This window comes from Culex quinquefasciatus, chromosome 1 (genome assembly GCF_015732765.1).
Source record: "Culex quinquefasciatus strain JHB chromosome 1, VPISU_Cqui_1.0_pri_paternal, whole genome shotgun sequence".
In the NCBI taxonomy this organism is placed as follows: Eukaryota; Metazoa; Arthropoda; class Insecta; order Diptera; family Culicidae; genus Culex; species Culex quinquefasciatus.
The window spans coordinates 80,092,114-80,236,292 of record NC_051861.1 but is presented as its reverse complement, the minus strand read 5'-3'; the positions used below and the strand labels follow the sequence as shown (position 1 = coordinate 80,236,292).

Genomic DNA, 144,179 nt, shown 5'->3' with positions numbered 1-144,179 from the left:
GTCAAAGATTTATCAACACATTCAAAGTATGTTTACATGGTAGCTGCGGTTTTGTTCGCATTAGATTTGCCATCTCTTTCTAGTAAAAGTCAATTCGAATCGTATATAAATTCTGTTTCAACAACCGGTACGTACACGGTCCGACTGAATTTACCGATCGCATTCACGATCTTATTCCGTTAATGTATTTCAAGTGTCTAGCTAATTCATCAAAATTAAGAAATGGTTCACATATCAAAACTTTACGTAGTCTACGCCATTCCGGTTATGTTTGTGACATAACTACTTTGACTTTTTGATTCCCCTCCTCTGTCTCCTAGTAACAGTTCATCACAAAACATATCCATCTCCTTGTTACACTCTGATAAAATGCTCAGCACACCTGCCCGCTCTTTGAATCGCTTGGTACGGTATGTCCACGCAACCTTCCTCCCCTGTATATTATGTAAAATGTGATTCGTTCATAGAATCTTCTTTGCGGTAAACACAACGTAGTAGGGCTGGCCGTTTTAATTTTTGCAATACACTTTCGGGTGTTCTTGGTTGTACTGCAATTATTGATAATGAATATCCATGAAGCGTGCATAGAGTAGAAAAATGCAGTTGTTAACACATTTTGATCAAAAAAAGGTTGTCCGCAATTAGGGAAATTTCTGATATGCTTGGCAGATTAACCATTCAGCAGTCGCGTACGTGTACTGTCCAAAGCAACTTCGTGAGGATTATTTGTAAGGAACGTCAAAGAAACGCAACTGTTGAAGGATATTCTATCCAATTTGCTGTTTTTCACTATTTAAACAATTTTTTTGCAAAACTTTTATGAAAACATGCTTACTTCACCTTTGTGGTTGATGCCTTCTTCACTTTTTTCTAACAATGGATAATATTAGCGGTTTGGACACAAATTTCAGCTATTTTTTAAGATATAGAAAAAAAAACTAACTAAATTCACCGATGTGGTTGGAGCCTTCCTCACTTATTACCAACAATGGCTGATATGATAGAATTGTACAAAAAATTTATTTATTTTTTAGATCCGGAATAAAAAAGTACATAAACATCACTTAAGTGGTCATACCTCGAGACAGGGTTGCCAGATCATCAATGTTTTGGACGCGTTGGAAAGGTCTTCTGATAACCTAACCAACGATGGGCCGGATGGTGGATCCGGACATAGTTTACATCCATTTTAGTGTGATCCAGCTTCAAAAAAGTACATAAGTGTCACTTAAGTGACCATATCTCGAGACAGGGTTGCCAGATCTTCAATGTTTTGGACTCGTTGGAAAGGTCTTTTGATAACCTAACCAACGATGGGTCGGATGGTGGATCCGGACATAGTTAGCATACATTTAAGTGAGATCCGGCATCCAAAAAGTACATAAATATCACTTAAGTGTACATATCTCGAGACAGCGTTGCCAGATCTTCAATGTTTTGTACTCTTTAGAAAGGTCTTTTGATAACCTAACAAACGAAGGGTCGGATGGTGGATCCGGACATACTTTACATACATTTAAGTGAGATCCGGCATCCAAAAAGTACATAAATATCACTTAAGTGTACATATCTCGAGACAGGGTAGCCAGATCTTCAATATTTTCGACTCGTTGGAAAGGTCTTCTGATAACCTAACCAATGATGGGTCGGATGGTGGATCCGGACATAGTTCACATACATTTAAGTGAGATCCGGCTTCACAAAAGTACATAAATGTCACTTAAGTGGCCATATCTCGAGACAGGGTTGCCAAATCTTCAATGTTTTGAACTCGTTGGAAAGGTTTTTTGATAATCTTACCAACGATGAGTCGGATGGTGGATCCGGACATAGTTCACATACATTTAAGTGAGATCCGGCTTCCAAAAAGTACATCAATATCACTTAAGTGGGCATATTTCGAGACAGGGTAGCCAGATCTTCAATGTTTTGGACTCGTTGGAAAGGTCTTTTGATAACCTAACCAACGATGGGTCGGATGGTGGATCCGGACATAGTTAGCATACATTTAAGTGAGATCCGGCATCCAAAAAGTACATAAATATCACTTAAGTGTACATATCTCGAGACAACGTTGCCAGATCTTCAATGTTTTGTACTCTTTAGAAAGGTCTTTTGATAACCTAACTAACGAAGGGTCGGATGGTGGATCCGGACATACTTTACATACATTTAAGTGAGATCCAGCATCCAAAAAGTACATAAATATCACTTAAGTGTACATATCTCGAGACAGGGTAGCCAGATCTTCAATATTTTCGACTCGTTGGAAAGGTCTTCTGATAACCTAACCAATGATGGGTCGGATGGTGGATCCGGACATAGTTCACATACATTTAAGTGAGATCCGGCTTCACAAAAGTACATAAATGTCACTTAAGTGGCCATATCTCGAGACAGGGTTGCCAAATCTTCAATGTTTTGAACTCGTTGGAAAGGTGTTTTGATAATCTTACCAACGATGAGTCGGATGGTGGATCCGGACATAGTTTACATACATTTAAGTGAGATCCGGCTTCACAAAAGTACATAAATGTCACTTAAGTGGCCATATCTCGAGACAGGGTTGCCAGATCTTCAAATATTTTGAACTCGTTGGAAAGATTTTTTTGATAACCTAACCAACGACGGGTTTTAAGGTGGATCCGAACATAGTTTACATACATTGAAGTGAGATCCGGCATCCAAAAAGTACATACATATCACTTAAGTGTACATGTCTCAAGACAGGGTTGCCAGATCTTCAATGTTTTGTACTCGTTGGAAAGATCTTTTGATAGCCTAACTAACGATGGGTCGGATGGTGGATCCGGACATAGTTTACATACATTTAGGTAAGATCCGGATATATGTGAAAACACATTTTATACATATCTTTTGAATTACTTATCGAAACTTCAATCTGTATAAAACTCGATCTATGGGACCCTAAACCAAGTCAAATGCAACAGGTTCGAGTCAAATCGGTTCAGCCAGTGCCGAGAAACATGAGCTAGTTTGTTGGTCACATAAATACATACACACACACACACACATACACATTTTTTTTTGTCTGAGAGTTAACAACGCATTCAAGCACTCTTCTAGGAGGATTTCGTAAACAAAATTTGCGACTTTGTGAGAAATCATTACTGAAAGATGCTGACAAGACAGTTTGATTTGAGTTTGATCGTTTGTGCAAGGATCCACGGACGCTGGTTATAAGAAATCGAAATATCCTCGTCATCTTATAACATTGAAGGTCTAACGTTTTCAAAACAATACGCCGTGATTTCAAGATCGCTTTTGTTGTTATTATAATGGGGCTGTTTAAATTTATACCAACTGGGAATGATGAGCTTAGAGATAGTTTACATACATTTAAGTGAGATCCGGCTTCACAAAAGTACATAAATGTCACTTAAGTGGCCATATCTCGAGACAGGGTTGCCAAATCTTCAATGTTTTGAACTCGTTGGAAAGGTTTTTTGATAATCTTACCAACGATGAGTCGGATGGTGGATCCGGACATAGTTCACATACATTTAAGTGAGATCCGGCTTCCAAAAAGTACATCAATATCACTTAAGTGGGCATATCTCGAGACAGGGTAGCCAGATCTTCAATATTTTCGACTCGTTGGAAAGGTCTTTTGATAACCTAACCAACGATGGGTCGGATGGTGGATCCGGACATAGTTCACATACATTTAAGTGAGATCCGGCATCCAAAAAGTACATAAATATCACTTAAGTGTACATATCTCGAGACAGCGTTGCCAGATCTTCAATGTTTTGTACTCTTTAGAAAGGTCTTTTGATAACCTAACTAACGAAGGGTCGGATGGTGGATCCGGACATACTTTACATACATTTAAGTGAGATCCAGCATCCAAAAAGTACATAAATATCACTTAAGTGTACATATCTCGAGACAGGGTAGCCAGATCTTCAATATTTTCGACTCGTTGGAAAGGTCTTCTGATAACCTAACCAATGATGGGTCGGATGGTGGATCCGGACATAGTTCACATACATTTAAGTGAGATCCGGCTTCACAAAAGTACATAAATGTCACTTAAGTGGCCATATCTCGAGACAGGGTTGCCAAATCTTCAATGTTTTGAACTCGTTGGAAAGGTGTTTTGATAATCTTACCAACGATGAGTCGGATGGTGGATCCGGACATAGTTTACATACATTTAAGTGAGATCCGGCTTCACAAAAGTACATAAATGTCACTTAAGTGGCCATATCTCGAGACAGGGTTGCCAGATCTTCAAATATTTTGAACTCGTTGGAAAGATTTTTTTGATAACCTAACCAACGACGGGTTTGAAGGTGGATCCGAACATAGTTTACATACATTGAAGTGAGATCCGGCATCCAAAAAGTACATAAATATCACTTAAGTGTACATGTCTCAAGACAGGGTTGCCAGATCTTCAATGTTTTGTACTCGTTGGAAAGATCTTTTGATAGCCTAACTAACGATGGGTCGGATGGTGGATCCGGACATAGTTTACATACATTTAGGTAAGATCCGGATATATGTGAAAACACATTTTATACATATCTTTTGAATTACTTATCGAAACTTCAATCTGTATAAAACTCGATCTATGGGACCCTAAACCAAGTCAAATGCAACAGGTTCGAGTCAAATCGGTTCAGCCAGTGCCGAGAAACATGAGCTAGTTTGTTGGTCACATAAATACATACACACACACACATACACACAGACTTTTGTTCAGTTTTCGATTATGAGTAAATATGTATGCATGAAAGTGGGTCTTCAAGCTTTTAATAAAAAGTTTATTTTTTAGAGCAGAATTATAGCCTTACCTCAGTAAGGAAGGCAAAACGCATTTTAGAAGCTGTATTTGCTGTAATGTCAAAGTGCTGATATGCCAATTTTAGATTAGCATTAGCATTAGCATTAGCAATATAGGTCGCACAATTCCGGATGGCTGCACAACGCTTATCTTGCTGTTTAACTGTAATTAAACGTATGATAGCACTAGACTCTCATCCGGTTACAATATTCCAACACGGGAAATACCATGTTTTCCTCTTTAGATGAGCGTGTAATACTATCCAGTAAGTTAAGGGGCTCCTGGCCGGTACCTTGCTAACCTCGGGGATTGGAAGGTATGTTAGTAAACATCTATCTAGAATGCGCAGAGATCTCTACGTCACCTAGTGGTATAGATGTTTGTAGGGAGGTTTGGGACTCAATGTTAGTAAATTGAACGCTTGTTTTTTTAACACCTTCACCACCACCACCACCAAAACAATACCATCACCACAAAAAGCCATGCTAGATTTTAATACAAATACATTACAAAACGAACACAACAATAAAATCATCTTCCTGGCCCTGCTGCCCACACGATACTCTGCTGATATACCAATTTTAGATATTTTTATAATCAATTCTTTCCATGTGATGTGCAAACATATTTTGTTATTGTTTTTTGTCTGAGAGTTAACAACGTATTCAAGCACCCTTCTAGGAGGATTTCTTAAACAAAATTTGCGACTTTGTGAGAAATCATTACTGAAAGATGCTGACAAGACAGTTTGATCGTTTGTCCAAGGATCCACGTACGCTGGTTCTAAGAAATCGAAATATCCTCATCATCTTATAACATTGAAGGTTTAACGTTTTCAAAACAATACGCCGTGATTTCAAGATCGCTTTTGTTGTTATTATAATGGGGCTGTTTAAATTTAAACCAACTGGGAATGATGAGCTTAGAGATAGTTTGTAATCGTATTGCAAAAAAAAAATCTAAGCATATTTTTTGTCGACCTCCTCGCTTTTTTGTTATATCTAAAACATGTAATCAACCATTTCCATCGATTCCAAACTGCATTAACTTGAAACCCCCTCATGAATCATCGTTTCCACAAATGCCACGGCCATATTGGGAAAATTGAAGCCGTCCTCTTCAAAACGCACCCCAATCGTCTAAACTTTTATGATAATGTCTCCACCTCTGCATCGAACAGAAAACTATGCGCAAAAAACCATCTTCTCCTCTCCGGCAAAACTAGTTTTGCATCCTCTAAAACACGCCTTCAGCAGACTGACTAACTCGCAAAATGCCATCCAAACCGCCTGAAACCCTCCACATTCTCGAACCCTCAGTACAGTCATACTATTTTTCTAGACAAAACGAACGACCTTTGCGTTAGCAGCAATAGAACCAGCTTCCTCCACGTTAGAAGACAAAAATTGCCCAACCATCTGCGCGTGCAAGTTTATCGAGAGACCTCAACGCGCCCCAACGGGCGCGCAAGTGACGAACCTCGCTCAATCCGTCAAAAAAGGGAAATTTCACTTAGCAGTCACATTGCGGAGTTGGTAATTCGAGTCACTTCGAGTGGCTCTCCAATGGTCAACGTTTGAAGTCTCTGTCAGTTTGAATGGGGCAGCCTAAGGAACCTCCACACAGCTCAAAGGTGTTGATGTTTCAGTTTCAGCCTTTTTTTGCACCGTTTGCGCTCGCTCTGTTTACAGATGGCGATTGTTTGTGTGGCAAAAAGGCCACATAAAAGTGGTTTCGTTTTCGAGTGTTTTATTGGGTCACTTCGGCCTGGGGTTTGTTTGTGTTTAAATTAAAACATAAGAGTGTTGGTGTTGGCTGCTGGCTAAGGGCTCTTCTACAGTCGACCAGAATTGCAACATGTGACGGTTGACGACTGACGCGGTGTCGATGTGGTGACGGTTGTCAGAGATGGAGTTTCGTGGGTTCAGGAGATTCGAGAAATGGAAAGCGGGAAGGAGTCACGGGCTGGGAAGAGGAAAAGCCGTTGAGGTTTTCCAGTAAACCTTAGCAACGGTGTCAATTAGCTGGGTGTAACTAACTACACAGAAAAAAATGTTGAATTTTGGAATGTTGAAAATTTGGTAGATTGAATATTACCTCTTTTTTGAGTAATATTACATAAAAATGTGTATAAATGTGAACCTGATTAATATCAATCAAAAAATTATGAAAATTCATCATTTTCTGGGGTAAAATTAATCATTTTTTTGACACAAAATCTGTCAACCATTACCATCTTTTTTTCTGTGTAGTGGATTTGATATTGATACACGTGTTTAGTTTATTTTTAGGTTTGAATGATTTTTAAGACAACACATAAGAATGATAATTATGTACAACTCACGCCAATATATTAGGTTACTCAGTCGAAAAATTTCTTAATTGTCACAATGCCAGATATGTTTTCAAAGAAAAAAATAAATGAAGTTTCAAATTTCTTAATTGTAAATAAAATAAAATAGAGAGTATCACAAACAGTTATGCATATGTAAAAAAAATAAAATATCGATAAATTCACTAAATATATTGTATAAATTCTTTTTTTGGTAAGTACACTGTTATCCAGATCGCAAAATGAAGTGGAAAATGGATTTTCCGAAAAATTGTGACGTTCTGGAGCTTTAATGTCTTGAAAAGAGTTGTTGCAAACGGCAAGGGGCATTTTTGATTAAGTTGAAGATAGGGTGGTCCACGATAAAGTTGTTTTTGAAAATCTTACTTTTCAGGAATATTTTTGGGACTTTTGTTGTCTTTTAGAAAGGTGCTGGGCAAGCAATTTTGTCGAAGACATTTTTTTCTCTCAATGTACCTTCTACCACTAAATTTAGAAGAAGCATCAGAGCAAACTTTTGAAAATCAGTTTTTTGAACGTGGCTGTTCAGGGTTAAATGTTAGAGAAAAAAAACAAAACTATTCACAAAAATATTCCAGAAAAGTAAGATTTTTAAAAACACCCTTATCGTGAACCACCCTATTTTCAACTAAATCAAAAGTTGCTTGTTCTCATTTGCAACAACTTTTCTCAAGACACCAAAAATCCAGAAAATCACATTTTTTTTTTGGAAAATGAATTTTCCACGTAATTTTACGTTCTGGACCACTGTGCAGTGGTTTCAAAAAAACAAAATTTGTAAAAATTAAAATAAAACGTTACACAATGTTTCCAACTAAAAATTAATGGTACAAGCTTTTCTTGATTTTTTTTATTTTCAGCATTTTTTATGTGACCAACAAACTAGCTCATGTTTCTCGGCACTGGCTGAACCAAATTTGACCGGAACTTGTTGCATTCGACTTGGTTTAGGGTCCCATAGATCGAGTTTTATACAGATTGAAGTTTCGATAAGTAGTTCAAAACTTATGTATAAAAATGTGTTTTCACATATATCCGGATCTCACTTACATGTATGTAAACTATGTCCGGATCCACCATCCGACCCATCGTTGGTTAGGTTATCAAAAGACCTTTCCAACGAGTCCAAAACATTGAAAATCTGGCAACCCTGTCTCGAGATATGGTCACTTAAGTGATATTTATGTACTTTTTTGAAGCCGGATCTCACTTAAATGTATGTAAACTATGTCCGGATCCACCATCCGACCCATCGTTGGTTAGATTATCAAAAGACCTTTCCAACGAGTCCAAAACATTGAAAATATGGCAACCCTGTCTCAAGATATGGTCACTTAAGTGATATTCTTGTACTTTTTTGTAGCCGGATCTCACTTAAATGTATGTAAACTATGTCCGGATCCACCATCCGACCCATCGTTGGTTAGGTTATCAAAAGACCTTTCCAACGAGTCCAAAACATTGAAGATCTGGCAACCCTGTCTCAAGATATGGCCACTTAAGTGACATTTATGTACTTTTTTGAAGCCGGATCTCACTTAAATGTATGTAAACTATGTCCGGATCCACCATCCGACCCATCGTTGGTTAGGTTATCAAAAGACCTTTCCAACGAGTCCAAAACATTGAAAATATGGCAACCCTGTCTCAAGATATGGTCACTTAAGTGATATTTACGTACCTTTTTATTCCGGATATAAAAAATAGATGAAATTTGTGTACAACCCCATCAAATCAGCCATTGTTGGTAATGAGTGAGGAAGGCTCCAACCACATAGGTGGATTAAGTTAGTTTTTTATTTCAGATTCACTGCAATCAATAAATTTGTCTGTTTAACCATTACAGAAAAGATTTAATGGCCTGAACTAGTTTTTTTAAAATAGTAAGAACAATTGATTTTGTCGCAAAAGTGTTCAGAGTTTGTGGGTGCTCTGAAAACTAGGGATTAGGGCGTCCAATTTTCCGGGGTTTTGAATTTCCCGGGAAACGGGAAAATATTTTTGAAATCCCGAGAATTCCCGGAATCCCGGGAAATTTTTCAATTAAAATCTACGTGTTAATAATATTTGTTATGTTTTTCAAGCTTAAAATCATAAAATTAGCTCAACAATATGGTAATCTAAACTTCAATCTAAACAAGGATGGCAGTTTTTAAATAGCTTAATAGAAATTGAAAATGGTTGTTTTTGTTCTTTGTTGTGCTTTGGATTTTTAATTCCAATGTGATTCAGATTAAAAAAGTTTTTCATAAATATATTTCATTTACAGTTCAGATTCGATTATGCGAAGCCCTTGACAAAATTTTACTTAGGATAATCGTTGTCATCGTTTTCGTTGTCATATTTTTTATTGTTGAGTTCAAGTATAACACCTAAATTGCTTTAAAGTGATTCAAATTTTTTGAATACAAGATGGCGATCAAAATGGCTGTGCTGAATTATTGAAAATATGCATTTTACAATTTAATAAACAATGAAATATTCAAATTTGACTTAAAGGAGATCGCAGAACATGAATTATATGTTAAAAGAAGAAAAATTTAAAACTAAGAAAAAACATTTTTTTTACAAATTACATGACTTGAAAAACTTGCAAAATTTCTTTGAAGCAGCAACAAACATAATGATACCAGTCTATGTAAAATTTTAGATAAGTTTTGAATTTCGTGTTTTATATAAAACATATTTTACAAATTATCTTAAAATTACTACCGCCAACTGGGAACTACAGTCTGATATAGGAGATTTTAAAGCAGTAAAAAATTGAAATCGATGTACTAATTGTTTAGTTATGTTCCTGTTTTAACCGAACAAATCCAAAACTTTATACAAAAAAATTACTAAATAGGTACACAGAAAAATTATGGTTATATATTCATCAGGGATTGGTGAAAGATTTTGTGTCAAAAAAATGGGTAATATTTGGTAAATTTTTATCAGTTTTTGGAAAAAAAATCAGGTTCACATTTTAAATCGTTACATTTGTCCTGATTTGCCATAGATGCCGGTGTTTGATGAACAATAATTTAATATGATATTTTTTTCAAATTTGAAATCAAAAATATTTGTAAATATAGTACCAAGTCTTTTAAAAATATTTTGCATTTTGCGGATCTGTAAACTCAAATTTTAACAATTTTCCCAAATAAGCCAAATTAATGCTGATATATGCCGAATACAAATTTCAATGCTTATAAATTCTTATCGGTGAATCGATTATAATTTCTGAGCAATTCTCTACGAAATCGGTCTTTTTTCTTAAATTTTAATTTTTGTATTTTTTAATCCGACTGAAACTTTTTTGGTGCCTTCGGTATGCCCAAAAAGCCATTTTGCATCATTGGTTTGTCCGTATAATTTTCCATACAAATTTGGCAGCTGTCCATAGAAAAACGATGTATGAAAATTCAAAAATCTGTATCTTTTGAAGGAATGTTTTGATCGATTTGGTGTCTTAAGCAAAGCTGTAGGTATAGATATGGACAACACCTAAAAAAATGATTCACGGTAAAAAAAATGTGTTTTTTTATTCACTTTTTGTCACTAAAACTCGATGGGCAAAAAAACACTATTTTTGATTTTTTTTATTTTTTGATATCTTTTAGAGGACATCAAATGCCAACTTTTCAGAAATGTCCAGGTTGTGCAAAAAATCTTTGAGCGAGTTATGAATTTTTGAATCAATACTGATTTTTTCAAAAAATCGAAAAATAGGTCGCAAAAATTTTTCAACTTCATTTTTCGATGTAAAATCAAATTTGCGATCAAAAAGTACTTTAGTGAAATTTTGATTTTTAGGTGACTTTTTTGAAAATAGTCGCAGTTTTTCATTTTTTTAAATTAGTGCACATGTTTGCATATTTTTGAAAAGTAGAGAAAATTCTCTATATTTTGCTTTCTTGAATTTTGTTGATACGACCCTTAGTTGCTGAGATATTGTCATGCAAAGGTTTAAAAACAGGAAAATTGATGTTTTCTAAGTCCCACCCAAACAACACACCATTTTCTAATGTCGATATCTCAGCAACTAATGGTTCGATTTTCAATGTTAAAATATGAAACAGTCGTGAAATTTTCCGATCTTTTCGGAAAAAATATTTTTAAACCAAGATTAACATTTCAAAAGGGCCAAACATTCAATATAACGTCCTTTTAAAATGTTAGTCTCGGTTTAGAAATTTTGAAAGCTTTTCAAAAATATTTTTTTCAAAAGTGGGCAAACATGTGCACTAATTTAAAAAAATGAAAAACTGCGACTATTTTCAAAAAAGTCACCTAAAAATGGATTTAACTTGAAAACGGTGCACTTTATCGAAATTTTACTTAAGTACTTTTTGATTGCAAATTTGATTTTACATCGAAAAATGAAGTTGAAAAATTTTTACGACCAAAATTTCGATTTTTTGAAAAAATCAGTATTGATTAAAAAATTCATAACTCGGTCAGTGATTTTTTGCACAACCTGGAAATTTCTGAAAAGTTGGCATTTTATGCCTTCTAAAACATATCAAAAAATAAAAAAAATTAAAAATAGTGTTTTTTTGTAAATCAAGTTTTAGTGATAAAAAGTTAAATAAAAAATCACCAAATTTTTTTTACCGTGTATTATTTTTTTCCAGTGTAGTCCGTATCCATACCTACAACTTTGCCGAAGACACCAAATCGATCAAAAAATTCCTTCAAAAGATACTGATTTTTGAATTTTCATACATCATTTTTGTATGGACAGCTGCCGAATTTGTATGGAAAATTATATGGACAAACTAATGATGCAAAATGGCTTCTTTGGGCATACCGAAGGCACCAAAAAAAGTTTCAGTCGGATTAAAAAATACAAAAAAAATCGAATGACCGAAATCCTAGAGAACTGCTCAATATCTACCGAAGTACTGGCAGTGTTGGCAAGAAATATAATTTTCAGCATTTAATTTGAAATGCCTCTTTTAAAAACTCGGTATCTTTTTTTAGAAGCAAGATAGGACCATACTTTCTTCGGCAAAGTTTTAGAGGACATTCAGGGCTATACTTCTACGGTGTTAGTTTTCAAATTGAGTGAAAAATGAAAATGATAAAAAATAAAATGTAAAAAAGAGGGTTTTCCCATACAAATTTCCATACAAATTTGAATCGCTTTGCGGAAAGCCGGGTCAAACCCAATCGCTCCCAAATTTTGGGGGGTTGTTTGGGGGCCCAAATAGGACCGGAAAATGCCTGTTCTGAAAAATCGATCATGTCGAGCCACCCTAATACACATGTTTTTCCGTTTAATGATCTCAAAAATCAAAATTCGTAAAAAAGCATTTTTTATTGTTGAAAATTTAAAGAGGTATGAGGAGCGAAAACATCAAATAAAAATTGCATTGGCCTAAGAGGCCATCTATAAATCACGTGAGCCCTTTTTTTGGAAATTCAGACTCTTACAGAAGGGATTAAATGGCCTAAACAAGTTTTTAAAAATAGTATGATCAAATAATTTTGCCGCAAAAGTGTGCGGGGTTTGTGGGTGCTCTAAATACGCGGGATGATTGTTGTTAAAAATGCGTTGAACTCGCTTATCTGAAAAGTCTCGTATGCATCAAACTATTACGTTCACTTTCAAGCAAAAGTGAAAAATTACTCAAAACTGCATCGTATGCCTCTGCAGATTTATGGCGGAGATGCATTTTGGCTGTTCCACAAGGCAATCTTTAACCACAATCATCATCAGTTTTTGGGGATTTTTGGCCCGTTGCAGAGTTTGGTGACCGCGTAGAGGGCGCCGCGCGAGCTCGAGGAGGCGGATACACGTGAAAACAAATTGACCAGCAAATTAATTTCCAACCCAAAAGCCTGCACACAACCGTCTCGACGTTAATTCGTTTTTACAACTTTCTTCCAACCGGCGCGTTTTGGGTGTTACACAGAAATGTATGGTGGAAATTAGCAACACTTTTTGCTACGTTAATTAGTTTTTGCTTAATTTTTCGGCTTAACACATTTGGGTGGGGAGGGCATTACCATCATCCAAGGGGGAGAGTAGGATTGAATTTATTTCACCGCATTTCGGCTGATGACCTTTTCAGTGGACCGCGGTCGATACAGAAAAAAAGATAATTTTTCCAAACTTGTTTTGGTTGTTGATATTAATTTGGACCAAAAAACAAAAACAGAGGAGGAAATTTGCTGAACCGCGAAGCTCGCGCGCAAATTACGTCAGACAATCGTGGGCAGAAATGGGTAAAAGGTAAGGAAAAGACTCGCGAGGAAAGGTGATTAAGGCTACGGGTTTACGCAATCGTACGATTTGTGGACGGATTTTCGATCGTTATCCGTTACGGATCTGTGACCAGACGAGGATGAGGTGACCAAGCGGCATATCATTGGACTGTTACTTATTGGTTGTGCATTAAATTGAACTTGGTGCCAGTTTCAGTCATCGATGGAATCTGATAAGCCGTTGAATTGTGCAACTGGGTTGATGTAATCATGTTTTGAACATTGCAGGTCTCTTTAACAGCATTCATTTAGTTCAACCTGTTATCATTATCATGGTCAGCGAAGTGAACAAAAAATTAATATTGATATGACACAAAAATTATCGAATAACAGGCTATCACCCACATGATTAAATTGACCAGTTGTATAACAAAACATTTAGTTTCAATTGAAATCTGGATTCGTCTTGATTTCCTTAAAATCAGTTAAACCAAGTCATGCTAATTTTTATTGGGTTTATAACCTATTTGTTACATTCTGTAAATGCTGGATAATAAGTAAAATGAACACTAGGGTGGTCCAAATCCAAGCTTTCTTGGGGCTACCAGCTGAAATTAAAGATTTGAGTTGAAAATTGTCGAAATGTAAGAGAAAATTTACTTTTTCAGTTTTTCTACCTGTGAATGGCGCAACAGCCGTCCAAACTTTATCAATCACAGCTTTTCATTTGCTTTAGAAATCCTTCGGATCTTTTATTGGATAAATGTTTTGTAAGAAATTTGAAAAGAACAATTATTGATAATCAACTTTGAACTGAGGAAAACCCTGTCCTGTTAGCAAAAGCTTTGGTCAAATCAAAAAAGCAATTCAATTTTAAACAAAGTGTTACAAATTCCGTACAAATCCATATTATGTGAATAATTCCGGTCTGTTAAAAATCCATTGTCCCGGGAATTCCCGGGATCCGGGAAAATTTTTAAACAGTCATAAAATCTATGTTTACATTATATTTGTTATGTTTTCAAGCTTAAAATCATAGAATTAGCTCAATCATATTGATTGGTGATAATCTAGACTACAATCTAAACAAGCACGTCAGCTTTTAAATAGCTTAAATTAAATCAAAATATATTTTTTAATGTTGTGATTTGGATTTCAAATAAACTACAATGTGATTCAAATTAAATAAGGCCTCTATAAATAAATATCTTTTTAATAATACATGCCAGAAAAGGTTGAAACATTTTTAGAAAATATCTTTAAAAAAAACAAGAGGCGACAACGTGGCGCATTGTTTGTTTTGAAAAAGTAATCGACAGTGCTGGAAAAAAATACGCTAGTGCTGAAAAAACAAGTTTTACAACAAGTTGCTTACTACATTTTTGCAATCCCGACTAAATGCCATTTGAATGTATTTTTGCAAAAATCCATGTATTAAAAAAATCACCGTTAAAATAAAAAAAAAATACTTATTGATACCAGATCTGAAAAATTCAACAATCAGAAAAAAAACTTTTGCTAAAAAACATATTTTACAAACAGGAAAAACAGGAAATACAGTCATAATAGGTAAGGAGATTTTAGAGCAATAAATTTGGAAATCGGTGTTCTGTGGAATTGTTTTATTCTGTTCCTGTTTTAATCAAAGTCATTCAAAACATTGTGCAAAAAAATGGCTTAATAGCTGATTAATGCTGATATTTGCCACTTTGTGCACCCCTGTATACACGCAGAAAAATAAGGCATATTTAAATCAACAAAACGTTTTGTTGATTTGAAAATCAAGATTTTTGTTGAATCAACGTTACCCAGTCACGACGTTCTAGCAGGATTGGGTAAACGTCAAAGCAACTTTTTCAAAACAACAAAAGATTTTTGTGGAATTGAGAAAATCAAGGTTTGTTTCATCGCAAAATCTGCGTTGATTAAATTCAACAAAAAAATTGTTGAATCAAACCTCGTACAGGCTGATTCTACAAAATATTTTTCTGCGTGTAGCCTTTTCTCAGTAAGATGAGGAAACAAAATTGATTGAAATTTTGAAACTGGGAAACAGAAGATTTTGAGAAATATTTTGACCATTAGTAGCAAGACAAAGTTTTCCGGGACAGTATCTTATAAATAATATAATATTAATAATAGTAATCATGAAAATTATACTGTAAGATTAGTTTAAGTGGAATTATTTTTGGTTTTTTTATGCGTTCTTAATTTATCTTAATTGGATCACCTTAAGAACTTAAAAAAAAACAGCATTATATGAATCATTTTACCTGATTGACTGAAATATCATCAAATCAACGCTAACAAAAACTTTTCATGCCCCAAATCAGCCAAATATAAATTCAGAACAAGCATCCTACATTTTTCGCACCAATTTGTGAAAAGTGCACAACTTTTTTGTTCACACAACCATGCTAAACAAGTTGTCACACACTCTCCCTCCTTTTTTTGGTCACTAGTGTAGAGTTCATTGCTGTCACCTTCTTTGCTTAACAACTTTCTGATCCACTTTCGTCATCATGCACACAGGAATCGAGTTGTGTCCCCCAGCAGAAAAGGTGCAACCGTCTTTTATTTTTTCCTTTCCTTTTCTTTTTATAACTTTTTCTTATCGCAACTCTCCCCAATTTTGCATTACGTACTTTTATTATTTGGTTTTTTCTTTTTTGTTGTCCTTTTCCCAACTCCAAAAAGACTCAAGTTCACTTCCCTTCTCTTTTTTTGAGGCCCTTGCTCAAGCTCGCACGTGACTTACCTTAAGCGTTTTGTTGCGGTCTAGTTGTTGAAGGTTCTCAAAGTTGGCCTTGCCTTTTTTACTTTTGCTTCCAACCGCCGACCAATCCCAGTTTTGCGCGCGCGCCTTCTTGATCGATCTCCTTGCGCCACACAAACGTCAAGAAATAGTTTTCCTTCTTGTCTAAAAGAGGGTTTGGTCACGCCCGGGTTAGCTCACGAAACCACACTGCTCCGTGGTGGTAATTAGACTTCAACCTGCTGGACGCACCTTAAAAACTTCTTTTTTATTTGAAAAATACTTTTTAAGATATTCCAAGTTTCAGTGCTGTTTCAAAATGTTTCACAACCGTTTTGAAAAAAAAAAACTTTTTAAATCACCGTCACAAAACTGCACAAATTTTCACCTTTTCTTCGAGAAATCACACTCGCAGTAAATAAAATAAATTCATAAACCTTTCTTTCGCACAAACTGACCGATTTCACTCGCCAGGTGCAGATCTTTCTTCCATCGATAACAGATCGCCGCGTGCACGTGAAGAAAAAACGAAGCAATAATAATCAAAACACGCAATCGCCAATCGAGTAAAACTGCGCGCAACGTCTTTTGAAGGAAAAACTCCGTTTCTCCGTTAGAGTTCTCCTGGCGCGCTTTCGAATCGAAATATCCGCAAAAGAAAGCGAAATACCGCACTGAAAAGAGAGTTACTTCCGAACCCGACGGCCAACTGCGATCAACTGACGTTTGACGGCGGAGGCGCCGATCGAAGGCGCGCGGAGTTTTGCGCAAAACACAGATGTGAGTTTTGCGCCGCGACGCGCGCCTTGGAGAGAAACGTGCAATACTCTCGCGTCGAGAGTGAGAGAATTACGCGAAAGCTCACTCTCGCGTGCGAGGGTTGAGCTTTTTGGGCAGTTTTGGGAGAGAGTGAGAAAAGTGAGAAGCTTTGGGTGAGTAATGGTCCTCATTAGGTCATTGCAGTGAGATCTTTTCGATCACAACACTGCACAAATGTGAGCACATTCAGTTGACAGTGTAACAAACAAAATCGAAGCAAAACAAAAACATCATCAGCAGTGTGTCACTTTTGTTAAATTTGGTAAGGTAATCATAACTTTCTCTGGCAAATAAAAATATTATAAATGTAAATCGCCGACTGCATTGAAATATTTGTGAAGAATAAGAGCTATTCAATTTATATTCAATCAAATGTTTATTTCGGGTGGAAAACCACTAAAGGTACGATCAAAGTAGAGCATAGCATAGCATAGGAAGCAACTTGTAGCGCCATAATCACGGCAAATAGTGTCTAGGGCATTTGTGGAAATACGTTGTCCTATCCAAGCGGATCCCGAAGCACCAAACCTTCATAGAATGGTGACTTCCAACGATTATGATTCAAGAAATGTGTCAACCTTTAATGTTGTGATGTTTCTATGCCAGGGGTGCTCAAAGTTTTGGAGACCGGGCCAAATTTGAGCTTGTGGGCCAAATTTACAAAATTAGATGTTTATAAAAATAAATTACGTTATTTTATTTTAAAAGACTAGAAAATACATCTATTAACTCAAGTTTTTTTGAAACTTTTATTATTTTTTCATTATCTTCGTTAATAAAAATTAATATAAAACACAAAATTGCAGTTTTCTTCACTGCCCCTGATCGCATAAATGTCCCATATGCATTTTCATCGATTTCGAATTATTGATGCAGTTTGGTTCAAAATCGTGTGCTCTTTCAAAAGAGCCTATAACTTTCAGTACTTTGTTCCAGAAATCAGGAGGAAATCCAGTTTTTTCGCGAAAACTTAACACGTAGCCTTATGTATGGGATAAACTTCAAATGCGTTTTTCTCAGCTTGCTGTTTTTGCATATGGGACATTTATGCGAACATAGGCAGTTCAGGTATTGTTGATTTTATTGTTTAAGGTCTTTGGAAAATGTTTTCAGCTAAATGTACTTTTATTTTACTTTTTTTGTTTTCAATAAAATTGTTTTTTTATATTTCAAAAAATGGCCGACATGTAACCTGCATAATTTATATAACGGCGTAATTTTATCAATAAATTAAGTGTGGCTAGTAAAAAATCGTTGAGAGTCAGAATTTCAACATTTCAACAAAAAAATGTTAAAAAATGTGTTGAACCCGTAAAGTTGGATTGCAATCGTTATTTTCAAAAAAAATGAAAGACTCGACTTTAAATTATTCATCGAAAATTCTCTAAAATTCAATTTATTTTTGAATAAACCAGAACATGCCCAAAATGATTGTAAACGCAAAGGAATTCATTTGTAAATAATTTAGCTGATTGCCCAAAAATTTCCATACATTTTTTAAAGTTTTTTTTGTTTGAAAAAAAACGATTTTTGCCCATGATTTTTTGAGATAATGGGGAGGGAGAGGGGAGGGTTGTCGAAAAAAGCTTTGTTAAAAACTTGCAACAGCTTTATTCGTCCGATTTCAACCTTTTTGCTGTCTAAGCTTGAATTTCCAAAAATGTTTGATGAAAGTTTTGACGATATTTACTAGTTTTACTCACATAATAAATAATTAGTTTTTAATCAACAAAAAATAAAAGAGAAAAGCATAAAAAACTTAAAAATAAAAATTAATTTAAAAAAAAGTATGAAATCACTTTACAAGTGAACAACGGGACATTTACATAATTACTCAAAATGGATCCGTGGATACTTTGGTCACCCCTGTTCTATGCATTGTAATGCTTTGGAGAACTGATGACAAGAAGAATGCTAAACGTAAACCAACCTAAGGCATTCTACAGGATACCCTAAAAAGGATGGCTGCACTAGCGTCACAGTCTCTGCTAAATATGTTGGCTTGACATCGTGCAGTCAGCATAAAAAACCCCAGCTATGAGAAAAGAAAGAAAAAGCAGAATTTAGATTCAAACAAACAAAATTCTCTTTTAACCTCGCGACCAGTTAGACCTGCCTGCACTGCTGAGTTCTTTAAAAAAAAGTGAAAATGGTCCACTACTCATGCATTGAATTATGCTGCCATAGCGGCAAAAAACTACCGCCGCACGATTGCCCGGGGTTGCGCTCACGGCAGTTTTACCTACGGCCATGCCGCTGCAGGCCGTTTCGGCGCCGAATCAGCAACCGGCCGCAGTAGCGCAGATTCCGCTCCCGGCCAGCTCGATGCCGATTCCGTCACCGCGTCAGGCCTCATCGACGCCGATTCAGCAGTCGGTTCCACCGCTTCCGGAATACTTGCGGCATCCCCCAACGCGGATCCAACCGAAGGTGCATTTGGAAGGTTCCCGACCAATCGGAAATAAAATAGAAACCGGAGGAGGCTCCCGGCCAACCGGAAACCGCCAAGAGAAAAAAGGAGGCCTTGGGTGGAACCGGTTCGGCAATGGCCCTTGGGAGAAAATCCGAAACGGCCGTTGGGAAAAATTCCGTAACGGTGGACGATCAACGGCGAACGGAGGAGGAGCTCGACAGGGTGGCCAATCCCAAGCTTTCGCCGCTTGAGACCGCTCGTGCGATCCAGGAGATCGATGACATCCGTCGCCAGTTGCGGGTGTTTCTCGAGCGTGGGTCCGCAACCAACGCTTCTGGCCGCGTACCTCGAGAAGCTGGGCAGTCCCTCACGGATTTGGACAAAATCCGTCAGCAGCTTCAGGCGCATCTTGATATGGGATCCGGTCCGTCCGGCATAACGCCAAAAGATTCCACCGTCGCCGAAAGTTTAATGAGAAGGTCGGATATGTCAGCCCGGCAAATGGTCCAGATGGAGACGAAAGCAAAGCTGGAGATGTAGTGGAGGAAAATACGCAAGTTTCGGAGGAGGACAAGGAGGCTTAAAACTAGTTAGATTTGTAGCTTGAAACATACGTAAATGTGACAGTTTCAAAGTTTCAACTCTATTTCATGTCCGTAAAATAAAAACCACCTGCAAAGCCATACGCCGCTTTTTTGCGACCGACACGCGGTCGTGGTGTTCGGATGATTTTCTCCTCAATATAGGTACTTGACATTCCCGTCCGTGTTTGGGAAGCGCTCATTTTGCTTGCAAAATCTCTGCATTTTGAAAACATTTCAAAACATTGAATTGTTTCTATAGTAAAACTATTTTGCCAATATTGAAAATTTAGTATCCAGATCCAGAATATCCATCCAGATATCAAGTCGATTCGACCTGCAGCTTGCAGGGGACATCCGGGACTACCATCTGAGACTGAGAACGCTTTGGGTAAAGCAGTTTAACATACTAAATAGACACTTTTTCTTTTAAAGGATTAAAGTGGATGAAAATAAACATTTTCATGCATGTTTCTATTGTGAAATTGTCTCAGAAAGACGTATATGATAAAATTATCACCAAAAATTTGATCTGAGGGGTCCCCCGAGCAAAAATTTACAACAAAAAAAATCACTTAAAGAAAAAGTGTCTATTCTATATGAATTTTTTTTTTTTTTTGAATTAAATATACTTTATTGAATCTTTCTTATAATAATTACATTTGGTTTACATAATAAGTGGTCAGCTGTGGCTCTTCAGCTTTAGTTTGCTTTTCGTGATTTAAACACTGTTCATTTTCTTAACTTTAAAAGTATATGATTTATCATTTTTGTAACACTAGGTACAATGAGGAAAAAAATGTTAAGAAAACATAACCTAACCTAAAACTAACTTAAACTTACCATAAACTAAACCAATCCTTGAATCAAGGGGTATTCAGATATAGCACATTTTTCCCTGAATTTCAAACATTTTTCTTGAATCTTCTGATCCAACATTTTTACTTCTGCTAATTCATGAACCTCACTTGATCTTGTCCAGCCAGGAACATTCAAAACCATTTTGAGTACCTTGTTTTGGACACGCTGGAGCTTCAATTTATGAGTTCTAGCGCAACACTCCCAAACAGGTACTGCATACTCAATAACGGGGTAAATTATTTGTTTGTAAACTGCTAACTTATTTTTCAAAGATAGCTTTGATTTTCTGTTAATTAAAGGATACAAACACCTGATGAGAATGCTGCACTTGTTCAATATTTTATCTACATGCTGCCGAAACAATAGTTTCGAGTCAAGTATGAGACCTAAATAGACAACTTCCTTTGACCAGGGTATCGAAACATCATTCATTTTAATCAAAACATCATCCTTTGGGACAAATCTGGCCGATTTGGAAAGTGGAAAAATGATGGTTTGAGTTTTGGCTGCATTTATGCGAATTTTCCAGTCGCCAAAGTATTCGGAAAGAACGTCAAGACCCTTCTGAAGACGGCCAACTAAATATCTGGTTATTTTACCCTTATAAATAACGGCAGTGTCATCAGCAAAAGTGACAACACACCATTACCAGGAAGAGTAGGCAAATCAGATGTAAAAATATTGTACAGAAGTGGGCCAAGAATACTTCCTTGGGGAACCCCAGCATCAATGTTGAATAATCCAGAAGCAATCCCATTCAGAAAAACCCTGAACGATCTCTCCGAAAGATAGTGCTGGATAATTTTGATAAGATACATTGGAAAACCGTATAAATACAGTTTATGTATCAAACCATCATGCCAAACATTGTCAAAAGCCTTCTCAACATCCAACAAAGCCATAGCAGTTGATTTAGACTCAAGCTTGTTCTGCTTGATGATTTTAGTTACTCTCGTAAGCTGATGAGCAGTATTATGTCCCTTTCGGAAGCCAAACTGCTCATTCAAAATTATATTATTATCGTTGGTAAAATCCAAAAGCCTTGAATAGATGACCTTCTCAAAGAGTTTGGACAGACTACTCAAAAGACTAATGGGACGATAACTTGTTGGCGATGTTGGATCTTTTGAGGCTTCAAAATTGGTATGACTTTGCCCAGTTTCCAATTGGTGGGGAAGTAACCAAGTTGCAAACATTTATTGAAAATATTGGCTAGATGTTGAAAGAACTGATCACTCTGTTTTTTCAACACTAGATTAAAATGTTATCAAAGCCTGGAGCTTTCATATTTTTCATTTGTTTAACTGCAACTTTGACTTCCTCACCAGAAACATGGGAATCTGCAGGAAATTCAAAGGTAGAGTCATTGATTGTTGAAATACTATTGGCAACTGATGTTTCTTTACGGCTGGTCATGGAAGCGCCAAGATTATGTGAACTAACAAAATGAAGCCCAAGTGCATTTGCCTTTTCCTCGGATGTAATCAAAGGAGAATCCTCAACAATAAGAGGAGGAATAGGCTTTGGTTTGTTTTTAAGAACTTTTGAAAGTTTCCAAAATGGTTTTGAATAATTCCCAAGCTGGCTTACATGTTTTGAAAATTCTTGATTTCTGATATTGTCAAGTCGGTCTTGTATGATTTTGTTCAAATTGTTCACTGAAATCTTTTGTCATAGTCCCCAGTCCGTTGATATTGTCTCCTATAAACATTCCTAAGTCTAATCAAGTGTTTAGTATCTACGTCAATATCAGTTACCTTAAAATTAACAGGAACCTCCCGAACGTTGGCAGCCTCTGCTTGGTTGATAGCCTGCTGGATCACCTCCAGCGAACGATCAATATCAGCAGAAGTTTCCGGGTGTTGATCATAGTCGATGTTGCTGTCGACCACTTGCTGAAACTGCTGCCAGTCAACGTTGTGGTAATCTTTCCGGGTTGGTTGCCGCTGCGGAGTAACGGAAGCTCCAACCTCCACAACCACCGGATAGTGATCAGAACTCAACTCTTCAAACACCTCAGGATGAGCCACGTTCTCAGCCATATTGGTAATGAAGAAGTCGATGATTGAGTGATTCCCAGACCGAGCCACCCTCGTTGGACGATCCGGACTCACAACGTTGTAGTATCCGTTTTGCAGATCGTTGTGCAGAATCACTCCGTTCCGATTCCTCCTGCTGTTGCCCCAAACTTCATGCTTCGCGTTGAGGTCACCAGCGATGATGTACTTTGCGCTCCGCCGTGTCAGCTTCTGGATATCGCTCTTCAGTTTTGCTGCTGAACCATCTCTGGCATTCACCTGACGTGGGCAGTATGCAGCAATGAAGAGTACTGGGCCAACCGAAGTGGGAATTTCCACCAACGGCCTCGATGATGTCCAGCTTAAAGTGTGGCAGCCGGCGTGGCTTGAGATCACGATGAACAGCGACAAGCACACCTCCTCCTCCAGAGGTGGTCCTATCGAGCTGCGTCGCGATCTTGTAGTTTTGCAGATAAACTTTTTCACCGGGCTTCAGATGAGTTTCCGTGATGGCAGCTACGTCGATCTCCTTCTCGCGAAGAAAATCCACCAGCTCTAAATTCTTCCTCCTAATGGAGCAAGCGTTCCAATTCAGCAGCTTGAGGGACCTACGATCCATACTGGATGACGAACGAGGTCAGCACTTCAATCTGCTGGGTCTTGGTTTTGCATCCACGCAGTGCAGCGGACATCTGTTTGAAAATATTGAGGAGTTCGGTTGAGGTGTAAAGATCATTACCATTTTCCTCAACTGCTGGTTCTTGGGTTGGTCTTGGCTCCTGGCTGAAGCCCGGTGGTGGCGGTCTCGGCTCCTGGCTGGAACCCGGCCGTGGATGATTCATCTCAGCTCTCTTCCTGGGATCCAACGGCAACGGTGCCAAGTTCGGGACCTGGCGTCGCGGTTGAAGAGGTGGAAAATTTTGCTCCACCAGGGCTGGAGGAGTTCTACGACGCTGAGGCTGATTCTTCGTCGATGCTTGCTGCCGAATTTTCACGAACTCAGCTCTCTTGGGGCACTTTCGGTCGGTTGACGAGTGCTCACCGTTGCAGTTGAGGCACTTCACCAGCGAATCTTGGATGCACTGGGATGTGATGTGCGCATCGGTACCACATTTGGCGCAACGACGCTTCAGGTGGCAGTTCTTACCTCCGTGCCCGAAGCCCAGGCAGTTGAAGCATTGTGTGACGTCACGATGCACTGGTCGGTATCGCTCCCACGACACGATAATGTTGAAAACCGCTCGAATTGCCTTCAGCTCAGGAAGCGTCGTCGATCCCTTAGCCAAATGCAGCAGGTAGAGCTGGTCACGGTACTTGATGTCTTTGTTGCGTCGGCTCATTTTGTGCACGGCCAACACATCCAGTTTCAAAACTTTTAGCTCGGCAGCTAATTCCTCCACTGGCATGTCGTACAGACCTCTGACGACGATTTTGTACGGCTTATCCATGACGACATCATGGGTAAAGTACTCCGCCTCGTTTTCGGTCAAGTAATCCTTGACCAGTTGATAGTGCTGCCTGGATTGCACCAGCACCTTAAATCCGTCCTGACACAGACGAATGTTGCCTAGGACTTTCCCAGACTTGATGAGTTCAACCAGCCCCGCTCGAAAGTCGATCGTTGCTGCTGATTGCCGCACATAAAAAGGAGGCAGTTTCTCCTTTCGCTGTTTCACTTCATTCTCCTTTGCTTCCGCTACCTGGTCCTCGTCAGGCAGTCCAGCAAACTTGTTGTTCTTCAATAGCTGCTCCTCGTGCGACGAAGAGTTCTCCTCCTCCTCATCCATCGGTACAGTACCGTCGCTCTTTTTCGTCTTTTGCTGTTCGATGTCACTTCCAAAAGCACCTTCCTTTTGAAATCCCCGGTTTTTGGCCATCAGTTGAGGCCTCAACCTTCCTTTTGGAAATTCCCACTTTTTTGCCTGCTTGAGCCGCAGGTAGGGCAATATTGCCGGCGTTTTGCGCCGGGACGCGACGAGTCATGTTGATTCAGACAACCTTCACCAACGAATGCTCGGATAACAATGAATATTCTATATGCTAAACTGCCTTACTCAAATCGTTCTCAGTCTCAGATGGTAGACCCAGATGTCCCCTACAAGCTGCAGGTCGAATTGAATTGATATCTGGATGGAACACTTTTTTATTTGAGTTTGAAAATTGTGCTATTTTTTCACTGAAATGCCCATAGCTCCACTTAAATTTAAACAATTGGGATGCTTCACCCTGCATTTGTTTCATTTTCACCCTGCATTTAGAATTTTAAATTAAATTGAATTTTGTCTAAGTTACAGCCTTTTATGATTTTTGACGTTTTGAACCTTCAAACATTGTGTCCCGATTTGCCCCTCTTCCGTTGACCTAAAGTGTTCATATTTTGGCCAGATGCTATTTTTTATATGTACAAACAACCCCTGGAAATTTCAGGCAGATTGGTGAAGTCAAACGACTTCCCATACAAAAGGATATGTCCTGTTCGTGGACTCGCTCTTAATCCATCATGCTACCCTACGTTACATAATTGGTCAGAAGACCTTTTCGATAAGCCTTTTATTTTAAAGATCTGACAACCTTATCAAAACTATCGATCATCATATTGCATCAAAAGTATTCTGAAAGAAATCAACATGGACTATAGGGAATTGAATAAACGTATATTATTTATCTCATTTCAGCCTTCTGTTAAATTAAGACCAGCACGATGCCCTGGAGCACACTTCCGCCGGAAGTGCTGGCGAAAATCTCCAACATTCGCTTCCGGGATCGCGTGGTTTTCGCTGGTGTGCCGCCAATGGAACGACGTGATCTTTGGATTGTGCCCATCAGCGGACTACCTGTTGCCTTTGAGAAGCTACAGCTACAGCGATCTTTGCATCGACCATGTGCCATCGTTACTTAGAAGCAGTGCCCGCCGTTATCGTAACCTGGAGGTGAACTGGGAGGAATCGGAACTACGTCCAGATAATCGTGAAGATACGTTTTTTACGCATTTAGATCAAGCTCTAGTGATTCTTGCTGAAAAGGGATCCATCAAATGCCTTTGGTTAACCGCGCCTCTTGATCAACGAATGGTTCGTTTTTTCGCCAAACACGAAGCCCTTATTGACTCGTTGGAAGAGCTCTGGGTAACAATAAGTACCAAATGCTTTACATACACAGTTAGCAACACCAAGTGGACACCAGTTCAGGGTAGGCTTAGCAATTTGCGCAGTCTAAAATGGGATGAATACGAAAACTATACTGGGGAAATTTTTAAAGATTTTATATTCGGCTTAAGCATGCCCAAAGTTACAAAAGTAAAGTTGCGCAGAGGTCACGACTTTGAAAGCAGAGATAGAAGCTTGATCGAGTTAAGGGATGCTGAAAATGTCTGCGAACTGACTGTTGCCAACCTTGAAGAGTACTGTTCAAGACAATATTTCAAAGTGGCTCGACCAAAGCTGTGTCGCCTACGGTTAAACAACACGTTGAATAAAATGGCAAATCAGGAGCTGCTGGAAATCGCAAGTAATCTTCCTAATGTGCAACATTTAAATATCAGCATGGTGTGGATAGATTTTGCAACGTCCTTATCGCTAGCATCGATGTTACAATCTTTAACAGAACTAACGATGGATTTGCACTTGGTAAACCTAACACATTTTTCTAAAAAGCTACAAGATATCCACGGTCTCACCATTCTTCATCTAAACTGTCATAGCAGGTGTACTGTTGAGGAGAGCATCCAAATCGAACTTCTTAAGTTGGTAGAATTTCGCTGCCGGTACGAAATAAACGAATCCGATAGCCGTGTATTTCTCTTCTGTCCGCGAATTGCCGTATTCGAGCAGACAAGCGATGTCAGTAACGGCGGCAATGCCATCTTCTTTCAGCTACAAAGCTTCTGATTTGGACGCATTTTCTACACAACTCTTTGAGGGACAAATCGAACGACGATTGTGTATCACCAAATAAGGAAAGGCAAATCCTCTGGTAAGATTACAGATAGGCTGAAGTCAAACTATTTACTATATATTTTATATTATTTTTCTAAAAGAAACTAACAGTGTTGACATCTTTATATAAAGAAATTTTAATTTAAACAATTGTTTTAAAGATTTTAATCACACTCCCAATAAACTTCAAATAAAGATATAAAATAACCAAAAAAAAGTGGAAAAGATGTAAAAGATCTTGCAACCATGCATGTCTAAAAAATGTAAAGCTTACTTGAAATATACAGAACTTGTCACTAGATTTAAAAATACAATTCAGATCAAAAAGAAAAAAAATCCGGATTACCTTTTTTTATTTATGGTTTTGAGATCAGCTCTATGGGAAATGTAAAAAAAGTTTATTCCTAAATTCAACCCATATTTCAAACAATAAAAATGTAATTTAAGTAATCACATATGGAATTTAAAAAAAGAATCTCGTTCGTGAATTTCTCTTACCTGACCTCTTACCTTGTCGGGGTCGAGGGAAGGGGACAGAAAAATATAAAAATTAAAAAAAAAACAAGCCACAGCCTAACATTTGAAAGACATAAGTGTTTTTAAATGCATTTTACACTAGTTCAGTTCCTTGCAATCATTAGTTTTCAAAAAAAGTAAGATTTGACGAAAATGAACATTTTAGCGAAAAAAACTGGTTGCGGTACTGTATTGGGGAAATTTTCGTACTTTTGGCAGGTTAAGCACTCACTCCTAACTCCATCCAATTGGATGATTTTCACTATTGAAACAATTTATTTTGCAAAACTATTAAGCTAATAATCACTCACTTTTGAAAACACTTTTTAAGCTATAATTATAATTGAACGTCAAAGTGCTGATATGGCAATATAAGAAGCACGATTGAATTAGATGATGTTCCAGTATCTAATTGTGTTTATACAAATTCAAGAGATTTTTAAATAAACCCAAATGATTCTGAATGCAGGAGAATGCATTTTAAATTGATTTCAGCTGAATGCACTTCAACTTTCTTGGAATTTTCGAGGTTTCCTGTAAAAAAAATGATTGCCCTGGATTTTTCGACCCGAATTCCAAAAATATTTGTACCAGCCTTAAGCCTCATATTAATCTTTGTGTACAACAGGAGGCCGTGATGTAGGGGTAAGCGTGGTTGCCTCTCCCCAGTCGGCTCGGGTTCGATCCCAGACAGTCCCGGTGGCATTTTTCGAGACGAGATTTGTCTGACCACGCCTTCCGTCGGACGGTGAAGTAAATGTTGGCCCTGGTCTAACCTAGAGGTTAGGTTGTTAGCTCAGTCCAGGTGCAGGAGTCGTCTCCCTGGGTCCTGCCTCGGTGGAGTCGCTGGTAGGCAGTTGGACTAACAATCCAAAGGTCGTCAATTCGAATCCCGGGGGGGATAGACGCTAAGGTGTAAAAAGAGGCTTGCAATTGCCTCAACAATCTCAAGCCTTCGGACACCTTGTTTCGAGTACGAATCTCGCAATCGAGAACGCCAAGGCAATGCTGTAGAGTGAATAATTTGATTTGATTTGATATGACAACAGTAAAAATAACAATCTTAAAAACCTTTCTGAGCACTTTTAATGCATAAAGCATTTTTATTTTTTCGTATTTCTTGCATACCTTTTCAAAAGGTTCTATGTACATAGGCAACCGATGGCCCATTGGTTGTTTTGAAAAAGTAACCTAGATTTTTTAATTTGGCCCAAACTCCCATGCATGTCTCCATAGAATTTTGACAGCTTTCATTACAAAAATGGTACGTAAATATTCGAAAATTTGTAGCTTATGAAGGATTTTTATCGCTTCGACAATATTGTAGGTATTTATAAGGACTATTTCGACTGATTTGGCCACTTAAAGTTTGATTTTGTACGGACAGCTGTCAAATTTCTGTCTGGAAATTTGTATGGTCGTCAATCCAACATTTAATCCAGAATCTTTGGGTTTACCCTGGACGCTTATTTAGGCTGCAAACACGTTTTGCCAAATATTATTCATGACAAATTCAAAAATCTATCTGATAGTTGCTCAGTTTTGATAGGATCTCCTTTGCGATAAGGGATACTTCTCAAGTTAAAAGTAAAAGTACACACCTTGGGGACCGTAAAAAGTTTATTTATTTGCTTTGTATTCGTATTTTTCTTGGATTTATTCGTTCGGATCAGCCCCCTGGCACCACTGTAAATGTCTAGAACGTTTGACAGTCACCAAAACCTCGAAGAGCCCACGCATTAGTATGTGTGAAGAGCCCACCATAAACAAAGCATCGGATAGAGAATGTGCATAAGTATGTGTGAAGAGCCCACCATCAACAAAGCTTTGGTTGAATTAGTATTGGTGTTTTCTGATTGTTTACATCAAAATAGGAAATGGCGAACGCGAAAGAGGTTAACCAAAAATAATATTTGGTGTAAATTTATTATAAAATTCACGCGAGTGGCCTTTTATCTTGGGCAAATTTCCGGGCATATAATGTGTGTGTATGAGGCCGGAGTCGAAGGAGCTCTTGAATCGGATGGCGGGATGAGCAACCGGAGAAGCAGGAGTAGTTTTAACCAATTTAGAGGAAAAATCCGAATCAACCGGGAAAATCTGGGACTTGGGATCGAAAATTTCTTGGAATCGACTCGGTTGGAACATTCTTTAAAGAGTCCTGGACATGCAGCAAGTGTTACATGAGAAAAAGTACATTTTTTAAGAAACGTCTGTGCACTTTGTTTATTTTTCAAAATCTGACAGTAGACACCTTCGTTTTCTTCTTTGTTTTCTTGATGTTCGTCATCGAATATTTTGGTTTCATAAACATGGCGGCAGTGACAGAGGGCTGGTTCGGATACTTTATTTATCGCGCTTTTTTTCATGTTATAAAAAGAATAGCACAAATTTACTCGTGTGTGTGTGAACTTTTTTTCTTGTAATTGTTGTAGGATTTCACGTTTTCACTAGCATGTGTGTGTGTAACTGTGTGTGGAAATGTTCGTCCGTTTCAGATAGGTTTCATCTAACGTTTAGCTTTTATTTATTTTTTTCTGTGTAAACTATTTTTTACGTTACTTTTGTCTTTTAAACATACGTTAAATCATATCCCAATCTCGCGCAACAGTACAGAGAGTGTGTTTAGAAGTAATTGTTTACCTTTTTGTTGTCTTTATTCTGTATAAAAAAATATCACAAGAAGTTATTTTTTTGTTGATTTTTTTCCGCAAATTTAAAACTAGACTCCGACGACGCGACTCCGTCGATTTGAATAGAAGTGACTTTTTTTTTCTTTTTGTTTTCCCTAGAGCCCAATTTTCAACAGTCGGCGATAGAGTGCGAGTTTGTTACCTTACTTGTTTCTGTTATTTACAAATTGTTTAAAATATATATATAACTATAGGTTTACAATATAATTACTGCTTAGTATGGCTTTTCTCCTCTTCTTTCGTTTCAATCTTTTCATTTCTCACTTCCAATTCCCAGTCTCTCAAATAATGGCGACTCTCCTCGGTAATTGTGCTTGGGTGCTTAATTTTGGGTTTTTCTTTATCTCAAAAAATGGTAAGAAAATTATTTGCAATCGAAATTCGTTGTTCGGTGCTCTTCTGGTGCGCTGCAAATTGGCTATTTTATTTGAATAATTTATTTTATTGTTTTTTTAATTGCGTGATGTTTTTTCAAAAATAGTACGGAAAACGTGCAACATTTAGCTAAACAGATTAAATCCAACAGCATAAATGATTTAGAGTGACGCTCGCGTGCATTTTTTGCTCACCTTTTCCCATCGTGCATTTAAGAACAGTAATTGACTAAAAACAGTGTTTTGTTTGTTTTTTTTTTCAGAATAGCGTTTAAAGTAGAGTATCTGGAAGAGCCTTCAGCGGAAACCGCCAAACGTGGGAGATGATGTGTTTTAGGGTTAGAAAAATATGACTGATTTTGATTCAATTTGGCGGTTTCGCGACTGTATTGTCAGAGTATTGGAGCAATTTTCTGAAAAATATGCGTTTTTAATTTTCTTTATGTTTTGTAGGCAAGTTGAGGAACATTCTCGAAAAAAAGCAAGTCCCGCGTTTTCCGCGTGCTGCTTGTTTAAGTTTTGACAGTTGCCCGTGCTGTCGCTTGGCAACCAATCAGAATAATCAAAAACGAACGGGAGAGCAAGCAAGCCGGACAGACCAGCTACGAGAAGACACCGAATTTGTGGCAAAATGTAGAATTGTGAACTATTAGTGTAATTAAATAGCAACAAAAATATACGAATTCGGACGTTTTCTGCTGGCTCGAGTTATGGACGAAGCTCGAGGAGTACCTGCAAGCGCTTGAAGTTTTCCAAGCGGCGAGTCTTTTGGGCAAACCATGAGCTGGTGCAACTCTACGACATGCCAAGGTAAGTCACGCCAGGGGAGGCTGATTAGGAATGTGTGGGATTCCGCAGTAGAGTCAATCAATCAAAGCTTCGACCAATTTTAAAACAAATGTTTTGCAAACTTTCCAGAAAACTGCTCAGTAGTATTTGTTGTTTAATGTGTGATTTTTAAATGTTATGATTTTGTATGAAAGATATCTATTAAATATTTGTTTGAACTCTCAACCTTGGTAACGTTACGTTTGCTGTGTGAAAGAACTGAACTACCTTTTTCCATGTGTGTTGATATGTATTAGGGTTATTTGTCGTATGTGTGTGTCCTTTGTGCTGTCCAACAGAAAACAATACTCGTGTTTTTGTAAAAGAGAAATTTTACTCATCTTGAATGAGTTTCTTTAAAAAAATATATTTATAAGAATAAGAAAACAAATAATTCAACAACACAGACCACTAGGAATGAACAACGATTATGTACAAGAAAAGAAAAAGAAACAGTCGTGCCACCGTTTTACCCGCCTCAAACATCGATCGAAACTACATCGCCGTTGATGGACGAACTTCCGGTGAGTTGATGGTGATGACGATGATTCCGCTGGCCTCCGAACCTATGTGGCGATGGTGGCGATTGCTGCTGCTCACGTTGCTGCTGCTGTTGCTGTTGGTGAACGGCGGCCGGCAGCAGCTTGTTGGCTTCGTCCAGAAACGATTCCGTCTCGTCGTACAGATAGTGCGGAACGAGGTTTTCCCGACGACGTCGACGCCAAATGACCACGTACGCGAGCATGCTGACCAGTCCAAAGGAGGCCAGAAGGCTACCGGCGAAGATGACTGAAAGCGGGTGGGGTGTTTGTAGGGACAGACAACCTGGGGTTAGTTTCACTGACGCGGTGCAAACGTATAATTATGCCTTAACATTACTATTACCCTTAAACTTAGGTAAATTTGATGATTTAGTAAATTCCTGCTTAGCCTTACCCATCAACGTCACCGTCCTCGCCGACGTCCCGCTCGGATCGTCATCGTCGTCGTCCCGCGAGTCATTCCTCAGCACGGCCACGATATGCTCCCGCTTTCCGTCCAGATAGTACGGAGCATCCAGCCCCAGTAGCTCGCAGAACAGATAGTACAAATCGACCGTGTCGAACGGCTCGACCGTGGTACGTTCGCGGATTCGTGGCCCGTACCCGAAGAAGATCGGATGCATGATGGGCAGCTCGTTGTCGTACCCGTGCACGCCGTACTTGGTCTCGGACGTTACTGCGAGGTTGAGTTTGAAGGTTAGAATCGGCATTCAAGAACTTTAAGGAGTAAGATCTCACCCGATACATTGAACGCCTTCCGGTAGTACTCGACCGTGTCCCACATGTCGTCGAAGCCGTAGCCCAGCTTGGCCACCGCCGTGATCGGTCCGGTTCGCTGCGAGTTGTTAAAGTGCCACCGCGTCGGAAGATTCTCCAGCGTGTACACGTCAAAGTTTCCGCTCTTCTCCGAGGCGTTCTTCAATGCCCGGTACAAATCCGCCGTCTGCTGCTTCACCTTTGGTACGACCTGCAAAACCGGCGTCGATCCGTACACGTCGAACTTCATGTCCGCGGGCACGAAGCTCGTCAGGTTGATAAAGTTCTTCGGCATAAGCGAATCCATGCCGTGGTCGCTCAGGTGCAGCACGTTGACCCGCTCGACCAGCCCAAACTCGCGAATCTTGTCGTGGATGTACCGCGTAAGATCGTTCAGCTTCACCACCAGCTGGGCCACCCGGTCGGACTCCGGGCTGTAAATGTGCCCGTAATAGTCCGGCTCTTCGATGTACAACATGACCAGGTTTGCCGGTCGGGTTGGGTCGCGGATCCACCGGAAGGCGGTGTCAACGCGATCGTTCCACGGCAACGTCAGGTTGAACGGTTGCAGGTGCGAACAGGTTATGTTCCCACGAGTGTACGGAAAGTCCGACCCGGGCCACATCATGCAACCCGAATGGCCGCCGTGCTGCTCGTTGAGGGTCTAAAACAGGAAGATTGTGATTTGAACTGTGTGACATGTAAATTTTCAAAAGCTTAAAACATCGTTCAGCAAATCCTAAACAGCATAATTTTCGATCCATTCGATTCGAATAAAATCAGCCAATTTTTATTCAACTTGTAATAGTTGTACTGTAGCCAAACTATATTATGCAATAATTTACTATATTATTTTAATGTCAGGCCAAACGAGCACTTCCCAAACACGGACGTAAACTTCAAGTACCTGAAATGCATAACATTCTAAAGAACAGGATTGCTCAAGCTTAAGCGCTCCTCGGTAGATTCTTGATCTACCACGGAAACGAGAAAGAACTATTGGACGATGGTAAGTTTTCCAGTACAATTGAAATAAACGATCATTCTTGTTCAGAATCCGAAGTTAGATGTTTTTATTTCAGGTGAAAGAAACTCATTTACCGCCTCAACAGTCGTTCTAACAACAAGTATAAACAGTATAAGTAGCTAAAAGACATGAAGAAAGCAGTCACATTCTGTAAACAAAAAAAAAAGAAAGAGTGATAGTAAAATTACCTAAGATTTTTTTTTCTTATGCCAGCTACATTGAACGATCTTCTGGTGTACGAAAATTTTCAAGATCTTAAGCTGCGCCAAGGATTAAGCACCCGAAGGCTAACAATGGCCTGAGATACGCTGACGCGGAGGATACGGTATCATGTAGATGGTCTGACCTGGAAGCTTAGACGGCGAACCTGAAGGGTAATACTAGATTAAAGATATCTTAGTTACGTATGTTTGAGTTATTTTCATGTTTCCAAATTTCCCATCGCATTAGGTACGTGAAATTTACGTCTGTGTTTGGGAAGCTGCATGCTGAAAAATTATATGTTTCCAATGATAGTTTCTGACGTGAAGCAGGAAAATTTCGACTAGATTAAGTAAAATGAAAATCGTTTTACCAAAGACACCAACCAGTACGCTAACTTAACATTGCCCAGACACAAACCAAACTTGATTTAGTTTTTTCTACAAGTTTACATGTTTTCCAAGAAATCATTTGAAAAACAGCTCTCGACAATAATTAGCTGTGAAAAACGGTCTTCTACGAACAATGATCACAAATCGTCATCTTCCGCGTGCATCTCAACAAAGTGTTCGACTCAGAAACATCCCACAGGAATAGAAAGACTAATGTGTCACGCGACTCAGCCGTTTCTCCCCCAAGGGATGCGCTTATCAGCTTCAACAAACTCAACAAACGCTGATAAGAAGCGGACACTCTGCCGCTTGCCCTTCCACCTACCCAAATCGGCACCAGCTCCTCGTTGAAGTGGAACAGATCGTACGAATAGTTGATCTTGCCGCGGCCATGGTCGTACAACCCGTTCGCCATGACGCCGTGCTGGTTCGGGAAGACCCCGGTCGCGATGCTGTGATGGTTGGGGAACGTCTTCGTGGGGAACACGTTCCGCAGGTACTCGGCCCAGGTCCCGTTGTGGCCCAGTTCCGCCATGTAGGACGCACTGCCGCGCCGCAGATACTCCGTCCGGAACGCGTCATACGAGACCACGATGAGCACGGTCTCATCCGCGGGGTCGTTCCCCCGAACCCGTTTGCACCAGGCTCCTCCGTCCAACAGGTGCAAAAGTGTCACTGCCGCCACCACCACCAGCCACCGTGACCTCGCCGTGGACCGTGGAATCATTCCGCTGGCTGATCTCCGCTCTCTTTCACTTTCGGAGGGGAAAACTAAATTTAACTCACGAAAAACGACCGTTCCGGGTTGTACGACGTTGTCCTCCGCGCTCAGTGACTGGACGACATTGTTAAAATCGGTTTTGCGACGGAATTTTGTAACCTTTTGACGCGTTTTGCTCTTTCTTCTCGAAATAAAATTTAGTTTTGTTTTGCACTGTGTGTTTTTGTCTGACTTTGCCTTTTTCCTCCTGTTGGAAATTCATGACTATGATTTCAAAGTGGCAAATAAGATTGTTGAAGAAAATATGCTTAGTTAAAATTTAGTAAAAAAAATTAAAATTATTTTTTTTGGGAAATTGCATAAAACAAATTTCTAATTCATTACCCACTTTTCAAAACATATGCCAGAAAAGCTCTACCATCAGCGATGATGACAAAATAAAAGTGACAGACGTCATAGTTCTAGAACCTGACACGGAGTGGCGCTACTAGTCTGCTAACTCGCTCGTTGGCTGGCTCTCTCTTTCGCTCCGAAAAGCTTCTGATGCTAACTTTGAGATTTTCAACCCTTACGTGAGCGAAGCTTTGTTTTTTGGGGTGAAAAAGCACGTGATAAGAATTTTTGAAAATTTCAACGGTTGTTTTTTCTGCTGTTTTTGTTGCGTGGCAAAGTGCTTTAGGATGGAGGAGGGATGAGTTTCGTACCGTAAACGGAACGCGAAAGCGGAAGAAGACCAGCGGCTCCGCCGTTGTCGGAAATGGCCAACAGGAGAATCTGCTCAGCAACAACAAGTTCAGCCCGCTGGGATGCCACTTGGTTTTTTAAAATGTCTGTAAAAAAGTCTGTATATGTCTGTGCATTTGTCTAAAATTCAAATATATCAATTCACAGTCATTGAAATACATCAGAAATCGCGTTTTTAAGCATTTGAAGCCTAACGAAATAAATTTCGACAAAAAAGATTACAAAATATTAATTTAATGAAGTTTTTTAAAAGTCTGTGCACCTCAAATGTCTGGCACTAGCTCAAAAGTCTGTGAAACACAGACAAATCTGTATATCTGGCATCCCTGGAACAACAATAACAACAATGGTCCGGGAAGGGAGGCGTCCCACCGGTTCCAGTGGTTCTAGCGGCCAAGAACGCAAAGCTTGAGAGTGTAATGTCGTCGAGCACAACCATGCCAACTTCAAGCTGACTCCGTTTGGGATCAAAATGCTGTGTGTCTCCGAGGACTGTTTTGATACCGTGCGGGCCCACTTTATTACGAACAAAGGGGAGTTCGACACCCACGAGAAACAAAGCGGTGTGCCAACTGCTCTGGAGCCCACGAAGTCACGAACCGCCTGCCCCAAGCGTGCGGATTTCATCCATCGGCGGCAGCAGGCGTCGAAAACAATACCGTCGGTACGGAAGGTGGAGAAGCAGAGTAAAGCAGTTCCGAAGTTCACGCCGACAAAGTTCCCTCCACTGCCGGGCGCAGTTCCGGATAGAAAATCGAAGGATCGCCCTCGGCCCGCAGGAAGCAGTGGCTCCCGAGACGGTGGAGTCACGGAGGAGGTGCTCTTCGGTTCGGTTGAGCTGTGGTGCATTTTCTTCGAGTACATCGCCAGGTTCAAGACCTGCAAGACCCGTTTGGAGCAAGTAATCTGCGTCAGTTACATGATCTCTAAGTATGGAGTGTAAGGAGTTGTTTTTGTTTTTCTATATATAAAATGTTTACCGATCCTCGGTCCTAACCTTAAAGGATATAATAAAAATAAGTTAAATAAAATAAAAAATCATGAATAACATTTCACGAGTTTGGGAATTGACCTTTTTTATGAACAATCGTTCGTGAAAAAATCATTATGAATGTAAGAAAAGAAGAGAATATTTTCACGAATGATAATTATTTATTTCAGTAAACGGTTGCACAATTTGATTATTCAAAATTAAAAGGCTACATTCTGAATCGATCAATTTCTAAAGAAAAGCAAAGAATACTTTTACAATATTGACTAGTTTAGTTTCTTTTCATTTGTTTATTGCTAAGATTAGAAGGCAATCTTCACTCATTTCCACTACACAGCTATGTACATGATTAGTACCAATAATTTACACCATGATTTCTTTTAAAAAATGTGTACTGTTGTTTGATATTCAGATTTTGTTAAAAAAAACTCAAACCATCACTCAAAGTAAAATTTAACCAAACACAAACGACTAGATTAGTGGCTTTTTTCGTCTGCCGCTGCCGCCGCCGCCTCCATGTAATCCGCCTCCAGGGCAATCACTTCCGGCAGTCCCTCTCCCAGCTGAATTTGCGGCAACTGTTGCTGCAGAAATGGCTGCTGCTGCTGCGGTGGCAAACCGTTGGCACTCGCTCCGGCAGCACGCCGTCAGGTCATAATGTTGTTGCCAAAGTAGTTGAGATTAAAGTCGTCCTCGAACAGGATCTGGTCCTCGTCCTGGCCGCCGGCACTCATGTTGATCCCCAGCTCGATGGGATCGATCGTGGTGATGTAGTAGTCTGCTGCGGGGGTCGTTTCGTTCCGGTGGACGGCCGCCGCCGACCGGAGGCCGCACTCTTGGACGATTTCCTCCTTGGAGACCGGGTTCAGGTAGTCCGCAAGGTAGTAGTCTGGAAATGGGAAGTAGGTGTTAGACCAATTCTGAATTCTGAAATATTTAGAGCAAGTACCAGAATCCAGCAGCGCATAAGCCTGGAAGTTGTTAGAACTGATGGGATGGACAATCTGGACTTCAACGTTCCGGCGAATACCGTTGAGGATCTCTCCGGCGGACCGCTTCAGGTCGTCACCCTGTGGCACCACCTCGAATTGATTGTTCTGGCCGTTGGCGTACATTTGCTGCTGCTGCTGCTGCTGGTGAAGATGTTGACTTGAAGAACCCGCTTGTGGATGTCGAAATTCCAGGGGCTGATGAGTAAAAACGAATAAAAAGGTTTATAATAGAGATTTTTGCCTAACTTTTTTAAACAGTTTATTCGAACAAACTACTGAAGCTTTTCTGGAAATGAAGTTCTGGCAGTTTAGTGAAATGCCAACACAAACCTCAATGAGCGACCCGTGGCCCGGCGAGTGCGGTTCGTACTGAGCTAAACTGGCCGTCGCCGCGGCCGTTTCGTCCTGACTTGGCGACCCAGGAGCTTGTTCCCGCAGGTTCTTGGCATTGGCGGCTTCCATCTTGAAGAACAACTCTAACCGTTGGCGTTTCTGGAAATAACCGATAATCAGCAAAAAGAAAGTCGCACTCAACCTTGAAACGCTTACATGTTCCCACGCCAAAAAGTTGGCCTCCGAGTCCCGGCTGGAGATGGTCCAGAGATGGCCCGCCCCCTGCGGTGCCTTGTTACCCTTGCGGAAGTGCGGGTTGATCGACAGATTGTGGCGGACCGAGTTCTTCCACCGGTCGTCGTTGGACTTGTAGAACGGAAAGTGGTCACTGGAAAAAGACAAGAGAGGTAGAAAGCTTTAAAATACCAGAGTTCAAACCAAAATCAATACATCAAGGAGAATTTGAACAGGGAGTATCTTGTCATGTAGCTTGTACATCGACATTCCTTCATCTTTTTTGACAAATGGCTTTCTTCCGTGTGATACGCGAAACGAATATTATTACGATTTTGTCCGCAACCATGATTGATTTCTCACCGGCTCCATTTTACCCCGCTGAATCTCCACCCCTTTCCTAAAAAAAAACCACACCACGGCAGTTGTGAGTGCGGTTGCAGATATTTCATATTTTATATGCCTACTTCTTGTAAGGCTCAAACCACACGACCCCACATTTCCCCTTGGCTGGCTGTCACTCTTCCGCGGTGACACGTGATTTATGGCAAAGGTGTGCGATTTTCGCTAAAGTGTTCGACCCTCGGGGCAAACTGCTTTGGACCGTTTAGGTAAATGAGGCAGCTTTACTAACGCATTTTCAAAGGCTACACTTTGTAAATCATGAAAATGCGAAACCTGATGAAATCCAATTTTGTTTGTTGCGTTTGAAAGGTCCGAGTCCAAAAGATTGAAATACTTGGTTTCTTAAAGCGATCATGTTTTCCTGTGACTTTTTTTGCCATGTTCGTCATGTAATCCGATTGTTATATTTACATTTTTTGACAATAAAAAATGGATCACTACACCAGCATACCTCCCAACAAAATGAAAAATATTATGATCCGATTACAAGACTCCAAAAATATTAAGAGATTCTCGTACAAAATTTTCTCAGCTGGTTAACAAAACTGGTTTCACCGAACAACCCACAAAGCTTCATTTTCTCCCGTTTTCTATATTTTCTTCTAAACGTTCATTTAATTTTGGGTAAACGACTTTTGCTGGTAGAACGAATGAGTGTAAGAAATTTCACCATGACCATTTTTGTCTAAGAGAAAATGCAATTTCGACACTTGAGAGCAAAGATATTTGAGTTTGATTTCTCTAAATTTAAACACATGGCCTAGGGATCGTGCATAAATCTCTTGTCCTTCAAATTTTGACCCCCTGCAGTGCTTTTTCTCCATAAAATATTTCGACTTTTTGTATGGAGCCCCTCTCCCAAAAAATACCACGTGGTTTATGTACGGGCCCATACTAATTACACGAGGTTCCAAGCACAAGTCTTAGCGGCCAGGATATCGAGATGTTTAGAGTGCAACATGGAGTTAAATTTTCTGTCAAGCTTTTGTGTAGTTTATGATGACAGCTGAGAAAGTTTCACCCCGTGTTACCGGCACACTTTACCCTAATTACAGTGAAGATATTGAGATTCGTCCGTTTGGAATGTTATTTGCTGGAATAAGTAAATTCTGTCATTTCTCGATTTCCATTTAATAAAAAATAATTACAAACGTAACTCTTTATGGAAACGTTGCCCAACCTACGGCCCACGGCGGCTCCTTAAAAATTCAAGGACTGGTCATTTAGACCCTCGAGACACATAATATTTTCATTTAATGCAATGAGAACGATAAACAATGGTTTTGGTTTTCTTTGGAGTAGAATTTTAAAGTCTTTTTTTAAATATTGTCTGAAAATTTCTAGGTTTGTTTTCCTTTTCCATGTCCTTGTAAAAAAACTGTTTTTTGAAAAGGACCTATAAACAGACGATTTATATTTATAGTTTGTTATACTTTAAAAAAATAAACGTAAAAACCCTAGAATTGAAGTTTGAAGTTCAAAATCATTAAAAATCTTCAAATTGCTCGCATACCAGTAAAATTTGACGAAATCCTATTCTTCTAGTTGTATTTGAAATATCTTTTGAAGCACTTCAAAATGTGCCATTATGATCCAGGTTGGATTTTTATTTTCTCATAGCTTTAGCAAATTAGGAAAAATATACCAAATTTTGTCACATTAGGCTTTTCAACCCATTGTCGCCACTTTTGCAGATTGTTGTAATTCAAACAACATTTTTAGATACACATGAACAACAGAGAGTTGCTTGCTTACTTTAGTTTGAGCTATTTATTACTTTGAAACAGTCAAAAACACTCTATGAAATCTGTAATTGTTCTGATAAGCGGATAATATGGACCGAAAAAAGGAGAATAGGATATGGGGTCATTCCACCTGAAGTGTGCAAGAAAAAATGCAAATTTTAAAATTACCATCTCCGATTCTGCTCAAATTTGGCAGAGCTGTTGAGACTATCAAAACATGCAAAAATCCCGAATTTCATCCAAATCGGACCACCCCCTCCATTTTTGTACCCTCCCAAAAAATCAACTTTTTGGCGATTTTTGAGCGAAACCCCTATCTTCAAACGACGATAACTCAGGAACCACAAATTTTAGAGGGATGGTCTTAGACTCAATTTTGAAGGAAATTGGACGTAGAATCCATTTCTGTGATCAAAATTTAAATTAAAATATGTTTTTTACTTGTATTGCGTAATTGAAAACTTTAAATGGTCGTATCTCAAAACAGCCTTATTTTTTTTAATTTGACCTCACCATCGTATTCCCCGTCCGATTTTACATAAGAATCACTTATCGACAGAAAGGAATATGTTTCGTTCCAGAGATATCGAATTTTAAACTTTTGAGTATTTGAGATTACCTAAATTAGCTACACAGAAAAAAATATTTCTGTAAATTTACATTATTTATCATGTACCAAAAGGTATCATGATAAATGATGTATATTTATATTAGGTTTATTGGAAATTTACATTAGATTCATTGGAAATTTACATTAGTTTTGAAAATTTACATTAGTTTTGGAATTTACATTAGTTTTGAATTTACATTAGTTCAAATCAACTAATTCTGATTGGCCAATGGGAATGAGAAGCTCGACTTGGATTGCAGTAGGAAAAGGGTGTGGCCTATGTTCTATTTTAAAATGATTGAAACGGGCAGCAAAAGGAAATTCGGATTTTAAAAAGTTGTTTCACAGGTAGGGGAGGCTTTCTCGTCGACGGCCATGTGGAATAACGCTGGACTGGAATCGAACGGACGACGGGTAGAATGTTCGGTGTTACTGCTGCTACCCGCTGCCGACTGAGCCATCTTCGCATTTTATAAACGAGCGGCTAAAGCATCAACTTGTTCAGGGCGAGGCTCAGGCAGTGGACCAGCGAAGTATGAGAGCGATAGAAAGAGAACCAAATATTACTATTTTTAGTTCGGGTAGTTTTGAAGTCAACGTTTGACAGAAATACATTGGATATATGATTTATATTAAATAGGAATTTACAGGAAGCCGAACACGGGTAGAAATTCATCAGATTTGAGTTTCCATGCTCAACGTTTCCATTAGATTCATGATTTACATTAGATTTAGATTTACATTGGAGCAATTTCCATGACTTTTTACTCTTTACATCATATTTCAACATTACATTGAGTGAGTTTACATAAGAAACAGTAATTACGTGCTGTGTAAATTTACATATTTTTTTCTGTGTACACTCGCCGCCTCTGCTAGAAGCACTAAGTCGTGCTGATCAATAACTGCTACCTGCTTTTATTGAAATAAGATTTCATCCCAAATAATCATTAGCAAAATAGGCAAATATTGAATGTACACCACTGTAGGAAACTGCTGTATAATCTTAAATTAAAAAATAGTATACAGTGAATTTGTATGCTTGCCCAATGGAGCCCAAGAATGGAATTCCCGCAGAGCTAGCAGGAAATTGCAATTGATCTTGTAAGTAACACTTAAGAAAAAGTGTACGATACTAGAGTGTAACAAAAATGACTCTTTGGCGGGCATTCAAGGGTTTGTTCCGGTGGGCATACTAAGCCCAAATCCAAAATATGAGCTTGATTTGACGTAACAGGAGCTGGCGCTCCGCCCTTCAATTTTAAATGGGATTTAACCCGTAAAAAATATTTTTTCAAAAATGTCACTTTTTGAGGCATTTTGGCCACTGAAGCGTTTATTTTCAACATCATTGGCGTGTAGGCCAGATCCTTGCGCATCTTTTGGTATATATGACATTGAAATTTGGAGCAATCTAGAGCTCAGTACAGGCCTTCAAACTTTAGCATTTTCGAAAAATCGGTCCCGCAAAAGATATGCGTCGCGCCTCGCGACGCCCTAGACGCATTTGATTTTGCCGGGGCCGATTTTTCGAAAAAATGAAGGCCTGCTCTGAAATATATCAGGAAGCAGAGCTTGGTCCGGGACTGCAGGCTTCAATTCAACCGTGAAAGGGGGATTAATTAGTGACTTCGAAGTGGTGCTGAAGAGGTTTTGATTAGGAAAAAATAGATAAAAAGAGTCTAAATATGAGAGGAAAATTCAAGCTTTGTGCAAGTAATGGGATTTTTTTTGCTGGAAGATATTCCAGAAACTTGGCAGTTGATAACATGTAAAAAATTAAAAACGATAAACGTATTTTCAGACATATTTAATGAGATATATCACCGCAGAAAGGAATTCTGTGAACGGATCACATTTCACAGAATCTACAGGGGAGGAAGGATGCGTGGACATACCGTACCGAACGCTCCGCAATCAGTTAGGTGTGGTGTGTTAGTGTAAATTTGGCAGATATTATATTTTTAGGGTGGAAGTGGAATTTGGCAACTTCAGATTGAAGAGCGGGAGAGTGGGGTAGAGGACACAAAAGGAATCGATACCCGGATATCTTTACCATGTCCACCTTTTTCATTAACACTCACAAATTCATTCAAAACTAGCCGATTATACTTTGACGGGAATTCTCAGAAAACGAAAAAAAACGTGGAGCGAAAAGTCAAACCAACCGGTCGCGATCATATCTTACTTCGATCTCTGGCAACAAATGTTGAGATCTTGAGATGTTTTTTTTTTTTTGAACGGACAGATGTTGTTGATGAATGGAACTCAGATTCGTGATTAGGGACCAAAATTACATTTCTGGAGTTTTTTTTTTTTTTTGAAAAGGTCCAATAAACCAAATTTCAAGTTTTTGCTTTTTGGGTGTTTTTGAAACCTCCTTGAGTCAGGGGTATTAAAAAACACCCAAAAAGCAAAAACTGAAAATTTGGTTTATTGGACCTTTTAAAAAAAACTCCAGATTTGTGCATTTATCAAATCAAATTTGCAATCAAAAAGTACTTTACTGAAATTTTGATAAAGTGCACCGTTTTCAAGTTATAGCCATATTTAAGTGACTTTTTTGAAAATAGTCGCAGTTTTTCATTTTTTCAAATTAGTGCACATGTTTGCCCAGTTTTGAATAAAAAATATTTTTGAGAAGCTGAGAAAATTCTCTATATTTTGCTTTTTCGGACTTTGTTGATACGACCCTTAGTTGCAGAGAAATTGCCAAGCAAAGGTTTAAAAACAGGAAAATTGATGTTTTCTAAGTCTCACCCAAACAACCCACCATTTTCTAATGTCGATATCTCAGCAACTAATGGTCCGATTTTCAATGTCAAAATATGAAACATTCGTGAAATTTTCCGATCTTTTCGAAAAAAATGTTTTCAAAAATTTTAAATCAAGACAAATATATCAAAAGGGCGTAATATTGAATGTTTGGTCTTTTTGAAATGTTAGTCTTGATTTGAAAATTTTGAAAATATTTTTTTCAAAAAGATCGGAAAATTTCACAAATGTTTCATTAATTAACATTGAAAATCGGACCATTAGTTGCTGAATAACGATAAAAATTGGGTTGTTTATTGAACAAAAATCAATTTTTAAACCTTTGCATTGCAATATCTCAGCAACTAAAGGGCGTATAAACAAAGTCCAAAGAATCAAATTATAGAGAAAAATTCAATTCAATTTTCAGTGTTATATATACCAAAAGATGCGTAAGGATCTGACCAACACGCCAATGATGTTGAAAATAAACGCATCAGTGGCCAAAATGCCTCAAAAGGTGACATTTTTGAAAAAATATTTTTTTACGGGTTAAATCCCATTTAAAATTGAAGGGCGGAGCGCCAGCTCCTGTTACGTCCAATCAAGCTCATATTTTGGATTTGGGCTTAGTATGCCCACCGGAACAAACCCTTGAATGCCCGCCAAAAAGTCATTTTTGTTACATCCTAGTACGATACATTATCGTGTTAAACATTATGAACTAACATGAATAAAACTCTCGTGAAGTATGATTAAGGAGGAGGATTTCTGGAAAGTATAAAACTGAAAAATGTAAGTAAATCACAAAGATTAATCTGATTTATTATCTGATTAAGATCAAATTCAGTTGTGTTGATTTCGACACCGTCCGAACAATAATCTTTTTTTTGTTTGTCAATCATTTAGAAAACTTGAAAGACGATAAAGCTGCTGTCCACATGTAACAGAAACGAAAAAATTCATCAATTATTCAGATGAAACTGGCTCACAATATAAAAATCGGTTTAATATGATCAACCTTTCAAACCGTAAGGCAGGTTTTGGGGTTTTTGCTGAATGGCACTATTTCGCTACCACACATGGCAATAGCTCTAGACCCCATGAGAGTTAGATCATCTATCACAGCCAGCTCTACATTTGTTCTCACTTCAAATAAAAGAAATAATTTGATAAAGTGGGAAGAAATGAGGAATTAGAAAAAATATAAAAATAATAGAAAATGATAATTTTTGAAAATTATAATGTAAAAACTCTGTAGCATTTGCAAATAAATATTCAAAGTTCAAATTTTACTTAATATGGTTTAATGACACTGAGATCATGAAGATCAGTGCATTGAAAATTACCCAATAAATATTCCTTAAACAAAAAAAAGATTGTTCAAGGTATTGATTATCTCAACACCAGGTAGTAATTATTCATCAAGCACGACTCAGTGCTTCTAGCAGAGGCGGCGAGTGTAGCTAATTTAGGTAATCTCAAATACTCAAAACTTTAAAATTCGATATCTCTGAAACAAAATATATTCCTTTCTGTCGATAAGTGATTCTTATGTAAAATCGGACGGGGAATACGATGGTGAGAATAAATAGGGCTGTTTTGAGATACGGCCATTTAATGTATTCAATTGCGCAATACAGGTAGAAAACCTATTTTAATCTAAATTTTTATCACAGATATGGATTCTACGTACAATTTCCTTCAAAATTGAGTCTAAGACCGACCCTCTAAGATTTGTGGTTCCTGAGTTATCGTCGTTTGGAGATAGGGGTTTCGCTCAAAAATCGCCAAAAAGTTGATTTTTTGGGAGGGTACAAAAATGGAGGGGGTGGTCCGATTTGGATGAAATTCGGGATTTTTGCATGTTTTGATAGTCTCAACAGCTCTGCCAAATTTGGGCAGATTCGGAGATGGTAATTGTTGAGATTAGGTAGAGTCGGCGGTACTGAATTTTCTTAAGCAAATCAGTTCAAGTGAGTTTTGTTGACGATTAGCTAAAACTGTTTATTCAATTTATGAGTTATGTATAAGTACAGGTTAATTAGATAATTTACTTACAACTTTTCAGTATTCTTGTTACTTTTATAACCAACTTCTACGCAAATCCTGGACTGGCATCGGCATGGCCGGATCTTTTCCTTACTTTTCGGTTTGTGATCTTTTTTACTTTCTTTCTAGGGTCTTTCATTCAACCTTTTACCTCTCCTTCTTACTTAACTTCCCAAAGTTGGTAGTATAAGCAAGATTTGTTCCCACTGGGCTAAGCCTACACTGGGGCATCATTCTCATCGCAACATTCTCCCCCGGGTAATACGACCTGTTCAAAGAAGTGTTACAAAGCAACCTAATTGCGGGAGAATATTCATTGAGCCAGTGTCTTATGACCATACACACACCACCCTAATGCACAGTTGAATGCTATTGGTTCACCTATTTTCCCCACATGTACTTCTGTTGGTGCTGTTAAGTGTGTGTTAGTCAGACCTATAAGTAGGCGCGGCCTAGCATGCTGATAGCTTTGAAAAGCTGTTCCTCTCAAATGAGGAAAATTTTGTTTTAATTTTTTTGCGCTTATGCTTTGCTTAGGAATGCTTAGTTTCGTTAACGTGTGTACGTTAAACAATGAATGTTTTTTGGTTTCATTGAAACCCGAGATTTGAAAACCTATGCACTGAGATTTTGTATTCAGAGCATTCGTTCCATCCACCCACTGCATGCTGAAGTCTTCAACTGGACCATCGAACTGCAACTCTTCCACCAGACTGCTCTCCATCATTGTCGCTGTTGATCCCTCGTCGATAAACGCAAACGTGTCCACTGTCTTGGATTTCCCATACAATCGTACCGGAACATATTTCAGACCAGCAGAAATCATTGTTATCCGAGCATTCGTTGGTGAAGGTTGTCTGAATCAACATGACTCGTCGCGTCCCGGCGCAAAACGCCGGCAATATTGCCCTACCTGCGGCTCAAGCAGGCAAAAAAGTGGGAATTTCCAAAAGGAAGGTTGAGGCCTCAACTGATGGCCAAAAACCGGAATTTCCAAAAGGAAGGTGCTTTTGGAAGTGACATCGAACAGCAAAAAGACGAAAAAGAGCGACGGTACTGTACCGATGGATGAGGAGGAGGAGAACTCTTCGTCGCACGAGGAGCAGCTATTGAAGAACAACAAGTTTGCTGGACTGCCTGACGAGGACCAGGTAGCGGAAGCAAAGGAGAATGAAGTGAAACAGCGAAAGGAGAAACTGCCTCCTTTTATGTGAGGCAATCAGCAGCAACGATCGACTTTCGAGCGGGGCTGGTTGAACTCATCAAGTCTGGGAAAGTCCAAGGCAACATTCGTCTGTGTCAGGACGGATTTAAGGTGCTGGTGCAATCCAGGCAGCACTATCAACTGGTCAAGGATTACTTGACCGAAAACGAGGCGGAGTACTTTACCCATGATGTCGTCATGGATAAGCCGTACAAAATCGTCGTCAGAGGTCTGTACGACATGCCAGTGGAGGAATTAGCTGCCGAGCTAAAAGTTTTGAAACTGGATGTGTTGGCCGTGCACAAAATGAGCCGACGCAACAAAGACATCAAGTACCGTGACCAGCTCTACCTGCTGCATTTGGCTAAGGGATCGACGACGCTTCCTGAGCTGAAGGCAATTCGAGCGGTTTTCAACATTATCGTGTCGTGGGAGCGATACCGACCAGTGCATCGTGACGTCACACAATGCTTCAACTGCCTGGGTTTCGGGCACGGAGGTAAGAACTGCCACCTGAAGCGTCGTTGCGCCAAATGTGGTACCGATGCGCACATCACATCCCAGTGCATCCAAGATTCGCTGGTGAAGTGCCTCAACTGCAACGGTGAGCACTCGTCAACCGACCGAAAGTGCCCCAAGAGAGCTGAGTTCGTGAAAATTCGGCAGCAAGCATCGACGAAGAATCAGCCTCAGCGTCGTAGAACTCCTCCAGCCCTGGTGGAGCAAAATTTTCCACCTCTTCAACCGCGACGCCAGGTCCCGAACTTGGCACCGTTGCCGTTGGATCCCAGGAAGAGAGCTGAGATGAATCATCCACGGCCGGGTTCCAGCCAGGAGCCGAGACCGCCACCACCGGGCTTCAGCCAGGAGCCAAGACCAACCCAAGAACCAGCAGTTGAGGAAAATGGTAATGATCTTTACACCTCAACCGAACTCCTCAATATTTTCAAACAGATGTCCGCTGCACTGCGTGGATGCAAAACCAAGACCCAGCAGATTGAAGTGCTGACCTCGTTCGTCATCCAGTATGGATCGTAGGTCCCTCAAGCTGCTGAATTGGAACGCTTGCTCCATTAGGAGGAAGAACTTAGAGCTGGTGGATTTTCTTCGCGAGAAGGAGATCGACGTAGCTGCCATCACGGAAACTCATCTGAAGCCCGGTGAAAAAGTTTATCTGCAAAACTACAAGATCGCGACGCAGCTCGATAGGACCACCTCTGGAGGAGGAGGTGTGCTTGTCGCTGTTCATCGTGATCTCAAGCCACGCCGGCTGCCACACTTCAAGCTGGACATCATCGAGGCCGTTGGGTGGAAATTCCCACTTCGGTTGGCCCAGTACTCTTCATTGCTGCATACTGCCCACGTCAGGTGAATGCCAGAGATGGTTCAGCAGCAAAACTGAAGAGCGATATCCAGAAGCTGACACGGCGGAGCGCAAAGTACATCATCGCTGGTGACCTCAACGCGAAGCATGAAGTTTGGGGCAACAGCAGGAGGAATCGGAACGGGTGATTCTGCACAACGATCTGCAAAACGGATACTACAACGTTGTGAGTCCGGATCGTCCAACGAGGGTGGCTCGGTCTGGGAATCACTCAATCATCGACTTCTTCATTACCAATATGGCTGAGAACGTGGCTCATCCTGAGGTGTTTGAAGAGTTGAGTTCTGATCACTATCCGGTGGTTGTGGAGGTTGGAGCTTCCGTTACTCCGCAGCGGCAACCAACCCGGAAAGATTACCACAACGTTGACTGGCAGCAGTTTCAGCAAGTGGTCGACAGCAACATCGACTATGATCAACACCCGGAAACTTCTGCTGATATTGATCGTTCGCTGGAGGTGATCCAGCAGGCTATCAACCAAGCAGAGGCTGCCAACGTTCGGGAGGTTCCTGTTAATTTTAAGGTAACTGATATTGACGTAGATACTAAACACTTGATTAGACTTAGGAATGTTTATAGGAGACAATATCAACGGACTGGGGACTATGACAAAAGATTTCAGTGAACAATTTGAACAAAATCATACAAGACCGACTTGACAATATCAGAAATCAAGAATTTTCAAAACATGTAAGCCAGCTTGGGAATTATTCAAAACCATTTTGGAAACTTTCAAAAGTTCTTAAAAACAAACCAAAGCCTATTCCTCCTCTTATTGTTGAGGATTCTCCTTTGATTACATCCGAGGAAAAGGCAAATGCACTTGGGCTTCATTTTGTTAGTTCACATAATCTTGGCGCTTCCATGACCAGCCGTAAAGAAACATCAGTTGCCAATAGTATTTCAACAATCAATGACTCTACCTTTGAATTTCCTGCAGATTCCCATGTTTCTGGTGAGGAAGTCAAAGTTGCAGTTAAACAAATGAAAAATATGAAAGCTCCAGGCTTTGATAACATTTTAATCTAGTGTTGAAAAAACAGAGTGATCAGTTCTTTCAACATCTAGCCAATATTTTCAATAAATGTTTGCAACTTGGTTACTTCCCCACCAATTGGAAACTGGGCAAAGTCATACCAATTTTGAAGCCTCAAAAGATCCAACATCGCCAACAAGTTATCGTCCCATTAGTCTTTTGAGTAGTCTGTCCAAACTCTTTGAGAAGGTCATCTATTCAAGGCTTTTGGATTTTACCAACGATAATAATATAATTTTGAATGAGCAGTTTGGCTTCCGAAGGGCATAATACTGCTCATCAGCTTACGAGTAACTAAAATCATCAAGCAGAACAAGCTTGAGTCTAAATCAACTGCTATGGCTTTGTTGGATGTTGAGAAGGCTTTTGACAATGTTTGGCATGATGGTTTGATACATAAACTGTATTTATACGGTTTTCCAATGTATCTTATCAAAATTATCCAGCACTATCTTTCGGAGAGATCGTTCAGGGTTTTTCTGAATGGGATTGCTTCTGGATTATTCAACATTGATGCTGGGGTTCCCCAAGGAAGTATTCTTGGCCCACTTCTGTACAATATTTTTACATCTGATTTGCCTACTCTTCCTGGTAATGGTGTGTTGTCACTTTTTGCTGATGACACTGCCGTTATTTATAAGGGTAAAATAACCAGATATTTAGTTGGCCGTCTTCAGAAGGGTCTTGACGTTCTTTCCGAATACTTTGGCGACTGGAAAATTCGCATAAATGCAGCCAAAACTCAAACCATCATTTTCCACTTTCCAAATCGGCCAGATTTGTCCCAAAGATGATGTTTTGATTAAAATGAATGATGTTTCGATACCCTGGTCAAAGGAAGTTGTCTATTTAGGTCTCATACTTGACTCGAAACTATTGTTTCGGCAGCATGTAGATAAAATATTGAACAAGTGCAGCATTCTCATCAGGTGTTTGTATCCTTTAATTAACAGAAAATCAAAGCTATCTTTGAAAAATAAGCTAGCAGTTTACAAACAAATAATTTACCCCGTTATTGAGTATGCAGTACCTGTTTGGGAGTGTTGCGCTAGAACTCATAAATTGAAGCTCCAGCGTGTCCAAAACAAGGTACTCAAAATGGTTTTGAATGTTCCTGGCTGGACAAGATCAAGTGAGGTTCATGAATTAGCAGAAGTAAAAATGTTGGATCAGAAGATTCAAGAAAAATGTTTGAAATTCAGGGAAAAATGTGCTATATCTGAATACCCCTTGATTCAAGGATTGGTTTAGTTTATGGTAAGATTAAGTTAGTTTTAGGTTAGGTTATGTTTTCTTAAATTTTTTTCCTCATTGTACCTAGTGTTACAAAAATGATAAATCATATACTTTTAAAGTTAAGAAAATGAACAGTGTTTAAATCACGAAAAGCAAACTAAAGCTGAAGAGCCACAGTTGACCACTTATTATGTAAACCAAATGTAATTATTATAAGAAAGATTCAATAAAGTATATTTAATTCAAAAAAAAAAAAAAAAAATACCAGCAGAAATCTTCGTTTTCGACGATATGAAGCATGCTCCAGATGTCGAAGGTGGATTCTGCAACTGTAACAAGTAGTCGATGTTGGTGCATCCATGATACCCACAAGCTGTAACTTGATCTTGCAAGGCCGCAGATGTCTATTTAGGCAGCTAGGACACAGCTGCGCTCGGTTTACGTTGTCCCAGCGTTCACTGACCGGCATTGTTTTGAACACTGCACAGTACTGTGAGCGATGTCCGTTTTCGCCACAGATGGAACATCGATTATTCTTTTCTCTGCGGCTCAATCGAGAATCCATCTCCAGATCTCGATCTCTTTCTCCGTCACATTGAGAACACTGAGCAATCTCGCGTTCTGGAGGTATCTCACGAGTTACAGTGTCTACTAGTGTGGAGGTTACTTGGCTGGCCGCAACTACGATCTCGTACATGAAGGCACTGAAGCTCGCGATGTTAACCACTCCAAGTAGTTGTTTGTGAGTAGCCCACCTTAGCTTCATGTGTGTTGGTAGTTTAGAGATCATTTCTTGTAACAAACATGGATTGTTAAGATGATCGTGCAAACCAGCAGCCACAATATGATCTGCCAAGTTCTGTACTGCCAGCCCAAAGTGTATTAGTGAGTTTAGGTCCTCACTGTCAGGGGCTTGTATGCGGCGAATTTGTAATAGTAACGTTGATATCAACAAATCTGGTCTGCCGTACAGTAACTTCAGAGTGGAGATCACTTGCGGAACACACTTCGGTAGTAGAAGCTTACTACTCACAGACTGCAGAGCTGGACCTTCGAGGCAACGCTGCAACCGGATCAAATTCTCGACGTTGCTGAAACCGCAGGCCTCCGTGGAGTTATTGTAGCTGCTAATAAATATCGGCCAGTCTTCGGGTCTACCGCTGATTTTAGGCAAGTCTGACGGGATGACCTGACGCGCGAACATTCGTTGAAGATGATCACCGTTTGGTTCAGTTGCTGTTGATTGCTGGATTGTGTGCAAACTGTTGAATTCATCTCTCAGCTCAGCACATAACTTCTGGACGTCACCTAATGTTGATGCCGGAGAACACAAATCCAACAAAGTTTTTGTTTTTCCTTGGATTGCGTCTAATTGAGTTTGTAGAATAGCGTACTTCTTCCGGAGGCTCCGTTTTTCCAAGACAATTTCTTCTTCCAGCTTCCGTAAATCCAAAATAGTGTGCACAAACGGTCCATTTTTGCACATTTCGGCCATACATTCCACGCAGATCCATTCCGGGTTAGGTATGGAATTGTTGCCCTCCAAACATCCTATGTGGTAATGGGTATCGCACTGCAAACATGTAAGATAATCGGCACTGCTTGTCAGCACTGGGTGTTCACACCTTTTGCAGTTAAATTCCATTTGTTGAAATTCCAAAATCCGTGGGAATTGAAAAGTTTTTTAGTGTTGAGATTAGGTAGAGTCGGCGGTACTGAATTTTCTTAAGCAAATCAGTTCAAGTGAGTTTTGTTGACGATTAGCTAAAACTGTTTATTCAATTTATGAGTTATGTATAAGTACAGGTTAATTAGATAATTTACTTACAACTTTTCAGTATTCTTGTTACTTTTATAACCAACTTCTACGCAAATCCTGGACTGGCATCATGGCGGATCTTTTCCTTACTTTTCGGTTTGTGATCTTTTTTACTTTCTATCTAGGGTCTTTCATTCGACCTTTTACCTCTCCTTCTTACTTAACTTCCCAAAGTTGGTAGTATAAGCAAGATTTGTTCCCACTGGGCTAAGCCTACACTGGGGCATCATTCTCATCGCAACAGTAATTTTCAAGTGCTGTTCCGCTTCAGATGGAATAACCCATATAGGAGAAATTCTCGTATGTTTGGCAGGTTAAGCGATCGCTCCTAATTCCATCCAATTTGCGGATTTTCACTATTCAAAAGACTTATTTGCAAAACTTTTGATAAAAACTTGCTTGCTTACTTGCTCTTGAAGTGATTATCACTTCAATACTACTTACTTCGTGGGCTCTGTGAGTGTAGCAGTATTGGTGTTGTCTGTTTGTTTATATCAAATCTTCAAAACATCACGCTTTTGTGTGTAAAAATGGTGCAAATCTGTTACGCAAAAAGGTGAGAGCTGTTGCTTCTGATTGACCGGGAAGATTTGCCGGGTAGTACTGGACCGGGGACTGGCCAAGTCCCGCTGTTGATCCTTCTTAACAACTCGCTGCAATCTCCGACCAAGTGCAGAAACATCCGTGATTCCAGTGATTGTGGCGGAGCTGGTCTTTCCGAGCATCCTTCGATAACGTTCTCCGAAGACTGGCCCACTCTCGCTGTCGACTCGCACAGGGAATTGAAGGAATCGCGTGCTTGTGTAGAATCCGACCTTTTGTGGACTCACAAGAAGTTCATCGCGAAGTGGTCCGAACAAATAATTTGATTAGATTAAATTTGTACTCAAAAAACTTCATCGCCACTTCGTTGGGGTATTTATCCATAGTCTCTGGCGGATAGTGTCCTTCGGGAACTTGTGTTTGGAAATCCGTCCTGTGTCGTTATTTTTCATGGAAATCATTTCAACATTATGAAATTATGCCTTTTTACCGCGCGTTGTTTATTTTCAAATTTTGACAGCAAATGCGTTCTTCATCTTCTTTGTTGTCTTCATGTTCGCGGCGAACATTTAGGTTTCATAAACATGGCCGTCGTGACAGAGACTGCTTTAAAAAATCAGATCGTGCCAAGCTTACTGTTTCACTTTTAAGTGAGATAGTACAAACACATAAACTAATAAATAATTATTATTTTAAAAGATATTTGCATTATTACACTCTTTACCTCTAGATGTGAAAATCTCGACCAAGCAAATACAAAATGGGTATTAACAAAACCAGCTCAATTTTCATTCTCCATTTGTCCAACGTTTAATCCCCAAAATAATGAAAAGAAACACCGCTGTGAAGGTCCCCCTTTACAACCCTGACTTTCCCTTTTTTGAGGCCAGAAGGTGGAAAGCAGTTGGGAAAATTTTGACGAACAAAAAAGAAACGGGCAAGAAAATTCTCTCTTTCTGTAAAAGGGGAATCCTCAATTCTCATTCTTGATTAGGTTGCGTTTTTCGAAGGGAGGACGATGTGGGGAGGGTTAGTTAAAAGGGGACAACCAGGAGGCAGGCAGGCCAAATAGCAATTGACTGCAGGCGTGATGGGAGTGTTGAAAAGAAGGGCACCAAAATTTGGCTCGTTCAGTTAGTAGGAGAGTGCATCGATCGATGTGACATAAGCGAAAATGTCACCCACAAGATTATAATTTCCGTCGTCACGAAATGTGTCTGTTGCATAATGTTCAACTTCATTTTGGCCGCTGGTGGTAATTGATCTTGGCACAGGATCCTTGTTCGAGAAGGGCGATTTATTTAGATTTCCTATTTTTACTGTGCTCAAGCATAAATTGGGCATCAGGTAAAGAAGAAAAAATCGTTGTTTTGAAAAAAATAGAAAAACGGTTCGACGTGTTTTCCGATCAATGTCACCAGCTGTCCGATTGAAAAAGTCGATTTTTTACCCCCTTTAGTCGTTTTCTTCGCATTATTCATTATGACTCGCTGCTTGTTATTCTGAAAAATATTTAAGTTATAATTTGATAAATACCGAAACATTATGCAAAAGTACAAATTCAAGTCAGTGCTTCAAGCATAGATTTTTAAACAGGAAGCGAAAAATAAAATAATAAAGAGAGAAAAATTGTTTCTTACGGTGTTTTGCAGATAGGCTAGCTAGTCAGGTTCAGGCTGGACGACTTTTTAGTCAGGAGCAACAAATGGCTCACCTTTTATATAGCCGTTTGCACTGGCGGACAAACAAGCAATAAAAAAAAAAATCAAAATGTAACCGTTAAAAGTAAATCGATCCGGAACAGAAGACGTCCACGATTGGGATCTTTTATTGCGTTCAAAGTGAAAAGGCGCGAAGATATGAAAGAATCTTATGAAATGTAATATAAGTTTCTTTAATCTTAACACGTCTTCTGGACTTCACCACTTCAGTATTTTTTGAGCATAACTTTTGAAGACTACTAATCTTCATAAGTTTAAGTATTGATCGGATCGAATGAAAATCGGTCGAAATCGGCTTCGATTGATACATACGTGAGATTGAGTCCGGAACTCAAATACAAGTTCATTTTTTCAGAGCGATTTTACAGCCTTTATAGTAATGGGAGGCAAAATCAAACAAAAAATAAATTGAACCACCCTAACACTTTTTGCAATTAGATTCGTTTTTTTAAATTGTAGAAGGATATTAAGGGGACAACGATTCAGACGGCCTGATAGACTTGCATGTCGCGAACACTGCGGACATCCAGTGAACCGTGAAAAAGGTGCACTTTACTGAGCACGACCGACCGACGGCCAACCGATATCCTGCCTGCCTTTAACACCTGCTTTGAACTTTTCTTTTCCCATATTTTGCCGTGCGCGTGCGCCACCGTGACGGAAAACCTCCAATAAAACCATTAATCAGCACCAAAAAGCGTTTTCCTCCCTCTTTCAGTGCGCGATACGCGGTCCCAATCGTACAGTGTTCAGGCAATTGCTCCACGCCACATGACACGATCCCCTGGGCAGGACACGACCCTACAGAACGGTCCACGAATAGGGGCCCAATATCCGCAGTCCATAAAAAAGTAAATGTTTATTCATACCCAGTTCCAGCATTTTGCGTTCTATAATTTTACGATACTACACTAGACAAGGCCAGCTCCGGGGTGTGAGGACTATGAGGACATTTAAATCGGTGGGAGTGTGGGCAGGTTTGTCGTAAATAAATCTAGTCCTCCTGCATGAACAACCAGCGATGGGCATAGTTTAGATTCCGATGTGAAAAAAGACTTGATGTCGTCCACCTGATCGTCGCTGTTTCAAGTTTCAATGATTACATTTTACTAACTAGGGAAATATACCCTTTCTAATCAAACACCTATCTTCGTGTATGGAGGTTTGATGCTCAATTAAAACTCAAAATACTATTTAGGCTATAAACTTACCAGCAACAGCACCGCCTCAGTAAGCACGCAAATTTATGCCATTAACTGGTCAAAGAATCAAATTTAATGCACTTTTAATCATAATTTCTATTTTGTGAGACCATTTCTCATCATTTTGGTGGCACACACATCCACATGCAGAATCAGAGGTTAACTGTAAGAGCGAGTTTTCACCAATGTGTAACAGGTCGTATCAGGGTGCTCCGATTTGGATCAAACTTTCAGCGTTTGTTTGTCTATACATGAGATGAACAATGAGCCTCTACAAAGGGAAATGGGGTAAAAAATGGGCATTGAAGTTTGAGTCAAAAACATAACAAATCTTAAAATTGCTCGCATTTCAGTAAAACTTCATCATTTTAACTCTCTTAGATGCATTTCGAAAGGTATTTTGTACTTCAAAACGAGTCATAGACATCCAGGATTGGTTTAACTTTTTCTCATAGCTTTTGCATATTACTGTTGAAAATGGATTTTTTTAAAACCTACATATCTTTTTGCAACAGCCTCCAACACCCATACTCTTATGGGTCAAAAGTTAGGGAATTGCATGGACTATAAGCCTAAGGTAATAACTTTTTGGCCAATCGCAGTTTTTCTCATAGTTTTTCGATTTTTCTATAACAAACTTTTAAAACGTTAGTCATCAGTGCATAATTGGCAAAGAGAGCGCGTGGTCGTAAAAAATATTCGGAGTGAAAAGTGATTTTTTGTGATTTTCAAAGCCCTTCCTATATCATCGTTGATCAGGCTGGCGTCAGGTGGGTGTTTAATTTTCGAATAAGGTTTTATTTTTTTGCGGTGAAAAAAGCCATTTCTATATAATGAACGAAAGACGCACTGACAATTTAGATCGTTGAGTTAATAGTGAGCAAAATAACTGTGTGAGTGATTTTGTGTGTTAACCAGAAAGACCTTCCCATAGCATCGTTGCTCGGAAGGCTCGCCGACGGGTCTGTTATGAAAGTACCCCTATAGCCCAAAAAAAATAATAATCACGTGATGCTTGAAGGAGATGCTGTGGATTCAACGGTCTCAAGCGGTATCAACAAATATGTAGCGAAAAACTATGTGCTTGATGAGTCTGCAACTTCAACTATCGGACTAACATTCCTCCCTTTCGTTGAACTGCAGGCTTCTTTGGAGGGCGCCGGTATTGACTAATAAAGTAGGGATCTAATCTAATCTAATCTAATCGAACACAAGCGCAGCCAGTCCGAAGAAAGCATCCGGGAAGAACTTATGGTTAGATTACGCCTCAAGTTCCTTCTTGTCATTATTAATGATTGTAGTACTTTCGAGAACCCCCGAAGTGTAATACACTCATTAAAGCGGCCCGGCCTACTGCGTTGCATTAACCGCATGAGACAGATCCTATGAACGGATCCCACATTTCACAGAACTATCAGGGGAAGGACCGTACCAACTGGTTCGAGTTATTTATAGATTATAATGGTGTGTGGTGTGTAGGGGAATCGTTGAGGAAGGGGATTGTTGTATTATATAGTAAATGACCTTGTGACATTATTTCCCCATTACGGATTAATTTACTCAAGGAGTATTAATCCCTTGGTGGCCGAATGCCTAGAGCATCCAACTTCCAATCCAAAGGTGTGAGTTCGAATCCCACCTGATTCTATACGTTTTTTGTTCAAATTCAAAGTTCAATTACTGTCGAAAAATTTCAAGGAGACTAGAAAGAGGATGCCAGTTTGTTAAGTATGTTAAGCTCAATTATTTGAGATAAAATTTATAGTTTTACACTGCCCCTGATCGCATAAATGTCCCATATGCATTTTCATCGATTTCGAGTTATTGATGCAGTTTGATTCAAAATTGTGTGCTCTTTCAAAAGAGCCTATAACACTCAGTACTTTGTTCTAGAAATCAGGAGGAAATCCAGTTTTTACGCGAAAACTTAAAACGTAGCCTTATGTATGGGACAAACTTCAAATGCGTTTTTCTCTGCTTGCTGTTTTTGCATATGGGACATTTAAGTGAACATGGGCAGTACATACATTTAAACTTATTACTGATTTTTACGCAATATTTATGTAATTACTAATAATTGCAAGTTCAACTCTGTAGTTTCACTACAAATAATGTAGCCCAAATGGATATAAAAATTAACAAAAGGCATAGGAATAGAAACCCTGTGATTGTATTCAAGCAGCAGATCTCAATTAGATAAAAAAAAATATCATGTGGCCCATGTACTCACAAAAATAGTGAAAATATAATGTAAACGGTACATTTTATAACCAAAACACACAAAAATATGTTGATTCGGTTGAAATCCAAAATTCATAAAAGTGACTCACAGTTGAGCAGAAACCCAACCAATTAGGGTATTTGTCCCTATTTTGCGCCTAGTACCTATTTTGGGTCTACCAGACTTAATTCAACGAAATTGAGCATTTCATCAAATCTGGCAGGAATCTGCCAGTTGATAATGATACGTGCAGTCATTATCTTTATTTTGGTGGGCAAGAATAATTCACTTTTTCCTCCTAAATTAGAAATAAAGCAATAATAATAGCACTCTTCATTTTTTTTCTTGACAAATCGCTAGTTGCCCATTAGGTCCAAAATTTTCACCACTTTTGCTTACCGCTTGTTGGCGCTCAGCGTCACGGCTTTCATCGCTCAGCACACGAATGAGAGCCATTCCCCGAATCTCCAACCACCGGCAATATGTTTTTTGGTGGGTTGTACAATCCCGTTGCAAAAACGATCGCTAAACTGCCACCAACTCAATAAAATAACTGATTAAAGTTACTTCGTCCATTTCGGCGAGAATGGCTTTATCAAAAATCAAAATCAAATTATTCGCTCTACAGCATTGCCTTGGCGTTCTCGATTGCGAGATTCCTACTCGAAACTAGGTGTTCGAAGGCTTGATTGTTGAGGCAATTGCAAACCTCTTTTTACACCTAGCCCATCCACCCAGGATTCGAACTGACGACCTTTGGATTGTTAGTCCAACTGCCTACCAGCGACTCCACCGAGGCAGGACCCAGGGAGACGACTCCTACACCTGGACTGAGCTAACGACCTAACCTTTTTTAGGTTAGTCCGGGACCAACATTTACTTCCCTTTATATTCAGTCCATTTCACACTTCTACAAATTGTGACAATGTGTGTGCGCTTTTCACAAGTTATAGTCTTTCTTGCATATTACGGGCTTGTTGTTTAACTACGCAACAAATCCAGAGTTTTTTTTAAAAGGTTCAATAATAGTAGTTTATGCAACAAGTTGCAAAAAGACGATTTTTTCAGAACGAGTCGTACATTTATCCAACGAGGTTCACCGAGTTGGATAAATACGAAGAGTGTTGAAAAAATCAAGTTTTGCTTTTTGGGTGTTTTTGGATACCCCTGACTCAAGGCGGTTCTAAAAACACTCAAAAAGTAATAATTCAAAATTTGGTTTATAGGACCTTTTCAAAAAAAACTCTAGAAATGTTTAATTATGTTTAAAACACGTAAAGAATGATTTAAATCATGTCCAAGCTAATTATGCACGTAATGCAAGTGAAATCAATCGATCTAATGTTGATTTGTGGCTTAAAACATCACAATGATTGAGCATGTTTGTCGACCGAATTTGTTCGGCTGTACTGTACGAGCTGGGGGCTGAACCGTACACCAAAAAAGTTCGCCACGTGCTTCGAGATTTCAACCACAAAAAAGGTCGTATGCTAGAAGCAACATCCCCAAAATAGGGACAAAAAATGTTTTAGTTTCTCGGGCTTATACAGAAATATGAAGTATTTTCGTCAAAAATGTGATTAAGTAAGAGCATTAGCATTAAAAAACCAACTTATTCATGTAATACAAGCAAGGCTGCCTATACCAGCCTTTGAGAATACATCAAATTAAAAGTGCACTCGGCTTAGTAGGCACAAAATAGGGACAAATACCCTACACTATTCTGTAGTGATTTATATACTCAATGGTCCCAGAAACATTTCTCAAAAAATAATTGATCAAAATAAAAATCTGTATATCAAAAACATTGCGGTTTTGGGAAAAGGGTGTGCAATTTTATCAGAAAATCTACCAAATTTCCAATAAATCCTTTATAACTTTATTCCCTTATTTTTAATCACTTTGCGTGCTTGAGGAAAAATGTTCCTTGCATAATTTCTCATAAGATATGATATGATTTGAACCATAAATCATGTCCATGTAGACTTATCACAATACTAAATCGAAATAGACGCAATTTCGCCCCATAGGAAAAAAAGTTCAAAAACTTCTAATGAAGATAACTTTGATTTTTCCCGACCAAAGATTTTCATTCGCCCCGCAAATGAACAATTATACCAACAAAGATAAACTAAGCAAGATAAATGCAAATTAAATAACTAAAAATAAAACAAGAAACCATAAAACAAGAGAATAACAAATTTCGAAAAAAATTTTGGGCAGTACAGGGTTAAACTCAACACACCCAAGCTGCTTTAAGAGCCAGTTTTTCACCAATGTGAAACAGGTCGTGTCGAGGTGCTCCGATTTAGATGAAACTTTCATCTTTTGTTCGAGATGAACTCATGCCGATTATGAGCCCTCTACGAGAAAGGGAAGTGGGGTAGAACGGGCATTGAAGTTTGAGGTCCAAAAAACATTAAAATAAATTGCTCGCATTTCCGTAAAACTTAAGAGGCAGTATTTGTAAATATTGCTCGGTTTGTTCAGGAGGTCGTATCGAGGTGCTCCGATTTGGATGAAACTTTCAGCGTTTGTTTGTCTATACATGAGATGAACTCATGCCAAATATGAGCCCTCTACGACAAAGGGAAGTGGGGTAAAACGAGTTTTGAAGTTTGAGGTCGAAAAAACAATAAAAATCTTAAAATTGCTCCCATTTGCGTAAAACTTGATCAATACTAATTCTCTTAGATGCATTCGAAAGGTCTTTTGAAGCACTTCAAAATGTGCCATAGACATCCAGGATTGGCTTGACTTTTTCTTATAGCTTTTGCAAATTACTGTTAAAAATGGATTTTTTCAAAACCTTAATATCTTTTTGCAACAGCCTCCAACACCCATACTCCCATAGGTCAAAAGTTAGGGAATTTCAATTTCAACTCCAATACTTCTAACTAACGTGAAATTTTCCGAGGATTCCGAAAACGTCAAAATTGAGACCAAAAAGTGCCGCTATGGAAGCCTACAGGGCAAAAACTAACGTTGTAAAAAGTTTGTTATAGAAAAATCGAAAAACTATGAGAAAAACTGCGATTGGCCAAAAAGTTATTACCGTAGGTTTATAGTCCATGAAATTCCCTAACTTTTGACCTATGGGAGTATGGGTGTTGGAGGCTGTTGCAAAAAGATATTAAGGTTTTGAAAAAATCCATTTTTAACAGTAATTTGCAAAAGCTATGAGAAAAAGTTAAACCAATCCTGAACGTCTATGGCTCATTTTGAAGTGCTTCAAAAGACCTTTCGAATGCATCTAAGATAGTTGGAAATGATCAGTGTCTTGCGAACCTTCGTGGTGAACGGACACTAGAGCTGCGGTATTTTTTACTACCTAAGCTCAGAGTTATTTCAAAACAAAATTCACAGTCTTTTTAAAGACTACCTGAGTTATTTTCCAAATTCTAAACAGTCTTTTCAAGACTAACCCCACCTGAAATTTTGTTGTATTTTACAAACGAAGCCATCTTTTAAGAGAACTTTGCTTGCAAAATGCGTCAAAACAAAGGTAAACGCAAATCTTCTGAAGATTTGGTCGTTACGTCGGTGAAGCGTTTGAACGCTAAACCGGCTAACGGAAACAGAAAAAGAAAACAGCCTCTTCTGAGGTCTGATTCTGATTCTGAATGTGAGGTCAATCCTCCAATTCCATTGACAAACAGTTTCGGTGTTTTATCCGAAACTGATGACAAGGAACCTTCTCCTCGTACTGAGCCTTCTGCCGTCGAGAAACGAGTAAAGGCTCCGCCAATTGTAGTGACTTCCGTCTCCGATTTGGCCAGCTTTCGAACGCAACTGAAGAATTGCAAGGAAACTTGCAATTTGAAGGTTTCGTTCCAGCTTGGTCGAAGAGGAGAATGTCGCTTGTTGACGGAATCTTTACAAGATCACCAAACTTTTGTTGGTTATTTGAAAAACCACAAACACAATTTCTACACGTATGAGACCAAGAATGCTCGGCCATTCAAGGCGGTCTTGAAAGGTCTCTCCAACGACTTGTCGGTGGATGAGATCAAAAACGAACTTAAGGTGTTGCTTGGCTTTGCCCCATCCCAAGTAATACCAATGAAGAAAAAATCAAACGGGAATATTTCTCGCTTTGGTTTGACTTCACAATTTTATCTGATTCATTTCAACAGAAATGAAATCAACAATTTGAAACTTTTGGACAAAGTTCAGTTTTTGTTCCATGTACGGGTAAAGTGGGAGCATTTTAAGAAACATGGCGGTAATGGCCAGAATCTGACCCAGTGCCGGCGTTGCCAGGCATTCGGTCACGGTACTGATCATTGCGCCATGGTTCCAAAATGCATGGTTTGCGGGGATTCTTCTCACGACAAGGACAATTGTCCCGTGAAAGAAGTCACCCAATTTAAATGTGCAAATTGTGGTGGAAATCACAAATCAAATTTCTGGGATTGCCCCATCAGAAAAAGGTTTTGGATTCTCGTGCTAAGCATCAGCCGAAATCCAAACCGAAATTTTCTCAAAGTCAGGTTGTACCTGCATCTTTAAATCAAACGTTCGTGCTGTCTCACTCGAACAATTCTAGAAATACCCCTACCGTGGAAAAGTTAGGTAACAACAATGGCATTTCTTATGCTAACGTCGTTTTTCGGGTTCATCCACGAATTTTAAATCCTCTACCAATCTTTCTGAAATTGGGCAGGTACCTCAAATCTCATTTGAAAATTTTTCTGCTGGCAACGCTTTGGGATCTTCTGATCTCGGCGATGTTACGTTTGAAAAATGACTTTTTGCAAAACTCACTGTTTGGTTTGATTCAAACAATGAGTAATGCTACATCCATGATGGAAGCAATCCAGATTGGATTAAAATTTGCGAATGATGTTGTTCTTACCCTGAAGTTTAATCATGGATCTAAGTAATTCCATCAATATTATGAATTTTAATGCTCGCTCTTTAAAAGCGAAAGAAAATGAATTTTTCAACTTTTACGAGTTCATAACGTGCATGTTGCTGTTATAACCGAAACATTTTTAAAAACTGGCACTTATTTGAAAAGTGATCCAGATTATAAAGTTATAACTAATAACCGAATGAATCGAAATGGCGGTGGAGTTGCAATAGTTATCCACCGTAGTATGACTTATAGCACGTTACGTGACTTTAAGTTAAAAGTTATTGAAAGTTTGGGCATTGAACTTGAAACTTCTTTTGGGAAAATTATGATTGCAGCTGCATATTTGCCATTCCAATGCACTGGGAAAATAAAAATTATTTCAAAGGGGATTTGAATAAACTTACTCGGCATAGATCTCGATTTTTGATCATCGGTGATTTTAATGCCAAACACCAATCTTGGAATAATTCAAAAGTAAATTCCAATGGTAAAATTCTGTTCAGAGATTGCACTTCTGGTCTTTATTCGGTTTTATACCCGAATGGGCCAACTTGCTTTTCTTCTGTTAGAAATCCATCAACAATTGATTTGGTTTTGACAAATCAAAGTCAGTATTGTGGTCCTTTAGTGACTCATGCTGATTTTGATTCTGATCATCTTCCAGTAACTTTTTCACTTTCTCATGAAGCAGTTACCAGACCCAATAGTTCTGTGTTTAATTACCACAAAGCTAATTGGGACAGGTATCAGCATCATATTGAGAATAATTTAAATCATGATTTTGTTTTAGAAACCAAAGCTGATATTGATTCAGCCTTGGAATCTTTAACTAATGCAATTTTGGATGCTAGGAATATTGCTATTCCTAAAGTCCAAGTCAAATTTGATTCTCCCATTATTGATGACGATCTTCAGCTTCTGATTCGTCTGAAAATGTTCGCCGAAGACAGTATCAACGTTCTCGTGATCCTGCACTGAAGCGAATTCAAAAGATTTGCAAAAGGTTATTGACCACAGATTCACTCTCCTGCGAAATGAAAAGTTCGCAAGAGATGTCGAACAAATTAAACCTTATTCCAAACCTTTTGGAAACTTTCAAAGGTTCTTAAGAAACCTCAAAACCCATCCCTTCTTTAAAAGATGGTGATAATATTCTATTAACTAATGGGGAAAAAGCTCAAAAACTTGCTCAGCAGTTTGAGAGTGCTCATAATTTCAACTTGAATGTTTTGAGTCCTATTGAAAATCAAATTTCAATAGAATTTCAGAATATTGTTGAACAAGAATTTTCATCAGATGAAGTTTTTAATACGGATCTGAATGAAATAAAATCTATTATCAAAAAATTTAAAAATATGAAAGCCCTGGTGAGGATGGCATTTTTACATTTTAATTAAAAAATACCAGAAGCAACTTTAAGTAGCTTGGTCAAAATTTTCAACAAATGTTTTGATTTGGCATATTTTCCCAGTAGTTGGAAAAATGCCAAAGTAATTCCGATTTTGAAACCGGATAAAAATCCTGCTGAAGCCTCAAGCTATCGGCCCATTAGTTTGCTTTCATCTATTAGTAAATTATTCGAAAGAATAATTCTTAATAGAATGATGACGCACATTAATGAAAATTCAATTTTCGCTGATGAGCAGTTTGGATTTCGCCTTGGGCATTCAACTACTCATCAGTTGTTGAGAGTTTCAAATTTAATTCGAAGCAACAAATCTGAGGGCTATTCTACTGGCGCTGCTCTTCTAGACATAGAAAAAGCATTTGACAGTGTTTGGCATAAAGGTTTGATTGCGAAATTGAAAAGGTTTAATTTTCCGATTTATATCGTGAAAATTATTCAAAATTATTTGACGGATCGTACTCTGCAGGTATGTTATCAGAATAGCAAATCTGATCAACTACCTGTACGTGCTGGCGTCCCTCAAGGAAGCATTTTGGGTCCAATTTTATACAATATTTTTACTTCTGACTTGCCTGATTTGCCCCCAGGATGTCAGAAATCACTTTTTGCTGATGACACAAGCATCTCCGCCAAAGGCAGAAGCCTTCGTGTCATCACAAGAAGATTACAAAAAGCTTGGATATTTTCAATTCTTATTTGAAAGAATGGAAAATTACTCCAAATGCTGCAAAACTCAACTTATTATTTTCCCTCACAAACCAAGGGCTGATTTTCTTAAACCAAAAGTCATCACATTATAAAGATGAATGAGGTAAATTTAAAGTGGGAGGATCAAGTGAAATATCTTGGACTTGGTTTTGACAAAAACCTTACTTACAAGGATCACATTGAAAGTATCCAGGTTAAATGTAACAAATATATTAAATGTTTGTATCCACTTATAAACAGGAATTCTAGACTTTGTCTCAAGAATAAACTGTTAATTTATAAACAAATTTTCAGACCTGCCATGCTTTATGCTGTGCCGATCTGGACAAGCTGTTGCTTAACCAGGAAGAAAAAACTTCAGAGGATTCAGAACAAAATTCTGAAAATGATTCTGAAACTTCCTCCCTGGTTCAGCACCAGTGAACTTCATCAATTAGCCGAAGTTGACACTTTGGATGTTATGTCCAATAAGATAATTGATGCATTTCGACAAAAATCATTGCAGTCTTCAGCTGCATTGATCCGCTCTTTATATAGTTTATAAGTTAGTTTTAAGGTATCCCTTTTCCCTTTTGTACATGTAGGACCTCCTACATTTGAAATCACTGAATAGCGAAAGCTACAATATTTCATGAATAAATGAAAGTTGCCAGTATTTAAAATTGAGGTGAAAAGTCATCGTTTGTGATTGGACACTCAATAATATTTTAACTGAATGAATGTACATGGAAAAGAAAATTGAATAAATATAAATTAAAAAAAAAAAAAAATAGTTGGAAATGATGAAGTTTTACTGAAACGCGAGCAATTTTAAGATTTTTTTTGTTTTTTGGACCTTAAACTTCAATGCCCGTTTTACCCCACTTCCCTTTGTCGTAGAGGGCTCATATTTGGCATGAGTTCATCTCATGTATAGACAAACAAACGCTTAAAGTTTCATACAAATCGGAGCACCTCGATACGACCTGTTACACATTGGTGAAAAACTCACTCTTAATCAATTCCAACTCTCTTGGATGCATTCGAAAGTTTTTTTTTCTAAATTTGCTATATACATCCAGGATTGGTTTAAATTTTTCTCATAGCTTTTGCAAATTACTGCTTTAAAATTGATTTTTTATTTAAAACCTTATTAACTTTTTGCAACAGCCACACTTGCGACATAAATATCTCATCATTTACATTGTGTTATCTTGTAGCCCTTTACACAAATGCTCGCTAGGATACGTCAAACATGGATACGTCAAATTCATTTCGACCATTCTCCATATTTTGGGTCCCTAATACAAACCGGTTTGTTCCCATTATTTGTAGTTTTGAAAATATTCACCAATAAAAATCCATTTTCTCGAAAAGTAAATGGGCGTTGATACAAGATAGCACACAAACGACGGAATAAGGAAAATCCAGAATTTCTTCCAGACAACAACATTTACACTGCTGGGTATTGGTATAACTATTTTAAAACTGTCCAGCTTCTACTATCCTCTCCCAAAATGGTTTAGAACGTTTCTCATTCCAACGACTCTCTTCGCTATCAAATTCAGTCCATAAATCACAAATTTTCATTCCAAAAGTCACCCTCAAAGTTGTTCTGTAGAAAACTTCTTCCACCATTAGGGCATAGCTCATAAAACGAAATTGCCTCTCCTCGTCCCCCCAAACTGCAAGATACATTTCCCATCCCAGAGTGTTCCCTTCCCTATGAAAATCCATCAACGACCAATGGTGACCGCAGCTACAAAGATGGCGAAGTTCTGCCACCCTTCTTTTTCTTCTAGGCGGTGGGGGCAATTTTCCGAATGGACATGCGCAGACGCAGATCGAGCGGTTCTAGCAGTGGACGACTAGCACCAGAATGTCGCGTGTCACCATTTTGAAAAGGCCACCGCGCCCCACGAGAAAAAAAACGTGAGCCAATTGCGGCAAGATATAAACTTATAGAGGAGGGAGGGCGTCATTTAGGGGTGACATATACATCGCGGGGTTCTTCGTTCGATGAGAAACGATTTGCTGATGGAAAGAAGCAAAATTTCAGTCTTGTGAATGCTAGGTAAATGGTACACAAAATATAGTCACGAATGCGTTGAGAAAATCAATTTCATGATGGAATTGATACATTGAAAGATATATTGAAAAATTTAAACACAATCCACCCGACGCCGTGCCTTCCGATCAGCTTTGAAAAACACAAAAAAAACACTTTTCACTCCGAATATTTTTTACGACCACGCGCTCCCTTTGCCAATTATGCACTCTGATTTTTCGAGAGGTCATTTTTGGCCAAAAACGTGCCTCAACTTTAGACAGCTGCCAAAATAACAGGATTTGTTCTAGGAACGAGATTTTTTCAGCGAAGTCATCTTAAGATGTCATCTACACCCTTTTAACAGAATTTAATTTCATTGAGAAGAACCTGAGAAATGGTAAAATCACTTTGACCCAATCTCACCCCCCAGACCCAATGTCACCTCCACTGACGGTTTATTATATTATATCTAGAGCTTTTTTCCAAAACAATCAATGAATTTCTGTTACGTCTTATCAATCCTAAGTGTTAATCACTTCGAGTATATTGCATACGGCGTTTCATACGCCAATGCATACCGTATTGACGATATAGACCCATATTCGTTGAATATGAGGTCATATCCACCCAAATATCAGCGTGAATACGATATTCACATAATATTCACGCAGTACACGGAAAAATATCAATTCAAGAAATCGTGAATTGTGTTCATGGATTTGAGAACAACGAAGGAAAAATTTCACGTTTATAGTGCAAATGCACCATACTCATTAATAAATTCCTTCGTGATTCTTAAATTCATGAACACAATCCACGATTTGGCCGTATTTTTTCAAAGTTTATGTCCCCCCCACCCCCCTTCAAAACTGGTCTGAAAAATCAGGGGGCAAAAACATATTTCTTGCAATTTCGTCCTGAAACTACTTACTTTTCCTGTCATTCTTGAACGACGAAACAGCCTACTTTTCTGTACCAAAAATAACAGAATGGAATAGTAACCCTTTTCAAAACAAATGCTGAAAAGTTCTTCTTTTCAGCACTGAAATGGATGCTGAAAAGTTGAACTTTTCAGCACTTGTTTGGAAAAGTTGTACTTTTCAACATTTTTTTAATCAAACGATTTATTGACTCAATGCATGGACATTTCTATCATTTTGTTCAAAGGGTGTTTTTCGGAGTTGCAAAAAACGTTGTATGGACCTCGTTGCAAAAGTTGATTTTTTCATCACTCGTCGTATTTATCCAACTCGGTGAACCTCGTTGGATAAATGTACGACTCGTGCTGAAAAAATCCTCTTTTTGCAACTTGTTGCATAAACTACTATTTCCAAAACAAACTTTTTTTTTGCATAAAAAAATTCAGCATGGTTGAGCTAGTTAAAAAATGTTTTGATTTTTTTTATGAAATTCCAATGTATAATGCACCTTGTAACGAAAACCCTCACGATTAGTTACCGACTTTCGCGTGCAAAAATGACTTCATCAATGCCAATCAATCAATTAAATATAGTTCATTTACCCATTCCTCCACTGTCATCGCTTAGACTCCCTGTGCCAAGTCCTCGATCCTTCCCAAGGCCGTCTCCTAGGTGTAGGTTCGCGCCAACAATCAGTCCAAAACTTCCGGAAATACCGCCAACTTTCCCGACCAGATTGTTTCGTGTAGCAACAACACCAATGCCAACAGCACAAGTTATTGGCACACTTCAGACCACTCAACAAGTTAACCTCAGACCGGAATGTAAACAAAAAAAAAAGTCTTTTTAACAACAATTAGATATGCAATCTCACCGCGGGCCATAACCACAATCAAGAAACCTTGCCCCAGAGGTTCCAACATTCCGTCCCAGCACTTCCGGTTACGACGTGATTCTACACAAACACACACGTTACGACCTTTTTGTTTACCAAACCTAAACAGAGATTACTAGTCTAGGTCTTTCCGCAATTACACACGACCTCCATCCCTTTCCTCTGGAAGTCAGCTGATTTCCCGAATCCCCGTCGGTCGGCGGTCGGTAAGGTAGAAAGTGTCTGCCACTTTGTTTATTGTTTGTAAATATTTGCACGCCTATTTAAAACAACCAGCGCCGCGTCAAGAAATACCAACACGGTTCCGCGTCCTGTTTGCGCGCGCGGGTTGTTGATTGGCCCTTTGACTGTTGGTGTTGTTGTTGGTGATGTTGGTGATGATGTGAACTTTTTTGTTTATCCGTTATTCCGCGTGAACCAAACCCAGACGGACGGGGACGGGTTGGCGTGAAAAAAGATACTCTCCGCCACTTCAACACTTTCGGCGTGAGTAAACAAATAGCAACATGTGCCCTTTCCCAACCGCCGAGCAAGATTGGGTCTTTGGCCGGAAGAGACCTTGAACATCGCACCCTCCTGCCCAGCAACGGAGGCTAGACCAAACGGCCCCAATTGTGATTGAAAGGTAATTATAATCAGTTTGGAAATTGGTGGTTCAACTGTTGCGCTGCTATGCAGAATTTGACAGATGCCTTACCTTTTGTTTTATTTACTTTGATCGCGCTCAAAGCAGCAACGCCAAAAATGCTAGAGGTGAGCATCTGTCAAATGACCGTAACGTGAAAGTCGAATCAAAGTTTGCGTTTACTTACGAGATCCATTGGTAGATGCCGGACACGGTCAGCTCTCCCTTGTCTTCGAGGGCGTACTCGATGAGTTCGGTGTAGGTGAAGGGCGGTTTCTTGGTCCTACGAATGAGATAAACAAGACCCAATCCAACTCGATTAGTTCGAAATCATTAATTTTCCCCAACAAAAGAGAAACTCACGCCTTTGCCGCGGCGGCCGTGCTATTCTCGATGGTGACATTTTCGGCCACCATCAGGTCGTCCTCTTCGATGGCCGCAACGCCACTAACCCCACCGTGCTCGAGTTCGGATTCCGGAGCCGGACACATTCCGTTCGAGTGAAGGCCACCGGTAGACGTGCTGGTGCTTGAGCTGCTGGCGTTGCCATTTTTGGGAGCTTGCTTGCGTTTCGCTTCCGGTGACAAGTGGGGAAGATCCTCCAGCTTAAAATTGAACAGCCAGGAGAGGTTCTTGTCCTCAATGTCTTCCGGTGTTTCCGGGGTGCCGGCAGGAGCGACTGCTGGAAGAGAGCAAAAAATAATGTGGGAGTTTTAGAGGATGTCCTATGGTACCACATGATATTTAAAATTATATTTCTTAGTAATTACATTTCATGGAGTTTTCAAATTTCATTTAAACAATCGTTTTTAATAGATACTTTTTGTAACTGTGAATAATTATTTATAGTAATTCGTAAAACAGGCACAGTGTTTAAAAAATCTCAGAAAATCAAGGAATTAAAATAATGATTAACTTTATCCTTTAGAAGATTTTCACGTTATATCTGATTAGTTTATTGATTGGCTGTAAATTTTGCTATCGATAAGAGAATAATGAAGAAACATTATCTAATCCATAAACTCCGAACATATTTCTTTTTCAGATGTAACCAATCTAGGAATTCTTCCATGGATAGTAGGGTGACAATAAAAAATAAAATGTTTGGAAAATCTCAAGAGATACCTCCTGGCTCGATTCCTTAGGCAATAATAAGTAACTGTGTAAATTTTAAGCCAAATCAATTAAGGATTAAGGGTCAAAAGTTACAGCCATTTTAAGGTAAAAAAAAAATAATTATCTCAAAAAATGGCCGGTCAAATTTTAAGCGCTAGGCATTCGAAAGGCCTAGCACTACAGAAATAAATATTTCCCTGTTTCGATCGAGAATCGATCACCAGTTGTTGTTCCGAGCCGGGACATGAACCCCGATCTACCGCTTATGAGGCGGAAGCGCTACCACTTTTTTCAAGATCGAGACACCTATAAGGCAAGTCAGTTAAAAATCCTTACCAAAAAAAAAACTACAGTCGACTCTCTGGCTGTCGATCTTCTCAATATAAATATTTCTCCATCTGTCAATACATTTTTCAGTCCCTTCACGAAGCATGCTTTGATTTTTTGTTCTATTTTTTGATAACTCCCGCTCGACGGTCCCTTCAATATCGACAACGAGAGAGTTCACTGTACATTCAAATATTTAACACAAATAACATACCGTGAACTGGATTTCACCATTCCCTATGTATAAAAACCATTCCTGATCGCATTTTGTCAAACAATTTTATGTCATTTTTGATTGCTAATTTGATTTTGTATCTCTAATAGATACAGTCCAGAATCGATTATCCAAAGCCTCGAGTATCCGAAGTTTCGATTATCCGAAGGTTTGTATGGGACTTCGGATAATCGAATCATGAACAAAAAATTATTGACAGCTGGAGCAATACTGATATCGAGAAGATCGACAGCCAGAGAGTTGACTGTATAACGTCATGATTCGAAATCTGGACACTTAGTAGTATGTATATCATTTTTGTTATTGCTGGCAAAAACCATGTAATAAGTTGGAAATGTAGAAATATCATCAGGATGTAGTATAAACAGTCAATTTCAAGAGATGCATGCAAAATATATCTTTTCTAACAATTTTTCCTAAAAATTTCAAAATTAAAATGACAGACCTGATCGCATAAATGTACTATATGCACTTTCGTCGTTTTTTGAGTTAATGGTGCAGTTTTGTTCAGAATCGTGTGATCTTTCAGAAAAGTCTATAACATCCATTAGTTTGTTCTAGAAATCAGGAGGAAATTCTTGAAAACTTAATACTTAGCCTTATGTGCGGGACAAACTTGCGTAGCGTTTCTCTCAGCTTGCTGTTTTTGCATATGGGACATTTATGTGAACATGGGCAGTTGTTGGGCTACAAATCCCGGATACTGATAAATCTGACTCGAATTACGGAACCTTTTGATTCGAATTTCGGAACTTCGATTTTGCATATGAAACGCACAAATTTGTACTGAAAATTTAGCGAATGGAATTCTTTAGGTCTCAAATAAGCAGTTAACATCAAAACATATCAAAACAACAGATACTATGTATTAAAAACGTTACTTAATCCACCTTAAGGTGGTTGGTGCCTTCCTCACATTAATGTTGTATTTACAAATAAATTCAAGAGTTTTTTTGGATTTATTTTTTTATAATTATTGATTTTACCAGAACAGCAATTTTCAATTCTTTCTTTAACAACTCTCCAAAATAAAGGAGAAAAGAGGGGGCTGTAATTGGATTTAAAAGTGCTGATATGCCAACATTAGGTGCACGATGGAATTGCATTCTGTCCCCCTAGTCAGCAACATAATGAATACAGATTTTTTTCCAGAAGAGACGCAGACACTGCTTAAGCAATGTGCCAACCGGGCGATACGCATGCTGTGCGACTCTCGCGCGTAAGCAAAAAGACCCGGCTTTTGAGGTTATGCAAAAATCGCTCTTTTTAGTAGCTACAAAAAAACTTTTTCTTGGCATAACTTTAAAAGTACTTCACTAAACAAAATAAAATTTAATAGGGTCTTAGTGGACCCCAAAATGAACAGAATAAAGCGGATCCGGCAAAAATCGGTTCAGCCAGTTCTGAGATAATCGCGTGGAAAAAAATCATGTCTACACACATCTCCACAGATAGGTAGGTATAGGTGAAGGTATATCCAGGTGTCGTATTTAAGAAGTTCATTTTTTCGAGTGATTTTATAGCCTTGCCTCAGTGAGGTGAGGAAGGCAAAAACGATATTTTTTCCACGTTCCTATTTTTCTGAAAAGTTATCATAACCTACAACTTTACCGAAGACATCGAATCGATCTGAAAATCCCTTCGCAAATGTTTGAATATTCAAATGGTAATACAAACCAGTCCGCAAAATTGTTTTTGCTTCTTTCGATATATCTAGGGAATGCATGGACAAAGTTGCATGCAAATAAAAGAATACAAAAAAAAGAAAGATTTACGTAGAGAATTACTCAGTTTCAATAAACTGCATTCGACAGTGACGACAACTTATCAGCTTTTCATAAATCGTTACGAAACCATCAATTTGAACTTGAAAACCGTTCCTCCAATGTAACCTGCGCGATCATCGTCAACTGCAACGAACATATCGCACCAAAACGTTCCATACCGGACTGCCCTCCAAATGACCGATCCACCCTTATTTCACGCCCCAGTGACCTTCCTTGCCGTGTCCATCACCCCCTTGGTTTTTTTTTGTTTTGATCCTCTCTTGACAAACACGCTTCAAAACGGTATCGTTTACAATTTTACACCGCGTGCTCAAATTCACTGACCATGTCAACACGTGTTGACCTTCCTCCCTCCCTCCCTCAAGCACAACACAATTTATCACCGGAAATTGAACTTTAAATGCCCGTTTAAATGTCCCGCACCCTAACCTTTAATTACACTTGGAAAAAGGATTCGAAACTTACCCCTACGACCGGTGGAACTGCCAGCGACGGCTGCGGACCTGACACAGCCGGACGATGTCACGATCGTCAGCTCCTGTGTCTTTGGATGATTGTTTCCAAACGGGGCCGACGGTTGGCCGTGAAAGTTCCCCGGATGATGGTGATGACCAGCGATGTGATGTTGCTGCTGCTGCTGGGGTTGCTGGCCGTGATCTACGCTGGCAATCGGGAAGCAGTTGTGGGAATCGGTTTGGATAGTTGGAGCGGTCCGTCGGTCCAGATCTAGCAGTTCCTGGGTGCTGGTCCAGTTGGACGAGCTGATATCGGTAAGGACAATCCCGTTGGACGTTGGGATGTCCTGGGAGATCATTTGAGAGTGCGGAACTGGGACTACCGGGACTGTGCTCTCGCTGGCCACCTCGTAGATGTATCCGAGCTGTTGCTGTTCCTGATGGACGTGGTTCTGGTTGTTGTTGCCGTCACTTCCGGGTGCGGCAATCACCTGGAACTCTGCCGACGGGCCGTGAAACGCTTGTCCGAACCCGTGAAAGTGATCCACCTCCGGCAGCGCCAGGTGACTGTCCTTGCGGACCTTGTGTATGGACTGACCTGGTTCCTGGTACGCATGGTAGGCCACCGTGAACCGTTCCTCGCTGTGCTTTCGCTTCAAATGTCTGGGCTCGCAATGCTCCTGCTCGTAGTGCTCTACTGGAACCACTACCGAGCCATTTCCGCCACCGCCACCACTACCGCTGGCCATCACCGGAAACGGGGGTGTAGATCTTCGCATGTTCACTAGCCACTACCTAAACGCACCACAACTAAGCTCAACGGTGACAGTTTGACAGGTGCACTGCAGTAGTGTCCGCAGTGGCTACTTGGATAACCTTCTTTGAATCTCCAACGCGCTTTGAATTTCCTCCTTCAAATCAACTTGGCCACCATATTTGATTTCACTCAGGCCACCTCCCACGATAAGACACTTTTCACTTTCTTAACCCCGAATCCAAAATGGCCGCCGGAAAATTTTGGTAAGAAAACCCTTATTTTTCACACTAATCGATTCCTTAAACCACTACCAAGCAATGACCCATGAAAATTAACACTAATATGGCACCTGGTAAAGTCTTTTCTATTCCAAATAAATTTCATGCAATCCTCAAAAGAAAATCTTGACCCCAAACTTGGCCCGTATCGCCGTTGGACCGTGCCTGGCGAGTGTCCGTACGAGACTGAGACTCCAGCTCGATGTCCTGGATAGTCCTGGGCACCTCCTCGCCGTGGCACCTGGGCACTCAATGCTCAGCTCTTCGCGGGTTTTATGTAAATATGTACCTCTACCCACGTAAACGGGGAGTCCGCGCATGTTTGCGTTGTGGTGGTGAGCGCTAGTGAGCCGGAAAAATCGGCCATTTCCGGTTGAGTGAGCGCGCACTCAGCGGCAGTGTCCTAGCGGGCGGGATATGGGTGCGAAGGAGTGAAAGAGAAAGGGATGATGGAGATAGTTGGAGGGGTTGATCGATTGCATTGGCTTTTAAAATAAATTTGAATGCAGCAGTAACAATTTTAGCAAATAAAAGCATTTATGTTTCATAAAAAGTGAGATCAATTCCGATTAAAGGATTAATATTACCTGAAACTCCCTATGGCAAGCAAAGCTTCTTACTAAAATTAAGGCCGTTTCAAATAATATTCGAAATTGGGTACTAAAGCCCTATGTCAATTTTTATGTACAACGGTAAAAAACACGATTAAAAACCATTTCTCTTCACTTTTTTTTTATTTTAATGCAAAAAAAAATATTGAAAAGACAACATTTTTTCGATGGATCAACTATGTTCCCCTTGGAACGAGCTGTCAAGTAGGAACTTTTCTGTCAAGAAGGACCGCGAGGTTAATTTTTCCAAATTGATTTAAAAATCCATTTTAAACTCTTTGGAATCGTTTAAAGGGTCGTTGTACTCAGAAAAATAAGCTTTATCGCGGTAAACAATAATATCAGCAATCTAAGCTTCATTTTAGGACCCAATTTATGAGAATTGTTTGGTTTGGAAATAATAACATCAATGCAATTCTCACAACACTGGAAAAAAAGCTTTGCAATTTTGTAAAATATTGTTATTATGCTTCATTGCTTTTTCTCTGGACTTGTGCAAAATTTTTACTAACCGCCTAGAGCAAAATTGAGTTTTTTTTTTTACATTTTTCACCATTACTCGTAACCTCGCTCGTAACTGGATCGACCAAATTGGATGAAATTTTAATGGTTATAAGTAAATTAACTAAATTTAATTAAATATATCTTTATTGAACATTCTTATAATAATTATATTTCATTTACATTCTAAGTGGTATGGCTAAATGCTCTTCATCTTTGTTGTACTGTTCGTTTCATTATTAACTGTTCACATTCATTTATTAACTTCAAATTGTTTTACATTTTTGCATTGAATAGAAAATATTTGGGTAAAAAAGAAAAAAAAATCTGTGTAGCAACTAATCCTAACTTAAAACTAAAAAAAATCATTGAAATATGGGTCATTCCATCTCAACTGTGCACGAAATAGTGCAAATTTGAAAATTACCCTCTCCGATCCTGCTCAAATTTGGCAGAGCTGTTGAAACTATCAAAACATGCAAGAATCCCAAATTTCATCCAAATCGGACCACCCCCTCCATTTTTGTACCTCCCCAAAAAATCGACTTTCTGGCGATTTTTGACCAAACCTCCTAGTTTCAAACGGCGATAGCTCAGGAACCACAAATCTTAGAAGGTCGGTCTTAGACTCAATTTTGAAGGAAATTAGACGTAGAATTCATTTCCGTGATCAACATTTTGATTAATGTATTTTTTCTACCTGTATTGTACAATTGAAAACTTTAAACGGCCGTATCTCAAAACACCCCAACTTATTTTTTTTATTTGACCTCACCATCGTGTTCCCCGGCCAATTTTACATAAGAATCACTTATCGACAGAAATGAATATGTTTCGTTCCAGAGATATCGAATTTTAAAGTTTTGTATTTTCGAGATTACCTACATCAGCTTCATTTGCCGAATCTGCTAGAAGCACACAGGCGGGCTGATCAATAACTGCTACCTGGTGTTCTATGAGATGATTGATTTAATTTATTTTTTTTAAATTTTACGCAAATATTTATTCAAATGGCTCATAGGGGAAATTCTCGTATGTTTGGCAGGTTATGTCCTCGCTCTTAGTTTCGTCCAATTTGCTCATTTTCGCTATTTAAACAACAAATTTTGCAAAACTTTCGATAGAAACTTGCTTGTTCACTTCTTATTGAGCTATTTATCACTCGATTTCAGTTGAAAACGCTTTTAATCAGCTGTAATTGAATGCCAAAGCGCTGATATGGCAACATTAGAGGAACGCTGGAATTAGATGCTGTTCCCCTACCTTGATCAATCTATTTTTGCGAAAGGAATATTCATTGGGTTCTAATGAATGTACCGTTTTTTACGTGTTGCTAACCGTTTTAGAGTACCTCCGAGGCCATGACTAGGGCCTTTATCATGGGCGGTAGCAAAATAGTGTCATTCAGCAAAAAACTGCTTTATTATTATTATAGTTTATTATTGACACTTTACCATAATTACCAACGTTAGTTTTTGCCCTGTAGGCCGCCATAGTGGCACTTTTTGGTCTCAATTTTGTCATATTCGGAATCCTCAGAAAATTTTACATTAGATTGAGGTGTTGGAATTTTGAATTTGATTGGAAAAAATACCATTTAGAATTAATTAAAACATTTTTTAACAATTTGTTGGATTGGGGGTAAAACAGGATTTCGCCTACTTGATACAGCATTTGACGTATTGATCATAGGGTAAATAAGATCTTTTTCTTTTTTCAATAATGTTTTATTTAATTATTTTTTAAATCAAAATTACAACTCCAATACTTCTAACTTACGTGAAATTGTCTGAGGATTCCGAATATGACAAAATTGAGACTAAAAAATGCCGTCTTCTTGGCCTACAGGGCAAAAACTAACATTTTAAAATGTTTGTTCTAGAAAAATCGTAAAACTTTGAGAAAAACTGCGATTGGCCAAAAAATTAACACCGTAGGCTTATAGTCCATGAAATTTCCTAACTTTTGACCTATGGGAGTATGGGTGTTGGAGGCTGTTGCCAAAAGTTATTAAGGTTTTAAAAAAATCCATTTTCAACAGTAATTTGCAAAAGCTATGAGAAAAAGTCAAACCAATCCTGGATGTCTATAGCACATTTTGAAGGGCTTCAAAAGACCATTCGAATGCATCTAAGAGAGTTGAAATTGATGAAGTTTTACGGAAATGCGAGCAATTTTAAGATTTTTCATGTGTTTTGGACCTCAAACTTCAATGCCCGTTTTAACCCACTTCCCTTTGTCGTAGAGGGCTCATATTTGACATGAGTTCATCTCATGTATAGACAAACAAACCCTGAAAGTTTCATCCAAATCGGAGCACCTCGATACGACCTCTAGAACAAACCGAGCAGAATCTACAAATACTGCCTCTTAAACTCCAGATTCCTACAGTGTTATACAGTTAATTTTTGCCCAATTTGATAAAGATTATTTATGACGAAATATTATATCAATAAATGAACAGGTAGCAGTTATTGATCAGCCCGCCTGTGTACTTCTAGCAGATGCGGCAAATGAAGCTGATGTAGGTAATCTCGAAAATACAAAACTTTAAAATTCGATATCTCTGGAACGAAACATATTCATTTCTGTCGATAAGTGATTCTTATGTAAAATTGGCGGGGGAACACGATAGTGAGGTCAAATAAAAAAAATAAGTTGGGGTGTTTTGAGATACGGCCGTTTAAAGTTTTTTTTTGCGCAATACAGGTAGAAAAAATACATTAATCAAAATGTTGATCACGGAAACGGATTCTACGTCCAATTTCCTTCAAAATTGAGTCTAAGACCGACCTTCTAAGATTTGTGGTTCCTGAGCTATCGCCGTTTGAAACTAGGAGGTTTGGTCAAAAATCGCCAGAAAGTCGATTTTTTGGGGAGGTACAAAAATGGAGGGGGTGGTCCGATTTGGATGAAATTTGGGATTCTTGCATGTTTTAATAGTATCAACAGCTCTGCCAAATTTGAGCAGGATCGGAGAGGGTAATTTTCAAATGATGTTCCGCTTCAGATGGAATGACCCATATTCAAAATTATTCGAACGTGTAAACTACGAACTGTATTTTAAGATAAATCCTCCAAGCGTTCTTACTTGTTCCTGGTGAGTTTTGCAACCACGCAGTGTTGTTGTCATCTCGATGAAAATGTTCAAAAGTTCTTGTTGTGAGAACAGGTCACTACTGCCTTCACCCGTTAATGCAGGTTGATTTTCCATCGGTTGCTGACTGAAGCCTGGAGGTGTTGTATTCTCTGCAATTCTTTGCCGCTGATTCAACGACAATGGCTGCAGATTTCGAACCACTCGAATAGATCCCACTCCTGGTGACGCCAAAGCAGGAAAATCCACGTCCGTGTATGTTGGTGCTGTTTTGCGACGAATTGGTTGGTGCCTCGTCGTCGCTTGCTGCCGATTTTTTACAAACTCAGCTCGTTTTGGGCAGCTTCTATTCTTAGTAGAATGGTCGCCGCCGCAATTGAAGCATTTCACTTCGATGTTCTCGTTGATTGTTTCGCAAGCTTGTGTTTTGTGCTCACCTCCGCAGGTTGCACAACGACTCTTGATGAAACAGTTCCTTCCACCATGCCCAAACTTACTTAGAAGTTCGTACATTGTGTCACGTCACGGTGCACTGGACGATAACGTTCCCAAGACACGATGATGTTGAAAATTGCCCGAACTGCCTTCAGCACAGACGGCGTTGTCGATCCTTTCTCGAGATGAACCAGGTACAGTTGATCACGATACTTGATGTCCTTGTTGTGTCTCGTCATCTTGAAGACTTCGATCACGTTCAACTTAAGAGTGTTGAGCTCTTCTTTCAGCACACTCACATCCATGTCGTACAGGCCACGGAGGACCTGTTTCATGGGTCGTTGACCTGGATCGTCATGGCTGTAGTATTCAATCTTTGTGTTGTTCAGGAAATCCCGAACGTAGTTGTAATTCTTTCTGGTAGGTAGCAGAATTTTGAGTCCAGCAGCACACAAGCGAATGGAAGCTCGTATTTGATAAACCCAGTCAGCCACATTTGCACCGAATCCGATGACGATGTTTGCACAAAAATGGGTGGCACCTTTTCCCGTCGTTCAAATTCTTCCTTCTCGCTCACGTCCACAGGGAGGGTAGCGAACTGTTTTCCAGGCGAGTTTTGAGCGCCCTTGCTCAAACTGCCTGGCTTTGCAGGTAGTGCATCGGCATTCTTTAGCTTCTTCAAATCTACCGATCCTGCTGGTAAGGACCGCCTCTTTTTCTTGCCCTGGGGCATTTTTGCACTTTTTTGCACTTTTCGAGAGCTAATATTGAGGAGTACCTTCCCAAGCAACACACTTTGTCAGATAAACGTATTTCCCATCTGGTTGTATAACCAATCCACCTCGTTACCACAACTTGTTCTACAACTCCTGTGAACTGGAAAAAGCGCACTTTTTTTGTTGTATAACTTGCCAGAAAAAGATGCAAGTTATCAGAGTAAGTTGTACAAATGTATTTGACAACACTGTGCCATCTAACAAGAGATTCAACGAAAAAAAGGGGGCGTGGTTTACGGCTGTGCTGTCAAATCAGAGCGCACACTGGAAAGGAAAGTTAGATTGAAAACAGCTATCTAACCGTCGACTAACTTACATGTAAACAAACGTTTCTTATTAGAATTTCAATCAACGACGAAGCTAATAAAAAACGCTTGTTTCGAGCTAATAAAAAAACGCTTTAATTCGAAATTAAATTAAAAAAAAGAAAACAATCATGGCGCGCATGTGATTCGTGTGAAATTCCCTGCATGGCGAACTTTTAGATTTTCCTTTTTTGATGAACTTCCTCTGTCCCAAGATTCGATCCGATGACTTCGACGATTTGTTGTTATCTCCACGGCAGGTCCAGGCGCGCTTCCACATCTCTCCACGGGGCTTCATAGTAAACAAGCTGGCCCAAGCGTCAATAAGAAGGCTGCTGTCTGTTTTGTTAGTTAAAGAACTTAACTCCAACGAAGGCTGTCATTGGAATTGAAGTTATACAAGTTTGTTTCAAATCAGTTTTTATAACTCCACTATATAACTTTGTTATAACAAACCGTTTCAACTGTCATTTCGATTACCGTACCACGGAGTAATATTGGAAATCGGTATGATTTTGATTTGTTGTTTTCTCTACCATAAACTCCATATGATAATAATTTTTGTAGCTTTTACCAGCGATTTTTTTACAAATTAATCGGTCAACAATCAAAACTATTGCAATCTTCAATAAATAAACATTTTTGAAACTCTAAATTCCGCATGTACAAATTTACACCACCTAACTACACGCAATGTCAAGTTGAATATGTATGTTGAGCATCAGTTATATAATCTATTCTCCGATAACATTTGTGTAACAAAGCGAGAAAACCTAAGGTTATTTATAGAATGGTTGGCCACGCCCATTTTTTAGAAGATGCCATCACAATATTGTATTTTATTCAACAAACTAACTGTCGAATAAAACATTGCAGATGAGGGAACAGCATCTTGGCATATCAGCATTTTGACGTTCAATTACAGCTCTTCAAAAGTGTTTTCAAGTGAAATAAAGTGATAAATAGCTCAATAGGAAGTGAGCAAGCAAGTTACTATCAAAAGTGTTTCAAAATAAATTGTTTAATTAGTGAAAATCAGCAAATTGCATGGCGTTAGGAGCGAGTGCATATTCCCTATGTTGTGTGTTAAAGTTGGAAAAGAGTGAAGTTTACTGTGTTTTAACACTTGTGTGACACAAATCTCAAGAGTTACATAAGTCAGTTATACAAGTAGTGAAACAAACTGTTATTTAACTAGCGTTGAAATTATTTCTCGTATGTTGATCAAAAACAGCTGTCTAACTATTATTCAACAGACGACAAGTTATGAGTGCTACTTGGGTTGTTGATCCACAAGGGAATGACAACATGTTGCTGCTTTCATACAAAAGAAAATTGTTGCGTTGCAGACTTCATCTCGATTACGGACATGAGATTCATGTTCCTGATCTGTCAAGCTTGATAGCGTATGGTATCGAAGAAACTTCGTGTCGTTCACTACGCATGTTAAATCACTTAAATATGAATCCAGATTAGAAACTGGAGGAGTTGCCTTGTTTTCTACTATCCAACATTTATTTTCGAAATGAAATTTTCCATTATCCTCTACTTTAAAAGATGCAATAAGCTAGAAGTAAAGCTAGTTATTTGGAACCAATAAACATCGTTTCAGATGTTGACAAATCATCTACACAGAAAAAAATATTCCTGTAAATTTACATTATTTATCATGTACCAAAAGGTATCATGATAAATGATGTATATTTACATTAGGTTCATTGGAAATTTACATTAGATTCATTGGAAATTTATATTAGTTTTGAAAATTTACATTAGTTTTGGAATTTACATTACTTTTGGAATTTACATTAGTTCAAATCAACTAATTCTGATAGGCCAATGGGAATGAGAAGCTCGACTTGGATTGCAGTAGGAAAAGGGTGTGGCCTATGTTCTATTTTAAAATGATTAAAGCGGGCAGCAAAAGGAAATTCGGATTTTAAAAAGTTGTTTCACAGGTAGGGGACGCTTTCTCGTCGACGGCCAAGTGAAATAACGCTGGACTGGAATCGAACGGACGACGGGTAGGATGTTCGGTGTTATTGCTGCTACCCGCTGCCGACTGAGCCATCTTCGCATTTTATAAACGAGCGGCTGAAGCATCAACTTGTTCAGGTCGAGGCTCAGGCAGTGGGCCAGCGAAGTATGAGAGCGATAGAAAGAGAACCAAATATAACTATTTTTAGTTCGGGTAGTTTTGAAGTCAACGTTTGGCAGAAATACATTGGATATATGATTTACATTAAATAGGAATTTACAGGAAGCCGAACACGGGTAGAAATTCATCAGATTTGAGTTTCCATGCTCAACGTTTCCATTAGATTCATGATTTACACTAGATTTAGATTTACATTGGAGTAATTTCCATGACTTTTTACTCTTTACATCATATTTCAACATTACATTGAGTGAGTTTACATAAGAAACAGTAATTACGTGCTGTGTAAATTTACATATTTTTTTCTGTGTACATCTTTATGTATTATAACCGTTCCCTTTATAATAACAATAAAGTCTGATGTTAGAGCAATTCTCAATACCTCAATTAATTGTACAATTAGCTGTGCTGAAAGCATACATATCTTGGCCAATATACACCCAATATGGTATGAGGTCGCGAAAACACAGCAGAATGTCATATTTTTATTGCAAAGCATAACAGTATCTTTTCAATCAAAGGGAATTTCACTATATCAATTAGAAGAAAGAAGTTTGGACATTACGAATAGGTCCGAGAGAAAGAACATAACTCTTTTGAAGGATTTCAGAACATTCATATACAAAGTGGCAAAGCCATTGTGTGAGATAAGTCACTCGTCATTATGGCTTCTTAATAACAAGTGTGGAAACTTCGTGTGGGGTGAATCGGGCTGTTTTGGCACAATCCTTAAGTATTTTTGATTGATTTCTGCAAAAAAAAACAAACACAGAACAACAGAGTTAGTAAATCGATTACAAATGTTTAAGCTTTCAAATACTCTTATAATCATTGTTCTTATTTAGACTGTAGTCCTGATTCGCCCAGTTCCTAGTAATAATTGACGTTACATATTACCAGTGGTAATTTACCACCTTCTCGGGTTGCTCTAAAATACAGAACCAATTTACCTTTTCTCCCGAACTTAAAATTTACAAATTTCATATATCTTAAGTTATTTTAGTTATGAAACAATATATTGTACTAATACTAACTTCAATAATTAAAAAAAAAAACAAACATTGTCTAAAATCACCTCTCAAGATTCACCACCACAAACGAACCGTCCTTGGGTGAATCCCCGATCAAAGAAGAGGCTTCGTTGAGCTGATTTTGTTCTCTAACCAGTTTCGCATCAGTCTTGTTCTGCATCCCGCTACGAGAAGAAGCACGTAGATCATTGTGGAACCGGTTCGTTTGGACGGAAGTGATAAGAACAATGTTTTGGTTGAAATTTAAGCCATTTTTGGCTGGTGTTGTGGTTTTATTGCTCGTGAGTTCATTCACTGTCGATGGTAAGGTACTTTTAGCTTGAAATTTTGAGATGCTCTACTTAATGGTCGGTATTTTCAAAGTTTCAGCAGCCGATCCAGCAGATTGTCCCAAAATCATCAAGCGTGAGCAATGGGGAGCCCTGAAATCGACCAACGTGACGTACCAGGTCATGCCGGTCCAGTACGTAGTGATCCACCACACGGCCACGGTCACCTGTGATGAGATGCCAATCTGCAAAAACATCGTCCGATCGATTCAAGACGCCCATCAGAGCATGAACAAGTGGAGTGACATCGGTTACAAGTAAGTGGGCTGAACTTCAATAGGAGCTCAAGACTAATTTGACCCCTCATGTAGCTTCCTGATCGCCAACGGTGGCAACGTGTACGAGGGCATCGGCTGGCACCGGGTTGGGGCGCACACCCGCGGCTACAACAGCAAATCGATCGGGATTGCTTTTATTGGGGATTTCAGCGAGGAGTTGCCCACGGTGAAGGCGCTGCGAGCGGCTGGAAAGTTGCTGCGGTGTGGAGTGGCGCTCGGTGAGCTGGATCCGGAGTACATGCTGTACGGTGCCCGGCAGCTGTCCGCGACGGTCAGTCCCGGTGATGCGCTGTACGCTGACATCCAGGATTGGGACCACTTTGACGCTTCGAAGAGGTTGTGAAATGGGTAAGTTTTTGGGCTTCCTCGTTAAGCTATACTGTCGCACGAAGCAAGTCCGTCCCATATGTAATTTCGTCAATTTAGAGTTAATGATTCAGTTTGGTTCTAAATCATGTGAACTATCAGAAAATTGAATTGAAAACTGAGAAAAGCAATAATATTGAATACTTTATTGCAGAAAACCGACAAAATCCCACTGTTTCGTGAAATCTTTATACAGCCCAACCTCGATTATCCGAAGCCTCGATTATCCGAAGTTTCGATTATCCGAAGGTTTGTATGGGGCTTAGGACAAACGAATCACGAACAAAAAAACTAGTTTTTTCGTTTTTTCGATTTTCTTATTTTTACATCAAAATCGAGTTAGACGACCCTGTTTTATGGCCTATCTACAATCACTTAGCTTAGAAAATTTCACTTAGCTTAGGAATTTGAATCAATGGAAATGAATCTGAGTTTCTACAATGGAAAAGTAATCAAATTAGAAACTGACGTTTGGTTTGGAAAATTTCAAAATCTACGGTAAGTTGACGTTTCCATATCAAAGGTAAACAAACAACTGCATAGCAACGTATATCAGCCCAGCAAGTTTTCTAAGTTGATTGTGGATGACGAACGTAAGTTGCAGACTTTCCTAAGTAACTACTTTACTTAGATGTTCTAAGCTAAGTGATTGTAGATAGGCCATTAGTCAAATTTTAATAGTTGATTGCCTGTTAAATTGCAAAATGCATTTTTTCAATAGTTGATCGCCGTCATCTTGGATGTAAACATTTTAGATAATTTTTACACGAAAATAAAGTGAGGTTAAATTTTGTCAGGAAGCAAAATCAAATGGTGCGCTAGTGTGCGTACGCGAAACGTCATAAAGCTCTATTGTCCCCAGTTTTTTTTTGTGGGAGAGAAAAGGAGGCGAATACTTTATGAAAATCATACCGTCAACATTCCTAGCCTCAAAATTTTGTCGCGAGTTGCTTTTCTCGTCTAATAGGCTGGCAAACAAACAAACAAACAAGCTCGCACTTTTTTGTGTTTGACAGTTTGCCAAACTCGCAAACTGGTTTACTGCAAACTCGCAAACAAAGCCAAATGTATGCAGGCTGATGTTTCTGCAAACAAACAAAGCAGGCAAACTGCCAAAAAGTTTGTTTGCGGGTTTTTTTGTTTGTTTGTCGTAGTCTAATAGCTCCTTGAAAGAAAAAAGGGCTCAAATTAGAGGAGAAAATCGTGACATCAGAAGTGAACTCAAATCACTCAAAGTTCATTTTGTGAGTGACTTTAACAGTTTGGCCTAGTTTGACAGCTACCTTGTCCCCAGTTTTCTGTGGGAGAGAAAAGGAGGCGAATACTTTATAAAAATCATACCTGTCAAAATTCCTAGCCTCAAAATTTTGTCGCGAGTTGATTTTCTCCTCTATAGCTCCTTTAGTTGAGAGCTGCAAACTTATCTGTCCAATCTGGCTTCCTTCAAGGATGTGTACAGTATGTAAAAAAAGTATTTACACCCCTTGGGCACTATGCACATTTTGTGATGAAACATGTAACAATTTAAAGTTTGACAGAAACCTAGTACTACGTTTTGTTCAGAAACTCATGCCGAACATTTTGCTACAAAAAGCTCATGAAAAGATGTTTTCCATAAAAAGTTATATAACAAATACTATTACAAAAATAAAAAAGGTGCAAAAAAAGTGTGTACACCTTTCGAAAAATTAACATAAATAATGTTATTTGTTGACAAATCACCATAAATCCAGTCTCCCAACTCCAAATAGTCATCCTTGACTGATTAAAAAAATAATTTGGATTGAATTTAAAGTTTACTTACTTCTTAGTATAAAAGTTTACATAACTCTGGAAATTCTATATAAAACTTATCTAAACTTAATTTTGCAAACTTTCAATTTAACTAAATGTCATTATATTACCATAAAATTGCTATTTAAACATTCTGGAGTGGGTATAACACCGTTTTGGGGGTCTTTGTATCGCTAGAATAGATTTTTCTTTGGAATTCCGTACCAACCCGGAATTACGTCGTCGGAAAATCCGCCGGCATCCGAACCGGTCCACAATTCACAAGTCAACCTATATGGCATCGGAAAGGGCAAAAAATTTCCGATCTTTTGATACCCATACATCCAGGTTTTCTATAAAACCCTCGTTTTCAATACCTAGGCAAAAACGGTGTTATGGTTTCGTTTGAGCAACCTGGCAAAAATGTATGGAATTTCGTAATTTTTGTTCTCGTGGATCAAACTTACTTTTTGCCCAGGTATTTAAAAACGTAGGTTTTAAAGAAAACCTAGATGTATGGGTATCAAAAGATCGGAAATGTTATGCCCTTTCCGATGCCACATAGGTTGACTTGTGAATCATGGACCGGTTCGAATGCCGGCGGGTTTTCCGACGACGTAATTCCGGGTTGGTACGAAATTCCAACGAAAAATCTATTCTATCGATACAAAGACCCCCGAAACGGTGTTATACCCACTCCAGAATGTTTAAATAGCAGTTTCATGGTAATATAAAAACATTTAGTTAAATTGAAAGTTTGCAAAATTAAGTTTAGATAAGTTTTATATAGAATTTCCAGAGTTATGTAAATTTTTATACTAAGAAGTTAGTAAACTTTATATTCAATCCAAATTAGTACTAGGTTTCTGTCAAACTTAAAATTGTTACATGTTTCATCACAAAATGTGCATAGTGCCCAAGGGGTGTAAATACTGTTTTTACATACTGTATTTTCTTTCTTGCTTTTAATATCTTCCAAGCCTTGTGGTTTTTAATAAAAACTTTGCACTTGGGATCTGTTTTTATTACTTCTGGTTTCCATGTACAGGTAAAAAAAAGTAAAGATAACATACAGTGTGGATTCAAATTAAAACAACATTTCATATAATTTATAAAGCTTTATTTGTTTTAACACATATTCAGATAAATAAAAAAGTTATAACTAAAATAAGGTCACCAAGCATTGCATGTTGATATTTACTGGGATCATGTGAAACACATCCACAATAGTTTTTCTGTAACATTAATATCGAGTTAAAATTGAGTGCATTTGTTGTCAATTCACTTCTCAATGCCACACACGCCGTAAGAAATTGTTTTTATTTTTACCTTTTTTTCTATTTTAAGCTTCGTTTTGCTGCGCCGCTAAAATTTGTTTGCAAACATCGAAACAGCTGTTCGCGTGCACGTCGTACATGTAAAGGTGTAGTCGAGCCAATCGCAAAAAAAAGAAGAAAAACACCAAGCCTCTGGTGGTTATCATCCGAACTAACAGTAAAACTCTTCTTTGTATGTGTGTAATAGATTAAAACAGCCGATTTCTTTGAATGAAATGTTCGACGACGACACGTATCACTGAGGGCAATTTTTTGTTCATTCTCTGGTATAAATATTAATGACCAACCAGCTATTTTTTTGTTTTGTTTCGTAAAATTTCTAATATCACACGCCGTGACGACGCCTAATCACAATCCTTGGAAAAATAGCAGCAGCAATCGTCACTCTTGTTGCACACCACCTGAAAGGGGCCGTCCGGCGGAAATACGTACGCCCCGAAGGCCACGTCCATCACGCGGACGTAGCGCAGCTCGAACTTGGCCAGGTCCGGCGGCAGCTGGACCGGTGACGAGTTGCCCTTGATGGTCAGCCCAAAAAGCTTGAGAGACTACGGAAAAGAGAAGATAGGTTAAATTACAGGGCTTTTCTAGCATGTGATCGACCCAGAAAGTCACATTTGATTTGATGACGATCTTCGATTTGCTACGGATATCTGGATTATTGCCAGTGCGTTAAACAAGTTGAGAGTTGTTCTAATAACCTTTTTTTTAAATTGGGAACGCAACAAATTATCTTAAACTGTTGGAATTTTTGGCAAAGTAAGTATCAAAAGCTTCTAGTAATAATCCAAACATCCGACTTCTAACAAACCTTCAACAAGCGATTCCGGAAAATTTGCGCAAACACCGGAAAGGACAACTCTAGATTGGGATTGAATCCGCACATGGTCAGCGAGGTGACGCGTTCGCAGTGCTTGAACATCGAGGCCAGCAGGATGTCGCACTGTAGCGGTGCGTTGTACGTGATCAGCGTGAACTCCTCAATGTTCCGGAAATTAGGCAGAACGCGCTCTAACGCGGGACAGGCCGAACTGATGCGGATGCTGAGCTGACGCAGCCTGGGCAGGGACTGGAAAAAGTGCTCCGGAATGTCCGAAGCGAACAGATCCAGCTGGAGTTCCTCAAGCAGCGGACAGCAGGACACGATAAAATCCGAGTGGCCGTACTTGGACTGCTTGAGAGATCGAAGGTTCGGCGCGATGACTGTGAGTGAGAGATTGTCCAAGTTCTTGACGCCACTCCACTCAAGACGCTTCAGAGCTGGGACGACAAGATTCCTATTGGATCTAATGTTACCCGATTCCAGTTGAAGATGTTCCAGCTTTGGGAACATTCTATCGACCGACAAGAATCCCACCGTCAAGTCTACCTTCTCCAGCCGTAGAACCTTCAATTGCTGACAGTGCTGATGAATTGCTTCCAGAATAAAATCATTCACATTTACCATTTGAAGATTTTTCAAATTCGGTATATTCGCGAACATGCTGTCCCAATCACGTGCTGTCATACTAGTCTTCTGTAGAATGATGCTCAAGTGTTCCAGCGATTCCAAGCGATTCAAAAAGAAGTCCTGCCACATACTTCCGTTGAGATGCATCTTCAGTATCTTCAAGTTCCCACCGCGCTCCAACTCCATCAGACCATTGTGCCAAACAACGCCAACATCCGAGTCGCAATCTCCAAACTTTACGACGGCCGATTTAAGATTCGGAGCATCCACCAAGAACACAGGCTTCCTAATCTGCACCTGATTGTTCATCACAATATCCCGCCAAGTCAGCGCTTCCAGCTTATCCATCCGAATCACCACCTGCTGATTCGACGTATTCTCCGTAGCTTCCGTACACATCTGCAGCTTCCGAATCCTCCCCAGCAGATCAGCATGCGTTCCAAAAAACTCAATCAACGACTGTCCCAACGGTGCATCCACTATCATACCCTCCAGCAGACACTTCTCGTCCAGCTCCCTCAACAGCCGATCAATACTGCCCAAAACCTCCGGATCCGACTCCTTGCACCACTTCACATAAACCACCCGATAGTCTCGCTCCGTCTCCTGCACCACGCCCTCGTCCACCAGTTTGACCTCCTCGTAGGTCCTCCCAGTAGCTTCCCGCACCCAGTCCCTCGACTCAGCTCGATGCACAGGTTCCGACATAGTGACCGCGAGTACACGGCCGCGTTCCATTGACGACAAACCAGCGACAGCGGCTTCCGATCCCAAAAGTCCAAGTTCTTAAAGATAGAGACGTAGATTTCCAACGGAAGCCGATCCCACGACATCCTCGTCCAAAGACTGACCAAAACAAACTGAATGTCGTAGCCCGATGTGCAACAAATACACGGATCCGCAGGGGGTTCAACGTAGACTGGTAGCTGGTGACCGAACTAGGTGGATACAAGGTTGTTCAGCACTGAATACACTGCTCATAAGCTGACTCCGGAAAGTTCGGGAAAAATCGATGGCAAACACGACGGATTGCGATAGATGGTGCTGATGGTGCTGCGATAGGAAGCTCGCTCTCTTTGCGTTAGTTGTATGGTTTGATGAGAGATGGCAGTTTGGTTTTGCTTTATTTAAAATTTTGAACGGTTTGAGCTTCTTGGTGATGTTTCAATCAGGGAACAGAGTTTTCAATTTGTTTCTGTTTGGAAACAAGTTATCGATTTGATTTAAAAATTACTGAGGTTAATTTCAAACATAAACGTCTAGTAATGAACACATTTAAAATACCGGATTTTTTTATTTTGTATGATAACGTTATTTAGCTGATGAATGATTACATACAACAAAGGATTGCTAGATTAACTTTTGTTTCAGATTTTTATTGTCCGTTTCTTTCAAAGATACACGCCGCGCGGCATATTTTTATTAAATATGTCTTTATTGAACTTTCTTATAATAATTACATTTCATTTACATTCTAAGTGGTATGGCTACATGCTCTTCATCTTTGTTATATTATTCGTTTTCTTATTAACTGTTCACATTCATTTATTTACTTCAAATTGTTTTACATTTTTGCATTGAATCGAATACATTTGGGTAAAAAAGAAAAAAAAATCACTTTAACAACTAATCCTAACTTAAAACTAAAAAAGCAAATTCATTAAAATATTCAAAATCATTAGAACGAGTAAACTACGAACTGTATTTTAAGATAAATCCTCCAAGCGTTCTTACTTGTTCCGCACGAGTTTTGCAACCACGCAGTGTTGTTGTCATCTCGATGAAAATGTTCAGAAGTTCTTGTGGTGAAAACAGGTCACTACTGCCTTCATCCGTTGATGCTGGTTGGTTTTCCTCGGTTGCTGACTGAAGCCAGGAGGTATTGTATTCTCTGCAACTTTTTGCCGCTGATTCAACGGCAATGGCTGCAGATTTGGAACCACTCGAACAGATCCCGCCCCAGGTGACGCCAAAGCAGGAAAATCCACGTCCGTGAAAGTTGGTGGTGTTTTGCGACGATTTGGTTGGTGCCTCGTCGTTGCTTGCTGCCGAATTTTCACAAACTCAGCTCGTTTTGGGCAGCTTCGATTCTTGGTCGAATGGTCGCCGCCGCAATTGAAGCATTTGGCTTCAATGTTCTCGTTGATTGTTTCGCAAGCTTGAGTTTTGTGCTCCCCTCCGCAGGTTGCACAACGACTCTTGATGAAACAGTTCCTTCCACCATGCCCAAACTGCAAACAGTTCGAACATTGCGTCACGTCACGATGCACTGGACGATAACGTTCCCAAGTCACGATGATGTTGAAAATTGCCCGAACTGCTTTCAGCTCAGACGGCGTTGTCAATCCTTTCTCGAGATGAACCAGGTACAGTTGATCACGATACTTGATGTCCTTGTTGTGTCTCGTCATCTTGAAGACTTCGATCACGTTCAACTTAAGAGTTTTGAGCTCTTCTTTCAGCACACTCACATCCATGTCATACAGGCCTCGGAGGACCTGTTTCATGGGGCGTTTACCTGGATCGTCATGGCTGTAGTATTCAATCTTTGTGTTGTTCAGGAAATCCCGAACGTAGTTGTAATCCTTTCTGGTAGGTAGCAGAATTTTGAGCCCATCAGCACACAAGCGAATGGAAGCTCGTAAAGCACCAGATTTTATAAATCCGGTCAGCCACTTTCGCACCGAATCCGATGACGATGTTTTCACAAAAATAGGTGGCAACTTTTCCCGTCGTTCAAATTCTTCCTTCTCACTCACGTCCACAGGGAGGGTAGCGAACTGGTTTCCAGACAATTTTTGAGCGTCCTTGCTCAAACTGCCTGGTTTTGCAGGTAGCGCTTCGGCATTCTTTAGCTTCTTCAAATCTGCCGATCCTGCTGGTGAGGACCGCCTCTTTTTCTTGCCGTGAGGCATTTTTTGCACTTTTTAGCACTTTTTTGGTTTGTGAGGGACGCACGTCTGACTCGCTTCTCTGCTGATCGCAGACATCCCGCGCGGCATTTCAGATTGTGCCATAAGCATTGTTGCCAGCGATTTTCTGCACTTTTAGTGCAATAAAAAAACTTACCCAGGAACAATGGCAAGCAATTTGAATAAGAAGATCAACATTCTTTTCTAATGTGTGATTTGACCCTATTTCTAAGCATTCAAAAATAAATGTTCAGATAATCAAGTTAAGTCGTCTCATATACATAGAAAAATTTCAAAAACGTCCCACTGTGGGACGACAGGAAAAAAGTGTGGAGCCTTGACAAAGTACACTGTTGGTAAGTTATATCCAATGCATTAAAAGTTATTTCTACCGGTGAAAGTCATGATCAAGCTTGACCCATCTTTGTAACTATTTTGCCTTTCTCACTGTAGTAAGGCTATAATCATACTTTAAAAATGAACTTTTTACAGAAAGCTCGCAAACCCACCTTCATGTATACCTATCGACTCAGAATCGAATTGAACATATGTCTGTCCGTCTATGTGTATGTGTGTTAATAATAATATCACTCAGTTTTCTCAACACTTGCTGAACCAATTTTGGTCAAACCAGTCGCAATTGACTTGGTTTAGGGTCCCATAGATCAAGTTTCAATAAAATTAAGTTTTGATAAGTAGTTCAAAAGTTAGCATTAGCATTAGCATTAGCAATAAAGGTCGCACAATTCCGGATGGCTGCACAACGCTTATCTTGCTGTTTAACTGTAATTAAACGTATGATAGCACTAGACTCTCATCCGGTTACAATATTCCAACACGGGAGATACCATGTTTTCCTCTTTAGATGAGCGTGTAATACTATCCAGTAAGATAAGGGGCTCCTGGCCGGTACCTTGCTAACCTCGGGGATTGGAAGGTATGTTAGTAAACATCTATCTAGAATGCGCAGAGATCTCTACGTCACCTAGTGGTATAGATGTTTGTAGGGAGGTTTTGGACTCAATGTTAGTAAATTGAACGTTTGTTTTTTAACACCATCACCACCACCACCAAAACCATACCATCACCACAAAAAGCCATGCTAGATTTTAATACAAATACATTACAAAACGAACACAACAATAAAACCATCTTCCTGGCCCTGCTGCCCACACGATACTGACGCGCAATAATATTAATTACCACAATGACCCCCCACTGCATGCATGACTTGAACATGAACACGAACATAGCACAAAGAGAACACCACAAAAATCCATCTTCCCATCACCACTGCTTGCACGATACTGACGCGCAATACACTCTAACCCCGATGCTTTGACACCAACTGTTGTCAAACGAACGGGGTCACGTTTTAGTTTGACACCCCTTTTACACGGAGTTCACACATACTACCAAACGTTTGTTTTGATAGTGTGCGTGAGCGCCGTGTAAAAAGTGATAGTTCGTCACTTTTTAGTTTGACTTTGACCAACCAGCGGGGTACAAACTAAAAAAGTGTCAAACGAAAAAGTGACCAACCACCGGGGGTTGAGTGTAATATCAATTACCATAATGACCCCCCACTGCATGCATGACTCGAACATGAACACGAACATAGCACAAAGAGAACACCACAAAAATCCATCTTCCCATCACCACTGCTTGCACGATACTCTTGATAAGTAGTTCAAAAGTTATGTATAAAAATGTGTTCTCACATATATCCGGATTTTAGAAAAATGACCTGAAATCGTACCAAATGTCACCATGTTATATATCGTTGGATAGGTAATTGAAAGACCAATCCAATGAGTCCAACACATTGATGATCAGGCAACCCTGCCTCGTGTTATGACCACTTAAGTGATATTTGTGTACTTTATTGAAGCCAGATCTCAATTATTTGTATGTAAACTATGCCCGGATCCGTCACCCGACCCATCGTTTAATAGGTAATACTGATACTTAGGCTTAGTGATTTTTCACGCTCGAAAATTGCAAATTTCACGGGGACCTCAATTCAAAAACACCAAATCATTTGATCGCGATCATCATTAAAATGCTTTAGCACAGCCACACCTTACACAACCCGGCCAACCAGCCCATAAGTTCTGGGAAAAATCCCACCACTTCCTCGACCATTTACCCAAACCAAAGTCTCCGAAAGGAAAAGTCAACCGTGTTTTTCATTAAATTTGGACCATTACGCGTTGCATTCCAGCGATGACGGTTTGCGGTTTTAATTGGACATTAATTCGTGCCTGGGCGCTCAAAGAAACGCAAAAAACAGCGACAAATAAATCGAAGTAAAAGCAGAGTGATGAGAAAAGAAAAAAAAGTATACAAGGAAAACTCAACAAACAACGCGCTGACGAAACATGTTGAAATTGGCAGATGCACGATGGCTCAAGCCCATTCAGCTGTCACCGCGAAAACATTATGACGATTTCCGGAGAAATGCGCTCGAACTTCGGTTTCCACCAACCAATGAATGACTGACAGGTTTGAGGTTATGAGACCACCCGGGTTAAAGGGAAAAAAGAAGAAAGAAAGAGAACTTCGTGACACATGTTAGATCAGGTTGATTGAGGTTTGAACACGCGCACGACTGTGAAATTACATAATTGCAGGTTTCGGTTCAGCAAAGGTTCTCACCGTTCCAAGTGTGCGATCACGCGAAAATCATATGAACTTATGATTAATGCAAACGAGAGCAAGTTGCATCTTGATCACTCGATCTGTGCGCGCACCCCATCTTCAAAGCCAATTGCTCAACTAATGAAGTTGAGCTGATCGTCTAATGTTCCCTTACGAAATTAGTCAGGCCTAGACTCTTCTGTGGTAGCACAATTTCGTTAAATGACCATAACGCGTGTCCCTTTGTTAAATTATAGGTTATGTAAAGAGCACAGAATTCGATATCACGATTTTGGAATCTGCAGATGCAGATATGACTCTGTTTTGAGTGGATCGTTGTCGTCTATTTTGCTTGCAAAGCTTAAACAGTTTTAATTGTGGTAAAGAATTCTTTCTGACACTCCATGATCGGATCAGATGGTATCTTGAAAACTAGTCGTTTATTGTTTACATTTGAGATTGAACCACGTTGAACAATGTGATAATTAGCCAAACATATTGTTTAATTAACTAAACTAAAAAAATTTAAGTGCAATCAGCTGAAATCAATTCGAAATTCGAATTGAGCGTTTAGAATCATTTTTAGCATGTTTGGGTTGATTTTAAAAACTTTTGAATTTTTGAAAATTTTCAATCTTTAGTACCGTCATCAGGGGAGACATTGGGTCTGGGTGGTAAGATTGGGTCATACAAATTTCAGCAATTTTGTATGACCCAATATCATCCCCCAGACCCAATGTCACTCCTGATGACGGTATCACAAAATGTTTTTTTCGTTGAAATTTTTGTTTTTGTCAAATCTTACATTTTTTAAGGCTAATTATAGCAAAACAACTGAACTAACTAGTTCACTTCTATAATGCTTTTTAAAACACTTTTTGCATTCAAATGTTGAGACTGTGGCTTGTTATTAATTTATTTTTTAATTTTTTAGGGCCGAATGGTTTTTCTTCAAAGTTTGTATGTATTTCGTATTTTCCCGTTTTTTCCGCGACGTTTCGAAAACCCCAGTTTTTAATTTATAAAAATCGTATGTTGGAAGCCTGTTTTTACAACTTCACAATTTTTTTATAAGTTATGTAAATTCCCCGAGGAAACCGATAAAAATATTTAAAAACATAGGCTCTTAGGTCCCGAAACCTTCAAAACAGCATTTAAAGTTTTCATACGACCTTTTCAAAAACCAGGCAATTTATTTAACTTTGAACTAAAAAAAACTTTTCTTTGGACTGTACTGAAAATATAAAATGTTTTCAAAGGAGTTCAAACATGCTGATTATGATTATAAACGCAGAAAATGCATTTTAACTCGTTTTCATTAAAATTTTGAAGTTTTTCGAAAAAATATGTTAACCTTGAAAAATATTAACCACGGCTTAAAATAAAAACTTAAAAAATATTTCCGAAGCCGTACTTTAAAAAAAAAACTTTTTTTTAGAAGTGCTCATTTAAAAAAACTGAAAAGACTCGCAAAAATATTACGACAATCAAGAACAGGTTGTTTTCAGAATAAAAAAAAAAACATTGAGGGGCTGCCTTTTTTTAAAGAACTGCTCTTGTTTGAAAAAAATGGGATAACTCACATTTTTATTACAAAAACTAATATTTTTCAGGGAATGAAAACTATTCAAAAAATGGTAAGAAAAATATTCTGTTTATGAGCAATTCTCTACGAAATCGGTATTTTTTCTTCTTTTTTGGTACCTTCGGTATGCCCAAAGAAGCTATTTTGCATCATTAGTTTGTCCGTATAATTTTCCATACAAATTTGGCAGCTGGCCATACAAAAATGATGTATGAAAATTCAAAAATCTGTATCTTTTGAATGTAATTTTTTGATCGATATGATGTCTTCGGCAAAGTTGTAGGTATGGAAAAAATGATAAACGGTAAAAAAAATTGCACAAAAACATATTTTTTTTTATATGCCAACTTTTCAGAAATTTCCAGGTTGTGCAAAAAATCTTTGAGCGAGTTATGAATTTTTGAATCAATACTGATTTTTTCAAAAAATCGAAAAATAGGAAAAATGCTAGCGATTTTTTGAAAAAAACAGTATTGATTCAAAAGTTCATAACTCGCTCAAAGATTTTTTGCACAACCTGGAAATTTCTGAAAAGTTGGCATTTAATGTCCTCTAAAACATATCAAAAAATAAAAAAATAAAAATAGTGTTTTTATGCAAATCAAGTTTTAGTGACAAAAAATTAAATAAAAAATCATCATTATTTTTACCGTGTATCATTTTTTTTTTCAGTGGTAGTCCGTATCCATACCTACAACTTTGCCGAAGACACCAAATCGATCAAAAAATTTCTTAGAAAGATACAGAGTTTTGAATTTTCATACATCATTTTTGTATGGCCAGCTGCCAAATTTGTATGGAAAAATATATGGACAAACTAATGATGCAAAATGGCTTCTTTGGGCATACCGAAGGCACCAAAAAAGTTTCAGTCGGATTAAAAAATACAAATAAAATCGAATGACCGAAATCTGAGCGAACTGCTCTTATTTAAAAAAAAAAACAATCATTACTAATAGTATCGATAAACTCTCAGAAAAAAATCGGTTCTGTTTGTAAAATTTTTTTTTTTTTTCAAGAATATTTAGAAGTTTATAATCATTATTATTTATTTCATTTTTCCACATTCAACCTTTTGTCCTTTCGACGTTTTATCCATTCGACCTTTTGTCCACTTTCGACCTTTTGTCCATTCGACCTTATGTCTTTCGATCTTTTGCTATTCGACCTATTGTCCATTTGACCTTATGTCCTTCGACCTTTTGTCGCACATATTGCCAGAACAAAGGGAAAATGTTGACCAATTTCATCAAAGAGATAATTTTGGCCATTGAGTGTAGTCGTATATCAAAACTTTTCTTGTAATTATTTTTCATAACAGAATGAATTACTTATCGAACAAATCTTTGATATAATTTGGTGTTAATATAACAGTTAATCTGGGTGTTTTAATAACAAGTTCCTGACTCTTGACAATAATTCCACCTGCGCGGGAAACGGATTCTTTGGACAATTTTACACTAAGGACATTTTAAATTTTGTTCTAAATTACAAGTTGTTTCATTCAAAAAAGTTTTGGTGGCAACATAAATAGTAGTTTATACAACAAGTTTCAAAAAGAAGATTTTTTTAGTACAAGTCTTACATTTATCCTACGAGATTCAATAAGTTATATAAATACGATGAGTGCCGAAAAAAAAGTTTGGGAAATGTGTTTGTACTTTTTGTACTTTTCAGCCCTTGTATCCTTTTCCATCTATTCTTTTCCATCATGTAATTTTTGGTAAAAAAAAATCCTTCGCTTCGTCATTTGATAATGTCAGCGAAAGTAAAAAGTTTCACTACGAAATTAGAAAAAAAAATCTGGCGGTTTTGTTTGATGTACAGTAACTTCACTTATATTCAAAATATGTTAAGCGAGTCAAAACATGCAAAATATGATTATCAACGTAGTAAAATGCATTTTAAATTGTTTTCAGTTGATTGAACTAATGTTAAATAGTTTTTGACACCTGATTTTCAGTCCAATTTTGAAGAGGAAGTCTACAATATCTTCAAAAAATACCTTACTTACATGATTGAAACGTTTTGCCATGTTCATAAAAAAATCTAAATTTAAGAAGAAACCGATTTTATGAGGAATTCTAAAGTTTTTGATGGATATAAAACTTGTTTGATGAAACGATATTTGAAAAAGAAAAAATCAAACAATTTGTTATATTAACGAAAATCATGAAATGACTGATTTAATTTTTAATTTTTCGAATATTTATTTGGCAGAACTAAAAATTTTAAAAGTACGTACTCATTCCCACTATGCGCCAATGTCAGTCTTCAGACTTAACCTCAGATCTTCTTGAGAGAACCAAGCGACCACCTTCTTCAGCTTCTTCATGTTCTTGAACCCTCAAACTCTCACTTCTTGCACGACGCAACTACCTCTCGTCTCGTGATGTTTGCGAACCATTTTCCACGAGTTTTACTTTCGGTTGCCGAAGTTTTCCGCGCGCGCGAGGGGGTGCAAACCGTCGTTGGTTCACTCGAAATGGTAATTGTGTGGCGGCGCAACACTGTTTGATATATAAATCAGATCATTATTTTCCACTCCAGTTTAGTGGTGTACTAGCTTGCAATGGAAGTGGTTGGTCGGATTAGTGTATAATTAAGCTTTGAAACTAGAGTTAAAAAAAATAAGTCTGCAGCAAGAAAAACAGACGGAGGAGAATTTGGTGTGAAAAGGGGAATTTTGGAAGATATTTTTGGCATTTTAGATTTTAAGTGAAACAAGTGAACTGAAGTAAAAATGATTAACCGAGTTTTTACGCTTGCATCAGTGGTGAGTGAAATAATGGACTAATTAAAAAAGGACTGTAAACTACAAAGTAATGAGTAAAAAACAAACGCTACAACAAATACAAGTGCAAAAATTGTGAAGAATTATATTTTGAAGAAGAAAGCATAATGATAACTGGTTGTGATGAAAATCGATTTTTTTTTTGAATTTCTGTGCATTCTGAAGGATTTTGATGATCTCTTGAAAAAACATACCTCTACTCTTTAAATTTTGTATTTTTCAAATTTTGTTAATAAATTTGTACATCTTTATAGAGAGATTTGTTATCATTTTCTTATTTCTAGCTGATGCTTTCGTATCCAAGAGAAGTATAATATTTAAATTTTAAATGGAATGTTAAGATTATGCAATAATCATACCAAACCTATCAAGAATCGCTTAAAGTATCAAATCTGTGTTCGGAAATAATTTCCATTTCAAACTATGGTCCCCATAAAACAAAATAAAATCTATCAAGAAAGGCCACGAATTTTATTTTTTATAATTAATTTTAAAGTCAATTTTAAAGATTTGGTGGTAGCGTGTCGACCAATATGGATTTTTAATGTCTTCAATAGAATCAGCATTTTAAACTAACCTAAAAACATAACCTAACCTAAAACTAACTTAATCTTACCATAAACTAAACCAATCCTTGAATCAAGGGGTATTCAGATATAGCACATTTTTCCCTGAATTTCAAACATTTTTCTTGAATCTTCTGATCCAACATTTTTACTTCTGCTAATTCATGAACCTCACTTGATCTTGTCCAGCCAGGAACATTCAAAACCATTTTGAGTACCTTGTTTTGGACACGCTGGAGCTTCAATTTATGAGTTCTAGCGCAACACTCCCAAACAGGTACTGCATACTCAATAACGGGGTAAATTATTTGTTTGTAAACTGCTAGCTTATTTTTCAAAGATAGCTTTGATTTTCTGTTAATTAAAGGATACAAACACCTGATGAGAATGCTGCACTTGTTCAATATTTTATCTACATGCTGCCGAAACAATAGTTTCGAGTCAAGTATGAGACCTAAATAGACAACTTCCTTTGACCAGGGTATCGAAACATCATTCATTTTAATCAAAACATCATCCTTTGGGACAAATCTGGCCGATTTGGAAAGTGGAAAAATGATGGTTTGAGTTTTGGCTGCATTTATGCGAATTTTCCAGTCGCCAAAGTATTCGGAAAGAACGTCAAGACCCTTCTGAAGACGGCCAACTAAATATCTGGTTATTTTACCCTTATAAATAACGGCAGTGTCATCAGCAAAAAGTGACAACACACCATTACCAGGAAGAGTAGGCAAATCAGATGTAAAAATATTGTACAGAAGTGGGCCAAGAATACTTCCTTGGGAACCCCAGCATCAATGTTGAATAATCCAGAAGCAATCCCATTCAGAAAACCCTGAACGATCTCTCCGAAAGATAGTGCTGGATAATTTTGATAAGATACATTGGAAAACCGTATAAATACAGTTTATGTATCAAACCATCATGCCAAACATTGTCAAAAGCCTTCTCAACATCCAACAAAGCCATAGCAGTTGATTTAGACTCAAGCTTGTTCTGCTTGATGATTTTAGTTACTCTCGTAAGCTGATGAGCAGTATTATGCCCTTTCGGAAGCCAAACTGCTCATTCAAAATTATATTATTATCGTTGGTAAAATCCAAAAGCCTTGAATAGATGACCTTCTCAAAGAGTTTGGACAGACTACTCAAAAGACTAATGGGACGATAACTTGTTGGCGATGTTGGATCTTTTGAGGCTTCAAAATTGGTATGACTTTGCCCAGTTTCCAATTGGTGGGGAAGTAACCAAGTTGCAAACATTTATTGAAAATATTGGCTAGATGTTGAAAGAACTGATCACTCTGTTTTTTCAACACTAGATTAAAATGTTATCAAAGCCTGGAGCTTTCATATTTTTCATTTGTTTAACTGCAACTTTGACTTCCTCACCAGAAACATGGGAATCTGCAGGAAATTCAAAGGTAGAGTCATTGATTGTTGAAATACTATTGGCAACTGATGTTTCTTTACGGCTGGTCATGGAAGCGCCAAGATTATGTGAACTAACAAAATGAAGCCCAAGTGCATTTGCCTTTTCCTCGGATGTAATCAAAGGAGAATCCTCAACAATAAGAGGAGGAATAGGCTTTGGTTTGTTTTTAAGAACTTTTGAAAGTTTCCAAAATGGTTTTGAATAATTCCCAAGCTGGCTTACATGTTTTGAAAATTCTTGATTTCTGATATTGTCAAGTCGGTCTTGTATGATTTTGTTCAAATTGTTAACTGAAATCTTTTGTCATAGTCCCCAGTCCGTTGATATTGTCTCCTATAAACATTCCTAAGTCTAATCAAGTGTTTAGTATCTACGTCAATATCAGTTACCTTAAAATTAACAGGAACCTCCCGAACGTTGGCAGCCTCTGCTTGGTTGATAGCCTGCTGGATCACCTCCAGCGAACGATCAATATCAGCAGAAGTTTCCGGGTGTTGATCATAGTCGATGTTGCTGTCGACCACTTGCTGAAACTGCTGCCAGTCAACGTTGTGGTAATCTTTCCGGGTTGGTTGCCGCTGCGGAGTAACGGAAGCTCCAACCTCCACAACCACCGGATAGTGATCAGAACTCAACTCTTCAAACACCTCAGGATGAGCCACGTTCTCAGCCATATTGGTAATGAAGAAGTCGATGATTGAGTGATTCCCAGACCGAGCCACCCTCGTTGGACGATCCGGACTCACAACGTTGTAGTATCCGTTTTGCAGATCGTTGTGCAGAATCACTCCGTTCCGATTCCTCCTGCTGTTGCCCCAAACTTCATGCTTCGCGTTGAGGTCACCAGCGATGATGTACTTTGCGCTCCGCCGTGTCAGCTTCTGGATATCGCTCTTCAGTTTTGCTGCTGAACCATCTCTGGAATTCACCTGACGTGGGCAGTATGCAGCAATGAAGAGTACTGGGCCAACCGAAGTGGGAATTTCCACTCCAACGGCCTCGATGATGTCCAGCTTAAAGTGTGGCAGCCGGCGTGGCTTGAGATCACGATGAACAGCGACAAGCACACCTCCTCCTCCAGAGGTGGTCCTATCGAGCTGCGTCGCGATCTTGTAGTTTTGCAGATAAACTTTTTCACCGGGCTTCAGATGAGTTTCCGTGATGGCAGCTACGTCGATCTCCTTCTCGCGAAGAAAATCCACCAGCTCTAAGTTCTTCCTCCTAATGGAGCAAGCGTTCCAATTCAGCAGCTTGAGGGACCTACGATCCATACTGGATGACGAACGAGGTCAGCACTTCAATCTGCTGGGTCTTGGTTTTGCATCCACGCAGTGCAGCGGACATCTGTTTGAAAATATTGAGGAGTTCGGTTGAGGTGTAAAGATCATTACCATTTTCCTCAACTGCTGGTTCTTGGGTTGGTCTTGGCTCCTGGCTGAAGCCCGGTGGTGGCGGTCTCGGCTCCTGGCTGGAACCCGGCCGTGGATGATTCATCTCAGCTCTCTTCCTGGGATCCAACGGCAACGGTGCCAAGTTCGGGACCTGGCGTCGCGGTTGAAGAGGTGGAAAATTTTGCTCCACCAGGGCTGGAGGAGTTCTACGACGCTGAGGCTGATTCTTCGTCGATGCTTGCTGCCGAATTTTCACGAACTCAGCTCTCTTGGGGCACTTTCGGTCGGTTGACGAGTGCTCACCGTTGCAGTTGAGGCACTTCACCAGCGAATCTTGGATGCACTGGGATGTGATGTGCGCATCGGTACCACATTTGGCGCAACGACGCTTCAGGTGGCAGTTCTTACCTCCGTGCCCGAAACCCAGGCAGTTGAAGCATTGTGTGACGTCACGATGCACTGGTCGGTATCGCTCCCACGACACGATAATGTTGAAAACCGCTCGAATTGCCTTCAGCTCAGGAAGCGTCGTCGATCCCTTAGCCAAATGCAGCAGGTAGAGCTGGTCACATCCAGTTTCAAAACTTTTAGCTCGGCAGCTAATTCCTCCACTGGCATGTCGTACAGACCTCTGACGACGATTTTGTACGGCTTATCCATGACGACATCATGGGTAAAATACTCCGCCTCGTTTTCGGTCAAGTAATCCTTGACCAGTTGATAGTGCTGCCTGGATTGCACCAGCACCTTAAATCCGTCCTGACACAGACGAATGTTGCCTTGGACTTTCCCAGACTTGATGAGTTCAACCAGCCCCGCTCGAAAGTCGATCGTTGCTGCTGATTGCCGCACATAAAAGGAGGCAGTTTCTCCTTTCGCTGTTTCACTTCATTCTCCTTTGCTTCCGCTACCTGGTCCTCGTCAGGCAGTCCAGCGAACTTGTTGTTCTTCAAAAGCTGCTCCTCGTGCGATGAAGAGTTCTCCTCCTCCTCATCCATCGGTACAGTACCGTCGCTCTTTTTCGTCTTTTTGCTGTTCGATGTCACTTCCAAAAGCACCTTCCTTTTGGAAATTCCCGGTTTTTGGCCATCAGTTGAGGCCTCAACCTTCCTTTTGGAAATTCCCACTTTTTTGCCTGCTTGAGCCGCAGGTAGGGCAATATTGCCGGCGTTTTGCGCCGGGACGCGACGAGTCATGTTGATTCAGACAACCTTCACCAACGAATGCTCGGATAACAATCAGCATTTTAAACTTGATTTTAGATACAAATTGCTTTCATATATTTGAAACGTTGCATGTTTTGCTAAATTTATACACGGATGAAAGCCAATCCGGTAACTTTACGTTGTCGATGTCCTTGACAACAGGCCTCAACTTGTCGGGCCCACAAGTGCAGCCCAGTACTAACTTTAGGAAACACTGGCTTACAGGATTTCTATCCGTGTACTTTCCCATAACTTCGTAGCTGCTTTACGGATACTGGATTTGTTGAACACTCAGACAAACAACTTTGCTAAGTATTTATTCCTAAAAGTTTTTAAAATGCAGTTCGTAAAAAAGCTAAAAATAATCGCATAATCCTCATTTTTAATTTTTATTCTGGGATAACATTTAAGTAATCTGCACAAAGGAAAATATGGTTTGAAATCATTTCCATCAATTCTAATTCATTATTTTTTTGCAAATAGGTATGACATTTATTTGTACAGATTAACTAGGAGAATTTTCTCAAATGTTTGGCAAGGATTCAGTCCCAATTCCATCAAAATCTTCGCAAAACTTTGGTGAAAAATTTGCTTAATCACTCCCCATTTAGCTAGTTATTCCTTGACTTCAGTTGAACACGATTTTTAGAAGCTGTAATTGAAAGCCAAAGTATAAGTATATTGGCAAAATGAAAAATACGAATAAAGGAAAATTCTCATACGTTTGGCAGGTTAAACACTTGGTCCTATTGAGCTATTTATCACTGGATTTCAGTTAAAAGGGTTCCTTCAAAAACTACGTCCATAAATATTAGAAGGGGGTGCTGGAGTTTGTGACAGTCCATGTTAAAGACATAGGCAAAGTGCGTGACAAAGGGGGGGGGGGTGTCTTAAATCCCGAAAATCTCCGGACGCAATATTTGAACAAACCCTAAACGCTTTTTATGAGCTGTAATTGAATGCACTTTTACTGATATGCCAACAATAAAATTAGACTGTATCATCTAATTCTTTAAACACCACAAAAGTTTAAATGAGTTCTTAAAAACAAACAACAAAAAACTCTTCAGAATTATAGACGTTTTCAAGACAGTTGTCTTGAATTTATGAAAAAAAAATCAACTTCGAATAAATTTTGATTACATTTGGAACTTTAAATTTACATAACCTAATATTTAAATACAATTTATAAAAAAAAGTCATTGAACTTAAATAGTAAGAAAAACATTTCTTTGTGATGTTTACAAATGATACATTCAAAGTAAGGTATCTTGAACCCCAATTGTCAATTTTACGTATAGAATTCAATATGCTCACTTTTAGGATGAAATTTGTAAGAAACGCGGTGAATATCAAAGTCATTCCGGATTATGAAACAACAATTTTCAATGAATCTTTTTTAAGAACAATAGATTTTTTTTGTTAAAACGTGTATGGACTTCGCCTATATAAATCTTAAGACAAGTGAAGTGTAGTTAAAAATATGTTGATACCCTATGAATGTCACTCCGGGTTTAGGTATCTACATAAGTGTCATGATTTAGCACCACAAATTTTCTTTTTTTTTTGTTTCCGATGACAAATGAAACACGTCTCTTCGTGCCGAAACACTCCAATCAATTTGAATTCTGAACACGAAACCGAGCTTTGCATTTGAAACAAAATTCTTATACGATTCGAACTGAATTCCGTTTAAGAATTCGATTTGAGATGATTGGGCTACACTTAAGTCGATTCGCAAAGATTTTTTAATATTTTAATATTGTTTTATTTTTGTAGCTTCACCTTATGGCAATTTTAGACTAGGATTTAATCTAAACTAAAAAATAGCAACGTTTGATTAAAATATAAAGGACTTTAAAGATATTATAATAACGACAATCATGAGTGTCTTACACAATTTACTTTAAAAACAGTTCAAATAAATCATCCAAAAGAATTATGCAACAATACATCTTTCCTTTCCCCCCTTAATCCAGCTTATCTCCCTCACCACACCCTGCCTCGAAGCCCGCCCGGAGCCCCCAATCAGTGGTGGAGGTCCCGGCGGCGGCATTGGCCCCGGTCCCTATCCTCCGTCCCGGCCCGAGGGCGGTGGTTACAACTACGGCCCGCCACCACTGCCATCGATCTCGGTCAACAGTTACGGCTCGGCCACCTCCGAATATGGTCCGCCAACGCAGGCTCCCGTAATTCACAAACACGTGTACGTGCACGTTCCACCGCCAGACCCAGAAGTTCCCACCACCAGGTAAGTGTCCCCTCCTGGGGGGATTCACGATCCAGCAATCCAATCAGCTTACGTAAGGGGGGCTGACCTTCGTGGGTCACACCGTGCGACGACCCAACGGTCATCTGCTTGAACTTCTTTGCTTTGCACATGTCTCTACGGTGTCTCTCCCGCTAGTGGATTGAGCCACTAAATAGTCAATGTTATGGACTGTTGTCCAAACAACTTCTTCATGTCAAACTTTTCCAGAAAATAGTTACGAAATGCATATTTATTCAATTCCTTGAGACCAAATTTATCCCAGAAGAACCTTTAAGAAAATACAATTATAAAAATCAGTAACACCTTTTTATTTCTTACTAACGTCAAACTGCGACAACATCCCACTACGGCGGCAAACTTTCGTTGGGGACATTACGGCTGAGTCGAACATCTGGCCAATGATGTGCAATGTGGACATTGCGTTGATACCATAAGTCATCGCAGGCGGCGGCGTGTCACCCCGTTGAAAGGGCAAACTCGACTCCGCCGTCGCGTGAGTGACTAAGCGAGTTGTCAAATGAGCGAAATGGCACCTCCTCGGATCGACCGAGAGCAGCGATCAATGGACTCGCCGCTAATGAAGCGTATTGCATTGAGGCTCGAAAGGATGGGGCAGCATCATGCTAAGGTTAAGATGGCAGAAGGGTTGTAGTTTGGATGGTTAGGAAAAAACGCTTTTACAGTACAATGTTTGAATCAAGGTTTGAAAACTTTGCAATTACATCGTCTTGCCTATGCTTGTTTTGTGATAATACAAAAAGTTGAACAGGTACAGACCAGACTCAATTATCCATGTCTGAATATTTTTGAAAAATTCAAACTGATTTGGTTTCTGAGGACCTCAAAGTTCATGCTTCCCCTCGAGTTGAACCAGCGCAAAAATTTTGTAGGTCGGTATAATTATAATCTGGGTGATGAATAGAGATAATGCGTAACGTGATTTTTGAATGATCCCACTTTGTTTACATCTACAAAGTAGGAGGCTGTTCAAACTCAAGCATGACTTTTTTCTTACAGGTAAATGAACTGTGTCAGTGGCTTTATTTTATCTTGTTTTTGACTTTTTTGTTGGAAAATTGTGTATGTTTTCAAGTTTCGATCGGGTAGTAGAGGTTTTTCTTTTTTACGGGTGACGAAGAACTGCGGCGAGAGTGTCATTCTGCGATGTCGCAGATAAATTTTCTGGCTGATTTTGGAATCCTGCAGCTTTTCCTGGTCCAGCAAAAAAAAACATCGCTAATTCTAGCAAAGCTGATCGAACAAACAGAGAAGATTTTCACTAAATCAGTAGGATTTCAAACGGAATCAAACAATTAAGACAGCTTCTGGATGGAACGCATCGGCTCCATAAACAATTTCAATTCATAATTATAAAAATGACGATCTCGCCTTCAACTTTCTGAATATTTCTTGACTTCAACTCCAGGTCCTTAGAAGCCAAAAAAATTTCATTCCAAAAAACTTTTTTTAATGATCAAAACAATACTTTCTACTTTTGGCGAACAGTAAATTGGTTCCACTTTGACAGTTCGAAATTGAGGCCGTTTTGCGAACCACTATTCAGCACCCAGATTATAATCATTCAATCAGACCAATGCCAATTTTATTTCTAATTTACTCTTTTAAAATTTCCTAAAGGAAAAAAAATGCTTATAGTAAAATTTAAAATTGGGTTGACTTATGAGAAACTACGTAAACCTTTAGCAAACAAATATATCCATAAATTCATTGATATTTAGCAAAACTTGACAATGATATTACAAATTGAATTAAAGTACATTGTAAATTTAAATTTAATATTTTTTTATAATATCAGGAAACTAAATAAAACATTCCTTCAAATTGAAATTTATTCTATTCTGATCTCACACAAACGCAGCCAATCCGATGAAAGCATGCTGAAAAGTCTTTTGAAAAAAAGATTTCTTAAAAAGCTCATAACTTTTGGTAGAACTAACCAATTTGGATGCTTCCGGTTGCAAAAGATCCAGTTTGTCTATATTTTTAACAAATATGTCCCCTTTTGCCGGAGATATCCCGGATTTCTTTGGGGTACCTCGGCTCTCCTATTTGGTTTTTTGGTCTATATAACGAAAACTTTTTCACAGAACAATGTTGGAAATGATGCAAAACTTCGTGGCATCATTCCTGCAACAATAATTAACATGGTTAAGTCCTACGTTAAGTGCCGTACATCCGGGAACACCCTAAAATGTATTAGAAGAATTAAAGATGCCAGACCTTCTGCGTTGTGTTTACCGCAGAGAGGATTTTGAACCCAATTTCACAGAATCTACAGGGGAGGGAGGATGCGAACTGTATACCAAAAGCTCCAATATACCTTAAAAATGGAATCAACAAATTGGAAGCAGACTTAATTAAACTTGAAGGGGTATGGGTTTTTAATGATCATAATCAATTGGCAGTGCGTGGCCGAATGGTTACGCTGTCTGGGTTCGATTCCCATCTGCTGCAACCTTTCATCGGATGAGGAAGTAAAATGTCGGTCCCGGCCTTGGTTGTTAGGCCGTTAAGTCATTCCAGGTGTAGGAGTCGTCTCCATGCCATAAGTACAAACAACACACCAAACCAAGCCTACTCCGGTGGAATCGCTGGCGGCGATTGGACTCGCAATCCAAAGGTCGTCAGTTCGAACACTGGGGTGGAAGGTTCCTTGAAGTAGAAAGAGGTTTGGGTGCTCTCCCCATTCAAGCCTTCGGACTCCTAGGTTCGAGCAGAAACTTGCAATAGAGACCACAAAAGACCCGGGGGTCGTTAATGCGGATGGTTTGATTTTTTTTGATTGAATCAATTGGTTAGAAATTTTATTATATTGATCTTTTGTGACCACTAAATAACATTATAAATTGAAAACAGGATTGCTATTTCAAAGGTTATTTTTTAACATTTTTCCTTTATTCTTTCTTCTATAAATCAGTAAAATCATACCCCGTTTGAATTGGTTAGCTATTGATAGCTACCCCATTCCATTTAACGTTTTCCCCCATAAATTTTACTCTTTTGCTCTAAAAATTGGGTTTGGCGATCTATTATGCGAAATTTTTAGGACACCAGGTATCCGAAGGCTTGAAACGATGAGCCGACTCAAACCTTTTTCTACACCTTCGCTATCAGCCACCCCGGGAGTTCTTCTACCGATCAGCGACTCAAACGAGGCAAGGTTTTTTTTTTCAACCTAACCTTACGTCCTAAATTTGGGACGACTTTTGTTACTTTGAAAATTAAATTAATCTTTCAGAAATGTTATAACTTCATCACTGCCAACAATCCCGAGTTCACACGGGTCATCAAGAGAGTACGAAAAAAAAACTATAGCCTGAACGTCTTGGACACACCCCAAGTCGACAACGTCGATGTAAAGCTGCAACGATCAGTGGTTTTACTACCCAAATCAATGAACAGATGATTCACCAAGTAATTCCAACAGACTTTTCGACACCGACACGATCAAATCACGACAATGCTTTTCCTCAAAATTCCTTGACTTAAGTCGCATGCCAAACTTACTACCAATTAGTAGTCAAACACGATGGCCAACCTGATAGCAGTCATGAATCCAAAAGCCCCCAACGAAACGTTACACCTGTCCTACCGTCGTCGTGGTCGTCGTCCCAATTAAGTAACTCGATTCTTTTCCATAATATGTGCGATGATTTGGTTTGGGGGCGAGGAGTTTCTTCACTGCAAGAAAGAAGAAACAAAACTTATGCCGCAAGCATGCATTTTTAATACATGTGCTATCAACACGCCAAACTCCTCCCATGCTATGCTCTGAAGAGCAACATAGAAAAAACAAGCAGCAAATTAAAAGAAGATCATCTTATGCAAACCACACCGCAGCTCTTTACTGCACTTTTCCTGCAACATACCGGGCGCGCATCGGGTTCTCGCGTACAAATATCTCAATTTTCCCATTTAGTTCTACCAACTAGTTGGCAAATCGTTTTCACACCAGCTAAGCCAAGTGATCTGATTTGTATGCTAATTAGCTGTGCTCGCTTGGGGAACCGGAGGCTCTGTCGTAAAAACGTCTGGACCAATGCACAGTTTTGAAACTCTTATAGCTGCATAGATCATCTGAAGCTCGGAAAACTGGTTGGCCTCTGCAGGTCTGGGCTGGCAGCATTTAAGATGTGATTTGGATGATTTATTGGGGCAGGATTTCTGATAGGCATTGGAGGGACAGGTGCTATTCCTTACGTTTATGTAAATTTTCTTTTGATCTTTGCGATAGACGGTGCTTTAGTTTAAAGCGGCTACGGACATTCAGGCCTGTGTGATTCATTTTAAATTAAACAGTTTCTTTCAATCAGCTAAATTGTTCGAATCAATAAAACTTTTAAAGATGTTATTACCGTTATTGATCCAAAATTATTGTATCGGCAATAACTCCAAGGATAGATAGAAAACATTGCCCTTGGACCTTGGAATTCGGCAGCCAGATTCTCGACCATTTTGAAATCAGTAATTCGTCGCCGTCGTGCTAACCTGTCGTATGTACATTTTGGGTCAAATTGAGTTAAGAACGTCATTGTGTGCAGCTCACAATGTCTCACATTTTGACTTTCACAGATCCCCAAAATTCGATTTCAATCCTCAGATATTCAATAAAAACCGAAAAAACAGCATCTGTGTAAAATCGCATGCAAAAGCATGCACATCACCTTTGTGAGCAAAAGCATGTAATATTGTATGAGAAAACGTGTACATACACAAAAAGCATGTACCGAAGAAAAAAAATCAGATCTGCTCACCCCAAAAACATCATCAATCTGGCGAGAGTCATATTCAGATTACCAAGTCCGCGCTCCAACCCACCCGGCTATCTCGCCGCTATGAAAATGGTTGGATCAATGCCAATGTAACAGTAGGTTTTCCGTACGTCGTATTCTGTGTTAACTGCATACAATGTATGGGGAACCTACAGCTACACAGCAAAAAAACCGATGGTAAAATCGCATGCAAAAGCATGCACATCACCTTCGTCAAAATAAACACTTAATATTACACACTGCATGTACAATTTTTGCAAATACAAAAAAAAGTTGCAACTGACGGGAGTTAAACCCAGCACCAACAGTAAGGAATGGCGTCTTAGCCCACTCGGCCATCAGACCGATGAATAGCTGTAAGGATAAACGCATATATGAACTTGATATTAGGTCAAGTAGGTTTCCCATACTGATTGGCCACATATTTCAGGTCGTAAAATTACATAAAATTGCTTAAAATTATGCAATATTTATTTTACACCCAGCACTTTTACACGCAGCTGGAACACTACTTTTTTAGCTGTGTACATCGGTGAAGATCCAACTATAAACATAGCGGTGAAATAGCCGAGAGGGTTGGGGCACGGATTTGGTAAACTGAATATGACTCTCGCCGGTTTGATATTATTTTTGGGGTGAGCAGACCTGGTTTTTTTCTTCGGTACATGCTTTTTGTGTACACGTTTTCTTATACAATATTACATGCTTTTGCTCACAAAGGTGATGTGAATACTTTTGCATGCGATTTTACCATCGGATTTTTTGATGTGTGTTGTTCACTTTTCATATGAAAGAAGTTTCAATCTTGTCGTGCTATCTTGACACAGCCTGAAAATTGATGTTAGTGCGACAAGTCAGAACGCGTTAGACACAGGTACGAGCTAGACTGTCGTAAACATGTTCAATTATAACTCGGGACTCCGGCAACCAAACTTCGGGGCAATGCACAGAATGCTCAACCAAACAAAACATGTTTGTTATTGTTTGCATTGCGTGCTCTCGCTTTTTAGTTTATTCAAGGTCAAACATTACAACGCGTTTATCTCGGAACGTCAAATAGCGACATACGACAAAACCTAATACTAGGGACTGAGATAAACTTTATCCACATAAGTCACGTCAGATACAACTTATATTTTCTCATAATTTCACTGCCGGCCAGGAAGCTTGGTTGCACACACACACAAGATTAGTTGTTCAGCCAAAACTTTATCGAAGATTTATTCATGTGTCATGTACCGTCAACAGGGGCGAACCGGGACTACATGAACAGCAGTTATTAAAGCATTCAAAAGCTTCGAATTTAGAAAGCTAAAGTAGAAGTAGAAAATTGAAAGGAATTGAGTTTTGGCCAAACTTTGTTTTTTTCTTCAAACATACAGCACTCGTTTTAAAAAAAAGTTAAAACAATTTAAAATATTGAGGAAATGCACATAAGTTTAAGCTTCAATAGAAACCTAGATCGTATTTTAAAAAAATATTATAAATACGACATTTTGAGAAATTGAAAAAATGGTATAGTGTGAAAAATAGAAACAACTGATCTAGGAATGATATTCAATCAAACGATCACGAAAATTTACTTTTAATCGATGGAAACTTTCTTAATTTGTTGCTTGGGTATAACTTATTATTTAGGGACGTTAACTTTAGTTTAATTTATACCTCACCACGGCTTTGGGCTAAACATGATTTAAAACGTGTTATTTTCTGTGTGCAAAAAACCTGAAACTATCCCCCTTTTATGATGAATTCATAAAAGTTGAAGATAACCTAACAATATTTCGACCTTGTTTGTTGAACTGTCCCCTTCACGATTAGCTTTGAACAACCACTCAATAAAAGAGTTTGTGATTTCGCCCACTTCTTCTCAAGTACCCTTCTGCGACACGGTCAAACAACCCCTTCAATTACTCAACAACAACCCTCAATTACACAATATTTGACTACCTGTCGTCCATCTTAACCAACCCAAACAGAAAACCCATCTCCGTCCCTCCACCCCAGAAGCACTACAAGATCGTCTTCATCAAGGCCCCGTCCCCGCCGACGCCAGCCCCACCCGTAATCCCACCCCTGCAGCAAAACGAAGAAAAGACGCTGGTCTACGTACTCGTCAAGAAGCAGGAAGAACCGGAAGAGATCATCATCCCGACGCCGGCGGCCACGCCCCCGTCCAAACCGGAAGTCTACTTCATCCGGTACAAAACGCAGGTGATTTAGCTACCGTTGGGTGAAGTTAGGTTTGTCATTTTGACGGGTTTTTTTTTCTCTTTCTTATTTTCACCGAAACAGAAACAGGAAGACGGTGGACCATATCCGGCGAGTGGGACCCCAAGTGGCGAATACGGATCGCCCGCGGGACCTCCGAGCAGCAGCTACGGAGTACCGCTATAGTTCGGTCCTCTCCGAGTACATCTACCACAAGTTTCTGAAGCTGTTCGGCATGGCACGCGCCTAGGTTCGGATGTCGTGCCATGGCCTGCTTCCTGCGTCATTCATCCTAGTGTTCATCCAAGTTACATTCATATAGTAGGCCAATGAAATACAGCGTTTAGTTTTATTTTGTAAAATCTCTTGTTTTTATTTTTTATATATTTTTCTCTTACGCTTAGATATAGACAACAATTTGTTTCTTCTCTCTTTTATCTAGGGTCCCTACGAGTCTTAAAATTACGCACCTCTCATCGTCTCTTGATATCTCGTATTTTTGTTCAATAATTTAACAGCGCAAAAAATTGTCAGTTTCAGTTTGCTTCTAAACTAAACACTAAACATAGTCTCTTCTTGGGGGGTCATCCGGAACTTGGCACGTGTCCACAGGAAGACAGAAAGTTGAAAATCAGCCTGTAGAACCTTTAAAAGCAAAGAAGTAGAGCTGTGCCCCCGGGCGCCATCTTTCTTCTGTCACCGTTAAGAAAAAGAAAGATGGCCGCCCGAGCTAGGGGCGCTGTAGTCGCGCCAAGTTCCTGACGTTTCCGTTGGTTTTTTGTGGGTGTGCCGGAAGTGGGTCTAAACCGAGTTCTGAAAATCTTCGCGCACGCGTTCGTCCTTACTAGACTAGTTTTAAAGCAAATACGGAGGTATCGCGGGGTTATGTGCAAGTGTCAAGTGTGTCTGTTGCATTGTTCCGGAAGAAGTGTCATCGGCAAATAGTAGGCGTTGGCGAAGGTACTTTGGCACTTAGTGGTATCCCTGGTGACCACCGGTAGGGGCGCCGTACTCAGTGTGAGGCAGACCTGCGTTGGAAGAAAGTAAAGAAAAACGAATGTAAATACACATTAAGCAAGTGTCACTTCAACCGGGGGGCTTGACAACGGGCGCTCAGCGATGACACATAACCACAAAGACACATAATAGTGGTAATAACCGAACGAGGAAGACGACGGCTTAATTGTTCGCATGGAAGAGAAATCGTCATAATAAATATTTATCTAACTTTTGGATGGCATTTGTGGAAGCCTTGGTGCATACGCGTCGATGACAGCACAAGAGGGGGTCTGCCATGCAATTATGCAGATTTCTCTAGCGTAGCGCGCGTTAATTTGTTGCTTTTTATTGTTCTGTTTGATTTTTTGGCTCTAGTCGCAAACGTCAGCCAAGTGGCTTTGACATTTCAGATTGGCTGGTATTGGTCTAAGACGGGCGTGAAATCTAGGTTAGGTTTCTGATACGCTAAAGGTTAATTTTTGCATCACCATTATGCAATCTTTGTCCTTGTCGGTTTGGGGTGTGATTTATGGACGTGCTCTTTTAGTCGCTTTTGGAGATTTGTATCAAAAGTCAACCCTACTTTTCGGATGAATCTTCTTTTTGGTCCTAGAAAATGTCATATTTTGCATATTGAACTTTAAATGTAAATGTCATATGTGACTGTCATGCCCCTCGACTTTGAATATCATCTGTCAAAGTGACGTTTAGATACGCTACGGAGCAGTTTGTTTCCGAATCATTTTACGCCAAGAGGGACGTCGCTTATGATTTTTAAACGAACCTCTATATTAATTTGATTATAAGGAAAGAAACAAAACAGTCACGTGAACAAGTTCATCGACTTCGTCACCAATATCGGTGATTCATCTGTCTAACCCCTCGAGGAGAGCCATCAACCTCCGGCCGTGACATTGATCTGTGCAAATCGCCCGTAGCTTCGTGTGTGTCAAAACCCGAATCGACCATTCCAGAAAGCGAAAGTATAAAACAAAACAAACTTTTCGACATCGGGTTTTCGCACGACATCCGCGCGCCCCTCGGAAACTCATTAATTATAATATCTTTGAAATCTGAAACCACCAAAAAACAGAGGTCCAAATCGAAAATCGATCGATCATCTGTCAGATATGGGCTGGGGTCACTTTCGCTTTCGTTCCGGTCGATCTTTATGCTAATTGGGCAACACCTCGTAAAACAACCACACATGAATGACGTACCCCTCGGTCATCGTGACAGCCGTAGTGGGCGCTAATGCCGTCCGGTAAACCAAAACCCAGTTGTCGCTGGGAGAAAGTCTAACCTCAACATATCTTCCTAACTTATTGGCATTAGGGGCGGCTTAAAACTGGTTCGTTATGTTTGTCATTTGTTTTTGATTACGGTGTCTCTCATCCGGCTGGGCCAACTAGGATGATTCGATTATGTAAAGACGGAAAAATGCTGTTGTCTTCATAATACCGGCTGGAAGAGAGGAGGACCCCACGGCTGATCTCATGGCCTACCACGCGTTGTTATGCATATTTTGGAGAACCAAAAGGTCTCGCCTTTTGGGAGATTTCGAAAGGAACCGGTTCTACCGCAAAGTTCCGCCGAAATGTCACCTGCGGCGGGCGACGGATCAGGTGATTTATCAACCGTTCGTGGGAAGGGAAAGTTGCCCTCCGTAGGGTAAAAGGGGCAAAATGTGCTTTCTTTTAACGTTTTTTTGCGAGCGCGTAAAAAATGACGCTCTTAAAGGAGGTTTCAAAAGGGCGGCCAGGTCTTCTCGTCTAGGTTATGTAACGCGGATCGATAAAGATTGGCTACGATCGTAAAATTTTATGGGGATATTTAGAGGTTTTTTGAGACCCGCGCGCTGGTTTTCCTGGGACGAATAAATTGAGTTATTTAAATCGGTTAAATCATCGCGGCCCATGTGGTTATTGACCGAAGGCGATTATGAAACGGTTTTCATTTTTTTTTTTTTAAGAGGGACGCGTAACAGCGTGGGTCCTCGAACCGGTTTGAGGATCGGCTGACTTTTAAAGTGATGGTGAAATGTCACACCTGGTTCTTTTTGGATTACGCAGTAAGTGATGAAAGGGATCGGTTAATAAAAATTTCAAGCATGATTGGTTTACCCTTAAGCTGTCAAAAATAGTTGTTAAATGACAGTTTGTCACGTGCTTGTGTTGGAAGCAAAGTAAGTGACAACCGAGGGGATCGTCAGTTTTAAAGATCCATCCAGCAAAATACAGGAAACTTCACTGCACAAAACAGACTAAATTGGGAGTTTTTTTTTCTTTTGTTGATAGGCTTGGAACTTGATTAGTGCATGATTCTAATCGACCTTAACAATTTTAATGCTCGACTTTCTGACTCCCAGCAATCAATCGAACCAATTTGAACTAAGCAATCCTCGAAGTCATCCACTTAATCACAAATTAAACTACCTCAATCGGATTCTTCCCAGAAATCGTCCAAACGACCTCCAAAACCCCAAATATCTCATCATCATCTGCGCCCAGGCCATCCCACGAGGGAGTGTCCAGTCAGTTATGCAACATCACCGTCCGGGTCGTCACATTCCGGCGGACAATGGAAGAGTCACGAGACTAACGGGACCACGTGTTCCCCTTCCTTTATGTTCTTGTCCCGTCCCGTTGTTGTCGATTCGCTTTCTTTCTTGAAAAGCGAAAACACGTTCGAGAACTTGGACCAACCGGTTGGTCGCTCTAGTGGGGAGGTCGTAACCGGGTGAAATAAAAAGTGATGTAAACATTTTGGGTGTTGTTTATGGACAGCGGAGGGCATTCAGAAGGTTCATTGACTTTGGACCGCACCAGATGCTGCGCCGGGGAGGCCGTTTTCTGGACGGTCTGAAGATTTGGGTGGAAATGACTAATTAATTGGGGTTTTGGGACCTAACTGTGCCTGTTGAAACGGTTTAATTTGTCAATCGATTCTAGGACTTTTGGTCATCATTATATCGAAATTCTCGCAGAAAATGCTATGTGTCGGAACTGATTACTTTGACAGCATTCCAAAAGCCAATTTTCGTAAGCAAGATCGAATCTTGAGCAGTTCATGTAAGCAAGTTTAAACAAACTGTCAAATAGAAATACTGTCAACGAAAACGAAAGCAAGTGTTGACGTTTTCAAGTGATGAAATCGTTTTTGACGTTATTGCGTTCCGTGTTGTTTTCATAACGGACTCGTTGCTGTCTATGAGATTTTTTGTAAACAAAGTCATTTCTAGATCAGTTTTCAATCTCTTTACAAATTACCCACTTCAATAATGCTTTATATTGTTCATTTGCATGTTCTTTATAAGCTCTGAACTCAAAAACAAAGAAATTTTGATTTGTTTTCGAAAAAAGCCGTTCAGTGTTTGAGGTTACGGTGATCCTTCATCTTTTGAAAACAATTTTATGAAAACGTACTTTCAAGGGGATGGACACTCTACAATCTTCATATAATCTGTAGATATTTGATGAATCCAGATGGGCTCTCATTCAGGATCTCATGTGATCTCATTGTAGTCTTGTCAAGCCGATTGAATTTATAACCTCAAAATAATAACGACTACTTACTTCCACTGCTGATGGCCGATCCGGACGATCCTAACGCTGCATCGAATCCGTGGCCGGAGCTAGACGATGACGAAGCCGATCCGGAAGATATCGCTCCACCGAATCCGGAGCCGGTAGACAAAGCCGAGCCCGAGGATATCGCTCCACCAAATCCGGCACCTCCCAGCGATCCGCTGATGGCGTTGGCAATTCCGGCGGCACTGCCCGTCGCTCCCTTGTTGGCCTTGTACTTGATGAAGTAGACCTCGGGCTTGCTTGGTGGCAGAGGGGCCAACTGCGGGATGTTGATGTCAGCCTGGTCCTCGGGCTTCTTGACCAGCACGTACACGATGGTCTTCTCCTCCTGTTGGGCCTGCTGGAGAGCGATCTGGGCGGCCGAGGGCTGCACGTTCGGGGTCTTGATGAAGATGATCTTGTAGTGCTTACGGGGGACTCCCTGGCTCACGACCTGCTGGGCGCGGGTCTCCTCGGGCTCCTGCGGGGGCACGTGCACGTAGATGTGCTTCTGGACGACGGTCTGCTGGGGAGCTGGACGAAGGAAGGGGGGTCGTTGGAATCTACTTATCTAGTAGACAGAGTGGCACTTACCAAAAGATGCTCCCGAGGACACAGCGGATCCAAAGCCAGACGAAGACAGGCCACCAAATCCAGCACCGGACGAACCAATCGAAGATCCGAATCCAGAAGAGCTTCCGAATCCGGACGAGCTTCCGAACCCGGATGAGCCTCCAAATCCAGCCGAGTGATGAGCCTGTCCATGGAACGCCGGGGCAGCTTGGGCTTGATGGTGGTGGAACACTGGAGCCGGAGCTGGGGCTGGGTGGAACACCGGAGCGGGGGCAGGTGCCTGGTAGTATCCACCATGTCCACCCGAGCTGGCAGCCGACGAGGACACTGCCGAGTGCACAATAGGACGTGGTGCCGGTGCCGCGTAGTTATATCCTTGCAGCGGAGCTTCCGGTCGTGCCGAAGCAACGGCCACACATGCCAGAACCTTGACGAAAGAAACACCATTTTTAGTAACACGATAACACTTTCCAATCAGTTCATAGTCCAGCACTAGCACTAACTCGTATTAAAAGCAGCACTAAGTCAGCACTGTTGAAGCTCTATATCACTCTTTAGTGCTTTATCATTATTTCCCAAATCACACTTCAATGCACCATCACTTACCACTAAAATCTTCATTCTAAAAGCACAAAAGCCACCCAAAATCTGTAACCTATCACACTAATTAACCCAAAAGAACCCGTCAAACGCGGTGCGCGGCTGTGTATTCACTGGAGGAAGCCGAATCTTGGACTGAATATTGGAGGCATTGTTTGTATCGATAAATATAGGTAACTCCCCACCACCACCCAAAAAGGGGACGACCAGCCTGGCCACAACACAGATGAGCCGGCCAGCCGCCGCCTTGCGGAGATTTTTTTTTTCGGAGAGCCACGCCGAAAACCAGTCCCTACAGAAAGACTCACACACATCGACGCACGCACATGAAGAAAGCACATGGTGACTTGGGCTGATGCTGCTGCTGCTGCAGGCGACGAACCCCGCATCTCGCACCAGACGAGCTTCGGCGGTGACGGCGGTCACAACGAGAGATCTATCAGAGTTCAGGTCGCATGAATTTTTAAGTTGAGGGTGTTTCCTTCCCCGCGCACAGATGTGGAACGAAGTGATGATTTTATTAAACGATATTCAAATTTCGCCCACCTCGCGGGAAGTGACACAGGAGGAAACTTGTGTGGAAAAAGCAGCAGACAGATTTCATAATAACCGTGCGAAAATGTCATATCTCACGTAATTAACCGGTGTGGATTACCAAGGAAAATTTTTGTTTGTGTTTTGTAGGAAAGTGAGTTTCTTAAAAATATGTACATCGTGATTTTCTTAAAAATATATACATCGTGGCAACATATTCTGTATTTGTTAAAAACACATTTTTCAATTGAAGTGCCTCTGTATTATTTTTCATGTGGATAAAACTAGGTGTGTAATTTGTATGACCAAAGAAGACCCCTTTGACTTTGGTCAGATTCGAGGGAATGGTTTGCAACGGCTTTATTGATTTAATTATCAAAGTCAAAATATTTAAAAAAAAAACGTTACTTAATCCACCCTTAGGTGGTTGGCGCCTTCCTCACATTTAACGGGTGCTATCCAAAATGCAAAATTGCGTAAATAACACATAAGTGCTTATAACTCTTGATAGAGTTGTCAGATCTTCAATATCTTGGATGCGTTGGAAAGGTTTTTTGATAACCTATCCAACGATAGGTCGCATGAGAGATCCGGACAACGTTTTCATCAAATATCTGAGATCCGGCCTCCAAAAAGTATATAAATAACACTTAAGTGCTTATAACTTTTGATAGATTTATCAGATCTTCAATGTCTTGGACGCGTTGGAAAGGTCTTTTAAATACCTTTCTAAAAATTTATAGCATGACGGGTTTTCTTACAAAAACCACCCTTTTTACAATCTTCCGGACTATTGTTAAAATCGTTTTTTTAGCATAACTTTTGAAGTACTTAACTAAACTGCACTGTTTTAATAGCGACTTATGGGACTCCAAGACGGATCGAATGACACCAAAACGGACAAAATCGGTTCAGCCAATGTCGAGATAATCGAGTGACAATTTTTTGATCAACATCCCACCACACACACAGACATTTGCTCAGAATTTGATTCTGAGTCGATAGGTATACATGAAGGTGGGTCTAGGAGGTCTAATTGAGAAGTTCATTTTTCGAGTGATTTTATAGCCATTCCTCAGTAACGTGAGGAAGGCAAAAAAGGTATTAAGGTAGGGCCGTTGCAAATAGTTTTCAAAGTTTATGTCGCCCCCCCTTTAAAATTGGTCCAAAAAATCAGGGGGCAATACAATATTTTTATCAAAAAACTTAAAAATTTCAATTGAAATAGAAGTCTAATCTACTGAAAGCAATCTTGATTTCCCTATTCTGAATTGATAGTCATTTTTAGCATGGGCTCCTTAAAAATATTTTAAAATTTTATAGAATTCCAATGAACATCACCGCAAAAACTTTTTTTTTCTCGCAGAAATAAAATTTTCGTCGATACTTAGAAATTTTGTAAACTTATGAATGCAAAACAACCGGACATCGACAATCTTTCAGAGTATATTTGTTCTTAGATAGTTTACTAACATTTTCCCAAAATATGGTGGATTTTGATGAACACTACCTCAAATGCCAATAGTTTGAAAATTGACCCAATCTCACCCCTTAGAGGGGGTGACATTGGGTCAAATTAAACTAAAATGATGCTCAAATACAACGATATGATAAAAACAAGTCATCCAACAGTGTTTCTTGTTCGAGGGAATCGTATTGACACGCTTCAATGTTTGAAGTGGAGATTTTCAAACATTTGGGTAGTTTTCGAGCAATTCTTACAAAAATATTAGAAAAATGATTTTTCGAGAGGTCATTTTTTTCCAAAAACGTACCCTAACTAACTTAAGAAAGCTGCCAAAATAACAGCATTTGTTCTAGGAACAGCGAAGTCATCTTAAGATGTCCTCTACACAACCCTTTTAACAGAATTCAGTTTCATTGAGAACAACCTGAGAAATGGTAAAATCCGTAAAAAATCATTTTGACCCAATCTCACCCCCAGACCCAATATCACCCCCACTGACGGTAATCAAAAAGTTTTTTATTCAATTTAACGTAACACAAAATCCGGAGCGTGGATAATTATACACAGCAAAAAAATCCGATGGTAAAATCGCATGCAAAAGTGTATACATCACCTTCGTCAAAATAAACACTTAATATTACACACTGCATGTACAATTTTTGCATACACAAAAAAAGGTTGCAACCGACGGGATTCAAACCCAGCACCAACAGTAAGGACTGGCGCATTAGCCCACTCGGCCATCAGACCGATGTAAAGCTGAAAGGATAAACACATATATCGGCTTGACATTTCGATCAAGTAGGTTTCCCATACTGATGGGCTACATATTTCAGAGTTTAAAATTACACAAAATTGCATAAAATAATGCAATATTTATTTTACACCAAGGCCTTTTACACGCAGCTGGATTACTACTTGTTTAGCTGTGTATACATTTTCTTAGGGACGCGCATAAAAACGATTCAGAGAAAATGTCAGCACACTAGGAAGAAATTGAGGATTGACTAAATCTTGTACTCGAATCGCCTCATCCGATTAGTTCAAGAATGCTCTGTCCCTGCTTCCATCAGACGTCGAGGAGGAAACGTCAAAAAGGTTCCGTACCAGTGCAAACGGATTGCCTTACTCAGTCGCCAGCCAGCGACAAGTTAAGACGTGTTTTGCTCGTGTTGTCATCTCGCGTGCTTGGAAGTTTTTGACAGATGGAGGTGGAGGAATCCTCCGAGGAGGAAGATTTTCGTCCCGTCGGCGGGAATCGGAAGCGGAAGAAGTCCAGCGAGGTCACTGGAATCGGCATCGAAGGAGAAAAAGTTGAGAAGACCCTGCTCAACAACAACAAGTTCAGCCCGCTAGCGGATAACAAAACAACAACAATGCCAGCCCAGCAGGAGGAGGGGACGCCCCGGCGGTTCCACCACCCGGCCAGTCGGCAGGTAAACAAAAGCAACCACCGTTGGTGGTGAAGAACACCACGGATTTTTACAAGCTCGTGGCGATAGTGGAAAGTTGTAAATTAGGTTTCAAACCGATTTACAAACTAACCCGATTTGGAACCAATGTGACCTGCTTCTCTGTCAAAGATTTTGACAAGTTGCAAGAGCTACTAAAGAAGAAGAAAGTGGAATTCTACACCCACGATCGGCGGAGCGAACGAAATCATCGGGTGGTTCTTCGTGGTTTTCCTGATGAACTGAAACCGGACGAAGTCAAGTACCTTCTGAAGAGGGATCTCAAGCTGGACGCGCTGGAGGTGCATATCATCAAGCGGAAGGAAAAGTCCACCGTTGGCGAAACTCCGTACATTGTGGTCTTCCCCAAGGGATACACCAATCTGAAAAAGCTCTCTGCAATGAAAGTTGTGGCAAGCACTATCATCCGGTGGGAGGCATACCGGAACAAGCGGCCGAACGTGACCCAGTGCAGGAACTGCTTGCAGCTGGGTCATGGAACCAGGAACTGTCAGCTGAAAGGCAGGTGCAACAACTGTGGGGGTCCCCACAAGACGGACGAGTGCAAAGTCCAAGAAGCCGAGCCGAATCGGTGTGCCGCCAACTGCTCTGGAGCCCACGAAGCCACGGACCGCAGCTGCCCTAAGCGTGCGGACTTCATCCGGAGGCGCCAGCAGGCGTCGAAACCGAAACCGCCGGCAAGGAAGGCGGAGAAGCAGAGTCCAGCAGTTCCGGCGTTTACGCCAGCGGAGTTCCCTCCGCTGCCGGGCGCAGTTCCGGACGGAAAATCCAAGGATAGCCCTCGTCCCGCAGGAAGCAGCCAAGGTGGCCCCCGAGACGGTGCACTATGGGGTTTCAGGCGGCCATAAATCGAAAAACCGACATACTCTAATTATTTTTTTGGTATTTTTTTTCGAAAATAAACATTCTAACTAAGAAAAACCCGGAGTTTGAAAGTTGTAGGTTCAATATTCACTGAATTGCAGACCTTCAAAGGCGAAAATGGTAAGAAAAAACATGTTTTTTTGACAAAAAAAATGATTATTTTTCATAGTTGTACTGTGTAGCTGTTTATGTATTTTTTCCTGCATCATTATAAATATTCAGAAAGGTAATTGATTCAACTTTTCAATAACATTTTAAAAAACACACTTTTATAGGCTAAAAAAAATAATAAAAGGGTCATTCCATCTCAACTGTGCACGAAAAAGTGCAAATTTGAAAATTACCCTCTCCGATCCTGCTCAAATTTGGCAGGGCTGTTGATACTATCAAAACATGCAAGAATCCCGAATTTCATCCAAATCGGACCACCCCCTCCATTTTTGTACCTCCCCAAAAAATCGACTTTTAGGCAATTTTTGACCAAACCTCCTAGTTTCAAACGGCGATAGTTCAGGAACCACAAATCTTAGAAGGTCGGTCTTAGAATCAATTTTGAAGGAAATTTGACGTAGAATCCATTTCCGTGATCAAAATGTTGATTAATTTATTTTTTCTACCTGTATTGCGCAATTGAAAACTTTAAACGGCCGTATCTCGAAACACCCCAACTTATTTTTTTTATTTGACCTCACCATCGTGTTCCCGGACAATTTTACATAAGAATCACTTATCGACAGAAATGAATATGTTTCGTTCCAGAGATATCGAATTTTAAAGTTTTGTGTTTTCGAGATTACCTACATCAGCTTCATTCGCCGCATCTGCAAGAAGCACACAGGCAGGCTGATCAATAACTGCTACCTGGTGTTCTGAGAGATGATTAATTTAATTTATATTTTTACAATTTTACGCAAATATTTGTATTTGTTCAAATGGCTAATAGGGGAAATTCTCGTATGTTTGGCAGGTTAAGTCCTCGCTCCTAGTTTCGTCTAATTTGCTAATTTTCACTATTTAAACAACACATTTTTCAAAACTTTTGATAGAAACTTCATTGTTCACTTCTTATTGAGCTATTTATCACTCGATTTCAGTTGAAAACGCTTTTAATCAGCTGTAAGTGAATGCCAAATCGCTGATATGGCAACATTAGAGGAACGCTGGAATGAGATGCTGTTCCCTACCTTGATCAATCTATTTTTGTGAAAGGAATATTTATTGGGTTAATTTGAATGCACCGTTATTTACGTGTTGCTAACCGTTTTAGAGTACCTCCGAGGTCATGACTAGGGCCTTTATCATGGGCGGTAGCAAAATAGTGCCATTCAGCAAAAACAGCAGCCGTATTGTGTTCCAAGAATACAAGAATGAAAGAAGAAAAAAAAAACAATGTTGATCGGACGGTATCGAAATCATTGCAACTATATTTTGGGGAATTAGCCGCTTTGCAGCAGATCAAACTTTGTAATTTTCTTACATTTTTCATTTTTATACTTTCCAGAAATCCTTTTCCTTTGTGATCGTGCTTTACTAGAGTACAACGTATCAACAAATTTTATTCATTTTAATTCATATTTTTACTAAATAATGCGCTGCTCGATCCGTCGGAATCCAATTCTGCCCTTTACTGTGTGTCGTTATTGCTCTGTCCTGTAGGTTAGCACAGAAATTCACTTCATTCAGATAAACGGATAAAGCAGATAAACATTCGTGATTAAACTCCAGTTTCCTACAGTGTTATACAATTAATGTTTGCCCAATTTGATAAAGATTATTTATGATGAAATATTATTTCAATAAATGGCCAGGTAGCAGTTATTGATCAGCCCGCCTGTGTGCTTCTAGCAGATGCGGCGAATGAAGCTGATGTAGGTAATCTCGAAAACACAAAACTTTAAAATTCGATATCTCTGGAACGAAACATATTCATTTCTGTCGATAAGTGATTCTTATGTAAAATTGTCCGGGGAACACGATGGTGAGGTCAAATAAAAAAAATAAGTTGGGGTGTTTCGAGATACGGCCGTTTAAAGTTTTCAATTGCGCAATACAGGTAGAAAAAATAAATTAATCAACATTTTGATCACGGAAATGGATTCTACGTCCAATTTCCTTCAAAATTGAGTCTAAGACCGACCTTCTATGATTTGTGGTTCCAGAGCTATCGCCGTTTGAAACTAGGAGGTTTGGTCAAAAATTGCCAAAAAGTCGATTTTTTGGGGAGGTACAAAAATAGAGGGGGTGGTCCGATTTGGATGAAATTCGGGATTCTTGCATGTTTTGATAGTATCAACAGCCCTGCCAAATTTGAGCAGGATCGGAGAGGGTAATTTTCAAATGCTGTTCCGGTTCAGATGGAATGACCCAAAAATCAAAAAAGATGGATTTTTATTCAAAATTTAGTTTTTTTCAACTTTGTTAATGGAGTACTTTTTTGTGTGCATTTGTGCGATCTGAAAATTTTGCAGCTTAAAATTTGAACCATGTCCTAACTTGTCTCCAAATTTCAAAGTGCACTTATGTGCACTTTTTGAGTTATGCCATTTTGAACATTTTGATTCATGCAAGAAAATTAATGTTTTCGCGTATACGCTTGGTTAAAATCACATTATTTACCTGCGGAGGCAGAAATGACGTACCTGCTATGTATGTTTTGAAATTGATTTGATATTCATGACTTTGTTGGTACCGTAAACTGGGGTGACTTTGATAGCCCGGGGTGACTTTGATAGGTTTTTCAAATGCCCGTCAAATTAATATTTAAACATTTTTGAGAATTTTGAGTATGTAAGCATTAAGGAAAGCTTATTATCGAACATATATGCAAAAATGTGACTGTTACATTGGATGTTTCAAAAATAGTGGCCAAATCAAATTTCTATCAATGTCACCCCGGGCTATCAAAGTCACCCCAGTTTACGGTACTTAGGTACGTTTAATAAAATTAGAAATTCCTATTCTAAGTATTTTACAGAAACGATTCGTCGAATATTCGTATCAGTTCGTTGTTGTGTTCTTTTGAAAGTATGGATAATAATACCGTAGTGTCCCTGTACGATATAACGAAGCACTATTCTGAAAACGTGAGAACTGCTTTCGAGTATATTTGTAAGAATTACAACATTGCAGAACCATCACATGATCAACTCAGGGAAAAACCACAGAAAAAACTACGCATGCTGTTCTGTAGCTTCAAAACGAAATATACAAAAGCCCATAGAAGAAGTTCATATTTTAAGTAATCTAACGACAATCGGTTACATAGTGATTTTGATTTAGAAGAATTTATCGTGGAAAACGTGAATTTTGCAAGTGGATCAACCAAAACGTGGACGAGAATCCATACAATGTTCCATAAAATAAACCGTCTAAAATTCTAAAACACCGCAAAAATCAAATTTTAATTGGAGGGATGGGGGAGTCTTCAAAGAGGTGGATTTAAACTCAAGAAAAAGAGGAGGGAGATTGAACGTAAATCAGAAACTTTAACATAGCATAAACCGCCATTCCGTGCATCAAATAGACAGAGCAAGAATATCAAAATTCACCACTTTAATGCATGTGGCCTCAAATATATGAAAAAATCGAAAATTAAACTTTTTTTTTGGAAAAATATCAAAATTCATTTGTTTTCATTATACTAAGTACAAACAACACAAAAAAGTCACAAAAAAGCAAAAAAATATTTTTGGCCGCTCGCTTATATGGAAATACCCCATAGTGCGGTGGAGCCACGGAGAAGGAAGCCGGGGAGGTACTCTACAGTTCGGCTGAGCTGTGGGGGATTTTCTCCGAGTACATCGGCAGGTTCAAGACCTGCAAGACCCGCTTGGTCTTGCAGGTCTTGAACCTGCCCTCGTCGGTTACATGATCTCCCTCGTCAGTTACATGATCCCCTCGTCAGTTACATGATCTCCAAGTATGGAATTTAAGGAGTTTTTTTTGTTATTATATATTGTTTTACTGATCCTCGGTCCCAACCTGGTTACAGCACCAAAAAGGACCTAATAAAAATAAGTTAAGAAAAAAAAACGGATTGCCTTCCAGAAGGGAGAATCCAAAACGCAGGGCGCCAGTGAGGATTGAAAACAATTCCGGTTCGGCGAGATCATCACCCTGATGAACCAGCTGTCCGGCGAACCTGAACTGTGGTCAAAGGAGTGGCGTTCATAATGGCGTTCCTCGTGCTGCTCGATCACAACGGGCCGGAGTGAAAATTCTTGTTGAACACGCATGCTAACGAAATCCGTTGAACTCGATCCCGTACACCCTTCCGAAGGTGAAAATCGTTTCTTCCGAGGTAGAACCGGAATTTAGCAAAAAGTGTTACGTAATTCCCGGGATTACAAAGTTTGGCACTACGAGAAAAAGTGATTTGACAGATCAAGTTCAGGCAATTTGACATTATGCTTTCCTAAAACAAAGTAGTTTGAATCGAGTATTAATGCAGTTTTGGTAATGTTAAACAGTTTTAAAAATAACCTCTCTGGGATAGCTTAAAGTGAAACGTTGAAGTGTAACATAAATCTACAAAGTACACTTGAAGATATTTTTAAAACATTTCCATAATAAATTCAGCAAGTTTTGGTCAATGCTTTTATAAAACCGAATCGAAGTTTTCAATGCTTTTATAAAACCTCTTAAGAATTAAAAGCATTTTGATTGTTACTTGGGGCACAAGGTTCCATGAATATGAGATTGTAATTTGCCACACAATGGGATAAACTCAAGGATAAACTAGTGATGGTGCGAATGGTTTATTCTACCATCTGATTTTGATAAAGCTCTTCTTCTATTGCGGGTGTAGGATCTTTTTTGAAAAAGTAAGCAAAAAGTGTAAACAAGTTCACGGCAGTTGGTGTTTATATTAGTAACGAGCAGGATAAACTGTATGTTTACAGTTAATATCAATCCACTGGTTTATCTGTCGTAGGCATCTTTCCTCCGTATTCTTAAGCAACTTCTAAACATTTAGCCACCCTGACCAGGGCTTCTAGTTTTGTAGTTTTTTTTTTAATTCGACGAAATAGTGAGAGTAACGCCTTAGCCTAAAAATAAAATTACTGTATTCTAGGGGGGTGGCAACAATCTTGCAAGAGCATAACTGTTTGCTTATGATGTTCGATCAATCAACAGCTAACCAAACATTACCTTAACGACGTTAAATTTACTCAATTAGCTCTTATTAGCATTGAGCCATTGATTTCCTTCAAATACGCTCGGCAAGCAAAAATGCACCATCAAAGCTTCAATTAACACCTCTGTCCGCGGAAAAAAGGAGCTCGCTTTGGTACTGCTAATAGATAACAGTTTCAATATATTACCGCACATTAGATAACATCGGCTTCTAAATATTATGAGATGTGATGGCTTTTTCTCCTCCTACTCCTCCTCCTCATCATAATCATTATACCTCATTCCAGATGTGTGGGTTTTGAGTTGATTTTTTTTTTCAGAAATAAACAAAAAAAAACTCCAAAGAAAGCGAAAGTGGTCATCGTCGTCGTCACCATTGCCTATTTGAATGCAAATTGAGTTTTGGCTCATCCTGTTCCCGATGGGTAGCAACGAATTGGGAGGTGGAGGACAAAATTTCCGGCTAGTCGAAAAGTTCAAAGTGCTCGAAATCCAATAGAGCCATATCATAGCCTCATAAACTCTCCAAATATTGGCGCGCACACGAAGTGTCGTTTGAACCTGCCAAACTGGTCTGACCGAAATTTTTGAAATCCCGAGAAAAAAACAGGCACATCAAACACGAATTACAAAACGTTGGCGCTAATGTTGACGAACGTAGGTACAAATATGTAAATTAGAAACGGAATCGGAACTATTTTTTTGTTTTGTTTACCGGTTTAGGGCGGCGAGTTGATCGCAGGCGTGTCTGGTTATTGAGGGAATGGACATTTTGAAGCAAAAGAAAATGTGGACCGATTCAGATGCTTCTGGAAACAGTTTGTTTTTACTGATTCACCTTTCGCGGTTTTCGTTGATTTTTTCGTTCAACTCCTTCAAGCCTGATGGGTCAAATTGAACCAAAAATCAAAATTTTCTAAACTGGTCTAAATTTTTTGTATGCTCCAACAAAATTATTTCCCATAATTAAGGGGTAACAACAACCAAGGCTGGGACCGACGTTTTACTTCCTCATCTGATAGAAGGTTGGATCAGGTGGGAATCAAACCCATGATCTTACGCTGCGAATTAAGGGATTATCACCACCAAATACTTGGGACTAACATACACTGTTAAACAAAATCATGTTAATATTACATCTGACCAGGGCTGCGGAGTCGGGTCATATTTCAAGCGACTCCGACTCCGGCTTTCTAAAATTTGTTGTCTCCGGCTCCGACTCCGACTCCGACACCTAATCTGTATTTTAAATATTTTAAAAAAACTTATTTTTAACACAACAATTTTCTGAGTAAATTTGAATTTTGTTGTTTGAAAAATTGGAACATTTTATTTAACGTAACGTAACGTACCGTAAACCGGGGTGACTTTGAAAGGATTTCTATTTGTTTTTGGAATATTTTCCAAAAGGTAAGGTTTCTCTTAAGATTTTTATTTTTAAAACATGTACTGGGGTAGGCTACACAAAGTCCATGCACTATTTTGAGAAAAAAAGTTACGTTAAAAATTCTTAGGTTAAATTCCGGGGTGACTTTGATAGTCATAGTTTTTCTTGCTAAAATCAAATTTTAGATGTTCATTCTGATACAGACTGATACATCTTTTGAGAAAAAAATCAATGTTTATATTTAGTTAACTAAGTTTATAAGCTTTTTAACAAAATACGTATAAATTTCAGGTAAAATTGTTAAAAAGTCGGAATTTTAACTAAAATATGTTAAAACTAGTTTTGTGTATAAATATATCGATTTATATTGCATTGTATACTGGATTTGAAGTACGAAACACAAGTTTTCACATTTTACAGGAAATTTGTTCAACTGCTTATAAATTTCTAGATTTTTGGTAATTGTTTTTCAAAAACACATTTTATTTATTATTTACAAACTTATTTAACCTTTTCCTAGTGAAAAAATGTCCAAGGAATCCGAAAATGCATTCCGTTTCCCGATTCAAAGTCATGTTCATCGAGAAAATCATGACATCATGAGAAGTTCAAAACAATGACTTTCATCAATATTTTCTGAACTATAATTAACTATTTTTTTAACATTTCAAAATTTTATGAAAAGTTCTTCTTAAGGTACTTTGAACATCTTAGTATGATTCTAAACCATTCCGTAAGTATTTTAATTGTACTCTACATTTTGCGGAAAAAATGCGAAACTATCAAAGTCACACCGTTTTACGGTACTTTAAATTTACATTCATTTTTTTAAAGTTAATAAGCTAGCTACATTAATTTTCAATTGATTTTTTCAGCAAGTTTTCATTTACTGAAAATTTCAGTAGTGCAGATTTCAGTAAATTTAACTGAATTCAGTAATGAGAAATTGGTGTGCAGTAACTATCAAAGATACCCTGGTTTTGAAATAAACAATTTTCAAAGTAACTATTTTTTAAAGCTTTTTTGAATTTATTTGAGAAGACGTACATGGACATTGAGTGATCCAGCCCAGTACACACTTTAAACATACAAATCATGAGAAAATTCTAATATTTGAAAAATAAATTATATTATATCAATTATATCACCCCGATTTAAGGCATTTAAAAAAATTGACTTGTTCAACGATATTATTAAAGGATCAACACTTTAAGAGTTTTGTAGAGAAATTGTAAACATTGGGGTAATCGATATATCTAATAAATTCAATGACTCGTAAATGCAAAATTGCATATGCGAGGCATAAGAGCGCCGGTTTAACTGTATTTCAAAATTAGTTGCAACTTATTTTTGATATTTTTTGTCCGATTGAAATGTTTTCAGCACGACACTTTGATTTGTTTTTAATTAGGGGAGAGTGGGGAGACTTGATCCCCGGAGACACTTGATCCCAAGCCTGTATCTCGTCAGCATGTGGGTAAAAGTTGTGCGAAATTAACTAAAACTCATTGTAGAAAACAAAGGAAAAAAAAATGTTTAGATTGAGTTACACACATTTTTCTTAAACGAGCTGCAAAAAACTTCCAAGAGATCTTTTTTTCTTTGTTTTGAAATGTATAGAAATCACTCAAAAAATATTTAAAAAAAAATATTTTTTTATGCATGAATAGTTTGAGTTTGGATGAATAAGAAACATTTTGCTTAAGAGCGAGTTTTTCACCGATGTGAAACAGGTCGTATTGAGGTACTCCGATTTGGATGAAACTTTCAGGGTTTGTTTGTCTATACATGAGATGAACTCATGCCAAATATGAACCCTCTACGACAAAGGGAAGTGGGGTAAAACGGGCATTGAAGTTTGAGTCCAAAACACATGAAAAATCTTAAAATTGCTCGCATTTCCGTAAAACTTTATCAATTCCAACTCGTAGATGCATTCGGTCTTTGAAGTTAAATGTGCTATAGACATAAGGATTGGTTTGATTTTTCTCATAGCTTTTGCAAATTACTGTTAAAAATTGATTTTTAAAACCTTAATAACTTTTGGCAACAGCCTCAACACCCATACTCCCATAGGTCAAAGTTAGATTTCATGGACTATAAGCCTACAGTATTAACTTTTGGCCAATCGCATTTTTCTCATAGTTTTACTATTTTTCTAGAACAAACATTTTACAACGTTAGTTTTTGTCCTGTAGGCCTCCATAGCGGCACTTTTTGGTCTCAATTTTGACATATTCGGAATCCTCAGAAAATTTTACATTAGATTGAGGTGTTGGAATTTTGAATTTGATTGGAAAAAATGCCATTTAGAATTAATTAAAATATTATTTAGCATTTTTTCGGATTAGGGGTAAAACAAGTTTTCGCCTACTTGATACAGCATTTGACGTATTGATGATAGGGTAAATAAGATCTATTTCTTTTTTCAAAAATGTTTTATTTAATTATTTTTTAAATCAAAATTACAACTCCAATACTTCTAACTTACGTGAAATTGTCCGAGGAATCCGAATATGACAAAATTGAGACCAAAAGTGCCGCTATGAGGCCTACAGGGCAAAAACTAACGTTGTAAAATGTTTGTTCTAGAAAAATAGTAAAACTATGAGAAAAACTGCAATTGGCCAAAAGTTAATACCAGCCATGAAATTCCCTAACTTTTGACCTATGAAATATGGGTGTTGAGGCTGTTGCAAAAGATATTAAGGTTTTAAAAAATCCATTTTAACAGTAATTTGCAAAGCTATGAAAAATCAAACCAATCCTGATGTCTATAGCACATTTTGAAATAGACCATTAGAAATCTACAGTTGGAATTGATAAAGTTTTAGAAATGCGGCAATTTTAAGATTTTTCATGACCTCAAACTTCAATGCCCGTTTTACTTCCCTTTGTCGTAGAGGGCTCATATTTGACATGAGTTCATCTCATGTATAGACAAACAAACCCTGAAAGTTTCATCCAAATCGGAGCACCTCGATACGACCTCTAGAACAAACCGAGCAGAATCTACAAATACTGCCTCTTAAGATTTCTTCAAAATGTTGAAAGGGGGATCAAGTTACCCCTAACATTTTTAAAATGCCTGTTTAAAATATTTTTTTAAAACGCTTGGCATGATTCGAAAAGTTCATCTGATGAAATACCCTTATTAGCCAAACATAGATGAATGTTTAAGCTTTCAATTCATGCAAAAAGTTTATAGTTTTGTGAGAAATTGACAGAGCTATGTGCGACACAAAAAAGGGGATCAAGTCTCCCCACTCTCCCCTACATACAAAATGAGCATGTTGCGTTCCAAGTAGAAGATTGATATAATAGTTGATAATGTTTTAAAACATAAATATTTTTGTTAAATACTGATAGTGAGCTTTAAAATCACAATAAAAATGCTTCGAAAACATCATGGTATCTGATAAATATCTTGAACCAAAAAATGTCAACGCGCACGCAATTCAATAAATAAATTTTAAATATAAAAAAGGGAATTAACCTGAATTATACCAAATACTGAACAATAAATAAGTTCGTAAATTATATTAATTTTTTTGACAACTTCGACTCCAGCTCCGACTCCGGGTCTATCAGAAATTTACGACTCCGGCTCCGACTCCGACTCCAGCTCATTCAATTTAGCCGACTCCGACTCCAGCTATTAGAGTTTTGACGACTCCGACTCCAACTCTAGGTCCCCAGAAAGACCCGACTCCACCGACTCCGACTCCACAGTCCTGCATCTGAGAATCTTTTTTGTAATTTTAACCCCTATTTTTTAATTTATCACCTTTTCAGCATTTTGTCATTTTTTCTGCCTAAATTGAGAGAATATTACATCAAAACAAAAGTTATAATACATATTTCAAATTGAACCAATGTGGTATTAGCATAATTCAAGTCTGATACAAACTTAATCTGGCATTCCCAGAATTATGTGGCAACTGGGCAACCCTATCTGAGACCATATTTTAAACTTCTTATATATTTTTATGGAAAAGATTAGAAATTTTGGCTAAAGTTTCTATTTTTTACATTCAAAATCGGACCAATTTGAAATTTTGTTCGTGGTTCCGAATTTCATGAACGATTTTGGTAACTTTTTTTATCCTTGTGGGATCAAAACGCTTCACTCTCTGCTATATTATTTTAAAGTATTATTATGTATTATCAAAATTAAACAAATAAAGCTTATGTTAACTAAGTCGACCTAGGTTAATTCCTGAAACATGTTCAATTTCAACCAAAATCTTCCATTATGACACACTACTTGACCTACCGAGAGCCTACCGGCAGTGTTTCCAACCTCAAAGTGCAAACGTAATACATCGTTGCTTCATTCAAGCGTTGACTTTACGCGAGAGAAGGCTCAAACTGTTCAAACCATAAGAATCGATGCCTCAGGAGTGAGTAAATGGTCATCCATAAAAAAAACATCATTATCTCAAGATTCATCTCTAAGCCGCGACTCAAGCAAATGCTTGCGATGGCCTAGACCGCCTAGACTCGACATTGTTCGGATTTTTGGACTGTATTGTCCAAGACCTGGTGGACTCTTGGCGGGGAGCTAATCCTTGGCAACTCAACGGTGTCCCGCACAATCAATAACGACAACAGCAACAAAGACTCAAGGAGGGAAGATTGTGGTCCATCCGCCCGAGAGATGCTGATGAGATGGTGATGCTGCAGAAGAAAGTTACGACAAAGTTATCTCATCGTTGTCATCGAACCAACGACCAGCCACAAGTGTTATGAAATATTGGCAAATTTCTTCGACCTCGATTTTAAGAGTGTTCCCAGTGTGATGGCATCGAATTCATACAAACTCAGAGCAATATGTCAACACATACAAACGCACACAGGTGAAAGGAGTTGTTTGTGGTCAGTTTTGGAAGTCCTCCGATCGGCGATGCGTGATTTAAAAGACAAATATTGAAATTTATGGTTATGAAAATTTGCAAAACCGTCCTGCTGTAATATTTCTCTCCAAAAGTTCAATCTCCTCGTGCAAATTTATTTTCAAATCAAACATGAAGTAAACATTGTTGTTGGGAAAGCCTTTTTGGAAGTTTAACTTTTTGAGAAAAAAAAAAACAAATCATTAAAATGGGCATTTTTTTAAAGAACACGTTTAGCCACACATTATTAATAATCGTAGTAGGGATAACATTAGTAGCATTGACATTATGAGCTGACGATTTTTATAAATTCAAAATTGCAAACAAAATATGAAAGAGTTGGCTTAGAATGCCTTAGAGCGCGGTTAAAACATAAATTTTTGCAATTCCGTCGTGAAATTACTTACTATTCCTGTCATGCTCGAGCATCAAAACAGCCTACTTTTCTTAGCTTAGCTTAGCTTGGTTGACCATACTCTAGCCGAGCATGAAGCTCGCAATAGCTAGGTTGGCGCCGATAAGGAAAATAAATGCGTCAGGAATGTACCGAATGACACATCACCATTCATTTGTCCTTTTGGTCGACTCCTCACGATCAACGGGGGAAGTGGGGGAGGGATGTGATGATTGGATACCCTATAAAGATGCCTAAGAACTTAGACGACCACTAAGATATCCGGATTTGGAAGGGGAAAGGGTTTGAAGGGATACTTCACCGACGAATGAAGTAGTGGGCAATGTTGGTATATATCAGTAATTTGAAATGCAGTAATAAATAAATACGAAATCAGAACGTGCTCACCAAATTGGAATCAGGTCCTGGTCCATTTCAGTTTTTAAGAAATTTGAAACACGAACTTCCAGCTTTCATTGTAAACATTTCATTGTCTGTGACTTGGACAGGTTCCAACGACGATTGTCTTCTCTTGTTGCTGCTGGGTTGAGGGATTCCGTGTTTCCTCCAATAAAGGTAAATCATCCGCCCAGGATCTTGCCATGCATTCAGAACTATCAAAAACTGTTCTTTAAACTCTTCACTGATTAGATCCGGAACCACTTTTAGCTTTTGGAACGAAAAAAAAAACAATGACAAAAGCAGCAGCGAAAATGTTGACGTCTTCATCAAAACAGCCTACTTTTCTCTTCCAAAAATAACAGAATCAAAAAGTAACCCTTTTCAAAACAAATGCTGAAAAGTTAAACTTTTCAGCACTGAAACGGATTCTGAAAGGTTGAACTTTCAGCACTTGTTTGGAATAGTAATACTTTCAACATTTTTTTTATTTAAACGATTCATTGACTAAATATATGGACATTTGACTTATTATTATTTTGGCCAAGGAACCCCAGAAAATTTTTGAGCCGGACCGGAGAAATTTTTTTGAGCTTAGGCTCTTTTCAAATGGAATTGCTGTATAATTCTGTTCAAAGGCTGTTTTCGGAATTTAAAAAAAATGTTGTATGGAACTATATGCGAAACTTGTTACTTTTTGAAACAAGTGCTGAAAAGTAGAACTTTTCAGCATTATTTTGAAATGTGTTGCTATTAGATTCTGTTATTTTTGGTACAGAAAAGTAGGCTATTTCGTCGTTCAAGAATGACAGGAAAAGTAAGTAGTTTCACGACGGAATTGCAAAAAAAATCAATTTCAAAATCAAACTCTTTTTTGCTAACTACAAACCTAATTTTTAGGTCAAACAAGCTAACAATGCACCTTCATCACCCCGAACTCACCTGTCCGCTTCATCGTGTCTCGCTCAAATGTGTGCCATTTCATAACAATGTGATCGGGCAATAAAAACAACAACAAAAACAGGCGGGAAGTATCTCCTAAATCTGCCAACCATCTTCAAACCACCCTGCACCGTGGTCCCAAAGTGGTCCCCCCACGCCCAACTCCTTTTCTTTGGGGTATTTTCTCCAAACTTGTCTCGTCTCGTGGTTTCAAGCTTCTTTGAGCTGTTTAAACAAAGTACGCATCTTCCCTCTCTCTCCAGCGTGGCCATCACGTTACGTAACGCCGCACATTTTCAATCCCCGCTCTTCAATCAATTTTGCGGCCCGTTATCGATGTCAATAGAAGATGCTGTTTGTGATTTTGTCTACACGACGCGGTACAACATCAATAGAGGAGCGCTACAAAAGCCTAAACGACTCAGGATCAACAAAGGAATCTAATTAAGGGTCCAAACACACAGAAAATCTGCAATACAAAACAGTGACGAAATTTGGGGCGTTACGAACGAACGATTAGGATTTGGTTAGGGTGGTAGCTCGGCGTTACCCTTAGGGTTTTCAATCGATCCCGCGCAACAAATCGTTTCTAAATGGTAATGTTTCGATTGCAAACAAATTACACGCGCGCGATTAATTTCTTTTGGTTAAAATGATTGCAAACAGACAGACAGAGTACAACAGACACGCGCTTGTCCAGGATGGTACTTCATGAGAGAAAAATGTAGAAAAGCAGTGATACGATTGCCCATTAATTGTCGATTATTCTTCAATCATCAGTTTGTTGAATCTTTCTTTATAATTCACCAAGACCAAAAACGAACGATAGAATAAAGAATACACTTGTATACCAAAAATTGAGGTAATTCCGATGTCATATTAACTGTCTTAAAATTGGTTTTCTGAGCTTTTATTTTACTGATTTTCACGCACGAGAGAAAATGTATCGGTCTATTTCAAAATCCTCTCTCAGTGATTGCTTAGGGATAATCTTTAGATGATCATTCTTCCATCGTAGGACATCATCACCATCAGTGAATTTTTGAATCCCTGGCAAAAAAGACAACGTCGACGGACAGTCTGCAGAGATACTCAAACCATGAGAGCATGCTTTAGGTGACGACACGGAGGTATTCAGCTAGATTATAAATCTGCTCATATAATATTGGTGACAATACAATGACAACAATTACGGTGACTTCTATTCTCTCAAAATATTAAAGAAGTAAATCCATAAAAAATTTCCGTGATTTTAAAAAGCATTTTTCCCACCGTGTTCACAGTTCACAGTTCGCACGAGAGTCTTGGAGCATCTTCCAGGTATTAAAGTGCGCTATGTGCAACTCCTCAATGACTCTACTAGCCCACATTTGCGAGACCGGAGTTTAGTATCTTCGGTACTGTATTGCTGTTATGACGGCAACGTCAATGGCTCGGGTCAACCCGTCAGGTCGGGTACGTGCTGCGAGCTTCGAGACACTATCGAAAGCCTTCAGGCGGTACCCGTTTTATGTGAGACATCGCTCATGTTGTGATGTGACCCGATCAGCTTACAACATGTTCATTCCACCAAATATACGGTCACAGACAAACGAATCTGAACATTGCATGTGTTCTGAAAACTTTTTTTTTCTAAAAATAGTATATAAATTAACTCAATTCAATTCGGTTTTATTGGTGAATAATCAAGATACAATAAGTTCTTTTGAGGTACATAACAGAGTTTTGGAGCTCCTTACAGCTGTGTGTTACACCATAATCCATTTTGAAACAATTATTGCTTGTAAATAAAGGTGTCACCAAGAGTAAGAAAAAAAATAAAAAAAAAACTTACTAAAATTGCAAGGAAAAGGGGTAGAAATAGAGAAAGCTTAATAATAGATCACAGTTTTTTATCCTTTATAGATGTGCTTGATCATCAGCTCCCCAAGGGCCAGGAATTGCATCGCCTTGTTACGGCAGGTCCGAAACCGCGTAATCATCTCCCCTGCGAGAGCAAAGAACTCTGGCAGGGTAAAGAGATCTTCCCCGGTAACTTCTTGCTGGGCCGCATTGCCACTGCCGGCAGCGACCACGCTGGCGAACGATCGCCCCCATCCAGGAGGGAACGCTGAGTTGTCCGCTGGAACCGTACGATGACCAGCTGCCGGCACGGTTACGCTCGTACTTCGCTGAGGAGGGTGGGACGTTGCTGCTTTCTTCTTCCTCTTTTCCTGCTCCTCCTCCTCGAGGTAGTTTTTCCGTGCGCTGCATCCACGGTAGTTGCTGGTATGGATACCTCCACAGTTTGCGCACTTGATGCGCGCCTTCGTTTGCTCTGCCTTGTCCTCCAAGTCCGCCTTGCACGGCAGTGCACACGCCTCAGAGGGATGTGATTCACCGCACTTCGCCGTGGCCAAATTTCTGGCAACGGTGGCATTGTGCTGCGTCCGACGGGTTCTTTGAGTAGAACCGCCAGTTTACCCAAAAACCGTCCAACGCCTTAGTTCGCCGCAGGTCTTGAATTTTGACGGTGCCGCGGTCTTTTATATAAATTAAAAAAATTTAAAAACCACCTTAAAACAAAACCAAAATTGAGAATATCTTCTACAGTCGACTCTCTGGCTGTCGATCTTCTCGATATCAATATTGTTCATCTATCGATGAATTCTTCAGTCCCTTCAAACTGCTTTATTCCTCGATATTTTCTCTTGCTTGAAGGATCTCTTCCTCGACGGTCCCTTGGATTCTGTTTGCTTCAAAAATCTCTTCTGGTTGTCAATATTGTCATTATCTCATGGCTTGCATAGTCATTTTTCTTTACGAAACGAAGCTTTGAAGGGTGTTTGACATTAGTTTGTTTTTGTTTGCTGGACGTTGCCATGATTCTCTCCCATAGCTGGGTACCAAGAAAAACATATTTTCAATCGAGTCTTCATTTTGCATCGTTCTGTAAACTGATGATTCTCTTCCTCGACGGTCCCTTGGATATTGACAACCAGAGAGTCGACTGTACTTGAAACACATTGGGGCAACCAAGTTTTGTGTCTATTTGTATGTGGTGCAGCCATGACTTCACACTACGAAAGACCATGCGCCGTAGCATTAACTATGTTACAACGCGATTTGAGCGTTTATTGCAGTATGAACAATTTTACTAGAATTTGTCCGTTAAGATATGGTCGATAAAACTTTGTACGGACATGTGAGATAATTGGTAGTCAGTAGTTAATAAAGGTGTGATTTACGACCTTTTTTAGGGATTATTATTACTATTGATCTGCATTTTTCCAAAAACTTCAAAAAATGCAGTAAATGCAGTAAAGGTCAATTGTAGATTGCAAACCATCAATGACAACCACTCGCAGCGACGTGCTCATAAATATTCATCAATTGATGCGCTAATTAGCCACTAAAGCTTAGCGGCTTTTTTGGCTTTTCTGTGTTAGCGTGAAAACCACATGGCCCGGAAAAAGGCCACACTCAAAACTCTCTCCCTCCGCCAAATTTTCATTCAAACGAATTTGAATTCACCTAGCCATTCAGTCCAGCCAGGCCAAATTTGGCTCATTTTTTTGGTCCACTAGCCGAAGGTTACGCGCCGCCGCGATGACAGCGCGATAGTCGCGCGATGGCGAAATGTCAAGTTTGCGGGTATTTTTGGCCATGCCGAAATCACACGCATCTTGAGGCGGTGGTCAATATTTGTCCCGGGTGCACAATTTTAAAATCCTCGCATCAGCTTTGTTTGCAATTTGGCGGCACACGTACGGATCGATTGTAAGGTCACACCCGAAAATAAACTCGCGCACTTTGGTCACATATTGCCTTCGATTTGAAATTTGGAATTTGCATGTGCGTTCGATTTGACATTCGAGTAGCTGTCACAAATGCAAATGCACCTGCTCGAATTTCTCAAATACTGCGCGAAAATGTCAACAAGCTGCTGGAAAACAACTTTACACGAAGGTCGCTCGACTTTTCCCTTTCAACCATGACGCAATGGATAATGAGGCACTCTTCAACGTTCTGCATCGTAATTCATAATTTACTGTCGTTACCTTTAGCTTCTTCGTCAGACTAACCCCCGTTTGACCTCACCGTATGTGAAGAGGTGTAAACATCGAAAATAAACAATAATTATCTATAGTTCATGCTTCCCACTTCTTCTTTATTGATCATGTGTAATTTAGCTTCCCTCACTTTCGTTGTCCATTTTGCTCGACCCGACACATAAGCGGAACGTCCGCCAACCGGGTACGATTACTGTGGCGACCTTGCCGCTGGATGACCTCCGTAACGACCCGCTTTCGGTACACCATCCAATTTAGATCGGTCAGGTACTGCTTGAACAGCTTCTCCCGGTCTGGGATCGCCAGCTCCAGGTACATCTTGATCCGCTGCCACACGTTCCCGGTGTTCTGGTTCTTCATGAACAACCAATATCGCGGTATCAACATACACTGCACGTGGTTTCGAGCGACGATCGTGCGATCCTCAAACTTTTCCCCAAGCCCAAACACCGATCCACAGCTGAACGATCCCACGTCCAGGAAGATGTGCTCAAGCGACTCATCCGGCTTCAACTCCTGACCACCGTTCTGATCCTCACAACTCCCCGACCGAACCACGTTCGCTAGTGATTCCTTCAGATTCGATGGCATCACCGACTCCAAAACTTCCGAATCCCTTCTCTTGGTCAACCGTTCCGCAATTTTCAGCTGAATATTGTTGCCCTCTATCGGCAGCAGGTGAAAGCAGTCCCGCCGGCCACGACGCTTCTTCTTGACCTTCAAGCACTGCAGGATCATGCACTGACCGCTGAGCACAAAATACGCGTACTCGGTGTTAAACCCCGTATCGGCACCGGCAATCTGCTGCTGCGGCTCGTACCGGTTCACCTTGGCCAGGATGCAGCATTCGCGAATCTGTAGACGGAAAAGTTGCAGCAAAAGTCGATTAAACTCAAAAGTAAATTAAAACTGGCCAAGCGTGTAACTCTGACAGCTGGGCAGTGCTGCCAACTAACCTGCTCCTCGCTCCAGTGGTCAAAGTACTGGAAGCGCCGGATGGCCTCCTGCATGAGTTCCCATTGCAGCCGCAGCGTTGCCTCCAAAATCCGCACAAAGTCCTCGCGGAATACGCACAGCAGCTCGGTGTCCGCTGACGGGACGGAACATCCACCCCAAACGGCACCGGAAAGGTAAATGAGCGGAAAAACCTACATTACTACGCTGTGGACATGGTGTGTTCAACATTTTTTGTGTTGCTATTCTGTGTTGCGATTCGGAAATCGTTTAAACTTTCTGCTCTGTTTTGGAATTACAACCTGCCTTACAGTGTCGAATTCAAGTTTTTGCATAACCAAAAATTTGGCAACACTGATAGCTTTTGACGTTAAAAGAATCAAAGTGTACCATATCGAAGGTGAGGTACTGTCAAGTTGTGAAAGAAACTACATTACCAAAAACTTCTACACCACAGTGCAAACCACATGGCAGAGTTTCATTTGTACCCGGTGTAACCGACTCCACACTTCCTAATTCGTCTTCTAAGCCTCAGCAACAAAATGAAAAACTCCCACCCTTCCCCATTATTTACGGCAAAACTTATTTGGGGCCACAAACAATGACGCGGAACGAAAACTTTCCCCTCTACAAAACCAGTGTGTAGCGATAAAATAACCTAATCTATTAATCATGGTAATGGAATTTTTGCACTGAATGCCTCCATTCCCTTCCCCTTCCCCATAAGCATCGTTCTGAATCCACGTGGTGGCAACACTGTAGGTCGAACCGCGCGACAAACTTCCGTCGAATGTTGTGTAATTTGAGGGAAAAGAAAAATCGGCAAATAGAATAGAGTCGCGATATTTTCCCACGCCATATACCAATTTGGGCTCTATCAGGACCTAGGCGGCCAAGCCAAGAAAGAGGTTCCAAAACGTTAAACCACAATCAACGGAACGAGCTGCCGGCACGCGATTCGTCCTGATTGATACAGAATATATGTAATAGCCTGTCCCATTTTGAGGTCATGTCGAGGAATTTCAGGTGCTCACTTCTTAAATGATAGATTATGATGTTAGGAACAATGTTTTCTTAGACAAGAAAAAATAATAAAATACTTTCTCGCACCCCCTAGTCGATTTACTGAAAAAAGTCACTTTTTTGAACAAATTTTCTAAAATCGCTTGGAATCAATACAAAAACTGTTTCGATCAGGTGTGTATTATCTTCAAACGATAGGTTTTTGTCCATAGATTAAGATGCACTATCAATATTGGACCAAAATTTAAGTTTTGGACTTTCCCAGGCGGATTTGTGTCGAAAAATCGCATTTTTCGAAACTTTTTCAGAAATGTTCATTTAATTTAGGGTAGCATATTTTCCCAGTAAAACCAATACATGCAGCTTGTAGGAAATTTCATGGCGAACATTTTCCCTCTGAGAAAATGCAATTTCGACACTCCAGAGCCGAGATATTTGAGTTTTAGTGAGGAAAAAGTGCCAATTTTCAAAATTTCTCAGAATTCAGAAGCAAGGCCTACTAATTACACGATGTAGCAAGCATATGTCTCAAAGGTCAGGGTATGCTTTTATAGTAATTTTGGCCGCTGAATCCGAATCTGAAATCAAATTTCGTGTAAACAGTGATGTTTGGAGCTACACCCTTTTGGAATGCTATTTGCGTGTTTAAGAGGTTTTTGTAAATGCTCGGTTTGTTCTAGAGGTCGTATCGAGGTGCTCCGATTTGGATGAAACTTTCAGCGTTTGTTTGTCTATACATGAGATGAACTCATGCCAAATATGAGCCCTCTACAACAAAGGGAAGTGGGGTAAAACGGGCATTGAAGTTTGAATTTTCCGAGGATTTCGAATATGACAAAGGGAGACTAAAAGTGCCGCTATGGATGCCTACAGGACAATAACTAACGTTGTAAAATGTTTATTATAGAAAAATCGAAAAACTATGCAAAAACTGCGATTGGCCAAAAGTTATTACCGTAGGCTTATAGTCCATGAAATTCCCTAACTTGGTGTTGCTGGCTGTTGCAAAAGATATTGAGGTTTAAAAACCATTTTTTACAGTAATTTGCAAAAGCTATGAGAAAAAGTCAAACCAATCCTGGATGTCTATGGCTCATTTTGAAGTGCTTCAAAGACCTTTCGAATGCATCTAAGAGAGTTGGAATTGATGAAGTTTTACGGAAATGCGAGCAATTTTAAGATTTTTATGTTTTTCGACCTCAAACTTCAAAGCCCGTTTTACCCCACTTCCCTTTGTTGTAGAGGGCTCATATTTGGCATGAGTTCATCTCATGTATAGACAAACAAACGCTGAAAGTTTCATCCAAATCGGAGCACCTCGATACGACCTCTAGAACAAACCGAGCATTTACAAAAACTGCCTCTTAAACACGCAAATAGCATTCCAAAAGGGTGTAGCTCCAAAACATCACTGTTTACACGAAATTTGATTTCAGATTCGGATTCAGCGGCCAAAATTACTATAAAAAAGCATACCCTGACCTTTGAGACATATGCTTGCTACATCGTGTAATTAGTAGGCCTTGCTTCTGAATTCTGAGAAATTTTGAAAATTGGCACTTTCCTCACTAAAACTCAAATATCTCGGCTCTGGAGTGTCGAAATTGCATTTTCTCAGAGGAAAATGTTCGCCATGAAATTTCCTACAAGCTGCATGTATTGGTTTTACTGGGAAAAATATGCTACCCTAAATTAAATGAACATTTCTGAAAAAGTTTCGAAAAATGCGATTTTTTCGACACAAATCCGCCTGGGAAAGTCCAAAACTTAAATTTTGGTCAATATTGATAGTGCATCTTAATCTATGGACAAAAACCTATCGTTTGAAGATAATACACACCTGATCGAAACAGTTTTTGTATTGATTCCAAGCGATTTTAGAAAATTTGTTCAAAAAAGTGACTTTTTTCAGTAAATCGACTAGGGGGTGCGAGAAAGTATTTTATTATTTTTTCTTGTCTAAGAAAACATTGTTCCTAACATCATAATCTATCATTTAAGAAGTGAGCACCTGAAATTCCTCGACATGACCTCAAAATGGGACAGGCTAATATGTAAGCTTTGCGGCCGTTGATGTGGTTTGGAAACGAAAATATAAAAAAAATCAGTTGTGGAAAAGTTTTAATTGTGCTCATTAGGAATTTGAATTGCAGAGGGGGGAAATTGTTTCACGGGAAATATTTGGTAAAAGATAAAATTGAATGTTAGAATAAGGGGAAATACAGGTCAAATAATGAAGAAAAATCGA

The 144,179-nt window shown here is 39.2% G+C and overlaps 8 protein-coding genes across 12 annotated transcripts in view; 3 read left to right on the top strand and 5 right to left on the bottom strand.

Moving 5' to 3' along the window:
- The first annotated feature begins 17,086 nt into the window (after positions 1-17,086).
- On the top strand, positions 17,087-27,942 carry LOC119765549. 3 transcript variants are annotated; one of them, XR_005276808.1, is made up of 2 exons: positions 17,087-17,197; positions 25,484-27,942. XR_005276808.1 is itself a non-coding variant. In XM_038249655.1 (2 exons), the coding sequence occupies exons 1-2, from the start codon at positions 17,308-17,310 to the stop codon at positions 26,693-26,695; spliced, it is 1,242 nt and encodes a 413-aa protein (XP_038105583.1). In that variant the 5' UTR covers positions 17,204-17,307; the 3' UTR covers positions 26,696-27,937. The 3 variants fall into 3 exon arrangements, 1 of the variants encoding a protein (XP_038105583.1); XR_005276809.1 differs by having other exon boundaries at positions 17,114-17,202; XM_038249655.1 differs by lacking the exon at positions 17,087-17,197 and adding an exon at positions 17,204-17,337 and having other exon boundaries at positions 25,484-27,937.
- A 2,083-nt stretch (positions 27,943-30,025) lies between these two features.
- LOC6039035 (bis(5'-adenosyl)-triphosphatase enpp4) lies at positions 30,026-35,045 on the bottom strand. The gene is made up of 4 exons (XM_001848661.2): positions 34,398-35,045; positions 32,435-33,116; positions 32,091-32,372; positions 30,026-31,943 (listed from the first exon to the last, which is right to left on the bottom strand). The coding sequence occupies exons 1-4, from the start codon at positions 34,797-34,799 to the stop codon at positions 31,633-31,635; spliced, it is 1,677 nt and encodes a 558-aa protein (XP_001848713.2). The 5' UTR covers positions 34,800-35,045; the 3' UTR covers positions 30,026-31,632.
- Positions 35,046-36,780: 1,735 nt separating this feature from the next.
- On the bottom strand, positions 36,781-74,649 carry LOC6039036. 3 transcript variants are annotated; one of them, XM_038249146.1, is made up of 8 exons: positions 74,262-74,649; positions 73,396-74,180; positions 69,829-70,147; positions 69,653-69,748; positions 38,070-38,241; positions 37,851-38,012; positions 37,478-37,715; positions 36,781-37,417 (listed from the first exon to the last, which is right to left on the bottom strand). In XM_038249146.1, the coding sequence occupies exons 2-8, from the start codon at positions 74,162-74,164 to the stop codon at positions 37,176-37,178; spliced, it is 1,998 nt and encodes a 665-aa protein (XP_038105074.1). In that variant the 5' UTR covers positions 74,165-74,180; positions 74,262-74,649; the 3' UTR covers positions 36,781-37,175. The 3 variants fall into 3 exon arrangements, with proteins under 3 accessions (XP_038105074.1, XP_038105073.1, XP_038105075.1); XM_038249145.1 differs by having other exon boundaries at positions 73,396-74,649; XM_038249147.1 differs by having other exon boundaries at positions 69,829-70,144; positions 73,396-74,649.
- An 8,792-nt stretch (positions 74,650-83,441) lies between these two features.
- LOC6039039 (peptidoglycan-recognition protein 2) lies at positions 83,442-87,708 on the top strand. Its single transcript, XM_038248173.1, has 4 exons — positions 83,442-83,637; positions 83,698-83,920; positions 83,975-84,289; positions 87,428-87,708. The coding sequence occupies exons 1-3, from the start codon at positions 83,562-83,564 to the stop codon at positions 84,282-84,284; spliced, it is 609 nt and encodes a 202-aa protein (XP_038104101.1). The 5' UTR covers positions 83,442-83,561; the 3' UTR covers positions 84,285-84,289; positions 87,428-87,708.
- LOC6039040 lies at positions 87,659-89,785 on the bottom strand. The gene is given in 3 exon segments (XM_001848666.2): positions 87,659-87,965; positions 88,229-89,544; positions 89,547-89,785. Coding segments are annotated over 3 exon segments (1,674 nt in total). The 5' UTR covers positions 89,701-89,785; the 3' UTR covers positions 87,659-87,761.
- Positions 89,786-98,572: 8,787 nt separating this feature from the next.
- Positions 98,573-113,032, top strand: LOC6039041 (leucine-rich repeat extensin-like protein 1). Its single transcript, XM_001848667.2, has 4 exons — positions 98,573-98,780; positions 105,374-105,645; positions 112,439-112,673; positions 112,755-113,032. Exons 1-4 carry the CDS (start codon positions 98,748-98,750, stop codon positions 112,854-112,856), a joined length of 642 nt encoding a protein of 213 aa, XP_001848719.1. The 5' UTR covers positions 98,573-98,747; the 3' UTR covers positions 112,857-113,032.
- Positions 113,033-113,444: 412 nt separating this feature from the next.
- On the bottom strand, positions 113,445-118,546 carry LOC6039042 (pupal cuticle protein 36). Its single transcript, XM_038249087.1, has 4 exons — positions 118,418-118,546; positions 117,833-118,238; positions 117,245-117,772; positions 113,445-113,698 (listed from the first exon to the last, which is right to left on the bottom strand). Exons 1-4 carry the CDS (start codon positions 118,430-118,432, stop codon positions 113,643-113,645), a joined length of 1,005 nt encoding a protein of 334 aa, XP_038105015.1. The 5' UTR covers positions 118,433-118,546; the 3' UTR covers positions 113,445-113,642.
- A 21,480-nt stretch (positions 118,547-140,026) lies between these two features.
- LOC6048613 (cyclic nucleotide-binding domain-containing protein 2) overlaps positions 140,027-144,179 on the bottom strand; it is a 5,441-nt gene continuing 1,288 nt past the window's right edge. The window contains exons 5-6 of the mRNA XM_038265480.1: positions 140,911-141,044; positions 140,027-140,809 (exon numbers count right to left, since the gene is read on the bottom strand). Of these exons, the coding sequence (XP_038121408.1) occupies positions 140,081-140,809; positions 140,911-141,044 (863 nt within the window). The 3' untranslated portion in view covers positions 140,027-140,080. The remainder of the gene's footprint in view (positions 140,810-140,910; positions 141,045-144,179) is intronic.

Excerpts from the sequence above, each read along its gene's own strand:
- LOC119765549 (XM_038249655.1), top strand. The coding sequence starts at position 17,308 with ATGTTTATTTCGGGTGGAAAACCACTAAAG. Across the intron at positions 17,338-25,483 it reads CGGGTGGAAAACCACTAAAG|CCTTCTGTTAAATTAAGACC; the intron begins GTACGATCAAAG and ends ATCTCATTTCAG.
- LOC6039035 (XM_001848661.2), bottom strand. The coding sequence starts at position 34,799 with ATGATTCCACGGTCCACGGCGAGGTCACGGTGGCTGGTGGTGGTGGCG. Across the intron at positions 33,117-34,397 it reads AGGAGCTGGTGCCGATTTGG|ACCCTCAACGAGCAGCACGG; the intron begins GTAGGTGGAAGG and ends TTCCTGTTTTAG. Across the intron at positions 32,373-32,434 it reads GAAGGCGTTCAATGTATCGG|TAACGTCCGAGACCAAGTAC; the intron begins GTGAGATCTTAC and ends TCAACCTCGCAG.
- LOC6039036 (XM_038249145.1), bottom strand. The coding sequence starts at position 74,164 with ATGCGAAGATCTACACCCCCGTTTCCGGTGATGGCCAGCGGTAGTGGT. Across the intron at positions 70,148-73,395 it reads CAGTTCCACCGGTCGTAGGG|CAGTCGCTCCTGCCGGCACC; the intron begins GTAAGTTTCGAA and ends GCTCTCTTCCAG. Across the intron at positions 37,418-37,477 it reads TTATGCGCTGCTGGATTCTG|ACTACTACCTTGCGGACTAC; the intron begins GTACTTGCTCTA and ends TCCCATTTCCAG.
- LOC6039039 (XM_038248173.1), top strand. The coding sequence starts at position 83,562 with ATGTTTTGGTTGAAATTTAAGCCATTTTTGGCTGGTGTTGTGGTTTTA. Across the intron at positions 83,638-83,697 it reads GAGTTCATTCACTGTCGATG|TTTCAGCAGCCGATCCAGCA; the intron begins GTAAGGTACTTT and ends GTATTTTCAAAG. Across the intron at positions 83,921-83,974 it reads TGGAGTGACATCGGTTACAA|CTTCCTGATCGCCAACGGTG; the intron begins GTAAGTGGGCTG and ends CCCCTCATGTAG.
- LOC6039041 (XM_001848667.2), top strand. The coding sequence starts at position 98,748 with ATGATTAACCGAGTTTTTACGCTTGCATCAGTG. Across the intron at positions 98,781-105,373 it reads TTTTTACGCTTGCATCAGTG|CTTATCTCCCTCACCACACC; the intron begins GTGAGTGAAATA and ends CCCTTAATCCAG. Across the intron at positions 112,674-112,754 it reads TCATCCGGTACAAAACGCAG|AAACAGGAAGACGGTGGACC; the intron begins GTGATTTAGCTA and ends TCACCGAAACAG.
- LOC6039042 (XM_038249087.1), bottom strand. Across the intron at positions 117,773-117,832 it reads GTCCTCGGGAGCATCTTTTG|CTCCCCAGCAGACCGTCGTC; the intron begins GTAAGTGCCACT and ends TCCTTCGTCCAG. Across the intron at positions 113,699-117,244 it reads ATCGGCCATCAGCAGTGGAA|GTCTGCCTCACACTGAGTAC; the intron begins GTAAGTAGTCGT and ends CTTCCAACGCAG.